The sequence below is a fragment of the Semicossyphus pulcher genome, unplaced genomic scaffold, assembly GCF_022749685.1.
Source record: "Semicossyphus pulcher isolate SPU_LCO1_2020_fin unplaced genomic scaffold, fSemPul1.0.p SCAF_10, whole genome shotgun sequence".
Lineage (NCBI taxonomy): Eukaryota > Metazoa > Chordata > Actinopteri > Labriformes > Labridae > Semicossyphus > Semicossyphus pulcher.
In genome coordinates, this window is record NW_027211604.1 from 14,836,015 (window position 1) to 14,967,821 (window position 131,807).

Below are 131,807 nucleotides of genomic sequence, written 5' to 3' on the forward strand. Positions count from 1 at the left end.
AGCTTTTTAAAATAAAGGGAAACAGTAGAAATAAAAAAATGATCATGGATAATAATTTTGCCAGAAGACGACTTAAATTGTGAAAATAAGGTGTATGTCCACTGCTAAATTGTGTAGCTTATACCTTTCTGTGATGCTTTTAACTATCTGCAACTCTTGTCTCTAAATTACCAATGTCGGCCTTGTAATACAATTACAAATGAAGCCTGATTATTTAAAACAGGGGTTCTCAAACTTTTTGGGGCCAGGGACCCCTTACAGGGGAGAACATTTTCCAAGGACCCCCTCATAATCGTAACACTGATTAAGCATAATGCTTACTACCATTTGCACTCTTAGATGCCATTGGAACTATTTGTATTGTAAAACGTATCAACCTAAACACTTCAGACCCGTTTCATAGTGATAAACAGACAAACATTTTGAATCATGTTCATACCACTTACAGACTTTTAAACAGAGGCTCATTTTATTTAAGCTGCTTGTGGACTCAACTTGACATTTTTCCTTTTCAACTAGTTGATCTTAAAAACTTTCAGAGAATTAACAGCAGCTGGACAGCTGCAGGAACGGTTCACCTGTGACCTGAGTGAGTTGAGTGATTCACACAGATTGACAAGATGTGTCACAATCATATCAGTTTCTATTGTCCAAGCTGACGTGGGTGGGAGACACAATATGCTTGTTTCATTTGTGCAAATGGTCCTCACCTGTACACATGCAGTTTGTAATGATACAGCACAATTTTATAATTTTTAATACATTTATTATTTTTAAATTATAATTATGTCATCATTATTTATTTAGCTTTGCGGACCCCCAGGCTATGGTTCGCAGACCCCCACTTTGAGAACCACTGATTTAAAATGTAGTAAGAATATGTTGAAATATAACTACTTATAATGATAAAGCAAACCAACAGTTGAAGCATTATTATGCATTACATTTGACTATCACTAATCTGAAAAACATTTGGTTAATTTTGAATGATTAATTGCTCAAACTCAGAAATCTGTAGCCTGTTTCATTGTATAATTTTGCATTTTAATATCGTTACTGTACAATTCCACTGAATGCTAGTAAACCATTATATTGAATCATTGCCGTGCCTTTGTCTGTAGTGTCTCAGTGTCACAGAGAGGCAGAGTTCCCCTTTTCATATATATTAACATTTATTTTCCTGTCAAAAATCTATGAACCAGTCAACTATAGAGTGGAGTAAGTTCTCTGACCCACAATGAGTCCATGACCTCTTCTGACGTGAAGCACACAGACAGCAGAGCTTCATGTAACTGAGGATCACTCACGGTGTAATCAATCTGATTTCATGTAGACAGGAGGAGGCCTGTACAGAGATCATTAATATATATGATGTATAAAAATGTAATGTTGTGAAGACACCCCTTAGACAGTGACGATAACTCATCTGTTGCATAATGTCCCAGAGGGTGCAGTTATCATTAAACAGGCCACAGTGAAAACAAAGTAGTTCTAATGGGCCCAGTTTGTGAAGCGATCACCAGAGGATTTTAGATCATTATCCTGACTTTAACAAACAAACCATTTCCTGTAGAACTTTCTGACTAATTAATCTCTGTTGCACCTATTAGGACCAAAAACAATTATAAAGTAGGGCAATTGGTGTAGGTGTGCAGGCTTTGTTATTTCATTCAAATTACACGTTTTTGTTTAATCAAAAGTTTTTAATAACTAATCCACACTTTCTTCTATTCAGACTTGACATATTTATATGAAGTTTTCTGGCAAAGATCTTCCTGTGAGGCTTGGTTTTATGTGCAGGCCTCATTTGGACATGATTTATTCCTCTGCCCATATTTACTGGTGGCAGCGCAAAATGTTCCCATTGAAGAAGTTGATAATCATTCAGCCTTCATTGTTATATCTAAACCCATTATAAGGGGCAAGAGTGTGTTGAAGGGTTTCAATGAAAGGAAGAGACATCGCATACCTGTCATAAGCAAGTATAGCAAGTGTATAGGACTCCAGAGATAGACATAAGAGTAGTCTCGTTTGTTAAAGGTGGAATTGAACAATGAGAAATGGCTTCATCGTGCTAGTATTAGGGCTTCTGTTTGAGGTACATCTGAAAGGTTGACCGTAGCCCGGAAGGTTTTTTGCAGGTTATGCAGATCATTAAGATTACAAATTCTACTGTACCTACACAGACAAACACCGGAAAGATGATGTTCATGTGGGACCCATGGTGATGCTAAGCATGTAAAGGGACACTGGGCATCCCCCAACCTCATGTTTAATTTTCGGTGTTTTGTATATCCGTTTGTTTAGTCAGAAGGTGATTAATATTTATTTACAAAAGCATCAGTAATATTTTAGTAGGTTTATCTGTGGTTAAAATAGTAAGGCTCACACAGGCACTTCTGGGCAGCTTAGGGGTCTTTAAGATGCACGTTGCATATGCGTCATTCAGTAGACTGAGATGTCCGGTAATATGCAGCCACAATGAGCTGATGTGCTTGTGTTTCTGTGTTTCCAGGTGAGCAAAACACACAAATGTATATCGAGTGTGTGAGAGAAACGGATAACTGTTATTGCAAATAAGTTGGTTTTGTCAAAGTTTTGCAAACTAATTGATTCTCTTTGAACCCCCCTTTTGTGTCCAAGTGTACAACATTCACCTAAATGAGGAGAATCTGGAGAATCTGAGGATATAAAAACCAAGAGGAGAAAAATGACCAGTCCTGAGAAAAGACATCCACTATTGCCTTGTATAGGGAAGAATATACCCTCTTCATTGATATCCAGAGATGCCATGAGACTGAGACTGAGATGAATCCTCTAATAAAGACTGTTTAGCAGAAAAAACAAGTCAAACAGTACTGTATATTAGTGATTTAAACAGCCCTTTATTATCATCATTCAACATTAGATTATAGTCTCCTTTTAAGTCCATGTGTAAGGGCATGTCAACTCATTTGAGAGTGATACAAGTTTTTGATTGAGCCTTTTTAAGGGAATCAAGTACCACTAGAAATAACTCATAGTTGTTGGTGTGGTGCAGACTTGCTTTCAGGACCACGGACAGAGACTTGATTTTATTGTCTTGGAAGGGAGGCCAGTTCCAGTGAGACAACAGAGTCAGAAGTAGATTTACCCTTCGTACAGTTCATCTGTTACCATGACTTTCAATATTTAAATTAAAGTCATGATTTTAAGTATTTTTTTGCTTTACAAAATAAACTCTTATTACCATATTGTTTTGTAAATTCCTTGTAATCACCCACCTTAACCTGTTCTTCTCCCAACATGTTCTTGTGAACATCCAACAAAGAAACAATGGCTGATAGATGGGACTTATTGACTGTTCATGCCTGCCTGAGGCTTGAAGGGCTGTTTGGGTCAGTGATCCGATCCTGTCATGCCTTACAACTGTACTAATGTAAACCAGAGATGGTGCTGGTCTACACCTTACTGAAGTATCATCAACCTGCATTCTCAGATGGTGACGATCAATTCACTCCTAATGATCTTAGCTTGATGGAGCAGTCCTGCCCAGCTGCTGCCCTACAAACTAAGTACACTGTTATCTCACCGTAAGGGTTAACCTGTTTCTCTGCTCACAGGAACAACTTCTGCACTGGAGGATCAAACGTCTGATAAGATGAGGAGATAAGGTTCAGTGCAATCAGAAAGTGTAAATGTGTCAACAGGAGTGAAAGTAAAGCTGGACTCTCTCAAACCTTTATGTTTAGAACATTACTGTTAAGATATTCATGTAAATACAAACTCGGGTCCATAATGTATGAAAACACAACACTCGTAATGCATCATCTTCTGTGGGGATTCATTCATTATCAAACACGACATAATGACCCTGGACTAAAGGACTATCTGCTGCATCTGACACCTTGGAGCCTTTCTAATGAACCTGTTTGAGATTTCATCACCTGAGAGTGCAGGTTAATGACTCATAACAAACAAAGCTTGTACAGTTGAAACCTTTGCCTAATTAATCTCACCTGTATCTATAGCAGTTATTGCAGTTTCACATTATTTTGGGGCCCCGTGCGTTGCTATCGTTTCCCAGAATGGGCATCTTCTGAAATAACAACTGAGGTTTCTTTATTTGATACCTTTGCACATCTTTTGTATCTTGTAGAGGCTTAATAAGATCTTGAAACTCAATCCATTGCACAACAACTGTCACAATGGTAGACCTTTTTTTAATACGCCTAGTCTGGAAGCTTCCTTATCTCCTGTGTAATTGTCTGGTTGTACAATGTTATATAATCATCAGTGATTTGTCCACCGATAATGTTTGGTCAGATAGCTATTTTTTTACACAAAAAAAATCTAAATCTAAATAGTATGATGCGACCTTTTTGACAATGAACAGTTTTCCCTGTGAGAGCTTTAATCGCCGAACAGGACACAGTGACCCCATAACAAAAGATTCTCTCTTTCCTCTGTGACTCCCGGGAACCCTGCTAATGAGCCCTATTTGTGATGTCATTACCGAAGGATACTGGGTAATGACTGCCTGCCTGCAACAAACAAACCTTTTACTGTTAAGGCTTAAGCCTAATTAATCTCATCTGCATCCATTAGGGGGGTTTGCACTCTGGCAATTAAAACTGTAATAGGAAGGGGTGTACACTGATATTAATGAGTCATTAGTGCTCTTGAGAAGCTCCATTAACGCTCTAATTGTCTAATAGTCGGCTTTTCTCCAAAGGGCTGTAGGAGACAGGCCTGCGATCTCGACCCCTACCCACCCCTGACATCCTTCAGAATCCTCTGTCTATAATTAGCAAGCTAAGTGTGACAAACATAAGGGTCCAATTAACTTTAGATGGCGTTAACAGCTACTTGACGTGTTGGCAGTGATGAAATGTCTTCTATTCAAAAGGCTTACGTGACATCTGAACGGTCCTTGTGAGCAGTGAACACAATTCAAGATGCTTCTAAACCACAGACTTTAGATAACAAAGTGGACGCAGCCATTGTGATGTCTGTCATGAGTTCTTATTGTTTCATTTTGTATTTAACATATTGTGTTCTTGTCTTGATTTAGTCTGGTTTAGTTATGTAATTCATTTGTGTTTCATTGTCTAGAGATGATCTCCTTGAGTTCTGCTGTCACAGTCCTGAGTTTGGTTTTTAGTGTTTCCTGTTTTATTTTGTAGTTCTTGCCCTATGTTTGTTTTGTCTTGTTTTACTTCCTTTACTTTCCCGCCTGTTGGATTATGTGCCCTGCCCTCATTGTTTTCACCTGCTCCCTTGATCGTCTCACCTGTGCCCGATTAGTTTCACCTCCCCATGCATCATATTATTCTCAGTGGTCTCAGTGTTCCCTGTGTGGATTTTTGCACCTTCTGATTTATTTGGATTTCTTATCGCCTGTTTTGTTTGAACCTTTCTGCCATTGGATTTTGTTTGCCTGCCCCCCTTGGATTCCTCATATCAGTAAGCCTTTTGTTTCGCCTTCTGCCTTTATGTTTAAATAAATACTTATTTCAGTCTGCATCTGGGTCCTCAACCGTTTGTTTAAAACCCAAACCTTGACAATGTCACTCATTGGTTTGGGCACTATCCTTCTGAAGGCTTGAGTCTGGCATCTTTTGCCGCTGCCATCTTGCTTTTTTGAACCATTATTGACCATATTTGGACCACGGAGAGGATAGCCATTGATACTTCTCTGTCCTGGTCAAAAGGTCGCCAAATTGTCAATCATCGATTGCCGTGCCCTGAAGCAAAACCTGATTTTTTTTGTCTATAATACTCTAAACGGGGCTATTTAATTTACAACCAGCGACTGAGACAATAATCTCTTTAGGAAAGTTTTTTTTACTATAGTATAAATCAACAATCAACAATAAGTCAACAAGTCAAATCAATCAAGTTGGGCTTCTTTTCCAACCAGTGGAGTCACCCCGTTGGCCATCAGAAAGAATGCACATTTAAAGGGGGGGTATTATGCACATTTCAAGCTTCATATTTCACTCTGTGATGTCTATGGCGTAGCTCAGCATAATTAACAGTTAAAAAAAATCTGCACAGGCCCACATACAGCCTGTGCCTGAACGACCAGCTCTCTGAAGCCTGCCAAGGCTGCACTTTGTAACGTCACAAAGAACAGTTAAAGAACATATAGATATCTGCTAGTTATTTTGTTACTGATCCACGACTGATAAAGTGTTTAAAGTGAGTAGTAAAAAATATGATTAAAAAAGTAGATGCATGCAGAGTGTTCACAGAATGCTACTTTGGGGTTACATGACTATAATTTTCTAATAAGTGTATCTATCTGTATTTGTACACCACTGTAATTTGTCATTTGAAAGGTGCCTGGTACTTTAAGTCACAAACTAGACTCTTCTCCTCTGTGGTCCCCTGGTGGTGGACTGAGTTACCAAACGCCATTCAGTCCACAGAGTCCCTTTCCACCAGCTAAGGCCCCAGCTCTTTCATGAACACCTCCACACTTCATCATATTGATGCTATTGATGATGATGATGATAGTGAGGATATCGATGTTGATTAGGATATTGATGATGATGATGATGATGATGATATTGATATTGACCTTGATGATGATGATGATGATGATGATGATGATGATGATGATGATGATGATGATATTGATATTGACCTTGATGATGATGATGATGATGATGATGATGATGATGATGATGATGATGATGATGATATACATATATATCCATCCATTATCTATACCGCTTATCCTGTTCAGGGTTGCGGGGGGCTGGAGCCTATCCCAGCTGTCATTGGGCGAAGGGCGGGGCACACCCTGGACTGGTCGCCAGTCAATCACAGGGCTGACACATAGAGACAGACAACCTTTCGCACTCACACCCACACCTATGGGCAATTTAGAGTCACCAATTAACCTTACAAGCATGTCTATGAACTGTGGGAGGAAGCCGGAAGGTCTGGCAGGAACCCATGCATGCACAAGGAGCACATGCAAACTCCACACAGAAAGGCCCACCTTGCCCAGACCGGGGTTTGAACTGGTGACCTTCTAGCTGTGAGGCAACAGCGCTAACCACTTGAAGCTGTTTGTTGGCACTTACTGACTTCGTTCCCTCCTGTCCTGATCATTGCTTGTGTTGTATTAACTCTCAGCTGTACGTCGCTTTGGACAAAAGCATCTGCTGAATGAAATTGTAGCATTGTACTAAAACACCCCAGGTACAATGCACTGCGGTGTATACAACTTTAAACATATGATGTGCCCATGCTCTTTAAGCAGTCTGCAAGTACAATCATTTTAATTTCAACTTTTCAGTCAGTCTTGAAAACCTTTGTTCTTAATTAGTTACAAGGGGTGAACATCACAATTTGGAGAGAACCATTGTGAAAAGCGTGAAGGGACCAAGGAGACGTGAAAATAGGATTAGTTAGTGATAAGGCCGAGCCCAGGGCCATAAAAACAATACATGAACACATGGGCTACGGAAGGGATCTTTACCCAATGCTCAAACAACCTCCTGTTAGAAATGAATGAACTATACTAAGAAGATTTTGTAACAAGTGTGCAGCCTTCCTCAAAATGTAACGTATTCTGGATTTCCTTCCATTTTTAATGAATGAGGGAAGAGATGAATTAGGCTCAACAGTGGAGGGTTTGTTTGTTTACAGACGAGGTCATTAAGCTCCTCTCCCCTGTGATGCATCACGACTGGGACTCATTACAGAGACTCTGAGGAGTTGAAGAGGCAGGCTGCTTCTGTCTAGGGTCACCACGTCCTTTTTGATAATACAATGATTGTTGAGGTTAAATGTCCAAGGGGAATCCCATCAAAGTGTCAAGACAATTAAGGCAACTTGATTTGCAACAGTTTTGTACATTTCAGGTTCAAGTGTTAAAACGTTTTACCCCGAATCATAAACTTTTAACGAGTTAAAGTTAGAATAAGATTTTAACAAAGTTCTCCTGCTGTTAACTCACAGTGTGTATGATTAATGGCTGCACTGAAACCGCCCGTTCTATAATTCTTTGATCCTGACGTTGATTTATGAATCGTTTCACTCCAAAGTAATGGATATAAAATGAGCACTTGTGTTCAATGTGAAATTGATGCGCAAAAACTTCAAATATAATTAACTTTCTCTGGGGACATGACAGGCGGCCCAGGTGGCACGCAGCTGTCGGAGCTCAAACACAATCTTTACCCATCATGCAACACAAGCTCTTAAAAGCAGCGGTTCTGCCTTCATGGTGTTTATATGGACTTGACAGCTTTGTCTCACACACTGCTTCCCTTGACCTTGAAGAATTACACTCAGACGCACACACACACACATGTATATACTGTGTATATATATATATATATAACAAAATAATGACAATATTTTTACACATCAAATCAGTCGACTTAACTGCATGACATCAATAAAAGGATACTGTTAATCCAATAGTGTCATAAAGCTGTCATGCTGCTCTATATGGAACTTAACACCTAATAAAACCTCATATCACATACAATTACACAAAACTCCACGTTTATCATGAGATTGTGTAAAACATGGCAACATGGCTGGCAAGAAAGTAGAGAACGAATCTGTGTGAGCATAATCGTTTAAGCTATGCGTGTTCGAGCCAAGCAAAAGTCGATCATAAATCAATACTCATTTATATAGTGCCAAATTTACACTATAAGTTATTATATTATGACACTTTACAAAAATTCTACTCTTTGTTAACAGAGATCCTATGTATCCACCGTGACCGAGCGCTCGGCAGCCGTGTCGGGGAAAAACGTCCTGTTCTCAGAACCAGAGCGGCCACCTGCCTGACAGGACGGGCCGAGAGAGTTGGAGGCTGCGTGCAGGAGCCTGTACTAGCTGTCGCTGGAGGAGAGGAGGGGTACACCCTGGACTGATCACCCGGCAATCACAGGTCTGTAACAGTGCTTTATCAGCCTTAATCAATCGTCATACCTCCCATTTGCTTAGAGTAATACATCCTTGATAATTTTAGATAAGTCACATAACTAGCATAACTAATCAATATCACTGTAAAAGTGCCAGTGTTAGCCAAAAGGCAAATTTTCAACTGCTGTCCCTCGGCCTAATGTCAAGTTAACCATTAAAACAACAAATGAAACGCGACATATAAAAAAACAGAACAGCAAAAGGCAGAACGTGGACAGCTACAGGCTAAAGAAGCTCGGGACAATAAGGCAGCATCATGCAAAGTGGGACATATAAGCAACAATAAATACAAGACGATAACGAGGACGATCAACAAAAGCAGTTAGAACATGGAGCATTACAAAAGATGTGGCACAAGCAGACAAGCAGCGTAAATTGTTAAAACTTGACAACATAAAATCACATTGCGAAGGACGTCACACAAGCAGACAATCAGCACAAATTATTCAGACTAACGAAACATAAAATCACATCACAAGACGGGTAAGAACAAGAACGAGAGCAGACAGGGCATGCATGCTCACTATGGCGTATGTTTAAAGGGAGGATGTTCTAAAACTGGGAAGCTCTCACTATGTGTGGTCGAAAGATGTTTTTCTCCTTGGGAAAGCTATGTCTGCTCTTACTCTTGATCGGGTTAATCTCTCACCAACATCTATCCATCCATCCATTATCTATACCATTCATCCTGTTCAGGGTCGCAGGGGGTTGGAGCCTATTCCAGCTGACATAGGGCGAGAGGCAGGGTTACACCCTGGACTGATCGGCGGTCAATCACAGGGCTGACACTTAGAGACAGACAACATTTCAAGCTCACACTCACAACTACGGACAATTTTAGAGACGCCAGGGAGGGAGGAAGCCGGAGAACCCACGCATGCACGGGGAGAACATGCAAACTCTACAAAGAAAGGCCCGCTTCGTCCGAACTGGGATTCTCCTTCTAGCTGTGAGGCGACAGTGCCACCACTTTATGTAATTTATTTTGAAATACTTCATGCATCTGCAACGCTTTAGTCAATCTTTAAATTGACTTTAAAATGGCTTCATTCTAACTCTGATCTAGAAGATTCCTGAGGCCTGACTTCTTCTGCGTTCTCATGTCTTGGATTATTTTTACATTTGACATTTCATCTTCACTGTAGCAAATGCAGGAAGGAACCAGATAAATTATATGAATATATATATATATATATATATATATATATATATATATATATATATATATATATATATAATTAAGATTATATAATCTTATAAAAACAAAACTTTTAGAGATGGTGCTATAAAAACTTTTTATTGTCAGCTGCAGCCAAGCTTGTCACTTTGATAAGTGAGCAGATTGTGAAGCCGCCATGTAGTGCGTGACATGTAGTCTGAATAAATGCAACAGCGAGCTCGCCTGGCACTCAGCTAGGCGTGGAAAGGAAAACACAGAGTGGTTGAATATGTCCAGCTGCAGTGTGGCCACATGGGGGCAGTAGTTCACAGTTTAAAACTTTAATGATGGGTGCAAAATGTTAGTGTGCACACAAATGCACAATCAATAATATAATAAGGTTGTACTCTGTCGGAGCAGGGAGCATCCATTTTGCATTAAATGACAAACAGAACCCAGGACTTCTGTTATTATTAGGTTTGTCTGAAAGTACCAAATAAAATATAAACATAAATGGGCAAGTATCTTAAAGTATGGTACTGTAATGGCCTGCGCTGTGGTTGCATGCCGATACTCCGGTTGTAACAGCAGGCTGGAGGCTGCACCGAGAGGACTCTTTGGAAGTGACAGACAGGTTGTCGAAGCAGATGCTGCTCTCTCTGAGGTAACGGGCCAATGTTACGAGCGGTCAGGGGGATCAGCAGCTTGTCTTAAGTGAAGGACAGCATGAAATATTCAAAGTGCTGACACTGCATTTTATTTTTCACAGACATTTGAATGAGACGCTGCCCGTCACAAATTCACACTGCTGGAACAGGCACTCGGGGAGCTCATTAGCAGAGCTGCTGTAGATGCTGGTGTGATTAATGGGAACAGCGATTTAATTAGCACTAAACATTAAGATGAAAAATAGTTAAAAGGCATTTAAAAGCTTTCTTACCGTCCTTAGGAGTGCTAGCAGTGTGTTGAAATATAAAAGTGTGTTGCTGTATTGGAAAAAAATGTAATTATTTTTTATTTCTAATTATTTTTTCACATGTTGACGGAGTGATTTCTGCTTATATTGCCTTCTTGTCCTTGAGAAGACAGCCCAGCTGGTACAAGCTTAATTAATATCTCTATGCAGCGAGACAGCTGCTGAAGGGTCTGCAGCAGCAGAGACAGCAACTTGTATAAACTGCTGTTTTTATGAACTGACACACGTTGGTCCAAACAAATATAGGAACAGCCATTTTGGCCTTTTAAGTTCTGCATAGGTTATATTCAGACCTTCCTTTTTATGGTATCGGTTGTTTGTGCAGTCTTATAATGACCTATTTATTCCTATTGTTAAGCAGTGACCTCTAGTGGCAGTCGTAATTTAGTAGTGCACAAAGGAAAAGGTCCACATAGGGAGTTAGGGGTGGATTGATGGGTCTAACGAGCAATCTCCTAACCATGATTTATAAACAGGAAGTGGACGTAGCTACTTGGATTCGACATCGCAGCCAGTGCTTTAAACCTGTATTCTTTTTGTGGCCACAAGGGGGCGACTCCCCTACTTTAAACATGTCTAATTGTATGGAAACAGATTTAGAAAATGAATGACCCTTGCCTCAGTTAACGTCTTCCAAATCGGGCGGCTGTGGCTTAGTGGAAGAGTCGGTCGTCTTTCAATCGTAAGGTCGGAGGTTCGATCCCCAGCTCCCTCAGGCTACATGTCGAAGTGTCCTTGGGCAAGACACTGAACCCCAAATTGCTCCCGGTGGCATAGCCAACAGGTATGAATGTGATATCTGATTGACAGTTGGGCACTTTACGTAGCAGCCTCTGCCATCAGTGTGTGAATGGGTGAATGTGATATGTAGTGTAAAAGCAGCTTTGAGTGGTCGCAAAGACTAGAAAAGCGCTATAAAAGTACAGTCCATTTACCATTTACCATTTACCAAATAAGTTCATAGTCTCATGTGTTCTTCAAAACAGCATGATGCTAGGGTGCTGGTTTAGCTCAGCGGTTAAGGCGTGCACCCAATCTATGGCAGCACAGTCCCCTATGCAGCAGCCCCAGGCTCTACCCTGACCCTTGGCCACCCGCTGCAGGCTCCTTCAGATGCGCCCGACAAATGCGTCCTCCTCTTCCACGAAGGATCCATCGGGTGCATCTTTCGCAGCCCGACGTATCCCAAGATTCATTGCGCGCCAATTCAAACGAGATGGCGGACTCTTACGTGGCCAAAGAATATACTTTTAAATGTCAAAGTTTTCGGTTTCAACTCAATTGAATAGCTAGCGTTAAACACGAGAGGGCCCTTGAAAGAAATTATCTTTAAAACAATAGGTTAAGTTTACGTGTCGTTAGTTATGTTAGCTAGTTAGCCCACTAGCTACCTGTTGCTAGGTGACAGGAGCGGTGTTTGGTGACGCGAACAGGAAATCCTCGACCAGACCGTCTCATTCCAGTTCGGCTTTAACGGTCGAATGACTCATCCTCCGTGGTCCATCTCCTCTGAAGGCTGCAGCCCCTGAATTGGGAGTGCAAGAGAATGTTTGGGTTGTTTGGCAAAAAAAGTCCAGTTTTAGTTCAAGTTGTGGAACTAGTTGAGTTGGTGGAGCATATAATAATAATATGTTGTTGATTGTTACTTTTTAATACTATTTGCCACTTTCTGTAACTGTTGTATAAAAGCAGTATCACACTCGAGGTTGTGATGTTGTACTGAATATCAGCATGGCTGTGATTCGGGCGCAGGCACGAGGCCACTGGCCGAGTGATGTTGCTTAATTTTACTTCAAATTGGACTGTTATTGACAAGTCACTACCAGGCTGACTTGTCAACCGGGAGAAAGACTCAACTACAGGAATCCTCTCTGACATCCAAATATGGTCACTCAAAAAACGCCAGGATGGCGATCGCAAACATGCCAAACTCGAGGCTTCAAAACAGGAGTCCACGTTACAGAGGTTTTGTCCACTTCTTTTTAATGTAATATACATACTGACTAAACTTAAGTCACTAACATCCTTTGTAACATCAGTACATTGTTTGTTTTATTTTCCCAAACCATGACCTTTCCCGAAACCAAACAGTTTGGTGCCTAAAGCTGACCAGACTCTCTGTCACAATGTTAACCTCGTGTTCCACATGCTTGTCTGGTCTGCCTGTTGTTCTGCTCTCCAACACTTATTGTTTTGAGGGTCATTTGCAATTGATCTTTTCTGTCGTTTAGCTATGAGGACTTGTTGGTTTTATGGTGTACATCGGCGTCACATTTGCAATCAGTCAGCCTAGCAGGGTTATGAATGATGATGAGGCTGTTTCTCATTCTCGTTAACCAAATGATCTAATCCCAAATGAGCACCTGTGCCCTCGCTGGAAATCTCCTGATTGAAAGGAGCGTGTAAAACCTGAGGAATTAATATTTGACCTACAGCGAAGGAGATGAAGGTCAGGACTCTCTCTTTCTGCATCTTTCTCATACGCTTATCCCCCAAACGGACTGCTTCTTCTCACGCAGGTCAGCGGCTGTAATCAGTGTATAGATCTGAGACTTCTGTACAGCTTGTTAAGACAGAAAGGTCAAAGGTCGATCAACCGGCAGTCCTCCTTAAAACCTGATGGTCAAAACCTACATGATCTTTGGAGTTCAGAGGCCAGACAGAAGCTAACGATATCAGACCTCAGTGTATTGGTTCCCAGGGTTTGTAATTACACTGCAGAGCAGCCAGAGAAGGGAATATTGACTTGGATAGAGCAGGAGTGAGCTGGGATTGTGGGACTTCTGCATAACATGATTTTTATCTCTCTCGTTGTATGTTCTTTCATGAGAGTCACTGTTTGCTTTCTAAGTTTTATAAGCTCACTGTTTGAAGAGATTTGAAGATGATGCCATGCCAAGTGTATAATATTCCCTGATGGTGCATTTATCATCAAACAGGACGCGTTGACCCCCAGACAAGAGGATTCACTCCCTCCTCTTTGACTCCTGGGAGTCGTTCTAATGAGCTCCATGACATTACCCCTGAATGCCGGATAATAACCTTGCCTGTAACAAACAAACCTTTTACAGTTCAAATTAAAGCTTAATTAATCTCATAAGAAGTTGTTCGGAGCCCCGAGCCTGCACTCCAACAATTAAAGCTGGAAGGAAACGTGTGGGGGGTGTGCACTCATAATGGGTCATTAAGGTTGCTGCTGAAAGCTGCTACTTAATTTATAGTAAATAAGTGGACAGCCTCTCTCTAACACACATTCAAAGCTGTGTGAGTGTCAGCAGTGGTTTACCAAACCCTCGCTGACCTCCCCTCAGCTCCTCCTCCGGGGGGAATCCCCGTCAGCGTCTTAAGTAACGCTGGAAAATGTGATCTTTTGCGAGGTCAAACCTTTAAGAGCTGAGGGAGCAGCTGGGGACACCAGAGGAGCTTATTTACCCAGAATGCATTGTTGTCTTTCATTATTCCATCCTTACTGTGGATGTACAAGCATACAGGGCTGGGTATCGTTTGTGATGTTTAAATACCTGCAGCAATACAATATCATGAGTTTAATTTTAGATACTAAAACGATGCCTTGTGCAGCTTTTTTTCCTTTTTATTATAATTAGGGATGCACGATATTTGATTTTTTGCCGATATCCGATATGCCGTTATTTTAAAACTTATTTAGCCGATTACCGATACCGATATTTTTTTCCCACACACCTAATTGCAGAGATCATCAACTCTCTTCTGTATTGGAATCAGCGTACAGTATAATGGTGATACTCTTATCACATTTGTTACAACGGTCGGGGTGACGGATCTTGAGATGGTTAATCACCGAAGCTGAGCAGTCATTGCAAATAGCAGTTTTGCGATCTATTCCGGACACTTTGAAAAACTTCCACACCACGGACATTTTGGCTTCTAACTCTCTCATGCTGCAGGTAGACACACGTGATGTCATCACGCTGCGCTGCGCAGGTCTTCTTCGCGCCGGGGACATTGCGCCGAGGTCGGGCATTTAATCAAGTATGCAGCAGCCCATTATTTTATCAGTTAATTATATCGGCGTGTTGGCCGATATCCGATATTTCATTTTTAAGCCAATATCGGCCGATACCAATAACGTGCCGATAATATCATGCATCCCTAATTATAAATACATCAGTTTCCTCAAATTAATCTGTTTATTCTAACAAAAAGCAGACTGACAAGTGTGGGTATTTTCCTATCTTTGTTCTCTCACTTTGAGAGCAGTCCCTCCAAACCCTGCCCTCGCACTAAATTATACTCTGCTTGTGCACAAACTGTACGCTTGCACTCAGATAAATTGTCGCTTTTTACTTCTTCCTGTACTCAACACGTTTAAAAACAAGAGTAAGACCAATTCAATCAGGAGAGACAAGTAAATGAAGTAGGGAAGAACATTTATTTTACGATGACGATGTTCTCATGAATCATGGTCAGAAGTCTTTGGCGCTTGCACTCTACGGGGAAATCGGGTAATGGAAGGGTGTCGGCCCTGAGCAGGAGTCCAGGTGGAGGTGTTGGCTCATCATCTAAGGTTGATGAGATGATGAAGCTGATGAGGAAGACCTTAATTTTTAAAAGGGGTTAAAATGATTCGCAATAGTAAGTAAGGTGATCAAGGGAAGGTGCATTAAAATCCTCTGTGCATCTTAAACCAGCTCCCTCACTCTGCGTGTGCTTTGTGCTGTAATACCCAGTACAGGGGATAAGTCAAAATCAAAGCACTCATATTAAGAGCTGCTGTCTCCCTCTGTGCCTTAAAGCTTCTGTTACCACTGAAACAGAACCGCCATACATTTGATTGCTGCGACAGGGCGTGAAAGATTTATGCTTCAAAGTGAAAGTACTTTGAGACGGAGGAGAAGGTTCTGCTGGCTGGTTACGTGTAGGACAGTGATCGCGGGGAAATCAAGAAGACAAGTGAAATATAAAATCCCATCCTCTTCCAGGCACGTCGCATACATCAGCATGCAGTTCCCCAGACATTATGGGAAAAGTGTTCCTATGGAGGAAAGATAGAGGCCATTTAAAAAGCGGCCTGAAGTCCAGATACTCAGATATGATTGAGTTCTCTGATATCTCTAATATTTCACCTTCCTTTTAGACATTGCCCCCAGTTTTTATTCCGCCTCCGTCCTCCCAGACATTCATATATAGAGCAGGACGATGAGTCATCCCTTTTGCATAAGGCAAGGACGTTTTGTGCCTGGACTAAAGAACCATAATGAATCTTTTCTCTACTTCCCTTTTCTTTATCTTTCTCTTTCCGTTCCTCCTTTTCGCTGGGCTCAGCTTAAACCCCGTCCCTGCGTCCTTACAAAGTCACTCAACTGGATAAAGTCATTTACCTGGAAGAAGAGGGGCGAGAGAGGGGAGCAGACCAAAGAGAGAGAGAGAGAGAGGAAAGGTGGGCCGAGCAGGGAGGGGAAGTCTTTGACGATTAGCGTGTTTGTAAGGAGAATGAAGCAAAAATGGAAAAAGAAATGAATCGATGCTGAGTGAGGTGCACGGAGAGTGCAAGGATGAAGCCTGAACACTTTGAAAAGACAGTCTTTTCTTTTTGACAAACAGCAGAACATTTGTTTCTACTTCTTTATTTATGTCTGCAAAAAATCCCCCAAAATAGAAAAAGGTGACGGTTGAAGAGAGAAATATCACGCAGGACACAGAGAGAGAAGATAGCAGCAATAAATTGGCATCAGAAAAATCTCTGTTAGTCTCCATTGAATTAAATGCAAGAGACTAAAGAGACACATTTAAAGTGTGATTATGTAAGTTGACAAAGTGTGTGAGATGTATTCTTGTTTTGTGTGTCAAAAAAGATGATAATATGTATCCCCTGTATGTTTTGGGTTTTAGCTCATTTCACCTTGTAGGAGCAGCTTTGTCGTTTGTTATTTCGGCTGCGGTCCTTCTCTGGGTAACTTCCCCTTGTGGTAGAGTGCGTAACTGGGTGTGGTTTCATATTCATTAGCTGCTCACTTCTCTGAAAGGATTCATGAGGATGAGTATCGAGCTTTCATATGTTCTGTCAAAGGAGGGAAGCCACTGGGCTTTCTTCAGGCGCACTCGTTTAAAATGCCTTTATTGAATGAGGGCATCTCAATGTAAAAGACATGAACGCCGACCGGCTTCAACCCCCATCTGGTCTTCCTCAGGGCGTGGCTAGGAAGACCCCATGAAGTCGCCGTTTATTTCTTTCCTGAAGAAAGCCCAGCGGCTTCCCTCTGTTAACTTTTTAGCCTTCAGGAGCACCTGGCATTCACCTGGAGTTTAACACCTTGCTCCCACGAGCACTCGGGATCACTCTTTATCTCTGATATTTCCTGTCAACTGTCACAACCTGCTTCTTCCTACAGCAGTGACTTCAGTCTTTAAACGCATCTGAACTTCAGAGTATATCTTTACTTTAATGCATCACAATAGAGACCTCACTAAGTCATTAAACAGCATTCATCACTCCCATAACAGTCACTACACACATATTTGAGCGCTGTAAGTGCCACTTCCTGTTTGGAGCATATGTGACGCTGATTTATACCTAACCCTTAGAATTACCCCAACACGTCATTTTCTCGCATCACAGCATCTTCCACATTATAGACTATTTATGAGTAGTAGGACACTGCTAATTTATTGGACACTAGCTGCGTCGCTCCAGACCCTCAACTAAAGGACTTTGGTGAACTACTGACTTTTCTTCTAGTGCCATCAACTGATCAGAGTTTATCCAATAATTAGTTTGACTGAATATCTTCAAATCTGGCGGCATTACTGGCCTCCGTAATGTGCTTTATGCTTAATGCTTATTGCATGCTAACACGCTCAGCTAAGACATAGGTTACGTGCTAAACATTAGCATGGCATCGGGATCAGGAACAGGTAACACACTGATATGTTGATGTTCACATCCTTGTTAGATACCTTCTGACTAATCCTACTTTATATCCCCCCCCCCCCTCAAAGACGAGCAGCTGTTTCCTGTTGTATTCTTATTTTGATGGATGTCTTTGTCTTGTCTTGTCTATCTCACACTCTGCTCTGGAGCACTGTTCCTAGATTAGTTTCCAAATAAGTGTGTGATGCTGACATACTTTCATCCCTGTGCGCTGCTTTGTGTATCTCATCTGCCTCCCGACACAACATGACAGTGTGAGGGGTCACTGGGAGGTCACCTGACATAACAAGAGACAATGTCTCACAATTTGATCTCACTGTTATGTAAAGGAAGCTCCTCCACTGCTGACATGGTAAAGTACATTCAGCAAGAGTGTATAAAGTACAACTATCTATCTATCTATCTAGATGATTATTAGATCATTTACATTTATATTAGCATTTAAAGAGGATTGAAAGTGGAGTTTGCATGTTCTCCCCGTGCATGCTGGACTTCCCTCTGGGTTACTCGTGCGTGAAAGGTTGTCTGTCTCTACGTGTCAGACCTGTGATTGACTGGCGATCAGTCCAGGGTGCACCCCTCCTCTCGCCCAGTGACAGCTGGTACAGGCTCCTGCACCCAGCCTCCAACTCTCTCGGCCCGTCCTGTCGTGGCAGGTGGCCGCTCACCAACAAGTCTGGTTCTGCCTGAGAGAAGGAAGTTTTTTCCCTGACACGCTGCCGAGTGCTCGGTCACGGTGGATAGATTGCGCCTCTGTTAACAAAGAGTAGAATTGTTGTAAAGTGTCATAATATAATAACTTATGCTGTGATTTGGCGCTGTATAAATGAGTATTGATTTATCGATTGACTTTTTGCTTTGCTCGTACACACGTAACCTAAATGAATAAGCTCACAGATTCGTTCTCTACTTTCTTGCCAGCTTTCCAAGCTTGACCTTGGTCCTAAAATCCCTGTGGTCATAATATAGACCTTTTAGGAAAAAGGGTAAATGAGCTCCGGGCTATAGAGATACTGACTTCACAGGTCGATTGTCATTCTGCACGGTTTATTAGTCATGGCGCTGATGAGATTACCGCTGCCATGTTCTCCCTGTTAAATCTCCCTGTGCAGTCCTCTGCACAGCCTCGCCCTCTTTAAAAAGAAGCTGATGAGATAGTCAGGACTCTTGGTGTTGAGCCCAGAGGTGGTCATTTCACTTCCTCACACCTGCTTCTAGCAAATGTACAAAACTATTTTCACAGAAAGAAGGCAACATTTCTGCAAGGTGCTGCATGAACATTTCCCGACGGTGATGATAAATTGTACTGACGTAAAGAACACTGCTAACTCACCGTTTCTCTTCGACCTTTTATTCATGTTTTGGTTGGTTTTCTACGCCTACAACAATCACATGCATGGTTAGACTCTGTCTCTTCCTCTTTTCCCCCTGTTTCTGATAAACTGACCTGCTGTCAGATGATACACACTGGTGCTATTTTCAGAGATCAAAGGGCTGCTCATAAAAACAAGGTTGGTAACTTATGCCGTGGTGAAAAATGATGCCTGGTTGAACAAACATGGCACTCCAACAGCGTACCCCAATCCGAGCCCTCTTCTCCACTTCTCTCTGTGCATAATGTTCTCTCCCGGTGGATTATAAACAGGCTCTCCCTGCCTGCTTCCCACTGCAGGGGTTCATGAATGTAGACTACTCATTTGCAGCAGGGGCTGCAGTTCTCAGTAATTTCATTGATTCACACTTTTTTCCATGTTTACAAATCAGAAGTTCTATAAACCTACGGCCTACATTTGTCACTTAAGATAAATAATACTAAAGTTAGTCTGACAAGCTGCTGTAGACTGCAGAAGGTAACATGATGCATGAAAAGCTTCCCCTCTTTAGGAGATACTTATATACAATATGTACAACACTGTTTACAAGTGTTCAGTGGTGCAACACTTAGTCGCTTTTAGGGTCGTTTAACTGTCTTTGGCTCCGTGTATTTCCTGCAGTGAGAGGGTTTCTTGCAGTTCATTGGCCAGCTGCAAGAACTGTTTGATGTCATAGATAGAGTACTTCACCAGCTCGCGGTCTTCCGCTGGGCCTCTCACCATGCAGGACTGGCTTCATGTTTCAAACAGCCACGTTGGCCAGCCTCGGGTCCGAGTCCTGCTCGTAGCGGTAATGGTAGACCTCCATCTGGTCTCGGCACGCCTCTCTGAGGTTATTGAGCCACCGTTTGATGCCTCCCCGGTTGAGGTACAGCACCATGAGAAACACCACCCCTATGAGAGCCAGCACTATCCCCAGGAACACGTAAGAAACCGCCTCTAGATTCTCGTTCATACAATCCACGTCCTCGGCCCGGAGCTTCTCCACGGGAATCCCCCTCTTGGCCTCCGGCTCGCTGCACATGAGCCACCCTGCATCCGGGCACTGGGAGGAGTTCTTCAACCAGAAGTAAAACGCCTCCAGTTCACAGTTGCATCGAAACGGGTTTAAAGACAAGTAGACGCGTATGCGCCTTTGCTGGTACAAACTTGTCACGTTTTCCCTCCCGATGCTCTCTATTGAGTTATTTATCAACACCAGCGCGTGCAGGTTATAGATATCTAACCTCACCAGGGGGAAAACATTCAGACCGTTTCCCGCCAACTCCAGCCTGTGGAGGTAGCGCAAACTTTGCGTGCTGAGCGCATTTGAAAGCTGCGCCGTGGCTTCAGGCAAGATAGAGGAATTTAGGTAAAGAGAACGCAGCTCGAGCAACCCGTGGAAAGCCCGGGCTGAGATAGACTCCAGCTGATTGTGGCTCAGATCCAGCAGATGCAACCGGGGGAGTCCCAGGAAGGCGTACGGTTCAATAGCCTGGATCCCGTTGTAGGACAGCGAGAGTGTCGTCATTTCCAACTCCGTGCCGTTGATCATGAACGCACCGCGCTGTAAAGTTGAGATGTTTCTCCCCTTGAGTATCAAGGTGGACGTCCACTCCGGTATGTCTCCCGGTACGTCGGTGTCCTCCCCGTCGCGGCAGGTCACCGTCCCCGAGTCTCTGGCACAGATGCAGGATGCCGGACAGGCTTCATCCGTCCTTACAGGCGAGAACAACAAACACACCAGCGCTGCGTAACACCAACACCACCGCTGCCACATAGAAAACACACACTTTGAATTGTCGGCACTGTAAAATATCCACATCTTCTCCCTCATTTTAGTTCCAAAAGCAGGTGTAAACCGGCGTGTCCCGCAAAAAAGACCGACTAAAATCCTCTCAGACATGTAGAGTAGAATCAGTCCGGCATCGGTTACTTTGAACCATCAGGACAGGAAAAAAGCTCTTTCCTCTGTCATCTCGGTGTTCTGTGACTCCAGCTAGAGAAAATAGGAGTTTTCTGTGAGAAATTCACGCACAGGACGGCGGACAAGAGCCGACTGTGGCTGCGTGGAAAGCTGCTGATCCGCGCTCCCTGGGTGGTATTTTTGACGCCTGTCACTGAGGGGGAGAGAGAGAGAGAGAGGGAGAGAGAGAGCAAGAGAGAGAGAGACGCTGCAATACAAGTACTCCCAAGTGCTCCTAATTCATAGTTAATAAATGTTGCCTGGACGAGAAATGAGCCCATTTATCAAAACTGCATGGTATGTGGGATAATTTAACTCCAAGAGAGTCGGTGGTTTCCTTTCTACATAATGTTTCCATTATAGCAGCCCTAATTTACGGCGTCTTATGCTCGCTGCAAATCAGTTGCAGTAATTATGTGCGGCCAGTGGAGCCTGTTTAATGAGGCCCCGGTCAGTTCCCTCCGATTGATCCCTTTGCCAAAGAAAGAAAAACTCGCTTTCGGAGTGTTGGTCACGCTCTCCACGTCCACAGTTTAAAGTTGGCAAACAAATCAATACGCTTGAACACATAAACGGCTTCCAGCACGGAGATTTGCATGAGCATGTGGTGCAGGACTGACATGGAGACTGACTATTCCTCCACCAAACCATATAGGCCTTCACATTCTCTGCTGAACACAGTGAAATACGCTTGACAGTATATCAGCTCAAAAAAAGTATCAGAGTAGTCAGCAAGAAAGAAAACGATCATAGAAAGAAAAAAGTCTTAACAGAACAGGAGTTAGAGGTTCAGCACTATGGACAGCTCCACAGAGCACTTCAGTACTGCTCTTTGAAGGATTTGTTCTTGTTCTGTGTTCAAAAGAAGGCAAAAAGCCTTCAAATATACAGATGAAAGCAGGGAAGAAGAAAGAAGGATTAACGTTTTTTTTTTGTTTTTTTTTATAACCGACAACAAATGCAACGTGAGAGGAGTACGAAAGAGAGTATAGGGAAAGAAGTCAGAGACGATGAATGGATCAGCACCACGGATAGCTCCGAATGGCAGTGCAGCTCGTTTTGAGTGCAGAGAGAAAGAAGAAAAGGAATAAAGAAGTGGGAAGGAAAGTCTGTTCAGGACAAAACAGAGAGATTCAGGAGCGTGGAAATCACAGATAAGTAGATTAACACTGGCAAAACATGATTAAGGAAAGATAGAAAGGCTGATTACTACTTAACAGTATCCATTCCTGACTGTCACATCTCACAGCAGTCACAGTAAGCACAATAGCAGTTCTGTTCTTTTTCACTAATTCTTCTGTCTGCATGTTTGTTTACTGATTGGGTGAGAGCACACATCTAGACTAAGAGCATCAGACCATGGTGTGTTTGTGTGTGTGTGTGTGTGTGTGTGTGTGTTCTGTCCTGATAAAGCAAAAGGTGTATCTGCAATCTGCATTGGATTTCAGAGCCAGCCTGTCCAGTTTTTCACATGCAGGGTCATGATGACTCGTCTCTGACCTGCACCCAATAGGAACAGCTGCAATTTACAAAAGTAAGTTTTACTTTTGAAAATAATCAGTATGAATATTTTGCTTGCTATTCGTGGGAGTGATGTGAAAGCGATAAGAGGTATTAAGGAATAATCTTGCTGCAGAGTTACCAGGTAACAGGCAGGAATACAGAGGATTGCAGTAGCTAACAGAGAGGACTCAAAAGCATGGATAACCATCAGCATGAATGACAACAGTGGATGTGATAAAACACAACCAAATTGATGGCACAACTCTCAGGGGAGCATATATAATGAAAAATGGGCCCTAGAACGGAACCCTGGGGCACACCACAGGACAAAAGAGGACAAGTGGAAACCTTTTAATCAGCACATACAAAGATCATTCAGTTGGATAAATGATGGCAAAACCATTGTAGAGTTACGACAGATTTGCCAACCTATTTTTTTACCCATTCGATTTAGAATATCGTGATTAAAACCCACAGTACTAATTATAATATACTCTAGACTCATGATGGCATTTAGATATACTTAGCCACACTACGTAGCTAAAAGTATAGACACCACAACATCACTAACGTGTAGTTTAATAAATGTTTTTTAAAACCATGGGCATTAGGCTGCTGCTGTAACAGTGTCCACTCTTCTGGTTTCAGGCTTTCCACAAGATCTTTGAACTGTGCTTCAGGGATTTGCACCCTTTAAAGCCACAGCAGCTGTAGTGAGATTGGGAATGGATGGTGGGCAGTAACCTCTATTGTTCTCTATCCATCCTGGATGTGTTAGATAAGTCCGAGTGTAACATCCAGTTAATCTTTGCATGATCCTTCTTCTGTTTTGTTTTGAAAGTCTAACATCTGCTGTCATTTCTATTCCTGTCGTTGTGTCTCATGGTCCCTCGAATATCAGCACCTGTACCCAGCACCATGTCGCTAGTCTACATAGTTCATATTCTCCTTTGTTCTCCCTTCTCCTCTGCTGGATCGTCTTTTTTCCTCTTTGTGGCTTTTCCTAGAGTTGTTTTCTATGTTTTTGACTTTGCCTTGTTACTTAGTTTCTGGATTTTTGCCTGTTCCCTGACTGGATTTGTAAGTTGTTCTTGGACTGACCTCCTGTGTGCAACTGCCTTTTGAATTCCCAGTGTGTCCTGTTACATCTCTGCGTATGACTTTTAGATTTGTCCTGTGCCTGTAGGTAAGGCCACTTGCCAACCTCTGTTTTTCCACAATGGGAAATCCATATCTTGGGCCTGTTTTTTAAGGAATTTTCAAAAAGAACCCTCCCGAAACTGGTGCCAAAAAGAGAAAAGCCCTCTTTTGTAGCACTGAAACCTCCCTAATTGGAACACAGGCAAGAAAGAGAGCAAATGAGTCATTCCCCTAAAATGACAAACTATTCTCTTAAAGGTCAATTGCAAAGGTAGAGCATATTTAGCCACTGGGGAAGGCTTGAGCTGAGTGCAATTTGCTGTCATACTCAACAGCACTCTATCTGGATGGACAGAAATGACTATGGAGAGGATGTAAATATAGACACTGGGAGGGGGAGAGAATGAGACGCAGAGAGGAAACAAGACAGGAAGAGTTAGAGAATGATGGAGAACAGCCTTACTGCTGGTGCTCCTGATAAGCACACAGGGCCATATTAACGCCGGGTTTGCCCATTAAGGCAAATGGGATAGTATTTCTTCCTCCAAACAAACAAGGACACCAGATCAGTCCACCTCCTCCTTTCCTCTCAGGACCCCTTTTGCCTGCTCTACAGGTGTCCGCTCTATCTGCTGGTGCAGACAGCTGATTTAGCGCTGGCTGCTGCTGGGATATTGTTATGGTGCCCTCCTCGCGGCCTTCAACTTGACACTGAACCTTGTAATTGATTTACCCAAGGCTGCCCATCCCTATCTGCTGACTACAGTGTGTATGTGTGTGTTATTAAACTTGTGTGTGAGCGACCAGTTGCCAATAGCCTTGGCAGTCATTTCTGACAGCTGTGGTGCACACGCTAAATTAGCAGTATTTGGTTTTTGCGTGTTGTGTGTGTGGAATTAAATGTCCACAGAATCCAACTTTTACATCTGATTTCATCTTTGGTGCATCACTCGTCATTCATTAACCTTGTTTTATCAGCCAACCTCATCCGTCCTACATCCTCCCTCCAGCTGGTGAATGACGGATACATGCTGGACTTCCTCAGAATTAAGTACGATCTAAGACGACCCAGGCGAAGGACACAACTGTATGCTACTGAAAGACTGTAGAAACAAGTCTTCAAGGCCTGTAGTTGGTCCAGTAGGTGAGAGCTCCCAACAGGACTCAACATAATGTTGTCATAACTGTTTGATGGCCATTTTGCCTTAGATAGGACAGCTGAAGAGAGACAGGAATCACAGGGTGAGGAGAGTGTGGAATGACAAGCAGCAAACGGCCGAGGGCGGGAGTCAAACCTGCGGCTGCTGCACGGAGGAATAGCCACTGTAAATGGGGCGCATGCTCTACCTACTGAGCTAAACCAGCACCCCAACCCTTCTTCTTCTATTGGACACAATACAGAGTTCGACATTAACCGGGACCCGATAGCCCATGGCTACAAAAAGTAACTCTGTGGCCACCAAATATTACCTGAAGGCCTTCTGTGGCCACCATGTTTTTACCTGTGCCGCAAGCCTTAGCTAAAGTTACACTTCAACAAACTTTCAGATTCATTAGCTTTAGCAAAGACCGATGCTCTGGCTCTTCTCCCACAGCGAATGAGGGGGTGTTGCAGACCCACTCATAGAGGCATGATACAGTCAAGTAAGGCTTTGTTAAGTGGCTTCAAATGGCCTTTTCTCTCTTCTTATTACATAAGTTGGCATTTCAGCAAACTAATTTAGGGTGGCCTGTGGAGCCAGTTTGTAGAAAAATGAGTGTCTAGTTTGGGGCGGTAGTTTGAGGTGCTATTTTATTACACTGCATTATACGGTGTGGTGGTTTTGTCCTTCCAATTCCCTTTTCCAACTTCTAGTATTCAGGCTGCATTCAGAAACCCATTTACACCCTACAGATCGCTCTCTTTAACTACTTTGTCAAACTGCGTTCTCCTTCTCAGTTTGTAGTTTTATTTTTCCTTAATAAATTCTGCCCTTCATCTTACCTTTGACGGATTAGCAGCGTTCATTTAAGTTTTGTATCAAAGGACTTTAAGCTGAGAACTAAATTTAATAAATGTGAACATTTCTCTCCCTCTCTGCAGGGACTCGGGAACTCCCAGGCAAAACTCAGTTAGTTCTGAAAGTGACTCCAGGAGCTTTGTATGTGCAGGATCATTACTGGCTGGAGGCTCACACACTTCTACTGCAGCTGTCTGTTAGATCGGTGTCGGGGGACGTGCTGTGGTACACCAGGGTGCTCATGGGTAACTGTAGTTTAATTTAAAATCTGCTTGAAGCTTTCTCTTTGTGCTGCGTGTGTGCATGTTTGATAGTGTCCGTCCGTAAAGAAGCAACCGGGTTGAGAAGTTGAAGGACTGCGAATAATGTGGTACGCACACACACGCACATGCACACACACACACACAGGGTCTAGCGCTATCTATCTGACCCATCATAAAAGTGTTCAGAGAGGAGTGTGGGTGTCCTGTGCTCGCAGGCAGAGCGAGATCAGGGTTCATTTATCTCCCCTCCAGACAAACCGCAGCGAAACATCTCTGAGTTGAAAAGATCAGCGAAGATAGTAACACATCACCCGCCTCACTCCGCCTATCTCTCTCTCCCAGCCCGCATCTGTCTGCTCCACCTGTCCTGTCTCTCAATCTGTCCATCCATCTATCCGCAGACCTGCTCCTTAAACAGTACTCCACCACCGGATGAATAAGAGATGAGGGGATGAGCGTGGGGAGGATGGATGGAGGTGAGGGAGGAGTTAAGAGGTGCAGCGGAGTCCAGTCGGAGCCCTGTGGGGATGAGGGTGTAAATGGATCTTGAGGAGCCGGTGTCACCTGTCCTGGGACCATTAATTAGTCATTCAGACTTGTAATGGAGTGAGCCGTAGCCAGACGGACACAACCGGCCAAACAAAGCCGAGTCACTCGGAGGGGTTAGCTGTGGCTGCTGATCACTATGTGTGGAGTGGAAACTAAAGAGAGAGAGTCCATGCAGTAAAATGACTTATTATTATGCAGATTAGAAGGTTTATTAAGATACATAAGTATTCAAACTAAAGTTTGCTCGTAAAATCCAAACAAGATAAAACAAAACAAAGCTGTAGAGACTAAGTCTGACTTATTTCCTTTATATTAAATTATATAATAATAGATGCAATATTAAATTCCATTAACCATCTTACCTGCACATAATGAAAAGTTAATTTTCCATCTCAAGGTTGCAGATGGATGACGTTTTCTTCACACTGATGAATGGGCTCAGTTTGTAGGGACTTGGCTTGGGGACTGGAGGGTGGCCGGTTCAAGTTCCGGTAATGGAATTGTGGCTGGTCGCTGAAGAGATTGCCAGTTCAGGTGTCCTGGGCGATGCCGAGGTGCCCTCGAGCAAGGCACAAGGTCAGTGTGCAGCCCCCTCACTCTGACATTTCCTGCTTCCTGTCCTGTATAGTCCTGCTTGTGCATGTGTGTATCTCGGGCATATGTGTGTGTAAATAGTATTAGTAAGTATAAATTAATAATTTTTCACATTAGAGTCTTGACTGGGAGGATATATCACATTCATCAGTGTTAATCCATAGTCCTCAAACTTTAAAGTTTTGGAGTCGATCTGGAGATCAATAGTTCATGGGAGTAGTGAAGATCTTGTTCTCACACTTTCCTCTCTTGATAGCGATGCAGGTAACATCCTCTGCACAAGTGCTTTCAAGTATTACATCGAGCTTTTTGAAAAGCCTACATGATGCATATTTTATGTAATGACAATGCAACAATCAAATGAAGCGGGAAAGTGGCCTGCAAAGAGGATATTTTGGCTTGAATTCTAAAGTGTGTAAGCGTCACACTCTTGTGTTATTATGGCTTTTCCTTTGTACGAAATGTTTTTGCAGTTTCTCTTCTTTCACCTCAAGTATTACTTTGTTTTCCTGTTTATTTGGCTACAAAATAAACCTTCAGGATCCAAAGATTCAAACAAATAAGTTGAGGGAATCTAAACAGATATTTATGACTTTCAGCACATTTTTAACCCGAAAAAGTCCTAAAAGCTTTACACAGTTAATATTACACAACAGTGGTTGGATCAGTTTCTGCCTCTTCCCCGTCCGTGATGAACATTAAGTTTCTAACGATCGCCTAACAAACAAATGATATGGATACTTGGCTCACAATGTCTCTATTTAGATTGAATTACAAAACGGTCGATATCTGATGTTCAGGTGACCGCTGTTTGTCCTTCTGGCCGTCATTGACTGGAGACGCTGCGGCCTCCATGGCAGTTAAGACACTCCCGCTGAAGGGTGAAGTGTATCAGTGACACCTTGGAAAGTGAACCTGCTGCCTGAGTCGGGGCAAGACACTGGCCGGCCGCCAGTCCTGTTAGAAGGGGTTAATCAGCTTCAGGGCATTCGGTTTCAGTACCGCTGTCGGGATAAAATGTTTCGGAAAAAGGAGAAAAGCTTCCATTTGTCTTAAAGATAATTAGTCTGTGTGTACTTGTTTTGTTCTTTGTTACAAAATGTGGACAGTCCATCATTTTAGCCTAACAAATCGGTGGTCCAATGTTTGTTTAGGAGCAAAGCTTTGAGTCTGCTGATTTTGCCCCTGCCAGCCTGCCATCACTTCTTCAGCCTCCTCCAATAAACCTCTGAGCTGTCAGGCTGTCCTGCAAGGCCAAAATAAGAGACCATATTTATGTTTGGCAGGTACGGGCAATCAGAGTCGCAGTTGCCTTCATCCATCAGCATCCAGACGGCTCATCACTTCTCCGCACAGTCAGGGTGAACTTTCCGGGGCAAACAGCCGCCGCTCTGCACTCAGGGCAGCGAGACACTGTGGAGATGGACGACCAGAGTCCTGACTCCGGAGCTCTCGTCTCTCATTTACTCAATAATTGATGTATTTTGGAGCCGCTGAGAGATGAGCGATGCGAGATGTCCGAGACTGTGTGTGATCAACGAGGGAAGTCAGCAAAAGTTCTTCGCCGCAAGTTGAAATTTAATTCACTCGAGTTCTCTACCTAAGCACATTTTTGATATTGGTATTTCTGTTTGCTCCTACTTCACACCGCTGCAGTTCAGAGGAAGTATTATTCTTTTTACTTCAGTACATTCATTTTAAAGTTTCTAGTAAACACACTTTAAACATTTCTTGTTACAGTTCTTCCAAACTTTAGCTCCAGTCTTCTGAGCTGCTTTTATTTAAATGACTTCAAAGCCCACAGACGTTAAGGCATGTCATATTTGATAAGAGTCAAGAATATGAATACAACTGTGTGTAGCTAAACTTGTTGTGAAGGGAGTGATGTTGTACTGAATATGTATGAGAGCCGCAGATCGAGTGTGATATTACTTTTATACAACAGTTACACAAGCGACAAATAGTAGTTTAGATTAGTTTTTGCTTCACTAACTGAACTTGTTCCACACCTTAACTGAAACTGGACTTTTGTTGCCAAGCAACCCAAACATTCTCCTGCACTCTGTGTCTACGGGTTACCACAGATCAGCTGTTTATATCATGTACATTTATTTGTTGGTTTTAATCAATCGTCAACCAGTGAAATGAGAGTCTGCTGTGTGATTCAGAGGTTCCAGTTTGATCAGAGTAAACCAATGACTGTATATATAGATGGACAACGCGTCTCCATCTGCTCCCATTGTACGCAATTGATGCCAAAATAGCCCCTGTGATAGGCGCTGCCATCTTGCGATGGTGACGTCATACGGAGCCAGAGTCTGCGCAGTAGAGATTGGCGAGTGAAGCGGCTGGAGCCACTTCCGCTAACCCAAACAAGCACTTAACTTATCGAAAAAACAGCGAGGATCCCGCACACCGGCGTGTTTAACAGCAGAATAACATCTCTGTGTTAGTCTGAGGTTAACGTTCACAGGTATGGAAACTTCATTGACTGTAGTGATTGTTTTAGTTACGTTTCCACTCACGGATCGTCCTCTACTCTGCTCACCCGGAACTGATCGGCTGCAGGAGCCGAATTTGTCAACAGAGCTGTCAATCATTATTTTGACAGCATCAAATAACTAATTAAAAATAAACTTGTCAGAAAAATGAACACTTGGACGTAAATCAGCATGATAAGAACTAGCTATAATGACAGAAACCATGTTTGAGAAAAATTATCGGGCGTGTATTTTGATTGTATAGTTCGACCCATGTCCCACCTGTTAACATGGAGGAGGCGGGCTTTAGGACCTATACTGCAGCCAGTCAGCAGGGGGCGCCCGAAATGTTTTGGCTTCACTTTAGGGAGCTGTCATGTCGTCCATCTTTTTATACAGTCTATGGTGTAAACATATACGATCTGCTGTAATGTTAATTAACAGTATTCAGAACACCTGGCTGAGGCGGAGTGATACACAGAGTGAAAAGTCCCAGTGATGTTGTTCTCTATATCAGCACTCATGGAATGTCTCTTATCCAATCAGATTACTTGGTCGGAACTAACTGTTACATACTGTATACTTTTTATATCATACCAAGAATGAGCTAATATTGCATTTAAGCACATTTTGATGTCCTTTACATTAAGTAGGATTTGGGGATTGTTATTTTGGTGCTTGTACTCACGTTAAAGATAAGAGTAGTTCTTTCAACACTGCTACCGGAAAATCAAGCGGTCAAGCTACAACGGACTCTTACAATCTTTTGAGAAAATCGTCAGGGCGAGGACAGATGCATTTGACTTGAAAAATCACCCCAAACACTTTTATGATATTTATTCAAGAGTTTTGGGGCTTTTTTTTCTCTATATAATAAGAAAATCAGTTTGGAGACCTCTCTTCAACAGGAGTACTAGCGAGCTTTATCCCTGCTGAAGTGTCCTTGAACACGACACCACATCCCCACCTGCTCTGCAGCTGATCCTGAGCTCTTCTTGTGAAGGCAGAAAGTGAAAAAGGAAATTTCCCTACAGAGAGCCATAAAGGCTCACATTACATTACAAGGAGGGATAACTGATGACGGAGAAACACGGAGGAATAATGTGTTCATCATCCATCCACGTTTCAGCGCGGTGCTGAAAATACTCGCGTCATTACGGCTGAGAACAAAGTGGGACATTTGCAGAGAAAAGGAGGCATGGATAGATGGACAAGGAGGAGGGGGGGATTATCTCACATTTATTATGGCCGAGCTTATTAAAAAGGGGAGGTCATTATTTTTATCTGGAGAGACGAGATAGAGACAGACCTATTCTTAGCTTTTAGCCTTATGGCTCGAAGTGATAGATGTACAGTTTTATATGAGCCCGGCTCTGCTTTATCAAACACAAACAGAAAAGTCCTTCTCATATTATCATCAGTTTGTCAGATTAATATTCTTTTCTGGCAGTTATGAGGTTGAAAAAAGAGTTTCAGACCTCTCATTCTGAGGTTATCATATTTAGTACCCCAGGCGACAGAGGGAAATGCTGACACCACAGAATATAAACTAAGTAAGTAAATAAATTTCCCCAAGGGCGACTTTCTCCTAGATATTTTTTATTTGCTTTTTGAGGTTCAGAGTAAGTCACCTGGGTTATTGTTCCCCGGAGTGGGATGAATAATGTCAGCAATATTCAGCTTCCATATCTGGGAACATCATAACAAGAGAGCAGACAGTGTTTAGGGGACGGGGGGACAGTAATCATCCAGCAATTCTGCTGATTGTGGAAGATAATGTGATACTTTGAAACTAAACTTCTGTGAAATTAAAACTTAAAATTAGGATGTAAAATGAACCAGAAAGGTCCAACTTGTCCGACTTGGTGATCAGCTCTGTGAGGCTTTTCAGACAACCACTCACAATTCATGACTCAAACCTGCTCTTAAGGACAATGCTAACAAGCTGATGCTAAGTGTTCTGTACCAAGATAGCCATCGTTTAGCATCTTAGCTTGGCAGTCGCAGGTTCGACTCCTGGTCTGCCAATCTTTTGGTGCATGTCATCCGCCACTCTCGACTCCCCATGTTTCCTGCCTCTCTTCAGCTGTCCTGTCAATAAAGGCAAAAATCCCCCAAAAATAATTTTAAAAAGCACACCTGATGATGATGGTAATGTCATCAGTTTTGCAGATATTTAGTAAATTAAAGAGCTGATGACTGATGACTTGATTATGATATTACAAAAATTCTTCAAGGACATCAAAATCAGTCAAATCTTATTTTTTTAACATTATCAAACTGGAAGACTAACGATAAAGTCATTCATTTGTTTTTGGAGTATTTTAGCTTCTTTAGTTTAGCATTTTGGCGTCCGCAAGCTTGGTTACTTGGAGCCAGCAGTGACCATATTTGGGCAATATACGCATTGCTATGCCTCTCCTGATTGACATGTCACTGTGGTAGCGACTCCAAAGGGGGTCATAATTAAAGTCCATCCATCCATTATCTATACCGCTTATCCTGTTCAGGGTTGTGGGGGGGGCTGGAGCCAATCCCAGCTGTCATTAGGTGAGAGGCGGGTAACACCCCGGACCGATCGCTAGTCAATCACAGGGCTGCTCGTTAGGTTAATTAGAGTCACCAATTAACCTAACGAGCATGTCTTTGGACTGTGGGAGGAAGCCGGAGTAGAAAGCCCCCTACATCTGAACTGGGATGTTAATCAGGACACTTATAGCTGTGAGGTGACAGTGCTAACCACTGCACTATCGTGCAGCCTAATTGAAAAAGTCTTGGTCAACTATATCAAGTGAAAAAAAGGGTAATTTTCTCATCGGCTTCTATAAAAACCTAAATTTTTTTGTAACAAGTTGATTCACCGTCTGCAGACCATCACAAAAAATGTAGGTCTAAGGCACTTTCTCATTGGTTTCACTTTCTGACCCCGATGCTACGTGCACTTATTTTATGTCTTTTAGCTTGATTGCCACGTTAGAGGAAAGTTGTGGGGTAAACTAAAGCCATTGAGATGTATCACCAGGGCACCATGAATGTCTGTACCAAGTATAATTCCAACCTATCAAGTAGAAGTTGAGATATATCAAAAATGTGGAATCATGATGGCGCTTGAAGCCAAGTCAGAGAATCATCAAATTCAGTAGGATTTATCCTCTGGGGATCATGAATATCTGCAGAATATTTCGTAGCAATCCATCCAACAATTCTTAAGATTATGTCAGTCGGATTCAGAGAAGTGCCCAGAGCGAACCCCCCTAGCATGGCTAACAAACAGAAGATTGGAGTGCCACTAAAAAAACTGCAGCCCTGTGCGGTTGGAGCTGCTTAGTCATAGGTGTGTGACTGTGTTCCTGCAAGGTGAAAAACCTGTTTTATGAGAGTGATTGCCGTTGGGTTGTGCCGGCCTAGCTCACCCTCATCTTCTCCAGCAGTGCACATTCCTCTCCTGCACATGTGCCAAATTTAGCAGGCTCCTCTCTCGGCAGCTGAAATTACACACACAAAGATCGTGACTCTCGTTCCCTGTCTCTCTCTTTCTAATAACGATTTGGATGCTCAAATTGTAGCTCGCAAGTGTGAGGCTAAAACCATTACTTTTTATATTTTTCTCGCACAAAAATCAAGAACCGAGTCTTTCTGATCCGCTTTGACATTGTACTTAATATTCAGCTTTGAGGGACTATTATTTCCTGCTGCATTTCCACATTAGTCGGTAATAACCTCGCCTGTGTGGGAGAGTGATGGGTATTTTATTTTTACATGAGCTCCAGCCACATTACCATCGTCTGCATCGTGTATCAGATGTCCTCGTTGTGGAAAGAAGGGCTGAAAGACAGAGCAGCGAGGAGACGGACTGAAGGAACAAATCCACTTAGTCGGAAGCAGACATCGGAGAGTTTGAGGGGGTCTGGGATCTCAGGGTGAGGGGCTCATGTATCTATCAGGATGGAGGGGAAGTGGCAAGAGGGGAGTTTATGTCTGACTAAGGTGAACCTGAGACTCTCCAAAGGGGTCTGCACAGGGGAATTTGAAATGAAGGTTGAAAGTGTTGAAAGAGAGGTCATTGTAAGAAGCAGAATGAGAGAAAACTACAACAGCAGTGCAAACTATGAACGCTGTTAAAAGCTGAAGCTTAAATTAGGATAGCTTGATTCAAGTTAGGAGCTTTTTTGCATTAATTTTCTTTTTATGGTTTTATGTCTCGATGAAAGCCAAAAGCAATGAGTCGATTGGTGGGTTATTCCATACGACAAGTATTAGAGCCATGTAAAAAATAAGTTTTCGAGAATAAAGTCGTCATTTTTTGGCGATGGTTAGCCTAAATGTTATTTTGAAGGGGATTATCAGCAGAGCAAACAGCTGCCTGCACTAAAATGTCATTTTCAAATACAATCACTTTTTTAGAGCCCTGATACTTCAGATAATGTGGTGCTGATGTGCCAAAAGACTAAGTATTTCGTATCTGTGAAACCTATACTTGACTATAAGTATAGTCATATAAAGATGTCTAATGAGCTTGCGCATTACTATGTAGGAGATCTCGCATGTTCTCGCGAGGTATGCTTCCATGCTACTGGGTGTGTTCAATAAACAAAGCTCCGACTAAAGTTGTGTTCAGCCTCCTGTGAAATCATTTAAAAGTATAACGTCACAAGATGCTCGCTGTGAAGTTATACTTCACACATTCCTCATATTAGCGCAGGCGTCTGGCTGCTCTTCTGATATTCCCCTCCATAATAACAGATACGCCAACAATAGCCTAAAATTACGACTTAATTCTCATAAAATTACCACTTTCTCGTAATATAACGACTTTATTCTTGTAATAGAACACATTTTTGTTGTAATATTACATTTTTCTCATAATATAAAAAACTAATTCTTGTAATATTATGACTTTTTCACGTAATATTCCAACTTTTTTTCTTGTTATATTATGACTTTTTTCTCATATTACAACTTTTTTCCGCATAATACAACTTTTTTCGTAACATTCCGACTTTTTTCTTATGATATAACGACCTTATTCTCGTAATATTACGACTTTTTTCCCGTTATGTAACAACTTTATTCTTGTAATATAACGGCTTTATTGTCGTTATATTACGACTTTCTACTCTTCTGACCATTTTTCTCATTATTACGACTTTATTCACGTAATCTTTAATTTTTTAAAGTGTGGTCCTAATACTAATAATACTAATACTCATAATTCCACCACTTTAGTCCAGACTAAAATTTCTAACCTACTATTAAATAGCCATATAATGTTGAACAGAGGACAGGGTCCTCAGAGGATGAATTCAGACAATAGTGGTCTATGTTAGCCTTGGTAATCGCCTGACTTCATCTGTCAAAATGATCAGATCAGATCTTCAATTTGTTTCTTTACAATGAGCATTACAGCTTCCCTGAGCTGCTAGTGTAACAAGTTTAAATCTTGTTAGACCACTAATAGATGTCAGTGCAAATCCAAATTGCTGGATTAGTTTGTGATTTGATGTTAATAATTTTATCTTTTTTCCTGTCATTATTTCAGGCTAAGTGAGTTGTTTTTAATTTCATTTTTTAGGGTACACAATAATTCCATACACCATTTGTCGTCATAAGTGAGGAACATTCACACTATTCACTATAATGGTGTGTGTCATTAGAGGTTTGTTTGCACATGGAGGCAGCAGCTGATTATTCTAAGGATTTTACAGTGGCAACAAATGGTTTTAATAAGTCGTAACATATGTGTCCCAGGTGTGTACTCCACAGTCAGTGTGTTTGTCTTTTCTTACCATTGTAGCCACACCTTCACAATGGAGGTCAGAGTTCATTGTTATGGTTACGGCTGTGTGTATAATTCATGTAGCTGTAATGTTGATGACCAGCGGCTTACAGGAGACACGTTGAGTCAGGCAAACTCAGCTGTTTGTAACTCTGTCGGTCTGTGTTACAGATATTGACGCAGGCCTTGTTACAGAATACACACGCGACAGCTTTTTGTTTGCGGTCTGGACCATTTTGATTGCATTATGTATAGCAGGACATCTGATAAGCCCGAGATCACGGCGCCTGGAAATGGCCTCAAATGGCATTGGACAGTCAAACGAGGAAACCATGTGATGTGATACTGCAGCAGACTTATTCATGCTGGCTGTGTTTCTCTCTCTCTCTCGTTCCTCTTTTCCCTCCCTGCATCACAATATTTATTTTGTCAGTGATTTCCCTTTTGAATGGGAGCTCACATTTTCTCCCTGAGCTCCTCGGTTGATATAGTGGCACACATGGCTTAGCTTCCAAAACAGAGCAAATGGAAAAAACTAACAAACAAAAGAACGAAGGAGTGTGCGGCTTGTGTCATTCAAGGTCCAGTGATGTCACAGTTTGGTGTGGAGACAAATGCTTCCTTATCTCTGGTTTTAATATGACACTATGCTATCGTTAGCTCTACATTAGTTTTAGGCAGCATTAGCCTCCATGTCTTTAAATGAGCTGTGCCACTTTATGTCTATGTAAGCAATGTTAGCCCAGACTCTACATTTGCAGATTTTAAGCTGCATCAGTGACTCTGCCACTGTAAGAAGACATTATCATGTCATGTTAACATCATGGTGATATACAGTAGCTCGTTAGAGGTCAAAGAGACGTGCTGAAGAGGGATTTGACTGGGGAGTAGAATTACTGCATCAAGTTAATATGAATTTAAAAATGTATTATCTGCTGAGGGGCTTCAGACTGAACATGAGCATGATCCACTCAGTCAGGTCTCTCATTTACACCAAGGGAAAGTTTTTGTGACAGATAATAAAACTTGGAGACACTTTTACGTCACTTTTTGGTTAAAGTAATAATCTCTAAGATTTCCATGTAAATAAATGTCTGTTAAGTCACTATCTATCATCGAATGAGGTAACACAATGGTGATTGAGCCTATGGCCCACTGATGAAAGCCTTTGCATTTGCAGTATATAGTATTATTATGGACTGGGTGTCTGTGGTGACATGGGTGGAAAAAATAACAAGCGGCGCAGTTAGTGATGCGTTTTCCATCACCCAGCAGTGGTTGGTCTGCCAGAGAGGGTAGGCGGAGCTAAGCGGCTGCTTTTCCGGTCTCTGCAAGTGTTGCGAGTAAACAGTAATCTACTATGGCTGAACAAACAAAGAAAAGATCGATGACTACAGATACAACTTCAAACATAAGTGAAAATCCAAAGAAAAAGAAACAAATTCGACGCTCAGATGAAGGCAAACAGTGTAAAAAGGAAAGCGACCGTCAGCGAGGAAAATCAAGATCCAACTGTGACACGTCACACATGCAACACTGTCAGGATATCTGGGAAGCAATTACCGTTTATCACCATAGGTGCCGCCAAAGAGAACGAAACTGAGATCTTCGAGATTAGAACTTTAAATACACCAAACTCAGCATGTCTCTAGTCTTTAGATCAGGGGTGGGCAACCCTGCTCCTGGAGGGCCACCTTCCTGCATGTTTTAGGTTTCTCCACACTCTAACACACCTGATTTGAATGATCTGCTCGTTATCAACCAACTGAAGCGTCTCAGGGGATTGATAACGAGCGAAACATTAGAATCAGGTGTGTTAGAGTGTGGAGAAACCTAAAACATGCAGGAAGGTGGCCCTCCAGGAGCAGGGTTGCCCACCCCTGCTTTAGATGATGTACGAAAATGAACAATAATGCAAAAAAAAAATTAAATCTCCTGTGAAGAGTTTTTTCGTTATTGATTTTGGTTATGAAACAGACTGAAATTAATTCTGATGACTCTATATGACCTACAAAAGCAGACCAGACCATCAGCGACAAGATTGATTATTTCTAGATAGTTATTTTTAATGCCTGCAGGCAAATTGAGCGATGATTTTTTTGTTAAATATCACCACGTAAGCATGAACAGGACAAAATCAGCAAACAGATAAGCGGTAAGTCTTTGTCCACAGGGGGCGCCAAAATCCACACAAACAGACAGACAACAGTTCCTCACAGGAGCTTTAAGTTTAAAGACCATGTTTTTTTTAATTTGCAGCCCTGCTTCTCTGTTTGCTTGTCAATTTTCTACATTGTTTTGTGTTTATAAGAGGGCAGTGTTGATACCTTTTGGCCGATCTCAGTTAAACTTTCAATGACTAGCTGATAAAAAAAAAGGAAAATACCAATCATTTTAGGGTTTTAGGCTCCCAAATGTGTCAGACATGATGGTTAATTGAATATTTTAGGGGGTTAAACTGTTGGTCTGACAAAAAAGATCAGATAGATATTGTGATGTGTGTGTTTTACTGTTTTGTGAGGTTTTTAAAGACAATTAACTGAGAAAAAAGATAAACAGATTATAAAGACAGTCATTCACAGCCCGTGATCCTCTTTCCTTTGAAGGTCTTGGTTTCCACAAAGACTTAATGACATGGCATGTCCCTCTGAAATATTCTCTGTGATATTTCCTTATTATTTTGGCTAAAAGCTCTGAGGAGTCCTCAGCTAATTTCACCTGAGGCAGTTTCATCACAGCAATAATCAGCAGGAACATGCCTCGCAGGGCATTTTGAGTCACCGTCACGCAACTCCTCCGCTGATTTCACCAGCTGCCTCTCTGAATTTTTTGTCTTGACCTTGACTTTCTGGAAGCACACGTCCTCGTCTGTGGGACTGGCTGCCCTCCAGATAGCGGTGATGTGTATCTGTCAGGTGCCTCAGGAGTTCCAGCTGTAGTCGAGATGTTATTGTCTTTGCTCAGCAGGGGCTTTCCCGCTCGTCTCTGGAAAACCAAAGAATCTAGAGCAGAGCTGCCTGCGCTCTGACTACTTATTTCTTAAGTTGTTTATGTGTTTCCTCATCACTTAGAAGGCTTCTGATTGATAACAAATTAAGAGGGAAACATCTTTATATATAATGGCTCATAAAAACTTTTAAGTTGAAGGTATAAAGGTCTCAGCAGACATGGGCTGGGCACCTTAGGTTCAAGAGTCAGAGCTTCATCTTGCTTTCCAGCCTTCCAAGCATGAAATTAAATTTGTCAGTGGATAACTGCTGCCACCTAAAGGTCAGAGGACGACCTGTATGTGTATGTGTGTGTAATAGCTCAGGCTATTTGCAGCTTTTATAGACAGACTGATTAACTTGCAACAGTGTAAATCATCTCTTAATCACAGCCATAAAGAACGCACACATTGAGTTCAGTCCCATATAGAGGGCTGCAGGCAACCTGGAAATACCTGACGGATAAGTTGACTCACACTGCGAGACTGCAACTGAAGCATGAAATTGAAATTATTGATGGATACATTCTGACACCAAGAGGTCAGAGAGCCACAGTCACCTGTGAGTAAACCTGCGGCTGCTTGGCAGCTCTGCAGACCTGCTTCTAAAGTACATACAGTGTAAAGCATCAACACCAGTGCACACAGGAAAAACAGTGAATTTGATTTTAATTAGTGCTAAAAATGTGTATTATGTTGTAAAGATGAGTCTACCCTTGTAGACAGCCCTCCATAGCCTGCAGCTCCTGTAACTCCTGACAGTGAGGGCCACAGTGAAGGCAGAGGAGCCGCCTGACCTTGGGGATGACGGAGAGCGCCGGCCCTCGGGCTCCACTGAGAGGACAAGAGGAGAAACACACAGAGCTGTTATTTCTACTGCTAATGTCAAAATACAAAAATAGAAGGACATGCAAATCAAAAACATGCCCTTCAATTGTTTTTTTTCTGTCTGTGCGACCTCAGCTCACCCGTTGAAGTGCAGCTGAGCTAATTTGAAGAGTTGTCGACCCAGTTCAATGCTGTCCTCTCCGTACTGGGAGCTAATAGCTGCGGCACTCTGCTCCAGATGGGAAGCTGCATTCTTCCAGTCACCTGCAGGATCAGCAGAAAGGAACAAAGCAATAAGAAGACTGAAGAGATAAAGGTCAGAATGATTTATTTTACACCCCGGGGTAGTCTGAAAACTCTGTTATTGTTTTTGTGGTTTCAGCTTCTGATTCTGACTACAACACTGTGACGTACTGTAGCTGATCAACACAACAAAATGCAGCCAGTTATGACTGTTTGTTAGCTAGCTGTTATTACAACTATTTTAATGACGTCTGCTACAACACTGTTTTAAAAAAGGGTCAGGATGGTTATTTCTGACCCTTAAATAAGCCTTCCACTGGCACAGTGTAGCTTGGGGCGCTAACGTTTACTTTTGGTCAGCTGAAGGCAAAAAGAGACGACAACATGTGTTACAGCAAACTCACTGAGAAACCACCATCAGTGTTGTGAAAAGTGACCCATTGTTGTTACACATTGCTGTCAATTAAATTCTCTATTTATGGAGCCATCTCGAGCACCAGTTTGAAGTATGTTAGTTCTCATAAAATTCCCAGAGTTCACTGGGTTTTAAGAACCGCAGCTTTCATGCTACAGCAGCTGTTTTCTCAACTCAACGTTTTTTTGTGATTCACTTTTTATAGCATTTGTCACGGGCTGTGGTTAGCGCCTCACAGCTAGAAGGTTCCTAGTTCAAATCCCAGTTTGGACGTAGGGGGCCTTTCTGTGTGGAGTTTGCATGTTCTCCCCTGTGCATGCGTGGGTTCCCTCCAGGTACTCCGGCTTCCTCCCACAGTCCAAAGACATGCTCGTTAGGTCCACTGGTGACTCTCAAATTGCCCGTAGATGTAAGACTGAATTAAAGGTTGTGTGTCTCTATGAGTCAGCCCTGTGATTGACTGCTGTTCAGTCCAGCGTGTACCCCGCCTCCGCCCAATGACAGCTTGGATTCAGCCCCCCCACGACCCTGAACAGGATAAGCGGTATAGATCATGGATGGATGTTTGTCACGTTAAGATGCTAGCGGAGCCGTGGAGACAAACAGCCCCATCAAACAAACTATTTACACATCGCCACTGCCTTATTAAGAAAAATAGGCACATAAAATAAAAGACCAAAAATAAATAAATAACATTAAAAAGTTAGTTAAAAATAAAATTAATATTTTCAAACAGAATATGCGATGTGTGTAGATTTGACATTCTTTCAATAACAACTGGTTATAACTGTACAAGACAAAGTGGGTCTGAAGTCCAAAGCCTCTACAGTGGATGCCCACCCCAGCTAAAGATCTCTCTATGAGAGCAATATCTCTGAAGTAGTGATCGAGGTTCAACAGAGAACCAGGAGTGTTTTATAGTCTTCTTGCCCGCAGCTGAACTCTGAGTGCTGAGTCAGCGTTGAATGAAAATAAGGAAGGTTCTTTAGGAGCTGGGACTTTTAGGATATTTTCTCGACACTGAGCCACCTCAGACCAAAGGCACGATACCAAAGTGCATTCCCAGAAAACATGAAAGCACTTAATAATAATAATAAACTCCCTGATTACATTTAGTACAGTTTGGACTGTCTGTGAGCTTCATTATGAAGCGCCTGCTCAATTTCATTTTTTTTAACTGTAATAAAACGAATGTTTCCCTTCGTACATATAATTAAATGTATTTATTTTTTACACACTTTTAGATGCGGTCAGTGAAAATGCAGTCACTGGTGAGGTTAATATGCGGTGATACTGTTTATTCCTCTAATTGTTATTCATATAATATCATATCATGTACAAAAGCTTGTGGGGCACCACAGGAAGAGAATCAATGAACCCCCCAAACTACTGACTGTTGATGTCTAACTGAATAATACATGACTATATTTATCAATATTTTAACATTACATTTATTCAACAAGATGTTTTTTTCAAGATGTTTTTTCCGACTGTGATAAAGAAATCTATGCAGATCGATTATCTTCTGTTAGGTAGAGATGCACTTTGACCTTTAATGTGCATTTCAGACCTTGAGGGAGGTTAACGATAAAACTCAATCATTATTATTCTCACCCATTGTAGCATAAGCTCTGGCTGTAGCGTCTGCCAGCTCCCCCTGCAGTGGGTGCGTCTCTGCAAGGATCAGCCCAGACTGGCTCTGTGTCCTCCTCAGCAGCCTCAGAGCTTCATCTGAGGGAGGGCAGAGCAGAAGATCAACACGGAGGTGTAACGAACCCCCTCCTTAGCAAATGAGAATAACACATTATTACTGTATGTGCACACTGTACCTGGCCTGTCTCTCTCCATGAGGTCCACAGCCGCCTCCAGGTCGGCCCTGATCTCCTGCAGCCTGTGGCTCACTTCAGACGAAGAGATACGATGACCGCAGGACGACTGCGTACATATAAATCCTTTTCTTTTGTCCTGAGTGCTTTTCTGAAAGTCATATGATGTGGAACAGTAGCACGATCAATCTCAACAGAACAACCAGTGGTGTAATAAGCAAACCACATAAACACCTACTTTAAGTGCTCCTTTGCACTTGCCGCACAGGAGTCCAGACTCTTGTGGACCTCCTCCATCACCTGACTGCTGCTGTCTGCCCCCTGTACCTGCCTCCTGCTGCTGCAGAGTGCAGGCCTCACACTGACACAGGAAATAGTACTGTTCCTGCAGGAGGCGCTGCCGTTCTTTGATCACCATCCTACTGCTGTGAGGACCTGAGGGAGGGGTTGACGATCGTAAAACATCATACATTGTAACTCCAAACATAAGAAGCAATGACAGCTCTCTACCTTATGGAGTATATCAGCACCCAAACAATCCTTTTGCACCCACGGGACTACATTTTCTCACCGTAGCAGTGCAGGATCTCTTGCCCAGCAGTGATCACTTTGGCCGCTCTGACAGTCGCAGTGACTCCACATGAGGTGCTTCTGTTCTCAGCTACATTCCCGCTGAAGTCCGCACACAGATCTGTCTCAAGGGGATCAGAACGGGTCCCAGTGCTGAACACCAGGCTGCTGTTGGGACGGCACGAGTGATTCAGGAGACTGAGAGTTGGGAATATTGCCGTAGCAAGGCGGATTTCCCTGCTCGACTGCACCGGAGAGATTTCTGCTCCTGTGAGATGAAAAGGTCACGAAATGACTCAAGAACACTCACAGACGATTATTAGAAAAGCCAAGTGAATCATACCAGACTAAAAGAAGGGACTATTTTCACTGGATCAATGAGTCAATCACCAGGAATTAAACCACAGCAATTTAAAATCACAGCTTTAGATTTCTTAAATGTGAGTTTGTTGTTTTTATTTGTCTTCCATGATAATAAACCGAATAACTTTAAATTTTGACTCTTTGTCGGACACAACCATAGACTGCAGACGACATGACAGCTCCCTATAAGTGAAGCCAATACATGTCGAGCGCCCCCTGCTGACTGGCTGCAGTATAGGTCATAAATCCCGCCTCCTCCATGTTAACAGATGGGACATGAGTCAAACTATAAAATCAAAATACATCAAATAAATTTTTCTCAAACATGGTTTCTGTCATTATAGTTAGTTCTTATCATGCTGATTTACGTCCAAGTGATCATTTTTCTGACACGTTTAGTTTTAATTAGTTATTTGATGCTGTAAAAAGGATGATTGACAGCTCTGTTGACAAATACGGCTCCTGCAGCCGATCTGTTCTGGATTAGCAGAGTAGAGGAGGAACGGTGAGAGGAGACGTAACTAAAACAATCACTACAGTCATTGAAGTTTACATGTGCAAAAAGCTTCTGGGGGTTTTTTGGCTTCAACTTTGTACTAGGAGAGAAGATGGAAATGCTTCGTCCATCTTTACAATTGAATTTGAATTTATTCAATATGGACCCCAGGAACTAGAGACGGCAATCTCTACTTTATTTCTGACCTCATATATAATTAAGTTATTGATAATGAAGATATTGTTAGTTGAGGACTTAAATGATAGTAAATTTAAATTTTATTTTTAACATAAATGCGTGCTTATATAAACATGACAGAGTGGTGTCATCCATCTATTTTCCCACTTACTCACTGAACCTCTGCATCAATGCAACATTCAAGACCAAAAGAGAAAGAACAAAATTTTAATCCACTTTTGTGATAAAACTCTATGTGTTGGAAGGTAATGCCACATGTGAAATCACCTGTATCTTGCAGCATGCAGACTGCCTGGGCGTTACACCTCAGCTGCAGGATGTGCCTCAGAACTGCACTTCCCATCAGCCACATATCTGAGCTCCAATCTGTGACGCCTCCCTCCTCATGTGGTGATGATTGGCTGTTTGCCCCTGAGGGTCTGCTGAGGTGCCAGGATGCAGGTGGAGGACCTGCCTGGCTGAGCTTTAGGCAGAGTGTTGCTGCTGTAACTGCACACAGGAAACGCAGAGCAGGGCTGTGGCGGTTTAGGTGGTGCAGAAGGTGAAACACGCTCAGGTAGGAGTCCCCGTAGTGTGACATAGAAGGATCGGGTTGTTTTGAATGATAGGACTCATCGTTCACATTGCTTTCCTCTGAATTTGTGTGCCTGTCTCTGATTGGTTCCCTGGCCATTTGGATGTTTTTCAACCCCGCCTTTAGCGTAACCCTCAGAGCGAGCTGTGACATCACACCCATCACCCTCAGATCTGCTCCCATTGGACACTCCCAGCGGTGATGCTCCTCCCAGGCTTCCCTCTGACAGGAAGTAGAACAGTATCTGCTGTAACTACATCCCTCACACGGCACAGGACACAACGTCTCAGCCAAACACCTGTGACAGCGCCTGTGCTCCGTTCCGAACGCTCCTCCCTGTTTTTCCCGCCTTCCTGCCGTCCCTTTCACCTCCTCCATCCCTGGTATAAGGACACAGCTGTATGGCCTGTCATGCAGGAGCACCTCCCCAGGTGCTATTCTCTCTGCAGCCACCAGGTGTCGACCTTTCTCTGCGGTGAAGAGAACATCAGCTTTGGGACAAATGCCCAGTGTGAGAGCTCCAGCAGATGCCTTTGTAGCTCTGTCTGGACATGTCTGATTCTTTGCAGCAGGAGTGTCATCATCCTCTTTTGCCTTTTGACCAGCAGAGAGGTGTTTAAGACACTGTGTGCGTCGCTCCTCTAGTTTGTGTAAAAGATGAGAAGGATAGCCGTTTTTTAGAGCTTCGTCGATGTCAGTAAGGGATTCCTGGGAAAAAAAGAAGTGTGAGGTGTTTATTGTGGCACATATTTGTGAATGTTTTACATAAGTGTATTTTATTTTTTCCCTTTAATTTACTCACTTGAATGTACTAAAATATTTTTGTACATTTTAAGGTTTTACCTTTCATAACTGTATTGTATTTTACCTTTAAATGTCTTAACTTTGAGTTTGGAGATTTTAACAGCCTTTTACCAATCTGTTTTCTTTACTTACTTTTGTAATCGAGTATGTGTAAATCCATCCATGCATTTTCCCGCGTTATCTGGGGTAAGGTCTCAGTGGCAGTAGGCTAAGCAAGTGAGCCCAGACGTCCCTCTCCCTAGCAACATTTTCCAACTCCGCCTGGGGGATCCCGAGGCGTTCCCAGGCCAGGTGGGTTATATAATCCCTACAGCGAGCTCTGGGTCTGCCCCGGGGTCTCCTACCAATTGGATGTGCCCGAAAACCTCCACAGGGAGGCGTCCGGGCTACATCCTAATCAGATGCCCGAACCACCTCGACTGGCTCCTTTCAGTGCAAAGGAGCAGCGGCTCTGCTGTGAGCTCCTTCCTTACCCTATCTCTAAGGCTGAGCCAGACACCCTTCAGAGGAAACTCATTTCGGCCAGCTTGTATCCGCAATCTCATTCTTTCGGTCACAACCCAAAGCTCATGACCACAGGTGGAACGTAGATCGACTGGTAAATTGAGAGCTATGCCTTACGGGTCAGCTCCTTCGTCACCACGACGAACGCTGTGCCCACAGTACTGCCGACACTGCACCAACCTGCCTGTCAATCTCACGATCCATTTTACCCTCACTCGTGAATAAGACCCCGAGATACTTGAACTCCTCCTACTTGGGGCAGTACCACTCTTCCCACTTGAGTATGAATAAAGGTTGATTGATTGATTGATTGATTGATTGTTTCATAATTAGATGCAGGAGTGTCATTTTGTTTTATGAAGAAGTAACAACATAAAAGTCTCTGTAGCCACGTTCCCACCGGTCAGAAAACCCACTAACACCCGCTAACACCCGGCTTTATTGCTTAGTGGGAGAGGTTACAATCTGCATTCAGGCTCGGGTCAAATGACTCTGCAGTAGACCCGGGCAATCTGATCGGCATTGATGGGAGCACAAAACCCATGTCCACATGCTAATCTCCGGCGCAATGCTATGCTCCGTCGGTAACTTCTGCGACTCCTTGTCATCTCAGCTACAAATTTCCCCCGTCTCCGTCCAAGCAGCGCTCGAACATCGTTCCAAATCTGTTGGCGCAGATTTTGATGCACAGACTGAAAGAGTAATAGATACAATAAAGACCTAACCACCGTAACAGCTTCACTGTTTACTAACCCTGTCTCTGGTGCTTTTGTGACGTCAGACGGTGACACAGCAAAAAAAGAGACCGAAAGGAGTATACTTCACTGGCAATGGGAAAAGAAACAATCAGCATTTATTAGCAGGTCTTACTGCATCTGAAAAACCTGCATCAACACGCTAAATTTAGTGTGAAAGGGGTTTATGTTTGCTTTGTTAGAGCTGAATAAATCAATAAATGGAACATGGTTGAGTCAATTAGCCAATCAGAGGGCTGATGGGCTTCAGTTAAATGAGTCATTATAGGAAATGAGTCCCTGGTTCCAGAAGTACATCTACAATAATCTCTCAATGATATTTCAGGGGTTTCTGGAGAAAGTTCCTGCAGTGAAAACAGGCTAAATAATAAGGATGAATGTGTCCTCCGGGTGAAGGCTGCTTCCTGACCACGTGGCTGCAGACAGATTGAGGTCGAAGCTAAATGTCTGTCCCCAATCACATATTACCAGGAAGGTACATTGAGGATACACGTGAAGAGGTCATGTTAAAAGATAAAACTGTTTTCCATAAATCCTGAGACATTATAAGTCTCTTGTTTGTCTGGAGTCTTGTACACACAGCATGAGGATGCGAGGGTACCGTTTACATATCATTAAAAAATCATGATAATATTTCCCTGCAGTAATGCTGCTCAAATTGATCACACAATGATGACACAATCTGCTGAACATCTGCAGGCAACAAATCAGCAGCAGAACCGGTATGAACAGGTTTTAACGACGGCTCAAGAAGAACACTACCTCATTATTTAATTGTTGAAGATGGAGCCAGCTCACCTGGTAGTGCCGCAGATGGTAGAGCGCAGCAGAGCGGTTGGCATAGCACAGAGACAGCTGCTCCGAACTTTGGGGAGCAAAGCATATGCCCTGTGATGACAGAGATAGAGAAGTTTGATTTTGATGCATATTAATCAGGACTGGGAGGCATGCCATGTTAAAGGCGTACTTCTTTATAATCCCAAATGCAGTTTTACAGTTCTGTTCTTAAATTATAAACAGTTTAAGGAGATATAATTTTCTGAAGCCTGATCAATATGGGATTTTTAAGAATGATGCTGATAATATTAGAAGGGAGAAATGCACAGATCACCAGAACAGAGAATATAGTTAATTATGAAGCTTGAATGAATATACATCTTTCGTATCTGGATTGTGCACTGATACGACTCTGCAAAGATGATAACACGGCTGTTTTTTTTAAACTAATACCTAAGAAGAAAGAAAACAGGAAATTATGATACATTTTCCACCAATTCTATTGCAAACTAAGTAACTCGGATGTGATGCTCTGCTACATGTGCTTCAGAGATGGCTAAAAGTAAAGTCAACTACATGATGAAACAGTTTTTTAATCACCCCAAGCATCATTTTCTGCATTGTATGTTGTGTTAAAAACGTTTTTATGTTGATGCAGATGAGAAAACATCTACACTGATATCTATATAGGCTATCTGTGATAGGCCCATATTGGTGTGATTATATCAGCAAATGGAACCTATTATTTTCACCAGATTTTTTGGGGATTATGCAACTTTATCAAATGAATGCTGTTACTTTGCATTGCATTAGAATTATTGCAACAATAAATACCCTATACATTCAAAATCAAAAGTCACAAAATTAAAAATAATGTGCTGTCCTGTAAGATTGTTGATGTCTTTTGTTATTTATGTTTTTTATGCTCTGGGTGCAAGACAAATTCCCCCAGGAGCAATAAAGGTTTTCATTCATTCATTCATTCATTCAAAAGCTATACATTTGACTGGATGGTGGATTTTTAACACAATCTCATGTTTGATTGTAGCGGTTGTTGAAGTTTCTATTTATGCTACAATTGCAACATTATTTCCACTTCACCTGTGAGTAGTTCAGAGCTGCAGCAGTGTAGTCTCTGTTCTTGAAGCTGGAGTTGCCTTTCTCCCTGCATTTGGCTGCTTCCTCTGTGTCCTTGTGCACAGGATGTCCTGCAGAGATTGACTGCACGAAGTCCAGATCATCTTGGCTATAAAACAGAAATTCAGACCATTACAGGTTACAAAGAAACTGACAAAAGCATTGATGAGATTGGATGTTTATAGTCCTAGAAAAGTGCAATGGAACTTTTAAACATGTCCAGTTGCATTTTGGATTAAACCTTTGATAACTATGGCCAGGATGACTGAGAACCTTCACAGGCAATGTAACTTACAGTAAGTTAACTTTAGCCAAGTGTCTCTGTAACAGTGAGACATCACATGAGTATTGTGGTCAAGTCAAACACAAATCTATGTCCCCTAACAGTTAGCTTTAAATCCCTTTAAGCAGTAAAGGCCCCTACTTGGATAATACACCGTGTCTCAGATTTAACAGACTGCGGATGGAAAAAACGAAACTCTAGAAGTATGCTAGCTACTCACGTTGTCAGAGTTAAGGTGCATTTAAAAACATCATCTATGTCAAGCAGGGATGTAAAATGTCCCTTTAGCTCAGGATCGAGCCCGGTCCATTTCTGTGCAACATGTTCTTGCCACTGGATGCACGGAAGATCCATCACGAATTAAAACGGAACCACATGGGCAACAGAGGACAGTTTCGGGTTTGTTTTGGGTTCCTTTCACTCCAACTCGCAGCCGTCAGACAACTTTTTACAAGTCAGCGTGATTTAAAGGAGAGTTTCCGCTTATAACCGTCAAAATAAAACCCATCCGTCAAAACCAATTCCTGTCCAAGGAAAGGGATTCGGATTTTAGGCTATTGAATCATCTATATGATCTATATAATTTTAAAAAAAGTTCTAAACACGGAGTTTCCTTGGTTTGTTGAAAGGGTGTTATTTTTCTGACAAAGATTGTGGTTTAATAACTTATTTTGAAGGCCTCATTATGTCATATCCGGTTTAGTTCGTCCTACATGGCGTAGCTTTTGCATTGAAGAATGTATCGCATGCTTCAGTTCTCGCGATAAGTTCCATAGCATATCCATATACAACTAGACCTGGGAGAAGCTAAAGTCTGCTGGCATTGAAGACCACATTACGGAAAAGACATGAGTGTAAATCTCACTCCGGGGGCACTTAAAGTATGTATTTATATTATTTTGACTTAATTAAAGCTGTTTTTTTGACTCGTTGTTTCGAGGCCCGTATTTGGAATTGTAGCACTCTTAGCTGCAGCTAGTAGCTCTGCGAGAGCTAAAGAGATTTGTTGTCACAGCTGAGTATTGTCTGCGGTTTTGTTACGTTTAATACTGCATGTGAATGTTTATATTATAAAATAAACTCAAATATTAAAGCTTAACTATGAAGTAGTTTTGTGGTTAGACTTAGTACTTACCACTTGGCTAACTCTACCCAAATATTAGAGATCCAGAGTTGATTCAAACAGGATGTTTGTCTCCTTAGACTTCCTAACTAGAGGCAGTAGAAAAATACTGTCACGCAACTCCAACCAGTGTTGGACTGTAACTTTTCATTAGCAGCATGGTAATGTGATGGGACGGGATAGGCACAGAAAGGATAAACTAACAAGTCCACCTGTGTTATTGTTTAGGCCGTGATCAGAGGCACAGAGGTGAAACATCTTGTGTTGCAGCTGCTGGTAAGTGAATTCAGGCCGTCCATTTAGGCCAAACCCTTCTATAATGTGTATTATTAACACCACCAAAGAAGAGTCCAAAATGTTTCACATTTCTCTATCACAGTTTCGCTAACTGTACTTAAGAAATCACTTATGGATTATGGCTTGTGCATTTCACCAGACTGATTCTGCTTTAAAAGACCCTTACATTTCCAAACATGTTTTAATGCATACACAGAAATAATTGCCTTAGAATACAGCAGATATTTTCCAACCCTTTTTCCAGATTACTGATTTCGATGTATTAGGCACATGTTTTTTTCCCCACCTAATTGCAGAGAAAATCAAGTCTCCCCTGTAGTGGGATTGACATCATGCCTACTCTTATTGTAGTGGCCCACTGGCAGATGCAGAAATAACATTATTTAGTGCTTTTTAAAATGTACACATTCACTGGAAACACAAGAAACTACTTAAACATAGGTTATGTACAAAATGGAATATTTATTTGTATTTGGATGTTTTCTTTCAAATAAAACTGTAGTATTCATTCAACTTAGACAGGCTTGGATGATGAGATTTAGCCCCTCCTCGCATGACCAATGCTGAGCACCCATTGCAAATATCAACCCTGCTGTCTGAAAAACTGCCATACCGCAGACATCTTGTACCCTTCTTCATGCTCGATGGAAGAGGTGTGTTAAATGGTAAATGGACTGTACTTATACAGCGCTTTTCTAGTCTTCTGACCACTCAAAGTTGCTTTTACACTACATGTCACATTCACCCATTCACACTCATGTTCACACACTGATGGCAAAGGCCTTAGTGCCAATCTCCAATCAGATCTATGCCATTCAGACCTGATGGCTATTCTACTGGGAGCAATTTGGGGTTCAGTGTCTTGCCCACAGGTGTAGCAGTCAGGGATCGAACTCCCAACCTCTCGATTGACAGACCACCATCTCGTGCATCCGCAATATTTTTGCTTGCAAAATCTTTCCTTTCCTCTGTGGTTTTCAGAGAATCCGTCAGGTCAATAATACCAGTCCTCCCAGGTATCGGCTCATGATGAGTGACGGTCGGCACTCTTTCACTTGTGAGTATCTTGCAGATAACAGAAAACTGCCAGACTTTGAGTTTGGTTCTCCAATGAAGGCACACCTCTCTTATCAAATAATATATTTGGGTATGTCTGTGTTTGTGTATGTAGCTTTCCTGCTGGCCACACAGTTAAACCACCTGTACGAAGAGGACCTCCTGGTACCAAACTGTGTGTGTAAGGTGAAGAAGACCAGCCCCAACACCTTGGCAGATGGCAGGTATGTGTTTCATACTTTGTTTCTGTCCTTCTTTCCTTCCTCACCCTTCTGTTTACTTCATGCTTATTGTTATTTTCTTCCAGGCTTGTGCTGACTGTGATTGACATGGAGGTAATACAGTCTGCAGAGGAAACAGGAGGGATGATTGGAGATCCCATTCCATACAATACAGATGGTATGGTTCTTTTAAAATGAACATGCATGAAGTCGTAAATGGTAATAAGGAGGCACTGCAGGTCCTTTATGGTGTTTGTTCAACTTCCAGATAACACGTCACAGATGCAAAGTCCGGACTCGAGTAGCTCTCTCGCAGCATCGCCTCCGCCTGATGCAGTTCCTGGATCCTCCGATAGGAACAACAACAGTGAGTGCCATATTAAAGATTTTGTCTATGATTTCATGCCTTTGCGTATGAACTGGAAAATCAAAATATCACACTTTTAATTTATTTTAGCTGAATACTTTTGTGTGCAATCCTGGAAATATGAATCAAACTGGTCTTTGGTCTTGTTTTGAAATCTCAGAAATATCATAAATCACAGCTTTTTATTATGATCGCAGGAGCCGTAATTGTCAACAGAGCTGTCAATCATCCTTTTTACAGCATCAAATAACTAATTAAAAATAAACTTGTCAGAAAAATGAACACTTGGACGTAAATCGGCATGATAAGAACTAACTACAGAAACCATGTTTGAGAAACATTTATTTGATGTATTTTGATTTTATGGTATGACTCATGTCCCATTTGATAACATGGAGGAGGCGGGCTTTATGACCTATACTGCAGCTGGTCAGCAGGGGGCGATAGAGAGGTTTTGGCTTCACTGTTAGGGGGCTGTCATGTCGTCCATCTTTTTTTACAGTCTATGGGTGATACTCATGGTGTAATAACATTAGCAGAAAAACATATGTGTATATTTTCACTGCATGCAAGGCAAAGATGTCTGAATAAATCATTTTTAAACACGATAAAAATGCACCTACAGGCCCTCAGGCTCTCCATGCAATGATAATACATGTAGATTAATACTACTAGTTTGCAAAGCAGATTACAGTAATTAAATACATCACTAATACAATCAAGTACTAATTTCTTCATTTAGCAAAATTAAATGAGCTGAGCATCAACCTGAATACAGTTTTGTTGACAAGAAGGTGCAGAAATGATTCTTTCTTCTGCATCCACCAAAATAGACCTCTATAAATGTGCAATATATAAATTAAATTATATAAATGATAATAAGAATTGTGGGAATAAAATGGAGATCGCTTTCAAGATCAGGATTTGTAATTTAACATCATTTCGGGCTTTGTGAAATATTAGCTCCTCTGTTAGTTAGATGATCAGATGTCTCATTGTAACCTTTAAACAACATAACATGTTCTATTCAACAAAATACTATCTGGTGTGTTGCATTGTGGGAACATTGGAATGATAGCTTCAGATACGCCTCAAACTGATGGAGCCGTGTAGCAGGAGTCTTGGCCTAGTTATTTCACAGGACATTTGAATGATTTGACAGTTCCTCATCCTGCCAACAGAGGGAGCCATGCACCCTCTGAAGGGTGGCTGATGAATGAGTTGCACTCCCCTCCGAGGTTTTTCTCCTCAATACTGTTGTTCTGCAGCCATAATTTGGGACAACCAGAGTCTTAAGTGTTCGGCTTTCAATCATATTAACCATACAACACTTGAAGCAGCACTATGTTTTGAGAAGTAAATCCTGCTGTTCGTTCCTTTGATGTTCGTGCGACTTCAGTGTTTGAAGGCTGTACTGTGACTGTGGGTGAAGAAGTCGATTAAAGGCGATAATAAGGCACAGGGTAGTTTCTAACCAGTGTAAGGTAGAAACGGGAAGGAGCACAGACTGTAGTGTCTTTGTTTTTATGCCATATTTTAATAGGACTCTGTTCACCTTTTTTATTGTGTTTACTGCTCAGCTATAAGAGCAGGAAACTATCTTGTTGCCCGCTGGCCACTGCGGCTGCTGGACACCATAACTTTCACCTTTCAGTGTTTTACCACCAACCAGATTTTATAAGAGAATAGGACCTCCAAATGATTGTTGGCTTTGTGCCAGAATAGCCGGTGCCATGTATCACGCTTAAAGTAGCCCCTGCTTTATTGCCTCTTCTTTTATTAGCTTAGCCTTTGTTTCACTCAGTCGTTTTATTCCACCAGCTGCTCCCAGCATCCACATCGATTTTGTTATGTGGCAGAAACATACCAACAGTCCTCCTCAGTGGAGGATGTGGGCATGTGGGTGGATAATGAGTGCTTGGTATATGTTGTGTGTTTGTGCATGTGTAGGTGTGTGTGTGTGTGTGTGTGTGTGTGTGTGTGTGTGTGTGTGTGTGTGTTGTGACTGAGGGAGATTGTGTGGGCCGATGGCTCCTCCAGTTCATGGCTTCATGAATATTGTGTTGTGGACTGAATCCCCTCGTAGCGATGCACAGACGGAGGGAGAGAAAGTCAACTCGTTTGACTCAGCAAAGATCGAGGCGGTGCATTAAGCAGCTCATGCGACTCTTTGACTCGTGTTTGTTCAGACACATGCACAGAACCTGCTGCTCTGCTTAATTGTCCAGGTGACGAAATGGTGCTGCACTCCTCGACAGAGCCAGAAACAAGCGTCATGCACCATGTTTTAAAGTATGTTGTCTCAGTAAGTGTTTGATATTTTTTACGGATGCACGCATTGGATTTTTTACCGATATTTTCCAACCCTTTTTGCCAATTTTGATACGGATATATTAGGCACATGTTTTTTTTTCTACCTAATTACAGAGAACATCAAGTCTCCCCTGTAGTGGAATTGACATCATGGCTACTCTTATTGTAGTCGCCAAAAACTGCCATACCACAGACATCTTGCACCCTGTACAAAAGGTCATGTGTCTGATCACTCACGTATCTGAGCGCACCTGAATGCAGCATCCCCCCGGCTTGTTTACTGCACCTAGTGCAGAGACATCAGCGATCGCCGACTTTCTCTTTTTGTCGTGTTTGCGTCCATGAAAATGTAAGTTAGGTTTGCAATTATGTTTATGTTACATTCTGTTAGCGGCGGCTCTGGCTGCGAGAGTATTTTCAGCGTGTTTGATGTTAAGTCCGGTAAAATGACGAGAATGCGAGCTAACTGTTAGCTAGTTAAGAGTTGTGAAAGTTGTTGAACTTCTATTCATTGGCTCGAGTTTCTGTGACTTTTTAGTCTTTATTTGTATATTGTTGATAACTTTGCGCAGGCAGTGCGCGCGTGCACGCTTGTGTCGAGATAATGTCGTAGCATTAAGTCAAGCTTTTTCAGGGAATCATCGAGTATTTAGGCAGAATTAAAGCGTTGTTTTTTCTGTAGAAAATATTGGCAGAATTATGACATATCTGCAGTGCTGATAATCTCATGCATCCCTAATATTTTTACATGCAGTTCCAGTAAGTCACAAATGACGATTCAAATCAGGACACTTCATCTAACTAAAAAGTTTGGTAGAGGGGGACCCATCGTGCCCATTGTGTTCAGAGACAGCCACTTTGGCACAAACACCGGTGAAGGGAGGTGCCCACTTGATAACCCTGTTGGTGTGCTGGCTCTCGCTGCTCATCTAACTACAAGTTTGAATTGTCGGGGCAGTAGAAGCCACGTGGTAGGGTAGGTAGTATTGGCGTTGTCAATACTTGGAGCTCACTTGGCGGAGCCTCGGTCTGTTGAAGTTGGCAATGCTGCTTGGGTTGCGGTTCTAGGTTGGGTTAATTCTGAGTATTGGGATGAGAGCACAAGGGGAGGGGTTTCTTCACTGAGCGCTTATCCTTATCATTAGAGTATCTTTATTATTAAAGGTCCAGGGTTCAAGACTTAATATTCCTCAAGCAGCAAACAATCCCTCGGTGCTTCCAATAGGCTGACGTGTGCTTGCTTCCTTCACTTCCTTGTATCTAAGCTCCTCCCGGCATCTATAGAAGAGCGAGACATGCAGTATAAAGAGGGAGGAATTGTTTTCACCAAATGGGACATCCTTTCTCACTCCAGCACCATTTTCACGAGGCGGCTCATATGATGCACAGAATCTCAGATGTCCCATAATGTGTATAAATATATATTAATAACAATTTTAAAGAGATCACCTGATGCCTGATGCTCCCAGTAGCAGTTATAGATCTATTGCTTGTTGAAGAAAGGTAGAAATGACTTCAATAGACAAATACATTTGTATTTTACTGTAAGGAAATAACAGACAAGAGGGAGCACTAAAATAAAATCCATTTGTCTGTAAAAGGCTGCTGTTGTGCTGGTCAGGCTCAAGCTGGATATTACAGGACTGTATAATCACAACTTTATTATGACTACAATTCAGCAGCTGTGTCGGAAAACGCTTTTCCCAAAGAAGCCGAGATGTACTTTGAGCTGAAAAGAAGAAGAAAAATAACACTTTGCTGATGAATAAGATTCATTTTTTTAAGTATTCTTTTTTCATATTGGATTTATTTTTATCCGCCTGTAGAGCGACGCCATCTGCGATCAATTAGGGAACAATCTCCCCCCGCCTAGCCGCTCGTTCAACTGTCGCAAGAGGGTTTTACTGACGATCACATGCTCTGTAGAGAAACACAGAGGGACGTTCTCTCGTGTCTCTCCTGTAAATGAATGTGGTGCGAACATCCCTGTTAAATGTAGGTCTATTAATGCTGTTTTCTTTTTTTTAGGTTAATGTCTCTCTTCAAACACTTTAACAATAGAAACACGTCCCCTGTCCCCCGGCCGGGCCTCAGTTACACAGCCATTCTTTGGGAAACACTGATGGATGTCAATTCTAGATATTGGCCGGACAATCTCCGAACCCAACGGCTATCATCTGAAACGACATAGCCTCTGGAAACAACAGTGTCGGGCATGTCTGGTTAAGCCAGCATTTAGCGATAAGGACTTCCATCCAAGACTTCCTTTTCAGTGAGCTGCATCGTTAACAGGCCAGTTAGCCACCTGAGAAGCGACCGTGTGTTCAGATCAAAAGTAAAGCGAACTTCGCCCCTCCAGATATGTCTGCAATAAAAACGCTGTAATTTCTTGGGTTATTATGTCCCCTGGTGGAGCGCCCGTTCATCTGTTTCTGGCGAGTCTTAGTTTCACTGTAAATATCCAGAGTGAAGCCTCTGTGTAACTTACCAAGTACTGCGATACGAACCCGTAAGAGAACCCGTTTTTCTTGTGATTTACTTTAACAGGTCTTAGTTTTGTTGAAATAACAACATCATGATGCAGATTTGTAAAAAGTACAAATGAAGCTTCGTCAGGTCTGTCCTCAACAGGAGAAGAAAACTATTTTTAAAATGATTGTTTGTTTTCCTGACTTCCTCGAATGCATCAGAAATTGGCAGCTTTTGTGACACAGCATCAAGGGAATTTGACTCACGTTGAATTTTAGATCTAGAACGGTTTGTTAGCCGTTAGCATGCAGATGTCTGTTTATAGAGATTAGTAAGAAGCTAAATAGCTGTCAGACGGCGCTGATGGGAGATCATGTTCCGCTTGCTTTTGCTCTCCACACAGACTGTGTTTCCCGCATACGCCGCAGCCTGCTGATACGTGATTGGTCAATATTACTCGGACTACAAGCATACCACAAACGGAAACCAGAACACTTCCCGTACAAAAAAAATCAGTCCCTGCCTACATTTTTATGTAGGATCTGTAATTATAGATTATTGGCAGGATAAACATGAGCTGCTGTTGGTGCTCTTATTGTTTTCCTACAGTTAACTTGCTCTATCTACATTTATACAATCATGCAATAATATGAATATTGCAATACTGCTGTTTCTACATCAGTCAGATCACGTGTCGTGAAAACATTTCCTTATAGGCTGCACATGTGGCTCCATCTCTTTGTCATCTCTGTGATAAATGTAAGGATCGGATCATTCTTGATTATAGCCGACCTTGATCACTTCAAGGTCATGGGGGCAAGAGGACAGAGGGGTGAAGACGCAGCATAATAAACTGAATGGAAAGCCCCCCCTGTAAGCTCAAAGCTCTCTCTTCAGTAGTGACCTCTGACGCCCTCGGAGTGGGAGGATGTGATCAGAGAACATTTTTATTCTTGTGTCGAAAAATGAATAAAAATGTGATCACAATATTCAAATTAAAATCCTGAAATGTCTTTAAAAAATCGAGTCCTTCAGCAGGATGTGCGGAGTCAAAGGTCATGACACAGTAGTCACCGACATCCCTGTGTTCTCATTTACATATTCATCAGCAGCTCTCCTTGAAATAGACTACCTTCAAACTGCTCGGTGGATGATATTTAAATTCCAAAAAGAGATGTGCTCTCGCTGAAGTGCAGTTAAAAAAAAAATTCATTATTCATCACTAACCATTCTCTGCAGGTTTTTCTTTGTCTCCACAACTCCTTCCCTCTCCTCCTCCCCCCTCTCTCTCTCTCTCTCTCATAAACTCAAACACATTTTTACACACTCGCTTTTTTATTCACTTTCTCTATTCATTCCTTTTTTCTTGTCTATATATTTCTCTCCTACACGCAGCACGTTTCACACACAGCAGCTGTTGAATCCGTTACCGGCATACATATTAGCTCAGATCATTAGATCAGAAAAAATGAGGATCCTTGATAAACCTCTGAATCCCCACCACACCCCAACTACACCTATCATCTCCCCTTCTCATCTCTCGCTCTCTCCTCCACCACTCCATCCGGATAGCGTGTGTATGAATATTGATGTTAATTACCCCCTGCCTAAAAAAAAAAAACGCAGTTCAATCTGTGATTTCCCAAATGTATTTGCTCATGAAACACGCACACATTCACACTCGCAAAGGAGGGGATCATAGAGGTGAGTGTTTGTTGGAGCTTAAATCAGAGGGAGGCGTCTCTGTGGAATCACACCTTGTTTCATCCCTGACAATTCATCCCTCAAATGCTTTTGCTCAATATGGCAGCTCATTCATGCCAACGTCAGACATCATCCGGTGCATAAAAATGTATTTTGACAACAGTGTGAGTCGCTGCTGGTCCGGGCTGATGCTACTTTACTGTGGGAGGTGAGATGACACCTTGTGATTCTGTGGGCCGGTCCGAACTGCTCAAGTTTGCTGCCATTGTCACTTTTATTCAATTGAAGCTAGGACAGCAAACTACAGCTCAGTTTGCTTAAGCCAGTGAAGGTATCCAGATCTGAAACCCATTAAAAACCTCTGCAATGTGATCATCAGGAAGATGGATGGATGGATGGCCTAACGTCGCCCAACAGCAATGTGGAAGACTGGTGGAGTGCATGCCAAGCTGTAATTAAAACCTGGTCATTCCACCAAATATTGATTTCTGAACTCGTCCTCACTTAAAAAATAATATTCTGTTGTTTGAAATCAAACATGAACTTGTTTTCTTTGCGATATTCGAGATCTGAAAACATCTTTTTTGCCTCTTTTGGTTCTCTTAAAGCTTAACTGAACTTTTGGTTTGTGTCGATTTTGGCGCCCCCTGTGGACAAAGCCATACCTCGTATCTCTTTGCTGATTTTGTCCTGTGCATGTTTAAGTGGTGGTAAGATCTCATCCTGCTGTCTTTAACAGTCATATACTCGCTTTAAATTTACACCCTGGAAGATGTAAACAAAGGCAGCGTGCAGTTAATCGCTTCGTCTGACACCTACCCCCCACCTACAGTTTCAGGCATCGAAAATAACTATATAGAAATAATCAATCTTGTCACTGAGGGTCTGGTTTATTTTTGTAGGTCATATAGAGTAATCATTAATTAATCATTATTCCTTTCAGTCTGTTTCATAACTAGTGAAAAATTCCTCACAGGAGCTTTAACCAGTCGTCATTTTCTGCAAATAAAAGACCTGAATGAGAATATTTTATTTGGAACCCGGGACAATTGTTGTTTACACTAAAACAAAAGTTCATTTTACACAAACCTTTAAAGTCGAGGTGAAATTAAAAATGTCATTTTAATCCGTTTAGATCAAATCCCCGGTTATATTGTGCATCTATTTAATAATATAGGCCAAAAAAATACAGAAAATCAATTTCTTCGTATTCTTATATCAAAATCCGATCATTTTTTCTTCCTGTAAAAAAAAAAAATATATCCTGTGTGCTTACGTAGGCTAGAACCAACCAATTTCAACCAATCAATCTGCAACATTTAGCCACAGAGCACCAAGAACGTTCGGTCAGTTAGCTAGCTACTGCGCTGTGGAGAACGTCTGTCTACGCCCACTTCTCAACGATCAAATCAAATCCCTCTAATGATATGTCCCGCCTGCACGTCCTGTTTCACTCGGAAATACATCACAATACGGAAGCTAGATACTCTCGAAATGCCGTTTCAGCTCGACTTTAAATAGAAGATCCAGAGAAAAACATATTTTTGCAGTGTTCTCTGATTATTTTGTTGAGCTGCTCTCACCTTGATCAATTACACATTATTATGCTGCAGGCGATCGTCTGATCATGTCTGACAAATTCATCCTGTGGCTGGCACCTTTCGAGGCCGCAGTACAATTACACTTTATAGGTTTGTGTTACATAATAAACAAGTAATTGATTATTAGCACTAATATGGACACTCAAATGTCCTTTTGGATTATGCGTATCACCCTCACAAATCAAACCTTTCACTCAGACTCAGTATAACAGATGATTACGGTTAAGGCTGGTCTCTACTGATTTATGTCCTGTGTCTTGGCCTCAGGACTTCTACTCTGATAACTAATCCTAATTATTCTTTCTCCTATGACTAAAAGGCATAAGCGCAGTAATTACCAAATTAATAATTGATTGGCAGCCAAGAAGAAAAACAAAGTTTCATTCTTTGGCACAAGCTGATGTTAACGGGGAATGGAGTCCGTTTACAGACAGACCTGTGGGGAGACTTTTACCTTCTCGGCTTTTTTCCTCATTTTGGCATCAGCTCACATGATCAGATAACAGCAGCACCATTCATATTTAAATACTTTCATATTTTGTCAGGGTGTTTAATTAAGTTTCTACTGCCTTATGGGAAACTGGGAGGGACTCCACCAGCTCAGCAACTACTACTGATAACTTCAGCATATAGTTTGAGGTAACGAGTACCTCGCAATGTGTTGAACGTTTAAATACTTGTGTATAAATGAACATAAACCGTCCAGATATTCATTTAAAGGGGCGTGCCATCGATTTTCTACACCAAAGTCCGATTATGTGTCTTGAGAAATTAACTGCATATGTGAAAAAAGCTGTGTAAAGCCTTCTGTGGCTTCAGAGGGAGCATGATATCTGAAAAGAGGGACATCGCTTGAGGCGGTGTCCGTTGGATATCAAGACGGACGTTTGAAAAATAAAAATATGTGGGTCTAACGTTTGAAAGAAAGTATTAGTCTGCTCCTCACCTCTGCTTAAGGCTTGCAGCTCAAGGCTACATTAGCCATGTTAGCTTAACAAGGCCAATGTGTGACCAAACTCTCACAGGTCAAGTTGCATTGACATTTTCGCTGGTTCTGCTGCAACAGTATTCCAATAATTTAAAAAAAATACATTTTGAGTCATTCTACATTGTGCATGCCCAAAAAGGTTGGTTGGTCGCCTCAGAGATTGCAACTTGAAACATGGTCGGGCATTGTCAACATGTAGCGGGACACATGACTTTGTCACCCTGGAAGTGCATCACTGTCAACAGTTTACCATTCATCAAACTGTCTTCCCACTCATCACTGCACTATCTTGGATCAATGGCAATACACCTTTGTTTCTAAAGGCTGTGGTTTAAAAGTACTTGACCAAACTGTTTTTTGTCATATCGCCAACCTCATTTCAAAATACACCAAATTCCGCACTGCACTCCCTCGGGTCTTCTGCAATATTTCCACCAAATATCAAGTTGACTGAACAGACGGTGTAGAGAAAAGTGAAGGGCAGGCAGGCAGGCCGACAAGCCCCTTATACACTGCCGGTTAAAGGCTGGATTATTACGTTATTATTGTTACGTCCCGTCTTCTATGTAAAACGCACCGAGGCGGAATGGTGGAGCAAAGTCGTTCCGCCTCTGAGCCGACATCGGAGGTAGTAACAGATGCATAATGGCTTCTGTGTAAATAGCAGAGCCAGCAGGGCGGAACAGTGCGCTGTGTGTGTTTATTTGAAGCACGCGCTGTTTGTTTACACTGTCGCGCACGTTTTGCACCGGGACGCTACGTAAAAACACACACTGGGGTGGCTTTATGCCGGTGTTGCATGGTCCAATATAAAATGGCAGACGGCATGACGGCGGAGCTTCGTTACAGCGCGGAATCGCAGTGTAAAAAGGGCAACAGATTCCTGTCTCTTATAGTTTGAGAAAGGACTTGAATGAATCGATTCTTGTTAATTCTCTTCTCTCTTTCTTTGCCTCCAGGCTCCAGCAGAGGTTTTGCAGGAAGGTCAACCATGAAAGTTTCCCCCATGAGTGCTTCACCCATGGAGACTTCACCCATGAAGGCTCCTACAATGGCGGCGTCACCCATGAAAGCTTCACCCATGAAGTTTTCCCCAATGAAAACTTCACCCATGAAGGCTCCTACAATGGACACGTCACCCATGAAAGCTTCACCCATGAAGTTTTCCCCAATGAAGGCCTCGCCCATGAAAGCTTCACCCATGAAGTTTTCCCCAATGAAGGCCTCGCCCATGAAGGCCTCGCCCATGAAGTTCTCACCCACGAAGGCAACCGGCTCCTCTCCAGGTTCCTCAACAAAAGTGATTTCCATTGCTGGCCTCAACCCCTACCAAAGCAAGTAAGTTAAATTGTGTGTCCGTGTCGACATGTGCCTGCTTTCGCATACTGTGTATGTACGTTGTCTGTTGGAGAGTCTAGACACAACCTAGATTGAATATCTATAAAGCAATGAACCTGACCCACATTTATTTCCATACTCCAAGAAACTCCGTACTGTACTTCATACGTTTTCTGATGATTAAGCTTTGATTTTTTTTCCCTTTCTGCTCATTCATCAGCTAAACTCTTTCCTCTCATGCTGCGACTCCGATTCCCTGTTTGCTGCCATTTCTGAGTAGCACTTTGGGGCATGTTTAGAAATCTGTCTCTCTTTCTGTGTGTGTGTGTGTGTGTGTGTGTGTGTGTGTGTGTGTGTGTGTGTGTGTGTGTGAGAACATAATTTTTTTCCTGTACCAATGCGTGTGGCTGTGTGTGTTTTCTGCGTGTGCATGTAAGCCAGCCCATCTGCATGGAAATGAAATGAAATGACCGATCCTGCCACAGAAATTGACATTTTAATAGCAGCTGGGTCTTTATGACTGCTGAGGTTTTGAGTCTGTTATTTGGCCTGGTGGGGATTTGGCCTTCCTAGTTTTCAGGGTTTTTTTTTTTCTCCCTTCCTTCCCTCTCACAATTTCTGCACCTCCCTTAGGGTTCCATTTTTCTGCTGTTTCTCCCCCCTTTTCGCTTCTTATCGTTTCATGTGGCTTAAGTCTCTGACCTTTTTTTAAGTTGTCCAGAAATAGACACGAGCACATACAAGATGTAGTTCCGATGTGAGTAAAGGTACCCTGTCTACACTCACTCTCTCTCTCTCTCTCTGTTTGGGCTTTGATAACGTAGCCCTGTTTGAAATTGCAAGCTGTAAAGATAACTGTGCCTCTAGGTGTTGTAATAAACTGATGACTGTTCTAACTTTGAAGTTGGGGAGTACCTACAGTGAGTAAAAGAGATGACTTCAGCAGCTGCTCTTCTCTGTACGTTCGTGTGAGAGGGAGAGTGCATAATGTGTGTTACATACAGTAGGTTATATAGGGATGATGTGTGTAAGTGTGCACGAGGTCTTTTATGGCTGTTTGCATGGCTTTCTCATCCCATTCTCCCTGTGTTAAGTAATAGCATCTAGAGCAGGCTATAATTGGCTTTTGGCTGCCATAAACCTCGGTGTAGCAGTCTTATCCATACTGAGCAGGGAATGGGGTTCACTCTGGGCCAGCAGCTGCTCTCATGATAGGGGATTTAATTGCAGGCAAAGTTATGGTATGAATATCCTCCGCTGCACAATTATCAACGCAGTCAAAAAGCTCGCTGCTGCATAAACTGCAGAGCTCGGTTGGCTGCTGTTAAAAACAGAACAAGAAGCACATTTTAAATGCATCCAGGAGTTGGCAGATGTACAACACCTAGTTCACTCTTTGAAAAGAAAGTTGCCGGATGTTTTTTTTTTTTGCTTTCATGGAACTTTAAAAAGACACTCATCCTATTTCCTTGGGAATTGTTCTGTTGCACAGTTGTGTCTCACATCCGTGACTGATGTGAGCTGAGTTGGGATGCTCATTAAGAAAAAAGGGAGCTTTTTAAAGCTCAGCAGCTTTCCTTGTGCTGACCTTTAGACTGCGAATCTATTAGTTAAGTTTCACACAGCTGTGCTGGTCAAACTTTTTGTTTGTGTTCTTTTTAGCAAATGATAAATAGACGTTTTCTGTTTGCATCCACCTGAAAGAAGTGTTTAGATTAATGGAAAAGCGCAGCATGATTAATTTTACATTTACAGAGCTTCTGTTCAGTGAGCATCTGGGGAGGTTTTGATTGAAGTATTTTCCAGTTTACAGATGTTCTGATACCATTTTTTCCTTCCCAGTACCGAGTCCAACACAAAGACTGCAGTATTGGCGGATACAGAGTACGCCTCCCATACTAGTGTGAAAAAATATATATACATATGAGTGTTAAAGAGCAGCTCCAGTCATTTTGTAAGACATACTAAATGCTCTGCTTGAACTAATAAATAGTGCCTGCTGTTGTTTCTTTAGAAAATATGTTTAATTACCTTGTAAAAATTCTCCCATGGCACCTCCTCCTTCTCCCTCATTTAAAGTTCCTGAATCTGCACAGTCCCCGCCCACTGTGCAAATTTACAACTGCCTGCTCCGACGCAAAAACAAAACGCGTCTCTGCCATCGTAGTAGTAACGTTAACGTTAGTAGTCAGTAGTGAGTTTGCAAAAATTACGATGACGGTTACAGCTGGCTCGCGCATCGCCGAAGTGGTCGCCATAGGTTGCATATAATGATATGCATACCGTCACCCCGTCCATTAACAGGATTGGCTCCTTAGGTTTGTGACGTCTCAAACCTGCCAATCTGAAAATGTGTTGTTCAGCCTGTCCTTGGTACACTGCAGTTTAAAAGCAGACATGGAGATGACTGCTGATGTTGTCCCTGATGTCTCTTGTAGCACATGAAAGACACCACATGCAGATGTTTACAAGGTTAAACACTTGATTTTCACTGGAGAGGGTCTTTAAAGCATTTTAATAGCTTTGACCAACATTACACTCTGTGGTCGCACCACACTTTTAATGTTGGCTATTGTAAATGGTCTGTAATTTTATAGCTCTTTTCTAGTCTTGCGAGCACTCAAAGCGCTTTTACACTACATGTCACCCACACGCTCACACATTCACACACTGATGGCAGAGACTGCTAGGTAAAGTGCCCAACTGTCAATCAGTCATCACATTCACACACCGCTGGCTATGCCACCGGGAGCAATTTGAGGTTCAGTGTCTTGCTCTAGGACACTTCAACATGTAGACTGAGGAGGGGGATGAAACCACTAACCTTCCGACTGAAAGACGATCGACTCTCCCACTGAGCCACAGCTGCACCCTCACTGTGACTAGACAATTTACCAGTTGATTTTTTGGGGGTATTTGGTTGTTGTTCCCCCCAAAAAACTCATCATATTGTATTATAAATCATATATTTTGTAAGTGTTGATTCATAATTAACAATATCTACTTTGTGCTTATCTCTAGGTGGACGATCAAAGCCAGAGTCAACAACAAGTCCAACATCCGCACCTGGAGTAACTCTAAAGGAGAGGGCAGGCTCTTCTCCTTTGAGATAGTGGACGACAGCGTGAGTAGCGCACTATATATGTTCGTGTATGTCAACATACAGTACGTCACACATGGCTGTCGTTTAATGGAAATGTTCTGCTCAACAGGGAGAAATCAGGATCACAGCTTTCAACAAGGAAGTGGACAAGTTTTACTCTCTAGTGGAGCAAGGCAAGGTGAGCAGACCCCCCCCTCACGTGAAATGATAAGCTCTCTTTAATCTCCACTGAGTAACTTTAGTGCACATTGAACAAAAGCGAAGAGAGCCGCAAGGACGTGTTTGTTCTCACCGTCTTTTAAAAGAAGCTCAGAAACGAGGTCGCCATTTAATTTCTCTGGATGAGGTTGACTAAAGGCCCCTTTTTGACAAACGTAAGACAATATCTAAAGGCTATGAAATATAAGACTCAGTCTCAGGTATCCTTCCTGTACGCTCACAGCGATTCAAACAAATGTATCATTGTTAAAGTGCTACCTAATAAACCCTTCTACAAAATCCGCTCATGCCTGCAGGACTTTTGGCCAATGAATGAGCCGGAGGCAAGTATTAGAGGATTTGTGGAAGGGATTTATTAAGTCATATTTTACTGAAATATATATGTTTGAGACACACTGAGCATTCAGGTGGATATACAAGTCTGCTGCTGAGAAGAATGCGCGAACCTTCTCTAATGGTTGTTTTCATTTTATTAGAAATGGCTGCGTTCACCGTGAAGAATGTGTTTATAAAGTTCCTCCTCTGACTTGGATACATTTAGTTTTTAATTTACGTATTCCCTGTGAGACATTAAAGGATAGGTCAGGTTTCTTCAGGTGTATCCTATTGCAAACTCACATGCTATATATGGAGAGACAATTATGGTTGGGTGTATTCACCATTCCTCTCCGTACTGGCAGTAAAGTATTCTTAGTGAAGGAAATGTGGAGAAAAAGTCTTTATTCTGTTCTAAAATGTTTTATAAAGTTTGTCCAAAGCCTCAGATGTCTGCTAATAAACTTTCATGCGACTACTAGGACAAAGATATCGACTTAATTAGTGCAAACTGAGGTTTGTGTGTCCTGGCAATGTATCTACAAGGATTTATGGCCTCAGCTGCGGCTCAGTAAAGAGGCACTGCCCAGGGAAACACAGAAAAGGAAATTCACTCTAAAAAAGGCCAGTAGTTTGGAATATATCCACTCGGACTGCTACAGCGAGGCTTTGGCGAACATTCACAAAACACACAGAATGAGGACACTCAAATTAAGGCTATATAATTATCAAAAAATCAAGTAAGGCCAAGAGCAGAATCCAGATTATAGAAGCTCTGATTTTATCATGAAGGTAAAATGTGCGATAAAATCAGCTTTTAAGAATCATGAGTTTCATAGCTTTTTAATGAAAGATATAATTTTGACGTATTGTGGATGATTTAGCAATCATTATATCTATCAACATATATTTAATATACAATATATATACGTTATTCCCCATTTGGAGCAGCTGCAGCTGGAATGTGTGGAAAGTATGGACGATTATGGCAAGCAAAAACTCTCTGTCTGCATCCATCCATCATCTATACCGTTTGTGAAAATTGTATTGAGTTTGATTGAAAAATTGTAAAAGCCATTCATAAGGTTTTCTAACACTCATCATTTACACTGTAGAGGTGATTTGGCCTTGTCTACCAACTAAAAACAAAAACCCAACCAGCCACAGTGGCACGGGGAGAGTGGTTCGTACGCAGGATCAAAAGCAAACTTTCAAGGGCAAAAATACACTTTATTTTATATGTGTTTAACACATTGTACTCACAATCAACAATGCTTTCTCTGGTGTGTTCTTGTGAGTAATAAACCATCCCGGTGTCCGCCCATCCTGTCCTGCCGATTCAAAATAAAAGCAAATACATTAATAACTCAAACTTCTTATATCTGTCTTTAACAACAATAAATACATAAATGACTAAATGTAAAATAATCAAAATATACAAACAATGTGAACAGCTCCAATAATGGTGATACTCATTCATAATTCAGTCAAACACTATGATACATGAACCTTTTTGGACAAGCCGTCGCCCTCTCAGGATCTTAGCGTAGCGTTTGTTAATAGGATCATCTTTCAACCAGACGCCCTGGTTCAAGACCTCGTGTAAACAAGCATCTGCTTTACTGCCCTTTTAGTAAGAAGTGTAATGCCCAGCAGCACCAGCTCCTGTTACATAACTGACACTGGCGCTGACCTCCGCCCTGCTGCAGGGCCGCAAATGAAATGAGTTTTATACAAGAACTAAAGCACGTACAGGAGGATCCTTTAAATAATCAGCAATATTAAGGAATAATTCATATTTAATTATCATTTATTCTCACTTATGAGGACACAGACTACCTCAAATGAAACTTGAGTGAGTTTCCATATGGGAATTTAAAGGGGGGATACTGTGCTAATTTCAAGCTTCATATTTCACTCTGTGATACCTGTGGATACCTGTAGTAGCGTAGCATAATTTACAATAAAAAAAACTCCTCATTTTTCTCACACTGGTGCTCTGTGCAGGCACTCATACAACCTCTGCCTGAAATGACTCAGTCAGCTCTGCCCCTTTAAGAAACCCCGCCCCTACAAGCCCACTTTCTTCTGATTGGCCAGCTCTCTCTGAAGCCATCTGAGGCTGCACTTTGTGATGTCACAAAAACTGTGTGAAACCTGGCGTTCACAGCAGCCTGCAGACTGAGCTGAGAAGCCTGGGGATTACTCCAACATACCTTTACCTACAATCTAAAAGAATAGCAACACGCCATTGCCTCTTTAAGACACATGCCCTCTTCATGTTCCTGTATGGCTTTGTGATCACAGACGGGTAGAACACATGTTAAAGCTCTGGCTCAGCTCGCTCCGGCCTACAGAGCTTAATAACTCAATTAACCCCGGTCATCATTTCGCTAGTCACACGGGCTCAGGTATCAGCCACTGGCAGTGACTCCCAACACAGCCCCAGATCCAATTTGTGCTCTCTGCCCTGCAAAGATAAATACAGGAATGAATCTGTCTTCCCTTCGTGATCTGAGTATTGACAGAACAGTGAGTGGGTGTGACTGACTCTGAGCGGCCGGAATGTTTATCACATTAGCTTCATGCTACTCTCTCTATGTGGGGTAAATCATCAGAGAGAGAGGAGGAGAGGAAAGGGAGACGGCCATGGAGATGAGCTCGGAGGATGAGCGAGAGTTTGGAGAGTAAATGAAGAATGTGCCTCGCATATTGAGTTTGAATGTTTAGCAGGATCTATTTTTGCTTCATTTATTTTCTAGTGAATTAGAGAAGCAACGTGGCTGCATTGACACCACATCTTAGTTAGACCTGAAGGTTTTTCCTTTCTTATAAGAGGTTTTTGTGGAACAGAAGCCGTATTGTAGAGATAATTTCCCCTGCAGGATCAATGAAACAGATGCCGGATTCTAGTTCAGAGTTGCTTCTGATTTGCAGAGTCTGTTTTGGTCTAATTTGAAAATCTCAACACACCCTGCTCGCTGTGTCTCCGTAGGTGTACTACATCACCAAGGCCTCGGTGAAGCCGGCCAACAAACAGTACAACACACTGAAGAACGACTACGAGATGACCCTCAATGCCAACTCAACCATTGTGCCCTGTGATGACAGTGAGGGCGTCCCTGCAGTCCACTGTGACTTTGTGCCCATAGCAGACCTGGAGAGCAGAGACAACAACGACATCGTTGGTAAGAGTTTAAGTTCATTTTTACCTTTTTACTGATGAGATATAAACTTAACCGTGAGTCAGCAGGTAAAGCTGAAGTGCCAAGGACAGAAAAAGAGGAAGCAGGAGACAAAGATGCTCAGTATTTTTAACTCGGAGTCAGACTACACATCACAAGCTCCATTTTTTCAGTCGAGCCACGAAGAAACAATAACAGTCAACTGATCCAGATAGACGTGTGTCAAACAAGTCGGCGATCTGTGTTGAGGATATGATAATGATGTGACTCACTCCCTCTCAAAACACTGTTAACAACCACTGAAACAAGATGTTTGACATTCAGAGTATGGCAGAAACTGTGTAGCATATTTTATTTTGCTACAGACTCATTCAGATATTGAATTTTCTGGCTAGTTAAGACAGATTCTCCCACATTCTTGAGCGGATGCCAAGTACAAGTATGCTTATTTTGAACATCAGAAGCACACAGCAGCCCAGGGAGCGCTGTGTTAGTCCAGTCAGGTGAAGAAAAGATTCTGTGTTCAGAGAAGAACTGACAGTAATGTTTTGCACTACAGCTTGCTTAGTTTGACGTGTGTGTAAAGACAAGATGCGCCAGAATTCATTGGGACAAATGCGAGAACATTTTCCAAATTTTTATTCGTGGATTCACAAAACTCTTTTAACCTGTCAAACCACTTTTTGTGACGCTCTTGATTCAGCCTGATGAATTCCAGCCGTTTGTGTAGAGGTAGGCGTACGTGTTTGTTTATAAGCGTGATCTACACTCCTGAATTCACCACGTTTATGCCTGTTATGCACTTAACAGATTAAAGTCATACTTTGGAGTACAGCTGCGCAATAACACAAAATTTAATTGTTATCGCAATGTAAGCATTTGCATTAAACACATCGCTAAAGTCTCAGTGGTTAAGAAACATAATTATATGTAAACAAGCTGTGCTTTCTCACAAAGCATGTGAAATGTTGATCTATTGGATGGAGCCCTATAATAGGAATAATGGCCATTCTTTCACACCATTTTGATGCAATGAGATGAAAAAGATAAGGTGTGCTTTCACTGTCCCAACAGTCATACATACTATAAGCAGTCTGCAGCAAACAGGGAAACAACTTCCTTCTGTCTGCATACATGCACAAACACTATGCACACCATATTATATCTGATATTCTGTCTTTACTGCTGTACTGACATTATTATGATAAATATATTACTGTTATTGATACCACATATTGTATATTACATTATACTATTCTTCTGTATTATTGCAATTTTACTGCAACTATTCACTGTATTCTATATCAAACTACATTATACACATACACATACTGTCATATGCCATACTGTATTTAATTGCTACTTTTATATTACACCTTATACCATATCTTATACCTTGTAACATTCGGCATTATCTCATACTGCTAACATGTTGCTGTGTTACCCACACTTTAACTTGTCAATCAATGAAGTATTATCTTATCTTATGTCACATATTGCCAACACAGATGAAGCCCAAGCTCGCTATCAGCTCCCCTCAGATTATTTGGTGTCAGTTAGTTTAGAGGCGAAAAAAAAAAAAATTTTTTGGGAGTTATTTTGGATTCAGGATGAAAATGTTGCAAACACAGGTATTGTGTAAAACATACCGAACAGCAGATGGACAAGGAAACCAAGGAGGGAAAGAGTTCTAGCTGATATGCACTCTTTGATGTTTGTTTATCACAACTGATATCGTCATGGCAACATTAAACAATGTAATCATTGTAGATTTTTCTTGTATCGTGCAGGCCTTCTGTGGAGATTTGGAAAGTTAGCGTGTCAGTGGTGGTTTTAGAGGATCCCAAACTGTTATATAAAACTACATGAATTATTAAAGTGCAGCTGTCAAAGACATGTCATCAGAGCAGGGCTGTTCTATCGCTCAAGTTTAGAGTGAATCAGTTAAGATGAAGTTAAATGCTTCCTTAACTAAAATGACTGTCAGGGGAAATATTAGTCAACAGAATATTTTATCCTACAGTAGATGATGATGTTACAGAATTGGCTGCAAGATATGAATATACTCGACAGTGACCAGCATAAAGTCCCTATTATTGTGCCAAAATATCATTAAAATCAAGTACATTGAGGTTATCAGCTTCATCATCTCTATTGGCCCAAGCTATTACGTGTTATAGATACAGACGGGGGAAAAAAACGGAGCTCATGGACACGTGCCTGTCAGTCATGTAGCAGGTGTCCTGAGAGAACACGTTATGACAGGGTCAGAGAGAAGGTTAATTCAGGCACGGCGTAAAGAGGAGGAGATAAAAAGAGGATAATGTTCATTCTACTGTTTTATGAAGGTTAGTTGCGGTGCCTGCCCTCTATGTCTGACAGTGACGTCTTATCTCTGGACAGGTAAATTGGGATGGTCCAGGTGTAGATTGGGGTTGAAATTAGTGATTCTCTTGGCAGCCTGCTCAGTGTTGTCAGAGAGATGATGCTCAGCTTTGACAGTCATGTTTCTGTAGTGGAGCCGATTTAAATGAAGTTTATGAAAACTGCTTTTGGTCATTAGGCAAGTTTAAGCATGAAGACATTGCTTGTAAGTTTATTCCCCCGTGGATTTTTGGGTTAACTCTTTCGACTCACTTAGTTTAATTGTTTTTGTTACTTAGGTTACAAATGTATGGCTGGGTAACATTTCTAAGTTGTATTACTAGTGTGTTTCTTTGACACTGTAAGACACCTTTAGGGTGTTAGTTTTTTGGTACAGATTGAAATTAGATTGGACTAGGGATGTGCATTGGTTCACCGACACAACGGTTAATAACCGGTTAACCGACAAGATTAAAATGTGCTCTTCTGGATTGGGTTAAAGTCTGGGACTAGGGATGCTAATTTATAAGAGATAACGGACCCTCGTTAACAGTCATTAATCGTTAACAACAACAAGCTCTCCATCATGTGCGCTCATTCTGATGCACGTTGTATCTAATACTTGCAGAAACACACACTCTCACACACACACACACACACACACACACACACACAACTACGAGGTAAATGTATTATTATCCTCAGACATAACTACCTGTGGCTCCGACAATCGTGCCCACAGATATTAATACACTGTCCAGTGTCCATTACGCACGCACTGGAGAATACAGCCATGTGATCCATCAGTAACAATAAGTAAATAAACACTTACAGCCGACCTTTCTTTGATGATAAGCACACAGAACTTTAATAAACATGAGATCCTGTCCGGTCCTGACGACGCTGTGTCTGGAGTTTTAAATAATTGAGTTACGCGGCTGTGCTTTGTGCGTAAAAGTTTTGTTTCTGCCTTAACAACAGGCCATGGAAACTTTAAATATAAAGGCCAGACCTACACCAGTTTATATTATGTAGGAGACAGTTTGTCTACTGGTTTTGATGAAGAAGTAGCAACATGTCGACATGCTGTGGGGTTAGTCTGGTGCGCAGTCTTTTGACTGTGAGACCTGCTGTGGAGAATATCCGCTCAGACGGTACCGTGATGTCCCACGAGCAGAGATATGCAACAAAACCTTTGTTCATTTTTTGTAACTGTTAAACTGCTCGTTTCTTTTCTCCCTCAGGCTCGGCTCAGCTAACGACAACAAAAAGTGTGTTTCCCAAATATATATGTATCGTATAAAAAAAGACATTTTATTTAACTGTTTAAGTAGTATTAACCGGTTAAAATTCTTAACGGTCAGTTAACTGGTTAAAGTGCACATCCCTAGATTGGACATGTTACTCTTATAAGTAAGTAATAAGTAAGTAAGGGTTATAAGCAGCAGCATCGCTACACTGACATTTTAAAGAGCAGTTTTACACTCAGTCTTGCTGGGATGAAAAGCCTTGTGCACTGACCTGTGGGTTTAAAAGTTGAAGTCAGTGTGGTCGCTTGTACTTTTGTTCAGACATCCAGCTGTGACTTCGTTTTGTGCAGTAATGTAGTGTTTTACTGCAGCACAAGCAGGGCTACCATTGACTGTAACTGTTGGACATGCTATATTAGAGCAGAGATGGATGGTTGGTTGAAAGTGTAAACAACACACCGAGTGGAAAATTCATGCAGAGTTACATTCAGAGCAGTAATGTTGCACGATGACATTAGTAAAACGTATCAGCAACACACCACACAGTTTACCTGGCAGAGTGTGTTTGTGTTGCTCGCACAGGGCCACTGCTACATGTCCTGTGTGTCATCTGTTGTCTCTCCATTCACTCCCTCTCCGCTGCCTCTCTCCCCGCTCCTTTGTTAAATAGGGGATTATAACATGGTAATGAGAACTGTCAGCCTGTTCCTGTGGTGATAATGGAGTTCAGAGGTGGATGACATCGTCTCAATCATAATGGAATTAAGGAGGGCTGAGAGAGCACAGACAGAGAGCGAGAGAGGAGCGGCGGAGGAGGGGAGGAGGGGGGGAGCTTAGAAAAAGGTTAGCAGAGGTAGCACACAGGGGATGGAGTTCACAGAGTGACTGTTGGACTAAATCTATATTACAGCACTGTGCGGGCATTTTATTAAACACATGGTCTCTACTTTATCTCGACTCTACCCATGAAATGACGACAGAAAACATGTGATCACTGGTGAGCCATTTAAAGGTACTCTGTGGAGTCTGTAACCACTGGTTGCATTGGGATCAGGGTCCCACTGGATGCGTCTCGAGGGAGTGGGTGTGTTAACAACTATACTTACCTCTCACAACTGTGTGATTCCTCCGTGATGAAAAACAGCTTCTGAAAAAATTAAGAGACCTCTGCAGAAATGTGTTTTTCTCTGGTTCTACTATTTAAAGGTTTGTGTTTGTGTATAATGAACTTTTATTTTATTGAATACAACGTTTCTCACATTTTCCAAATGACTTTCTCATTCAGGTCTTTTGTTTGCTGAAAATGACGACTGGTGAAGAAAACAAAAAGATGCACAAAAGATGTTTTTCAGTCCTCGAGTAATGCAAAGAAAACAAGTTCATTTTTAAACTAAAGAATACAAATGTTAGGAAGAGTTCACAAATCAATATTTGGTGGAATAACCTGATTCTTAATTATAGCTTTCATGCATCTTAACATGCTCTCCACCAGTCTGTCACATTGCTGTTGTGACCATCTATCTCCCTCTTGATCAGCTGGCCATGACATGTAGAGAGAGAGACCCTGATTAAAGGAACAATTGGAGTGGTTAAATTATTTTTTCAGGAGCTGTAGAAACCCCTGTGCACACGTCCATGAACACACTAATGTTGCTGTAAACTAGACTGAACCTTGACGCATTGGGTCGGTGGCCGAAACTTGACTCATTGGATCGGTGGCTCAAAATGACCAAACAGGACGATTGTTTAGTGCGTACACACCTCCAGACGTATGTGGATAAATGCGTCCCAGACCACCTCCGTATGCGGCCGGAGTGATCGGATCTGAATGCGTCTTCAATTCATCCTGGGTGTGTTCACACTTGTACTTAAGGCTGTCCACTTGTGATCCGATTACGAAAACCACATGTTAATACCAGGTGTGTCAAGGGCCTATAAGGCGGTGATGGGAACAGGGTTACGAAAAGGTTCAGCTGCCTGTCTTACGCTAACTTAGCAATGTGTCAACTAGAAAACATAACTGTGAAAAATGCATTAAAATACTGAAAAACATTAACTGTATCACACACCAAAACACATCGTGTGAATCCCTGCAAAGTTTTTTTGTTTAAAAGGAAATTGGGATGCACGATATTGGATTTTTTGCCCATATCCGATATGCCGATATTTTACAACTCATTTAGCCGATTACCGATACCAATATTTTTTTCCCGCACACCTAATTGCAGAGATCATCAACTCTCTTCTGTATTGGAATTAGCGTACAGTATAATGGTGATACTCTTATCACATTTGTTACAACGGTCGGGGTGACGGGTCTTGAGATGGTTAATCAAGTTTGTAGTGTTGAAAGACTTTGCCTTGGCTCCTCCTCGCATCACCGAAGCTGAGCAGTCATTGCAAACAGCAGTTTTGCTATCTATTCCGGACACTTTGAAAAACTTCCACACCACGGACATTTTGGCTTCTAACTCTCTCATGCTGCAGGTAGACACACGTGACGTCATCACGCTGCGCCGCGCAGGTCTTCTTCGCGCCGGGGACATTGCGCAGAGGTCGGGCATTTAGTCAAGTATGCAGCAGCCCATTATTTTATCGGTTAATTATATCGGCGGATAGCGGCGTGTTGGCGATCATTTTTAAGCCAAAATCGGCCGATACCGATAACGTGCCGATAATATCGTGCATCCCTTAAAGGAAACTTTAGAGTGCATTTAAAGTAGCTTCATACAGATTTGATGCTGTTTTCTTGTTTCATTTACACAGGTTGTCAGTTTTATGAGCTTAAGATTTAATTAATTGAATAAAAGCTGTGCACATATTTTATCTAATCTTGTCATTGCAGTTTGACGAATTCTTTCTGTTGTTTTAAAATATTTTCTATTTAATCTTGTTTCCTTTTTCAGTTCAATCCTGTTAACGATGAGCTCTTTAAATCAAGTCAAATTAATTTACAGAGTTTATATTAGTCGAGGTAGGCCAGGCTCTTCACCTCGCAGCTCTTCATTTTCACAGTGACTGATTTTCAGGGCAGTAATCCTGAATGAAGTTTTCAGTTTTCCTTGAGCATGACAGGAAACATGAATGAGGAAGGACTGCGTTTGTTGTGATGTGGAGGGAGGGTCTTGTTGTTAGCCAGCCTGTTGCAACGTTTACGTCAGTCTGCTGTGACTGATCCCTATACTGTGTTGAATCTTCATACTGTTTGTGATATGACCGCTTCATACTTTGAAGAGGAAGACGTTTACACTAACATAGAGACATTTTTAAGGCTACTTACACATAATGCACCTCCTCTTTCTTACCTCACTGTAAGTATATTTGTCTACCTGTGTTGTGTTCATGAGCTGTCTATGGGGGAGATCTAAACGACTCTCTCTGCCCGCAGATGTGATCGGAGTGTGTAAGAGTGCGGAGGATGTCTCCCGTATCACCACCAAGAACAGCAGAGAAGTCTCCAAGAGGGCCCTCAACTTAATAGACACAACTGGCAAAGATGTGACAGCCACGTTGTGGGGAGAGGAGGTAATAACTATAATCTCTCTCTGTCTTTCTGCTCTCTCTGTATCCAGGGATGGATTTGGGTTTTAACATAAGAACATGCACAGCGGGCTGTAATTAACCGTGTGTTCATGAAGCCGTGCGTGTGTTGCTGTACAAAGCTGTTGGGTTGGGATTCCTGGGCTGTAAAATTTGGATCAGTCGAATCACTCCCGCGACCTTCAGGAGCGTTTTGGACCAGAGTCCCTGATTTGAGACCGCAGGCTAAGTAACTCTCGAATGTGCATGAAATGGCACTATTCTTCTCTAAGCTCATTCAATCTGCAAGAGCTAATCCCTCCTCTTTGCCAAAATCCAAAAATGACTTTCAAATTAACTTGTAGGTTGTCCAATTATAAAGGAAAACCATACCACATATAACTTTCTGGTCTCCCCGAGCAGCAGAACCAGACTGAACATGTAGGAGAGATTGAGACAGCTGCTTTTATATCTCCCGTTCTTCATCTCTCTCTCCTCTGTTACTGTCTTTAACGCAGTTTTTCTCCCTCCAGGCGGAGAAGTTTGACGGCTCGGGGCAGCCAGTGGTCGCAATCAAAGGAGCTCGCTTGTCTGATTTTGGGGGCAGATCTCTCTCTGCTTTGTTCAGTTCCAAAGTCATGGTCAACCCAGACATACCCGAGGCCTTTAGACTGAGGGCATGGTGAGTCACACTGTTGTGCATGCTCACACGCACACGCAGGTATGTAACAGAGTTAAGTGTACGCACAGACCATGGACTGTATAAAAAGAGGGACAACATGACATCTCCCTAAAAGTGAAGCCAAAACATTTCGAGCGCCCCCTGCTGACTGGCTGCAGTATAGGTCATAAAGCCCGCCTCCTTCATGTTAATAGATGGGACATGAGTCAAACTATAAAATCAAAATACACGCCAAATAAATGTTTCTCAAACATGGTTTCTGTCATTATAGTTAGTTCTTATCATGCTGATTTACATCCAAGTGTTAATTTTTCTGACACGTTTATTTCAATTAGTTATTTGATGCTGTCAAAAGGATGATTGACAGCTCAGTTGACAAATACGCCTCCTGCAGCCGATCTGTTCTGGATTAGTAGGACATAGGAGAGGAGGAACGGCGAGAGGAGACGTAACTAAAACAATCACTACAGTCATCGAAGTTTACATATCTGTGAACGTCTGCTTCAGACCAACACAAGAAGCTGTTAAACACGCCGACGTGCTCGATCTTTGCTGTTCTTTTGGTAAATTATGAGTAATAATCTTGAAGATTTTCATGTAAATAAATGTCTGTTAAGTATCTATCTATCGCCGAATGAGGTAACACAAAGGTGATTGAGCCTATGGCCCACTGATGAAAGCCGCTGCATTTGCAGTATTACACTGGTTGTCTGTGGCGACTTTCACGGAAAAAATCACAAGCGGCGTCCAGTTAGTGACGCGTTTTCCATCAGCCAGCAGTGGTTGGTCTGCCAGAGAGGGTAGACGGAGCTAAGCGGCTGCTTTTATGGTCTCTGCAAGTGTTGCGAGAAAACAGTAATCTACTATGGCTGAACAAACAAAGAAAAGATGGATGACTACAGATACAACTTTAAACATGAGTGAAAATCCAAAGAAAAAGACAATCAAATTTGACGCTCAGATGAAGGCAAACAGTCTAAAAAGGAAAGCGACCGTCAGCGAGGAAAATCAAGAGTTACAACTGCAAAAAAGGGAGCCAACTCTAGACATCTGGTTATCAGGGAAGTTTACCCCCGCAGTTGCCGTTTATCGCCATAATGTGGCGCAATAGAGAACGAAACTGAGATATTTGAGATTATTACTTTAAGTGCGTGTTTTGGTTAATGGACGTGGCAATGGCGGCTCCACCCACCAATCTTTACCGGCTCTAAATGACGTCACCAGCGCAAGATGGCAGCGGCCGTCACAGGGTCTATTTTGTGCAATGAGAGCAGAAGGAGACGCGCCGTACATCTATATATACAATCGCTGGCACAGACATCTGATCACTTCATTAGAAGCTCCGCACATATAGATCACATCCTCTCCCTGCTGTGTTGTTTATCTTCATAAAAAAGAACCTACAACAAAACACACGGCACAGTCGCACATGCACACACACTCAAATGACAAACCTTAGTGCTTATGATCACGTGTCAGGAGACTGGTTACATGTGCATCCTCGGTCCCAGCGGAACAGGGTGTAGACAGGACCGCATGGGGGGAGTAACAGAAAAGCAGAACAAGGATAAACCGGATTTCTTCCCTTTTCGAGCAGAGAAACACTGTGAGCTGCATCAAACTGGATTCTTATTAGCACTTCCTGAGGAGGGATTTTAAATTATGACTCATTCACTCATTAAGGCAGTTCCCAAGTCTGTTCACCGCTGAAATATAAATGCTTTTTTTCCTTGATTTGTGTGTGTGTGTTTACATATTAATGCTTCAGTGTGCATGTGATTGCCTTTGTGTTACACTGACAACTATTCTTAGGCAGGAAGTTGCATCAAACAGTGCGCTCACAGCTTCAAAGTGCGAACACAGTAAATAAAGGAGTGTGTTTTGGATACCTGTGGGCATTATTCTGTTCACTCTTTCAATCATAAATGTCTGCTTGGCTTACTTCTCCATGAGTTTGGGCCATTTTTGCGTGTGTGCGCGCTGCGTGAGTCGTGGCTGTAACTTGTGTGTATATCAGAGAGGGAGAGAGAGGAGGGGAGGGGCAGGCTCCATTGCTCCAGCTTTAATCTTGGTCTTATTAGTCTCTGGTCAATTCAGCATCTCATCCTGACATTCAAAGGGCTAAATAACTAAAAAACTGTGCCCCTCCTTCCTTTCATCCCACTTCCATTCTTCTCTAATCCCTTTAAGGCTTTTCCCCTCCTCATCTCTGCTGCTGTTTGGTCCTCTCTCCGGTTTACATGCTGACAGCGTGAGCAAACGACATTACATGTTGTTCAGGCAGCAGACACTCTGTTCTCCACTCCTTAACATTTAGGTCTGCGCTCCACAAAGACAAAGAGCGCCTCTCTGACTCTCGCTCCTGTGGCGACGCGCTGCTTTGTGGGATTGTTTTGACCGGGCTTGCTTGCATAATTGAAGGAAACCGATGAATTTGGATGATGCCTTGATTAGATTGCTCCGCTCGGCGTGAATACAGAGCAGGAGTCACACTGATGCATCAAGACTTTTAAAGAGAATATTAAAAAGGTAGATGAATTAATAGATGGAGACGGAAGACAAGAAGAGACGCGGACGAGTGTTGTTTTTCTTTTCTCCTCAGTGAAGAGAGCGAGTGTGTGGACAGAAATTTAAATGTGGTTATAAAAAGCTGGTTGACGTGTGACTGCATTTGTCCATGATAGACAGCCAGATGTCAGATGGAGTAGATAGCAGCATACAGATGCAGTGGATTTAAATCAGTTAAGGGATTAGGAGAGTAATTCAGTCATGACTGAAGATGGTTTCTTTAGATAACAGCAGACAGAGCAGTGTGTAGTACAGTGCAGCATCTTCTCTGCAATTATAAAGTCTCTTAAAGGGGATATATGCGATCAATTTTCTATTATTCTGATGGGTTTTTGAATCATGTTAGTAAAGTCTGAAATGCAAATTGTAAAATAATTTTTCGGAGCCTCTCCTTCCTCCTGAAATGAACAAGCTTTTTTTCCATTAAAAGGTCAGACGTTAGCAACGATTGGGTGACGTAGCCCCTCCTCCATGTGTGCCATCCTACGTGGGGGAGCGGCCGCACCGCACTGTCACTGCAAAGCTGTAGAAAACATGGCTGCTCTAAGATCGGTTATTCAGCCTTATATGTACCAGACAGAATCGCCAGGAGGTATCAGAATGGTAAGCTAAAATCCTGACAACGACTTGACTACAAGCTAGTGCGAGAAGGCAGCCTGAGGTGAATGACGGTGAATGACGATTGGTCGATTTCAGCGAAAGCAAGGTTCTACGTAGAAACCTGCAGCTGTTCTGAACCGCCCATTTCAGAGGCGACCTTTTTAAACATGTAACTCTGGAAAAACATGAAATTATGCAGCTTTCACTTTCTCACTGTGAACAATAAACACCCAAAAAAGTGAAACCCATGCAGAATATGAGAATATCCATTTAAAAGATATGGTCCCCTTTAATACACACTTTTGTGCATGTAAACACACACATGCCTGTTCTTCCACGTTAGAGATACATACACTCCTGCAAATGTTCACAGCTGACTTGTATTAATGTTGTATCTCATGTACTTGAATCATTAGTCAGGGACCATTAGTCACGTTCTCAGGCACGCTCTGTTTGTGTTTTTCATTTAGCTCAACAAACCCTCCCTTCTGTTTCTTTCTCTCCGTCTCTCTACTCTTTGAATAATGCATGTTATTTTTCACATGTACGTGTGTTTGCGCATTTATTTATTTATACATATGTGCCTTGCGTTTTTATACCCACACTATAGGTTTGACCAGAAAGGCTACGCGCTCGACAGCCAATCCCTGACAGAGACGAGGTCAGCGAGCAGTGGACCAAAGACAAACTGGAAATCACTGAGCAATGTTAAAGATGAACAGATGGGACACAGAGAGAAGGTACAGTACATACTGTTTGTACATACATAAACATGCAGCAGGGCAATCACTTACAAAAGAAGCACTGACACTTACAAGACACAATGAAATAACAATTAAAAGGAATTTTCCTTATGAAATCAAACTTGCCCCGCTGGCTGGACACCATCAGATGTAAGCGAGAAAATATGTTTGTTTTTATTATTGACACTCTGCCTAACAGAGTTGGTGATGTCTGATACTGTGTTCATAGATAAATGGCCTCACAGTGAAATTTGGCTGCAACTAATGATCTCTTGTCATTATTGAGAGGTTTACACGAAAAGACGTCGCGCAAGATGTTAAACCCCAAAATCTTCAGATGTAACAAACCAACCATTTGAAGTTGTTGCTTGACAGTATTTCCACATTTATTTTATGTGATTACACGGCTGTGTTAAATTCTTGATTCTGATTGGTTAATTACGGTATTCCCAGGTCTGCTATTTCTCCATAGCAGACCGTTGCTATGACGAACTGACCGTCGCTAGGGATGCGGCTCTAATCACGCAATCCGAAGGATAAATTGTAATCGTGTAACGTCGTCATGTAACTTTGACGTCAGTTTGTTTACAGAGCGAAAAAGAAAGAGACGAAAACAGCTGAGAGAAAATAATAAAGATTAAAAGACACAAAGATCAGAGAGATCTTCAAAACTGAAGACGGCACATGAAGTAAACTTTAAACGGAACACGTCTGCGCTGTTTAAAGATGGTGAATGGAAAGAAAATGTCACCAGACTCTGACAGTGACGAGACTGAAAACCCCAATCAGGTGCTCCACTGCTTCCTGGGGTAATATGTCATATTTTTAATACACTATGAAGGGTCTTTAAAGGGAATAATGATGTAAATTGCAGGTTTGATAAACATAAACTTCAGTAAAGCGTCTTATTCAACGGGACATGTTGCATTTATTTCTGTTTCCTTTACTTTTCTTGCAGATTGACGCCGTGTAGTCCACAATAAAGGGCCTGAATGTCAGAACCATTATGAGAGCCACAAGCAACTGTGACACTGTTAATCTTACTTAAAATGTTTTGATGCAGCTCTATTACTTTCTTAAATTAAATTCTGTATTGTTGACTTGCTGGGATTTGAACACAGAGCAGGGGCTGTACAGTAGAGCAGGTGGAAATGGAGCCCCGGGGCGTTTTACTGCAAAAAGTAAACCTTGTTATTTGTTTGGTTTGATCCCTGAGCTGCTTCTTGACAAACACTTTGGCTGGAAGCAGATTGAAATGTCAGTCAGAAAATCCTTCTCTCTCATGGACAGCTGGCTCCTGTTTGAAGAAGAATAGTAGAGAGCAGAGCCGAGTGTGGTAGCAGGAAATCCTTCAACGCTGTAAGACAAGCACGGTAAAAACCAGGTTTTGGTGTCTGTCCCTGAGAATCACAGACTTAGAGCTTTACTGTTTTAGACCAAAATTTTGCAGCCACACTGGAACCAAACATATTGACTGACTTTAATGTCAAGGGTGTGACTCCCTCTTTTCTTGATTTCTTTCAATTACCTGCTTTTCCTAATGTTGTCACCCTGGCTTATAGGGCTTAAATTCCTTTTTTTATTTGGATTTCTATAACGTGAAATTATTGATATATGCAATTCATTGCGATCAATTAATTACAAAGCACCCAAGGGGGTCGCTGCTGGTCCGCCGGTGATGAGGAGCGGGTGTGTGTATGTGGAGGCTTGTTACCAGTCAGTGTGTCATGCCCGGTTGTTTCAGCTTGCTTTATAAGTTTGATGAACATCGCTTCAGTATAATGGACCTTGAAATCTGCCTTGATGAACTTGTTTGAATGCCGACAAAGAAAAATCGAAAGATGAATAGTGCACGGACATTGATTTATTTTCATCACAGAACACGCGTCCGAAACCAGTTCACCCGTCCACACCTCCGTGGCTTATTTAGATATTACGGTTTGTTTGAAACTACAATGATTAAAGATATAATTTAAATAAATGTCTGTTAAGTCGCTATTGATCTCCGAATGAGGTAACACAATGATGATTGAGCCTATGGCCCGCTGATCAAAGCCTTTGCATTTGCATGAAGTATTATTACAGACTGGGTGTCTGTGGCGACTTCCGTGGAAAGAAAATCCCAAGCTGCGCCCGGTGAGTGACGTGTTTTCCATCAGCCAGCAGTGGTTGGTCTGCCAGAGAGGGTAGGTGGAGCTAAGCGGCTGCTTTTAAGGTCTCTACAAGTGTTGCGAGTAAACAGTAATCTACTATGGCTGAACAAACAAAGAAAAGATCGATGACTACAGATACAACTTCAAACATAAGTGAAAATCCAAAGAAAAAGAAACAAATTCGACGCTCAGATGAAGCAAACAGTCTAAAAAGGAAAGCGACCGTCGGCGAGGAAAATCAAGAGTTACAACCGGAGCCAACCGTGGACGTCACACATGCAGCACTGTCTGGATATCTGGGAAGTGTGCTCCCGCAATTACCCTTTATCGCCATAGGTGCCGCCATAGAGAACAAAGCTGAACTCTTGGAGACGATATCTTTAATGTTTGGTTATTATTTCAATAAGCTAATTCACATTTTGGAGGTGTTTTTAAAAAGGGAAAAAGTATTTGAATAGTGATTTTTGCCGTCGATTACCATGGCAACGATTGAAGCTTTGAAGCATTCAGGTGGGCCCTAATGGCCTCTGTACCTCTTCATACTTTATAACTCAGAATTCAACTGTCAACAGGCATTTAGGAAGGTACCAATTGACATCAGGATAGCTGAAGAAAAAAGCCCTTCTGACAAAATGAGTCATCATAACACAAAGTCACTGTAAATGTTAATTATTGTCTTTAGTCGTATAGAGACACGGAGACCAGAGAAGGTTTTCTGTGAACAGACGTGGATTTATAACATTTTAAACTCCCTGACTGTGGATTTGTGTTCATCTCGACGCTTAAATTCAAATGAGACAGTCTCCTATTCATTGTAAATAGAGCAGCTCTAGTGTGTACCTCGCTTTGACTTCACGGATTAGAGTCGAGCTTCTCTTATTAGAGCTGTTTCTGGATGATAGTGAGGCTCTCATATTAGCAGCTCTGCTTTAAACTGACGTAGAGCTCTTTTTTTATTTATAGACGTGATATCACTGAGGTGCTTTGCATGTAAGTGGCATGGGCCTCTCATAAACTTTCTATTTAATTAATTAGGTACATCTGCAGCTAGTCTCCCTCTTGTTTAATTAGAAGCCGCTCACAGGAAGCTTCGTGGTCCGTTTTGATTCTAATAAAAAGTTGTAATTACGTGTTGGAGGTGGAGGAAGCCTACAGGGCAGAGCGTTTGGGGAAAGAGCTGTGACGTTTTGAAGAGGCAGACACCTTTTGACACAGAGAAGCCCGTTGAAGGATGGATGGGGACGGAGGTGGCAGGGAGAAGGAGGAGTTAAAGGAGTGAAGAGTGTGGTGACCAGACGGAGGGGAAAGTGACAAAGCAAATTGAGAAGAGGATAAAGATAGCTGGCAAATGTGGGGGAAGGAGTTGAAAGGTGAGGATGTGTAAATAATTCAGGCTCTGATTTTTTTTTATTCCCTTTGTCTCCTCTTTCCTCTCACTGCCCGTGAACCCCCAACCGCTTCTGTAATTGAACGGCACGAGGAGGTCGTCTATCACGCACTCTGCAGCTTTGCTTCTAATAATGGAATCCAACTCATTAGCTTACGGTTTGTAGAGACCTAATTTGACATTCTACCTGTTTGCCTTCTTGTATGTGCGTGACTGTGACTCTGTTTGTGTGTGTGAAGGTGTACAAGCCATTTCTAATTAATGCAGCAGTGTGTGTGTGTGTGTCTGTGTGTGTTTTGGGACAAGCATTAGGTTGGCATGTGCCGCCACGTCAATTATGTGAAGTAGATTTTCACTTGGTTGCCCTTCCACATACAAATTTTAATTGCGTTTAGGTGCCAGAGGTGACACGGGGATTTGGTGTGATAAAATAAAACCTATTTTCAGAATATCAGGAGGTGTGTGTGTGTGTGTGAATCTGTAGGTAAGTCTGGGCACGTATTTGTGTCTGTTAGCGTGTTTGTGTATCTGTTTTTGTGTGCAGCATTAGTCATGCTGCTCCTCCAGGTCCTCCTCAGTGTGCTTAAGGTTAAGACTTTGCCCCGAGGCTTCTATGTACACACTGGAAACAGACGGGAAGAGAGGAGAAAAGGCCACAGAAGGAGAAGGGGAGAGATGATGGCAAACGCACGGGGATTTATTAAGAGTGGTCTGGTTGTGATTGAATCGCTATGGTCCAAATCCAGCTGACCTCTGTCTTCACATTCTCCATAGCGTCTGCCAACATCATGAGCCCTCGACAATCCCCTCCAAAGAAAGCGTCTTCCTGCCACATGCACCCTCCTTACCACCTTCCCCACCCGTCGCCTTCCCACCTCTCCAGCCCCGCAGCTCTCCAATCTACCCAAGTTTGCGAAATGTGATGAGGCAGGCAAGCGGGCGGAAACATGGGAGTGGAGCGCTGAGGGGGTAGAGGGCCGTAGCTAACGGGAGAAAGTCTCCTAATTAAAAAAAGCTCCTTAGTAAGTGTTTCGAAAGGGGGGGGGGGGGTTCTTGCTGTGTGGCATGGCCGCTGTGTGGATGGATGGGTGGACAGATTATTAGGCCGTGAGTCAGTGTTAGCTAGCGGGAAGGAAGTGTCACAGAGCTCTAAGTCTGACTGACAGTATCTGCGGAGGTCACGGGGACAAAGGACGGCATCATCCATCTCACAAGGGATGCAGAGAACACAACGGCCTTTCCACATCCGCTGCCCTCACTGAACTCCGAACACGAACTGTGGGCTGTAAAACCGAGGAACAGCATCGCTCAGTGGTTGTGTGCTTGTGAATTTTGGCCCGCTTCCTGGAGAGACTCTTTGATAGACTCATTTAGGCCAACATTAGTAATGAGTCTGGCCCAGCTCTCGCTTGTAGTTGTTGTTTTAGAATACATTTTAAAGCATTTCATTTTAAATTCTGGCTGTAATTCCAACATCTTGTTTAAGGCCTGTTCTCCTGGTAGCAGAAATACCCTCTGGTGACGCTCGGGAAAGAAGAGGGATTTTTTTTCTGGGGTTTCTTCTTCTGCATGTTTACCGTGTTTCTTCTTCTGTGCCTGCACATGTGTGTCTGTTTATCAGCATGGGTGTTTGCGTGCATCAGGCGTGTACACGTGCGCTCCTCTTCCCAATGAGACCCAGTTCATCTGCTGTGTGCTTTCTTTATGTTTATATTTATGGAAATGGAACGCCGTGCTTCTTCGCAGGATGAGCGGATAGCCCTTTTTCCCCATGAATTAGCATTTCTTTCCTTTTTAGCTGTTGATTTTAGCGAGATTCTGACGCTTAAGGTGCTAATATCTGTTTAAATTATGGCAACATCGCTGCATTTTAATTTGATTCTGTTCGACTCATTTAAATTCAGAACTGGAAAGAGGCTCATTGTATCTGTATTGCAAATGTGTAAGTTTGGGTCTTTGCATATAACCTTGCATGCTAGTCAAGTGTGTGTCTGTGTGCGGCGGCGGCTGCTGTGTGTGTGTGTGTGTGTACATGAGCACAATTTATGTATTAGAGAGGGGGAGAGAGATTCGTCTCATCTCACATCTATTATGCATAGAATTCTCAAACTCCCTCTGCTCTCTTTTTAAACTGTTCCAAGATTGTTTGGAAGTCAAATAGAGATGTGTAAACAGCATGCATCTACCAGCTGGACTGACTTGTTGGCAACAGTCATTCTGATGATGCCAGGCTTGATGTGGTCTATTTTTATGTTATTTTATGTTTCTCTTTTCACCCTGAGCAGCTTATTCGTTTTCTTTTAACTGTTCAAACATGTCCTGCCTGCTCTGGAAGGAGCACTTTTGCCCCCTCTCGTCTTATAATTTTTTTTACTGCAGTTTGATGGGCTTTAGTTTCATGGCATTTGCTGCGAAGTGAGGATTAAGAAATACCAATATTGACAATACAAGAAAAATGCCAAATCACACTAAAGCATTTGGATGAGAAAAGAGCATCTGCCTGAGATTATTCACCCGAAAGATTCGATGTTTGTTTCTTATGTTTGGGTTTTTACTGCATCCCAGAACTGTTAAGTGGGATTGATATCAAAGCAGTATCAAAAACCATTCCTGGACTGATGGTAGCATCATCTGGATCACAGTATCCAACACCTGAAGCTACATCATGGTCGTGAATATATGAACGACGCCTGTGCAGTTGTTACATACATGTAAGACCTTGTTTCTAAGCCTGGGCTCTCACTAAATTCTACATACGGCCAGAACATGATGACCACTGACAGGTGAAGTGAAAACCATTGATTATTTTGTTACAATGGCACCTGGCAGTCGGTGGGATATGTGAGGCAGTGAGTGAACCCTTTGTCCTCGAAGTTGATGTGTTGCATGTAGGAAAAATAGGCCAGCAACTGGGTCAGATGCAAGTGCGTCGCTTACCTGGGAAAGACATGACACCAGGATGCACTATGGGAAGAAGGCGAGCCGGTGGAGGCAGTGTGATGTTCTGCTAGGAAACCTTGGTTCCTGCCACTCATATGGATGTTACTTTGACACGTACCACCTATCTAAACATTGATGCAGACCCAAGTACAACCCATCATGGAAACGGTATTCCCTAATGGCAGTGGCCTCTTTCAGTAGGATGATGCGCCTGTCACACTGCAAACATGGTTCAGGAATAGTTTGAGGAACACGACGAGTTCAAGGTGTTGACTTGGCCTCCAATCGAGCATCTGTAGGATGTGCTGGACAAACAAGTCCGATCGATGGAGGCCCCACCTCGCAACTTACAGGACTTAAAGGATCTGCTGCTAACATCTTGGTACCAGATACCTCAGCACACCTTCAGAGGTCTAGTGGAGTCCATGCCTCGATGGGTCAGGGCTGTCTTGGCAGCAAAAGGGGGACCTACACAATGTTAGGCAGGTGGTCATAATGTTATGGTTGATTGGTTTACATCAACTGATTTCTGTGTATGCCCTTGTATTGCATAGTTACTGGATATAACTAGGTTGTAATGTTCGACAGTTGTATTAGTCTGTTTGTATTGTTTGTGTTTTTGTTTCAACAGTGTTTGTGCTGCTCTGTTTTCTAGGTCATTGAAAAAGAGATTTTACTGCCAACACACTCTGAGATTCATCAGACCAGACAAAGTGTTTTTTTAATCGTCAACACAAAAGTTTTTAGCCCACTGGAAACCTGTTTTTGTTGACGGTGGGCCTGAGAGCTGCCCTTTTGAGCGAACAAAAATAGCTTGACACATCGTTTGTTGTGAAATTTGTCATCGTACCCGGCCACTGACATGTGATTTTGACTCTTTAATTTGGACTAGAGATTACTCATTGTGTTCTTACGGCCTGGGCCACCTGGTGTCTTGTTCATCTACCAAGTAGCAGCCTCCTACATAACAAGCGCTTTGAAGTTTTTTTGTTCTTGTCAGCTCATTGTACAACTTTTAAGATTGCTACAGCCACTTCATCTGTAAAACAAGTTTATATCCTGTTAATGTGACGATACACAGACAAAGGCGAGGATTCACTCCTCCTCCTGCTTTCTTTGTTAAGCAGGTCAAAATGAGACACAGATGGGACTTCATCCAGGATCTACTGATCTTTATTACTTTTTAACAGGACAGTAAGTTGAGGTTTTAGAGTTCCACAATGAAAAGTGTCGGGTTGATTTACTTTAAACCTTAAAGGGCCAGTTCGCCGATTTTCAACCTCAGTTCCTGTCATACTTTTATAGGGAGCTAATGCCATTATGGTAGAAAAAAATGCAATTTCTCTCTGTGCCTTTGGAGGACTCTATCCGCTTCTCCAGTGGACCCTGGAAAATCTCCACCAGACTACGTAAAACACGTCATCTGGCGGAGGCCAGCAAAATTATACTGCCCCATTCTAGGACGCCCGCCTCCGGAGTCATGTCTCGTTCAACATCGTCAGGTTTGAAATGTAGAAGAGTTTTTAGACGATCCACCGGTATATTCCCGTCATATTTCGGATTCTGTCCCGCTCTGAGCCGTTGCCTGCAGTGAAACAGTAGTATTTAACTCCAGCGTCTCTCGCTGGGCCGTTCCTTTCAGAGGGAGGGGCGCAATGCACGCTGGGTGTTGTAGGAATGTAGGAATGGGAGAAACCACAAGCTGTTCGTGCAACTTTCTCCACAGCTATGGCGCCAATTTCAAATATTATTGCTTCTATTGATTACAGAGAACACCAGCTTTGACAGTGGCTTTTTCCAGGGGCGAACTGCTCCTTTAAAAAGTCTGTGTCTAAGATAAGACGGCAAAGATTTACAGCGTCTAAGTCGGCTGGTATAGCAACATTAAGGGGGCCGTTTTATGTGCAGTAATGTGGGCTCAAACTCATCATGCAAATCATTTTCCTCACATCTGAAAACGTCTCCGTAACACAGTTTTACTCAAGACTCAAAAAACAGAATCAGACGGGGCCTACTCTGAAATTTTAATGAAACAAGGCCGTCACAAGAGCCGCTACAGCTATCTTCATGTATTTAACATCTGCTAGTACTACCAGCATGCACCAACATATTTGGTCTACACAGAGGAGAAGGCTGCCAGTTAAACAGGGGAGCGAGATGAGCCATCACACCGGTGGCCTGACTCTTCCTCTATCATCATTTCCTTCCTCCTGCGGCTGTTGTCTTGTACTCTATCAATACACCACGTTTTCAGTGACTTGAATCATGCTTCTGAGGGCCAAATGGTAATGAGCTGGTGAATCATACTGCTCCATTGTCTTCCCTTCCAGCTCCGGTGGGGGTGGTTTCACTGTTTCAGCTCCAGTTTCCAAAGTGGTACATTTAATCCACTGCTCTGGAATTACATTCGGTCAGGATTTGATTATTCTTGATACAGGCAGTTTTCACTTAGTGCATATAAACAAATATTTTTATAACTAGATGATGATGTTGAGGGTTTATTTGATTTGAGGACTTTCCCAGCATTTAACTTGATTTGCAGGTTAAACTCCTCCTCAGCACAATATTGTATAAAAGGACAGCACCTTCAGATAAACTGCAGCCTCTTAGACGCTCAAGTTGCAGCGATTAGATGTGATTTGGTAGTTTGTATTGATTTTTTTTTCCCGCTCTATTCCTATAATTAGATTTCCTCCTCTCACATTTTTCTCTCTCTTCTCAGGCGGACTACTTCAGCTGCGTGGCGACGGTGCTGTACATCCGTAAGGAGAATTGTCTGTACCGGGCCTGTCCGTCTCAAGACTGCAACAAGAAGGTCACAGACCAACAGAACGGATTTTACCGCTGCGAGAAGTGTCACAGAGAGTTCCCCAACTTCAAATACAGACTCCTGCTTTCTGTAAGCGAACACTTCATTAATGCCTGTTTGTCACATCGGCACTGTCGCCGACTTTGAGGAATATTGCCACCTCTGTGATCGCATATACACATGAATAATCTCTTGCCCCTTCTTCCCGCCTGTCTGTCCGACTCTCAGGCCAACTTAGCAGACTTCGGGGATAACCAGTGGGTGACATGCTTCCAGGAGACAGCTGAGGTCCTGTTAGGTCACAGCGCAGAAACGCTGGGACAGCTGAGAGACACAGTGAGAGACACACAAACACAATTTACAACCACACAGCGCTCTCCTTAAACCGGCCTGTTCACATCTGACAAGAAAATTGCCTTTAAAGCTCTGCCAGGAGGGCTAGCTGTAACAGACTACTTCCTGTCCAATGGCCCTGACTTTGTGTTTACCTGCCATTGTGTGTGTGTGTGTGTGTGTGTGTGTGTGTGTGTGTGTTCCTAAGGACGAGGCAGCGTTTGATGAAGTCTTTCAGAGAGCCACCTTCACAACTCACATCTTTAAAAACCGAGTCAAGCTGGAGACGTACAACGTAAGTAACTATAAACAGGGAAGCACAATGAAATTCAATACAATGCCGTGCAATTTAGTTTCCCAGGTATAAAGGAGCAGAACATAATGACATGCGAGGGCGCTCATCATTGTCCTGGAAGCTGTGAACATATTTTTCAGTGCGCTCCGCCTCGTTGGAATACTCGACCCGTGATTGGCTCGCGCACGTCCGTGATAAACAGCCGTCTTATCTCCGCTCTGAACAAAAACACCAGCAGGCATTTTATTTCTCCTGAACTCTAATAATGCTTCTGGAAAATGGGCTTTAAAATAAGCAGGGTTGCAAACAAGTGGCGTTGTTGTAGAAACAGTCAATGGTCTCATTTAGGGTCAATTTCACAATCCAACCCACGAAGCAGGAAGCAGCTACAGCACATCAACGTCACAGTGGCTGTTTGTCAGAGCAGCGACGTTCACATAATGTAGACCTGCTTTCAGTCATGTTTGGGAGGGGTTGCATTGAATATTTGTCAACCCCACAGTATTTTGTTCTTGTCAGATTCAAGTAACACCTCCTTTGTCAAGCTGGTGACAAATGAAGTATGATGGTTACAACATGATGAGATGGCAGAGCCTGCGGTGTTTACAGATTTAGTATTTTGATTGGCACAAACGTTGCTCTGATTAGCTGCAACCTTTAAGACGAGTTGGTTGCAGGCAGCGGCGGAGGGACGCTTTCCAGATAGTGAGTTGCATAAAGGTGCACAAGAAGCTCGCTTGCTGCAAGCTTCAGAGTGACAACTATAAAGGAAAAAACAAACGTTCAGTTTTATGTCAAGCGGCCCTGTTGTTAAAGCGTGACACGTTGTTGATTTGTTAATGGGGCTGCTTGCCATCAATGAATATGTAACAACAACCAATCGTGTAAAGCCACAAAACAAGACTTGCAAAGTGCAAAACAATCACAACACAATGTCAGTCACACACCACGAATCCAAAATCATTTCAATTAGTATCACAGTGACAAGGGAGTTGTTATGTAGCCAGTGTGCATCGGATAACAGAAAACAAATACAGCTGTGGATTCATTGCTCTTAATTAGGCGCTAATTAGCATTTCACTATTGTCTGTCTAAGCCTAATTAGCTTAATTATTCACAGGCTAATTTGCTACTTGGGGCACATAGCGAGAGTCTGAGTGGAATGATTGAGATGTAGGATGAGCTGTGATCGGTCCGCTTCCTGACCTCACAGAAACCTACGAGGAACGCCGAGCAGAATCCGTTCTTCAGAGGCGGGAAAGTTTTGTGAGTCTGTGTCAAAAGTTTTACATTAAGAATCGAATGCATCGTTTCTGTAGCCGCAGTCTTATTATCATACAGTGGAATCTGTAAGTGAAATGAGCTTTACTGTCTAATTAAAGTAAACGTAAGCATACCACTGCTAATTACCAGCACCAGCACGAGCAGATGCTGGAATTTTCATCACAGTCCTCGATATAAAAATGTGTGCAGAACAACAACACACGTATGATTTTGCTTATATAACATCTAATACCAGTTTGTCCTCTTTATTCGCATTACAGGAAGAGTCATGGGGTCAGATTCAATACAAGTGGTTCATCACTTTGGGAGCATGAATATCCACAGCTGAATTCATGACAATCTGGACATAAAGTGCGAGACAGACTGACTGACAGCCATCAAAGCCCAGCAGAAATATGGCAACAATTTTAATATGGAATAGAAAACATGTCAGCAATGTTATATACGTCTGTTTTATATTATTTACCGTGTGATTAAGAATATTTCTCACGTTCCAAACATAAAGCTTACTGATCACTTTGTTGCCCGAGTGCAAGATGGAAATGTTCTTTAGCTTTACGAAAACCTCCAACAATTCACATCAACACAACAACCCATTAATGAATTGGGTAACAATGCACATTAAAGGGGTAGTTGTTGTTTTTTTTAATCAGTTTCAAGTGTTATACTGTGTTACGAGAATGACTGGGAGCTTAGCTCCTGGCGTGTCTAGTGCAAGTGCATTCTCTAACACAAAGTGCATATGTGACATAATAGGCTAGCTGGCAGTGGGTGGTGTGGGGCTCACCTCCGGTCAGCAACAGCCCAGGCGGCGTCAGTAGACGTGTCTTGTTCAAGTTTTTTAGTGTTGGTGGTTGGTCCAAAAGAAAAACAAGCTGGAGATAAATCAAGGCTCACAAACAAAAGGCGCTCCGGTGCCGGGTCTCAATCCTCCTCGTGGTTCGGCAGCAAACTACTCACTGGACACTGTTAGCCAGCAAAACTGAAGACCCCTGCGGAACTTGAATAATTAATAAGCCCCGCCCACTACCAGCCAGCCAAAAGAAAGAGGAAACTAACAGTGTGTCTACTAAAGAGCATACAGCTCAACCTAACAACTGTATTTTTTTTTTTTTGTCACTGCTTCACCTTGACATCAGACAGCCCTTTTCCTCGGCACTATAGAGCCTTTTTACACTGATGTTCCGCCACAGCGCCGTGACGAAGCTTCGCCGTCATGCAGCCATTTCGCCTCTTGTTACTACCTCGATGCCGGCTCAGAGGCGGAACGACTTCGCCCCACCAATCCACCGAGATGTAACAGAGGCGTAATAACCCCACCTTGAACTGGCAGTGTAAAAGGGGCTACAGTCTTCTCCGCTAAACGGCCCTGTATACCTAAGCACGTAGGCATTGTAGGTTTTGGATCAGCTCTTCTGGTCAGCGTTTCCTTTTGAACATCCTTTTGATGAGTACGTTTCTGCAACTTTTTAGTTAATTTATTGATTGAATGTCACTTTTTTGTCGCATTGAAAGGAGATGCTAAGGTTAGTTTAGCCCTAAAGGAACAATGTAAAATGAATCATTTAATTACTCCACAACAGGGAAAACGAGCTCTGAGCAGATACAAACTCTACACAAGGCTGTGTTTATTTTCAGCGGGCGTTCGTCAAAGTTTTACTTTCAAAGCTTAGAATTCCAAAAAGTCGAACAGCGAGAGCGAGTCTGTGTTTTTCAATGCGTCTTTCTGCCTCAGTTCTTTCCCGGAGACGAGTGAGTGTGACACGAGACAAACAGATCAGACATCCAGCGCAGGGTTTCTGTAAAAATAGAACGATTTAATGAAACGTCAGAGCTTAACAAGATTAATGAAGTTACAAAATGTGTGCTTTGTCATTTTTTATAACAAGGACACGCTCGAGAGAGAACAACTGTGCTCAGGATCATAATTCAAAGTTGTTTGTTTGAACTTCTGCACATAAACTTAAAGTTTTTATTATTTTAGTGCCGTGCGAGGAAGATGAACTACCAGTTATTAGACTGAACAAGCAGGATTCTTGATTCTTCAACAGTCTTTGTTGCTTCTCATGATTTTCCAGATATCCAGACAGTGTTGCATGTGTGACGTCCACGGTTGGCTCCGGTTGTAACTCTTGATTTTCCTCGCTGACGATTTTCACTTATTGTTGAAGTTGTATCTGTAGTCATCCATCTTTTCTTTGTTTGTTCAGCCATAGTAGATTACTGTTTACTCGCAACACTTGCAGAGAGCGGAAAAGCAGCCGCTTAGCTCCGCCTACCCTCTCTGGCAGACCAACCACTGCTGGGTGATGGAAAACTCGTCACTAACTGGGCGCTGCTTGTGATTTATTTTCCACGAAAGTCGCCACAGACACCCAGACTGTAATAATACCGCAAATGCAGCGGCTTTCATCAGTGGGCCAAAGGCTCAATCACCTTTGTGTTACCTCATTCGGTGATAGACAGTGACTTAACAGACATTTATTAAGTCAAATTAAAACAATATCCTCATTTGAGAGTGTGTGATTCACGCACAGAAGACAGCTGCTGATGTTTCATTGAGTCTGAGCTCCTCAGAGGAGGGAGCATTTGCAGTGTGCTGTAGATTTCAGTGTAATAAAGGCTGCATTGCTCTGCAGCAGGTGGAGGTAATGGAATTTAGATGATGGTGAAGATCAGATTTGGTCTGCAGGATCAAATTCACTCAGAGCATTTTTCTACATTAACATCAAATTTGCATTTGTTTAACAGACGTTCCAACTTAATTGAAACACTTTGGGAAAGAGTTTCTGATTTCCAACCGATGACTTGTTTCAATATTTTTAGTCGGTGATTTTTTACTGTATTAGATTATGTTGAAGTATAAACAGATGTGCACAGGTGTGTGTGGGCCTGTTGTCTGTAGGAGGGCTCTGAGCGTGTGTGCAGATAACTGTGCTTGTTTGTCTAACGTGTACTAATTGATTTTGTCTCTATGAATACATTAGTGTCAGAGGGGGACCCGTTTTTTTTCCTGCCTTATGTTAACAGACAGGCCACTGAGAGCCACACACACACACACTTGACACACTCGCGATCCGCACATTTAGCAGGCCGGGCCAACATCACACTGAGGTCTGTTTTTTTCTATGTCAGAGTGAAGGCAGGTAAACAGGGTTAAGATTGTTTGTGGCTGAAGGTGAAGACATTATAAAACTCATTATAAAAGTTCTAAGGTTAACGTAACCTACCGAACATGTATTTTATATTTAGGCTAGATTTCGAAGTTATTTTATTACTTTCTTATTGAAGTTATATCCGACAATTAGCATTTTTAACAGGTTGGCTCCACAAATTTACTTGAGAATTCCTGTGAGGAGTTTTTCACTGGTTATGAAACAGACTGAAATTAATTCTGATGACTCTATATGAGCTACAAAAGCAAAGCAGACCATCAGCAACATGACTGATATTTCTATACAGTTATTTTGAATGCCTGAAACTGCTTGTGGAGGGGTAGGTGTCAGACGAAGCAATGAACTACAAACTGTCTTTGTTTACATTTGCCAGGGCAAAAATTTTAAGTGAGTGATACATATGACTGTTAAAGAAAGCAAGGTGAGATTGGTTGTTAAAAACCTCCACTTAAGCATGTACAGGCCAAAATTAGTAGAGAGAGAAGAAGTACGCCAAAATCAACACAAACAGAAAGTCCCTCACAGGAGCTTTAATAAGAACCAAACGCTTGTCAAAAGTGCTCTCCAGGATTACTCTATTGTGACAGGAATGTTAACTCAGCCTGACTAAAGGCACTTTCAGAGCTATTATGAAAACGTATAAATGTGAAACATTAAAAATAGGGGTCGGACAAAATATTGATACGGCAATATAACGTCGTCCTGACTCGGCAATACAATCATCAATATCGTAGCCAAATATCGCTATTTTACTTTACATATATATTTAATGTATACATATATATGAGGGTGATGTGAACCGAAGTTTTTTTGGCTGAAGAAGACGTTAATCAGATATCATGATGTATCGTTATGTGATTGTCTTGCAATATATATTATTATCACAGAATCGCTGTATCGTGATATTATTGTTATCGTGGGCCACGTATCGCACCGTGAGTTACGCTGCGTTTCCCACGCCCAATCAAAAAGTTCTGTAACTATGAAATACAGTATTTATATTTCAAAAGTCCTTATGCTACATTAAAGCAAATGTGTTCATCAGTTTATGGAGTGAAGATGTGGAGTTTTTCTTCTTCCTGCTCCTGTTTGTTCATGGACAGTGTTAAGTGTTTGAGAAAGTGTATCATATATGTTGTGTTGTCAAACACTGAAGTGATCAAATAAACTGAATATGAATTAATGTAGTATAAAAAGACCACATCCACAGTGAGGTTGCTCTGAGCTCTAACTGCCATGAGCTACATGCTACTTTCAGAATGCTAACATGCTGATGTTAAATGTTCATCAGCTAGTTCAGTGTGTTACAGTGATGACGTTTTGCCATTGACAATAAATAGACATAGAATACATAGTACAGCAGGCTGATGGGAGGTATGAGATTGTCCGGAGAGGAACATGAATGTACCCAATTCGTGTTTTTATTGCAAAAGCACAAATGTGAACCTCATGGTGGCGCTAGAGGGAATGTCAGAGGATCACAAAGTCTTTTAGGACTGACATTAACGGCCCCCAGAGGATGAATCCTACAAACATTTCATCACAATCCGTCCAGTAGTTGTTGAGATAATTTAGTCTGGATCAAAGTGGTGGACCAACAAAAGACTTTGCTCACCATCGAGCGACAACACAAGTACGTACAAATGTACCTTGAGCCTCTAAACAGCGCCTTACTCATCTGTGTATTATAATTCTTCACAGCCCTATTATCCAGCTGCCTCAGCAGGGATCCTCACCTTTATGTCATGTCTATATTTACTGTTTGGTTCAGTAGAGTTTGTCATTAATTCTCTGTGAAGTTGTAGCACCAGAAACAGCTGTGTTGGTTGTTTATTTAATGTGTACAAAGGCGTTTACCTACATGATTTGTCCGTGTGTCGGCATCCAGAAATTATCTTGTTTAATTCTTGATTATTATTGCACTGAGTTATCGAACAGGAGTGACTGTTCAGCCAGTGAGTAATCGTTTTCTCCAGATGTGATTGGAATATTAGTCTCTTCTATAAGTTGTCACCTTTTGTGGAGTGGAACCTTTCTCTCAGCGCTGTTGTTTAATCTGCGTTCTTCCTTCAGGTAGATGCAAATTGAAAATACTAATAGAGGTGTTACACATGAGATAATGGGCAAATGTTAAACTCTTGGTGCTGGCTGTGCTGGCTGAATTGCTAATTGATTAATGAATTGTCTGTGGATTAACGCTTCTTATAGGACCTGTGATTAGAATGGAAATGAGTTTCTGGCTTCATGTCTTCATTAGAAACTGCTGCTTTATTGTTTATATTTTATGTCTCATACGGTGGTGCAGTGGTTAGCGCTGTTGCCTCACAGCTAGAAGTCACCGGTCCAAATCCCGGTTTGGGCAAGGTGGGCCTTTCTGTGCGGGGTCTCCGGCTTCCTCCCACAGTCCAAAGACATGCTTGTTAGGTTAATTGGTGACTCTAAATTGCCCGTGGGTGTGAGTGCGAAAGATTATCTCAACGTGTCAGCCCTGTGATTGACTGGCAACCAGTCCAGGCTGTACCCCGCCCTTCGCCCAATGACAGCTGGGATAGGCTCCAGCCCCCCGCGACCCTGAACAGGATAAGCGGTGTAGGTAATGGATGGATGTCTCGCTGAAATATAGCAAATGTTTGAGACACAGAGTGAACATCCTGCTTTTGTTGACCTTTACAGGTAGAGACAATTTGACTTCCACAAATTGCGTTCACCAGTGATGGTTTTCTCTCTTTATTTGAAATGTTTGGATGTCAGATTGGGTATAATCAGCCCCGGGCCTGTAACATCGTGTCTTTGAGTCTTTGGGCAGGTTCTCTGAGTTTGTTCTGTTTAGTTATCCTGAAATGAATCATCTGTATCTACAGAGGCGATTACAGGCAAGGTCTGCTGCGAGATATTTTTAATAAAGTTTAAACACTTAGGCAATTAGGCAACATTTCCTTTAAAGGGTAAAATACAATAACAATGTTTTAATTCTTAATTATTACAATATGCCAAATATTTCAGCAATCATCAAACCCAGAAAAACATCATTTATACAAGGTATGGGTGTGTTGCATTAGTTCGCCTGGTTTCCAAGAGGAGCCAGGAAACACCAGATGATGCATCAGAGCGTGAAGCCGCTTAACTGTTTACGTCAGCTAACTTTGGAATACAATCAAATCACCCCAAAGAACGTGTTTAAGACCATGACTCAAGTAATCAACGTTATTTCACAGTGTCACAATTACGTACTGTGTTTAACTACATTTAATGTTACAGTCTCAAACACATGTAAAAATCAACAACTTAAACCCCTGTGAAATCTGCAGGCATGTCCGACCTAACAAGAAGATTCACTCACTGGGGGTCGTTGTATGAGTCGTTCTTTTTCTAGCTGTGTTTTAAAAAATGCCAACTCTGAGAGTTGTTGAGGGATTTGTCGCTGTGAAGTAGTTCAAAGAAATGCTGATGGAGTCAAAGATTATTAAAAACTGAAATGTTCTTGATTTTCAGGTTTTTGTTCCGGCTTCTGGCTGCTGTTTAGAGATGGATGTACATTGTTGTGCTATAATTTGTTTGGTTTAGAATACCCAATCACATCATATCTCAGGGAGCCACCTTTCTGATCCTTGCTGTAACTGAGTAGAAGAAAAGGAGTCGCCTGTAGCTGGAGTTGCTTTCTCTTAGCATAAGAAAATACACAGTTGTGCTGGAAAGTCGTGTCAGCTAGCAGAGAGCAGCCACTATTTAAACCCGTATACTAATACAGTTTTAGTAAATAAATGATCTGATAACATTTGTTATTTTTATCAATAAAGCTGAACATGGATGTCTTCATCAGATGTTGCCGAACGTAACTCTCGATGTTTCTTGCCTCCTCAGGATGAGGCTCGAGTGAAGGTAACCGTCCTGGAAGTCCGTCCAGTCGACCACAAGGAGTACAGCAAGAGACTCCTCGGCAACATCCACAAACTGGCCGGGTGAACTCGGTCCCAGTCATCCAAACGTCTGCCTGGTGATCAGACCTGTCTTCCGCTGATCTGACTGGTGTTTGACTTTTTGTCTTCCAGTGAGATAACAGCGTATCTGACTGAGGCAGCAGAAGGGCGGCCAGTGATTCATCAGGTTTAAATGGCAGCCAAACAAAAGACTGATATTTAGGTGTCCATGTGTGCCAACTGGCCGGTTCTCGAGCAATAAGACTGACTTTTTATTTAACGACATTTTAACAACTTTTATGTTGAGTTTAACTGTTTTAGAGTGTAAATACATTTTAACGTATTTCCTGCACACGCTAAGATCACAGTGAACTCTTTTGTTTTAACGAGTGATTCATCTCTGCTTTCAGATCTGTTGCTGGTGTCCAGTGAGATGTGTTAGATGTGGATGAGTCAGATTTAATTTTTGTTGTTTAAAAAAAGGTGTGGGTGATGCACGTGTTTGCACTTGTTTGAGCTACTCATAATGTTTAGAGCTTGTTAAACTTTGTTTGAGGTTTTTTTATGTTAATAATTGTGTGCTTTGTTTTCTGAGCTTCCAAAAATGTCTTACAAGAAAAGAGTGATTAAAAGGAAGTTCAAATTAAATATGTGTCACTGTTTGTTTGTAATAGGGCGTCTGCAGGTAGTGATAAGTCTTTAAGTCTTAAAAGGCGGTGAATTAATTTTCCTCCTAAAAAGCCTTCAAAGATATTAAAGCACCGCCAAACAAAATGTTGTCACGACGTGTTTCACACATAAGCAGTGAAGGGAAAGTTGCCTTAAAAATCGTTTTCAATCACTCGTTAAACTACGTTTTGTCCAAAGCAACGTACATCTGAGAGTTCTCTTTGAACTACGCTTGTGGTCAGAGTACTATTGACCAATCACGTATCAGCAGGCAGCTGCGTATGCAGGAAAAACAGTCAGTGAGAGAGAAAAAGCAGGCGGGATGTAATCCGTCTTAATGACATCCCGGCTCCCATCAGCGTCATCTGACGACGATTTAGCTTCTTTTTAATCGCTATAAACAAACATTTGCATGAAAGTTCAGTTAACAATCTGTTCTAGATCTAAAAGTTTAACTTGAGATGAATTCCCTTGACCCTGTGTCATGAAAGCCGTTCAGCGTTCAGATTTCCCGACCTCCTCGAATGCATCAGAACGATCCGACCTCCGTTCAACAAACGAGCATTTTAAACGTTTCTTCTCCTCCTGAGGACAGACCTGACAAAGCCTGAGTTTTTACTTCTTACAAATCTGCATCATGATGTTGACATTTCGGCAAAGGTAAGTCCCGTTAATTAAAGTCAATCACGAGAAACGGTTTCTCTTTCTGTAACAATGCAGCACGCGGAAAAGGAAGTCTTGACGGGAAGTCGCTTATCGCCTACTGCCCGGCACGTTCATCGGTGCCGATGGGATAAGAGATTGATGCAGCACAAGCAAGAATCAGGACAGGAAGGAACAAAGTCAGTAAGTGCGATCGGACACAGGTGCCGACAGGAAGTGCACAGGGCGTAAAGAAGTACTTTTTTTCTTAAATCATGAATATCCTAATCAACATTACAGTCATCATCATCAGTAGCATTTGTGATGGGAGTATCAGGCGCCGTTCATTGGCAGAGCGTAGTTGGCGGGATGGAGTGCAGACCTGAATGAGGGCGCTCAGGTAGGCAGGAGCTGTTTTTAGTGGTTGTTCCACCTTTCAATTCTCCTTATCCTGGTTGTATTTATGTTGTTAATGATACCAGTAGAAAATGTCAGTAGATACTACTAAGAGTACTTATAAACTGTGTTATAATGATAGCACATATTGTCTCTATTTTATGATCATTTTGTTCAGAATGACAGTGAAAGCAGTATTGACTTGTTTCCATATTAAAGAGGTATTACAAGTCTAAAGTTCAACTTGGTGAACTTGATTTTTACTGCCCTTAAATGCACCGCTCATAGTTGTTATACACTGAAGTGGGAAATCACTCAAGAAGTTTGACGTATCTCTGCCTGCACATATATCACCCTGCTTTATGTTCACTGTGAGTATACATTCAGACACTGAGAGGCAAGGACAGTGCTTCATGTCGTGCCTCTCCACAAAGGTGTGGCTCAAGGGCATGACACTGATTTATGTTGGCAGCAGGCCGCCTGCTCCTCTCACTCAGAGCGCCATCAGTACCGTCTCCTGCCTGCCGCCCATCGTGCTGCATGTGGAGATTAAAGACACACACACTGGTCTTGTCATGCCTATGTCACCTCTCTCTTAACTTTTCATTGTCTGTGTCTCACTTGTTTTCTTTTTGTTGTGACTGTCCGAAGCCTCTAATAATGTCTGTCTAATGAGAACACAATCATATAGTGGCCTAACTGTAACTTATACAGACAGCATCACAAACCAGAAAGGAAATCAATTAAAGGAGCAATTCGCCCCTAGAAAAAGCCACAGTCAAAGCTGGTGTTCTCTGTAATCGATAGAAGCAATAATATTAGAAATTGGCGCCATTGCTGTGGAGAAAGTCGTACAAACAGCTCATGGTTTCGCCCATTCTACATTCCTACAACACCCAGCGTGCATTGCGCCCGTCCCTCTGAAAGGAACGGCCCGGCGAGAGACTTTTGCTGCAGGCAATGGCTCAGAGCGGTACAGAATCTGAAATACGACCAGAATATATATAGTGGATCGTCCAAAAAATCTTCAGGTCTGTAGTCTACATTTCAAACTTGACAATTATGAACGAGACATGACATCAGAGGCGGGCGTCCTAGATTGAGGAAGTGTAGTTTAGCAAGATCCCTGTCCTCCGCCAGATGACGCATTTTATATAGTCTGGCGCAAGTTTTCCAGGGTCCATTGAAGAAGCGGATAGCGTCCTCCAAAGGCACAGAGCCAAATTGCTTTTTTGTGTGACTGATGAACAAATGGAAATGGTCTCAAATAATTCGAACTATTCACATGGTGCCTCATTTTGAGATCCACTTTACTCTGAATCTTCAACAGGTCAGAAAACCAGGAAGTTTTTTTAATTTGCTGGCATAAGCAAGTGCAGAAAGTGAAACTGTTCTGTTCAACAAATCAAAAAAGAGTCCGTGAGATCAGAAAGTCATTTCCAACTTAAAGCCTTGCTAGTGATTGAGACTTAAGATGGAGACGCGTCGGCCTGCTGCAGCCCTGAACAACCCCAAGGCATTATGGGACAGAGGAGGACATAGTGAAGAGATTAAGAGAAATACATTTTTTTGTATTATCCTCTGAGAACTTTATCTGAATGTGATGTGCTAAGCAGTGGTGAACTGAATTCCTGGTATCTTCTTTTAGGGAACGTGGGACCTCCAGTCTGGTGAATAAGCAGTTTGTCTCTATCTGCTCAGTGTGTGTGCGGCTACAAGGACAGCGGATGGAAATGAGCTGCTGTTATCGCACAGGTCGTAGCCCTGATCACAGTCTATCTGACCGCAGTCTTATCTTAAAACACACTGTACTTCAGTTAAGCTTTCCTGTCTGTGTGTGTGTGTTAGTGAGAGAGAGAGAGAGAAAATTGCAAGTGAACCAGTGCAGTCCTCCTTTGTACGGCCTTTTCCGACTGGAGATTTTGTTCATAATTCTAAGAATTTTTTTTATAATGTTTGCACTCCAATCATAGTTCTTAGAAAAACATCTAGACTGAGTTATTTTAGCTCTGACTTATTCTTCCAGCATAAGAGGAACCTTGAGCGACGGAGCAGTGCAGTGATCGGTAAGTGTACGTTGAATGGGCGACCAGTAGATGCAGGCTTCTGACACACGTACTGTAGGTGTAACACTTGAATAACACAGTCATTGAGGTATTTCACACATTTGGCATTCCGATACAGTTTCCGTACCATTTAAAGGATGCCTGCACGTCAAGGCCCTGCACACCCACACTGGTGTTTACAATCACTTGGGCTGATAAGGCCTCTAGTCAGGGGGAAGTTCAGAGGAAATATACTGTGAATAACACAATGTTGCCAACCACTAAATTCATATAACAGGAGATGTTCTGATACCTTTTCTTCTCTTCCTGATACAATTGTGATTCTTTTGTAAACCAGCCAATATCAAGTACCAAAAGAATAGCTGTGCGAGAGTCTAAAAGAAAATGACTGTATAAAAAGATATACGTTTCCCCGTCACCTCTCATTGTACAAAAGTGAAGCCAAAACACCCCCGAGCCAGAGTCTGCACAGTACAGGTCAGCTGGTGGAGCGTCTGTATTGACCGCTACCCGAAACACACATTTAACTTACCGATGTCGGCGCATTCAATAGCAAAAAAGCTTCTTGTGTTGGTCTGAAGCAGACGTTCACAGATATGTAAACTTCAATGACTGTATTGATAAGGGATGCACGATATTGGATTTTTTGCCGATATCCGATATGCCAATATTTTACAACTCATTTAGCCGATTACCGATACCAATATTATTTTCCCGCACACCTAATTGCAGAGATCAAATCTCTTCTGTATTGGAATCAGCGTACAGTATGATGGTGATACTCTTATCACATTTGTTACAACGGTCGGGGTGACGGGTCTTGAGATGGTTAATCAAGTTTGTAGTGTTGAAAGACTTTGCCTTGGCTCCTCCTCGCATCACCGCAGCTGAGCAGTCATTGCAAACAGCAGTTTTGCTTTCTATTTCAGACACTTTGAAAAACTTCCACACCACGGACATTTTGGCTTCTAACTCTCTCATGCTGCAGGTAGACGCACATGAGGTCATCACGCTGCGCCGTGCAGGTCTTCTTCGCGCCGGGGACATTGCGCCAAGGTCGGGCATTTAATCAAGTATGCAGCAGCCCATTATTTTATCGGTTAATTATATCTGCAGAAATTGGCGTGTTTTAAGCCAATATCGGCCGATACCTATAACGTGCCGATAATATCGTGCATCCCTAGTAGTGATTGTCTTAGTTACGTCTCCTCTCACTGTTCCTCCTCCACTCTGCTAATCCAAAACAGATCGGCTGCAGGAGCCGTATATGTCAACAGAGCTGTCAATCATCCTTGTTACAGCATCAAATAACTAATTAAAACTAAACTTTTCAAAATTAACACTTGGTCGTAAATCAGCATGATAAGAACTAACTATAATGACAGAAACCATGTTTGAGAAAAATGTATTTGATGTGTATTTTGATTTTATAGTTTGACTCATGTCCCATCTGTTAACATGGAGGAGGCGGGCTTTATGACCTATACTGCAGCCAGTCAGCAGGGGGCGCTCGAAATAATTGGCTTCACTTTCAGGGAGCTGTCATGTCGACAACATGATGTCAATATATCATGATGTCATGATATCAAATCCTTATGCAGATTCTCTCGCACCTCTTTTGTAAAACAAGTCAGAGAGACTAATTTTTATTGTGAAACTGCTTTATTCAGTGATTTAACCACTTTTAATAACAAATGTTTAAAAACTTTTTGAATGATGAGCATTTTAGGATTCCTATCTAGAACAAGTAGAGTACCTAGAAATAAGTTGAGCTAAAGTTAGAGATAATTGGCCCCGCTCCGGAGTTTAAACATGAACTTTATTCAGTGTTTTTACCACTTTAAGTAAAAACCTGTTGAAAACTTTGTTCATGATGAACTCTGACAGAATCGTATTCTTAGAACAAGCAGAGCACCTAGCAACAAGGTCAGCTAACATTGGCATATAAATGCAAAAGCTAATATGAAGCCAAATGGTCGTCACACACCTATAGCCTATAGGTTCCAGGATTGTATTTGTGGCCAATGCGTTCCTTCTCTTTGGCTCTCCACTCAAACGGTTTTCCTGCACGCATCGAAAGCCTGCTCGAACGCTGTTGGTCTGTACACTGCGGAATACAGCCCGAAACCAGAATGCTAATGAAACAGACATCTTGTACCCCACCTACAGATTCTGTATTCATATTCAGATATGAATTTAAGGAGATTAGCTGACAACTAACCATAAACAAACCTGAACACACGGATGAATCATATTCATGTATGAGTAAGACAGACGCACATACAGATCAGTATTCCCTCGTCTGCACAGATGATGCAGTTGTCCAACTAATTTGAGATCAGATAAACAGGTGGTGTTTCCTTTGTATGACTGTACGTGTTTGTATTCGTAAAGATGCTTTTTCCTGTCACTCTAATAAAACAGGGAGAACGACTGTGAAATTCTTACTTTCAGCCTTCAGTGTTATCACAGCACCGATACTGAGGAGGGTACTTCCACAGACCGCTTCCTGATGTAGTTACACTTGGGAGTAGTACAGCTTTCATTCGTGTTTTTGAGTGTGGGAATCAGATTTTAGACCTTTAATATTTCTTGGTAGTATTTTTTGATATCTTAACCCTCCGACTTCGTCTTAATTCCCATCCTAATTGGTTGTTAAGGACAAAAATGTCCACCTCCCATAAAACTACATAAAAAATACAGATTAATATATTTTTTCTACTTTTTTCTGCATAAATCTCTCAAACAACTTCAGTCCTTCTCAAAACTAAACATTCAATAATTTTGAGAAGTTTTTAACCCTTTAAATGCCTGTTTGATTACTCGATATCACTGTTATTATTTATGAAAAAAAGCAAAAAAATTAGCTATTTTCCATATAACAAATGTTGGGTGGCTGGGGCATTTTTTTTTTAACCGTCTTGGATATGTAAAGGATTAACCAAAATATTGACTTTGATGCATTATTAGTTTTTGTGTAGCATCAGATTTAAAATTTACTACCCTATTTAGACATTATGGACAAAAATGTCCACTTACAAGAACTGCTATAAAAATAGTACAGATTAATATTTTTTTTCTGCTTTTTGGGTTAAATCTTTTGATCAACTTCAGTCCTGATCAAAACTATCAAATATTGAATAATTATCAGGATTTTAACCCTTTAAATGCCAGTTTGAAAAATGAAAATCATATTTCTTGTGAAATAACACACAAAAAATGGGCTATTTTCCATATAACAAATGTTGGGTGGCTGGGGCATTTTTGTTTAATCAGTCTTGGATATGTCAAGGATTAACCAAAATATTGACTTTGATGCATTATTAGTTTTTGTGTAGCATCAGATTTAAAATTTACTACCCTATCTAAAAGTTAAGGACATAAAAATGTCCCATTAACTCCCATTCAAACCACATTTTTTTTATCTCAAAGCCATTACTGATTATAATCATGCATTCTGTAATGTTAGGGTTTCATTTTTGAGAAAAATAGTAAAATCTGTCATTTTTACTGTTCACCTCTAAAATCAGCCATTTACTCATTATAGGCCTATGCATACAATTCTTGTTATTTCTTGGTGATAAAACCTATGTAAAATACTGCAGTAATACTATTTCCGCTTTTTTTCCACGTTTCCACTGAAATAATTTTTAAATCAGCATCAGATCTTTCAATTCTTATTTATTTTACATATTTGAACATTCAAATTGAACATTCAAAACAGAACAATATGTTACAAAAAATAAAATGGATGTACAAATGATGAAAATAAACTGTGTGTGTGCATGTGTGCAGAAAAAAGATGGATGTGCAAATTATGTAAACAAACTATATACATTTTAACTTTTAGAACAATTTATAGAACAAAAAGTGTGTGTGTGTGTGTGTGTGTGTGTGTGTGTGTGTGTGTGTGCACCGTCAGCAGCTCCAGCAGCTCCAAAAAGAGGGGGCTGTGCTCAATTTGCACAGGAAAAAAAATCTACACCTGTTGCATCAGGTGTGACAACTTTGTGTGCAAAGAGCACACAGTCTCATGCTGCAAGTTCTGCTGGGAGGACTAATCTTGCCTCCACACACACACGCGCACACGCACGCATGCACGCACGCACGCACGCACGCACACACACACACACACACACACACACACACACACACACTTTTTGTTCTATAAATTGTTTTATATATATATTATTTTTTGTAACATATTGTTCTGTTTTGAATGTTCAATTTGAATGTTCAAATATGTAAAATAAATAAGAATTGAAAGATCTGGGGCGCTGTTTAGCTCAGTTGGTATAGCAGGCGCCCCATGTACAGAGGCTGCAGTCCTCGTCACACTGATCGCAGGTTCGACTCCCAGTCTGCCGATCATTTGGTGCATGTCATCCCCCACTCTCTACTCCCAACATTTCCTGTCTATCTTCAACTGTCCTATAAATAAAGCCAAAGGCCAAAAAATAATCTTTAAAAAAGAATTGAAAGATCTGATGCTGATTTAAAAATTATTTCAGTGGAAACGTGGAAAAAAAGCAGAAATAGTATTACTGCAGTATTTTACATATGTTTTATCACCAAGAAATAACAAGAATTGTGTGCATAGGCCTATAATGAGTAAATGGCTGATTTTAGAGGTGAACAGTAAAAATGACAGATTTTACTATTTTTCTCAAAAATGAAACCCTAACATTACAGAATGCATGATTATAATCAGTAATGGCTTTGAGATAAAAAAATGTGGTTTGAATGGGAGTTAATGGGACATTTTTGTCCTTAACTTTTAAACAGGGTAGTAAATTTTAAATCTGATGCTACACAAAAACTAATAATGCATCAACGTCAATATTTTGGTTAATCCTTGACATATCCAAGACCGATTAAACAAAAATGCCCCAGCCACCCAACATTTGTTATATGGAAAATAGCCCATTTTTTGTGTGTTATTTCACAAGAAATATGATTTTCATTTTTCAAACTGGCATTTAAAGGGTTAAAATCCTGATAATTATTCAATATTTGATAGTTTTGATCAGGACTGAAGTTGATCAAAAGATTTAACCCAAAAAGCAGAAAAAAAATATTAATCTGTACTATTTTTATAGCAGTTCTTGTAAGTGGACATTTTTGTCCATAATGTCTAAATAGGGTAGTAAATTTTAAATCTGATGCTACACAAAAACTAATAATGCATCAAAGTCAATATTTTGGTTAATCCTTTACATATCCAAGACTGATAAAAAAAAAAATGCCCCAGCCACCCAACATTTGTAATATGGAAAATAGCTCATTTTTTGTGTTATTTCACAAGAAATATGATTTTCATGTTTTCAAACTGGCAATTAAAGGGTTAAAATCCTGATAATTATTCAATATTTGATAGTTTTGATCAGGACTGAAGTTGATCAAAAGATTTAACCCAAAAAGCGGAAAAAAAATATTAATCTGTACTATTTTTATAGCAGTTCTTGTAAGTGGACATTTTTGTCCATAACGTCTAAATAGGGTAGTAAATTTATATCACAGTGTTCTATTGGTCTATAGAAAAATGTATATTTGAATTCCAAAATTCCATACTTCCAAAATGTTGTAACAAAAAATTGTGCCATGTGCATTAACACAGGCAAAATGGTGGCCAGACGACAAAAAAAACTTGCAAAAAATGGACAATAATGTCCTAAGAGCCTCAGAGGGTTAAAGCTTTCTGATTCACCACACACACACACACACACACACACACACACACACACACACACACACATTTTAAGGTATAAATAGGGACTATGGGTTAAGAGGCTATACCGAAGTCCACTTAACACACATGTAGATTTAGGGTATAAATGGGGACTAAGGGTTTGGAGACTTTAACTAGGTCCACTTTACACATATGTAGATTTAAGGTATAAATGGGGACTATGGGTTTGAAGACTTTAACTAGGTCCACTTAACACACATGTAGATTTAAGGCATAAGTGGGGACCATGAGTTTGGAGCCTTTAACTAGACATACAAAAATGTTATGTGTCACTTGTAAGATTATAATACCATTATGATAGTTAAACCCAAGAAAATCTGAATTTTTGCATAAAACAGTTTATGAATAGCTCACGATCTATGTCCCAATTTGATTCCCGTATGGTCTAAGCATGTTTATGCAATATGAAATCAGGTTTAATAAACCACTTCCTGGAGAGTATTCAGATGCTATAATTGCTTATAATGTGCTCATTATGTTTGTGTAAATCTAATGTAATGCTCTTGGATTCCCATGGCAATTAATTCTTTTACATTGCAGATAAAGAGCGAGCCTGTTCAGACGACTCTCTGGGTAATAAAGGTTAAATAAAATATACACAGGAAATTAATAGTAAATGTCCACTTCTTCGCTGCTAAAGACCTGGCCTTTGAGTTGCTATAAGTGCCCATGTAAAGATTCCCCTTGTGTTTTCATTAATGTTTTTGCCTTGGCTGCCTTACAGATAAATCCAAAGCAATCAGTTAATTAACAGTTCTTACAACCACATGTGGGCGATTTTTGGATACACACACACACACACACACACACACACACACATATATATATTTATTTTATTTTAATTTTTTTTTCATTTAAAAATTGGTATCTGTAACAGGGATGTACTGCCGGCCAATGGCTGCAAGGAAATGCAATTTGTATTAATACAGCAATCAGATGTGGTAAAAATGATTAGCCTCTTGGACTTACTGAAGGTAACAAACCAAAGTTAAGCTTCTTATTCTGATGACTGTAAGCCGAGGTTCAAAATATCCTTGTAGACATAAGAAAAGTAATATTCCATCAAGATATTTTATATAAACTGCAATAACTTGACCACATTGGGGCAGCAGAAACAAGTAGTGAACACAACTATGACTCCACAAGGACTTGGTTGCTGGTGCTGGACGGTAAAGCAGTCCCAGGTTTGTGTACGCACTTCAGTATGTGGTTAAGTTTAGACAACCAAATTACTTTGGCTGAGGTTGGGGAAATATCTGCTAGCTTTATGTTTATTTCACAACGATAAAAAATTGAATAATTGCTAGTGGAAGTGTAAAGTGTATTTTAGATTGCTTATGTTGGAGGAAAACTAATAGAGTACATTGTCTGTAAACATTATACTGATATGTTCAATATCAACATGTTTTGAATTGCATAAACTTGGTAGTGACTAAAACGGATATATATATAGATACACTGCTCAAAAAAATTAAGGGAACACTTAATCGTCACATTATAGCACCAAGTCAGTTAAACTTCAGGGATATCAATCTGTCCATTTAGGAAGCACAAGTGATTGTGAATCAATTTCATCTGCTGTGGTGCAAATTAAAGAGACAACAGGTGCAATGGAGAGGCAAAAGCAAGACAACCCCCAAAAAGGGATTAGTTTTGTGTTCTGCTAGTGTCCTTGTCACTACTGGTAGCATGAGGCGGTACCTGCAGCCCAATCAGGTTGCACAGGTAGTCCAGCTCCTCCAGGACGGCACATCCATATGTGCAGTCGCAAGATGGTTTGCTGTTTCTCCCAGCACAGTCTCAAGAGCATTGAGGAGGTACCAGGAGACCGGTTGTTACATGAGCAGAGCTGGACAGGGCCGTAGAAGGGCATCAACCCAGCAGCAGGACCGATATTTGCTACTTTGTGCGAGGAGGAACAGGAGGAGCACTGCCAGAGCCCTACGAAATGACCTCCAGCAGGCTACTGGCTTGCATGTTTCTGACCAAACTGTCAGAAACAGACTCCATGAGGGTGGCATGAGGGCCCGACATCCTCTAATGGGACCTGTGCTCACAGCCCAGCACCGTGCAGCTCCATTAGCATTTGCCAGAGAACACCAGAATTGGCAGGTCCGCCATTGGCGCCCCGTTCTCTTCACAGATGAGAGCAGGTTCACACTGAGCACATGTGACTGACGTGAACGAGTCTGGAGATGCCGTGGTGAACGTTGTGCTGCCTGTTACATCATCCAGCATGACCTGTTTGGCGGTGGGTCAGTGATGGTCTGGGGAGGCATTTCCTTGGAGGGCCGCACAGACCTCCATGTCATAGCCAATGGTACCCTGCTGTTAGGTACCGGGATGACATCCTCCAAGCAATTGTTAGACCTTATGGTGGTGCAGTGGGCCCTGGGTTCCTCCTGTTGCAGCACAATGCCCGGCCTCATGTGGCCAGAGTGTGTAGGCAGTTCCTGGATGACGAAGGCATTGGTGCCATTGACTGGCCCTCTCCTTCCCCTGACCTAAATCCAACTGAGCATCTATGGGACATTATGTATTGGTGCATCAGACGCCAACAAGTACGGCCACAGACTGTCCAGGAGCTCACTGATGCCCTGATCCAGGTCTGGGAGGAGATCCCCCAGGACACCATCCGCAGACTCCTCAGAAGCATGTCCAGACGTTGTCGGGAGTGCATACGCATACACACTACTGAGTCACATCATGAATTGCCATGATGACATTCAAGTTGGATCAGCCTGTGATTTTAATTTTTTACTCTGATTTTGGGTGTAATTTTGAATCCAACCCTCAATGGGCTGATGATTTTGGTTTCCATTGACCGTTGTTACATCATTTTGTTCTCAACAAATTATACAATGTACATCAGTAAAGATTTTCAACTTGAGTTATACGTTCATCAAGATCTGATGTTTGATTTAAGTGTTCCCTTAATTTTTTTAAGCAGTGTATATATATATATAAGTTTTAGTCACTACCAAGTAAATAGCAAACTATCTGATTCCTTTGCTGCTAAATGTGTTAACAAGATAGCTGCTTTCTGTGTCTGTGTTATGAGTTACAACTTGCTAAGCTCCCAAAGGCTGAGGGGAGCTGCAGATTCAGTGATAGTTTTCCATAGGCTCATTAATACAGTGACATCTTTTACATTGTTGTGGGATTATAGCTTCTTTTTAAAGACATTGCCTGAAATACTGGTGCATTAGCAAAGCTTGAAATAAAAAGAGAGAATAAAAAATAAATGTTTTATTAAAGTCCAAAACAATAATCAACACATTTTAATCTTTTAAGGTCTCGACTACAAAGTCTACAAATGTAAAACTTTACACATCAAACGCCTGGCTCTGTGAGCGGGCTCATCATCTCTTTAGATTGTTTTCATCTCTTAAAAAAACAACATAAGAAGTGCTGCAGGGGGTCAGATTCAAGCTTATGAAGCAAACTGAATTCAGCCAGCAAACAGCATCCCATCAACTGCCGTATCTACGTCTATGTTTGGCTTTGATGCACATAAAAATATCAGAACAGTTTGATGGACAGTTTGACTGCTTGTTTCTGCTCAAGGATTTCACTGTGCTATCAAGGACACTTCACTCTCACAAGGGTATTTTGAGGCTCTGTTTTCTGTGCGTGTATGTGTTTCAGTGTGTGTCTCTGTGTGTGTGCTGGTGCATGAATGAACAGGATCTCAGTTTTCCCTGTTAAAAGGGGCTCCAGAGGCAGCGGCGCAGGTATTCTGCTGCATTCTGCGGGCTTTCATGTTGCATGTTTGTAGCAGGGAGCCGTAGGTGCACATTTGTTGCTCTAACTCTTAACTTTCTTTTCCTGTAGGAGGCCATTCTTTCTTTTCTTGCCTCCTTCCACTCTTTACATAAATTACCCCATCCTCCCTTATTCTCATCCTCTGACTTCGCCTGTCCACCTACGGTATCTGTCTTTTTTCATGCTGTTTCCAGGAGCATCATCATCATTTCTCTCTGAGCTCCTCATCGATTTCCTTCTCCACTCTGCGCTGCCTCTCATCTTTTCCCTTCTTTGTTTCCTCCTACCCACAACCAGTTAAAAAAACCGTTCCTTATGGCCCCCTCTTTCTCCAACATAAACACATTTAGCCTGAGGGCTATTATGTACGTTTTTGACGGATCTACATGGAGAGCCAGAGGCCATGTTGACACCCAGGCCAGGATGCACTGTTCACACTTTGTCCCTGTTCCTTTAACACGGCAACTCTTCAGAGCCCAAAAGATTTTAAATTTCCAATGTGAGCCAGTTTATTAATCCCATTAAGTGTAGTATAACAGTACGATTCAGTTCATATTGGTATGTTTATATGACATGCAAATTACTGATTTTATGAAGTAATATCACATGAGTGGGAGTGCTGTTGTACTGAACATCAGCACAGCTGTGATTTGGTCATAGCAAAAATAATCACCGCTGTGCTGATATTCAGGGCAACAGCACAACCTCGAGTCTGACATTGCTCTTATACAACATCTGTACAAGCAGCATGTGGTAGTAAACAGTAACAAGCAACAAAAGATTACATTAACATTTTCTGGAACCACATGTTACATTTCATACTTTTTTTCAAAAGTTATTTGAGGAAATAAAGTCACAAAGGCTGCTACAACATAGACAAGGACTGTTGCTGTAATGTCACAGTATACAGGACACCAGAGACGGTGATACATGTAGTTCTCAGTCCCAGTAAGTTCATGGAATTCCTCCTATCCAATCAAATTCCTTGGTCGAAAGTAACTGTTGCATAATGTGAGATATCATCAGTCTGTCCTGATCACTGAGCTGTAACAATTGTTTTGTAGTTTTCTGTACACACATCTCATCAAGACCATGGCTGTATACAGACTGTGATGCACACTATACAAGTTGGTATGACCCCTCCACCTAGCCTCCGGGTGTCTCTGTCAGTGCCCTGCTTTTGAGTTGTGTTGCAGGGGAGGTGTGTCCTGGTTGGAGGTTAATCAGCTGAATGAGCTGCACCTGTGCCCGGCGCGCTCTGCTTTATAAAGATCTCCCAGACCTCTTACACTCGCTCTGATGGGGAGTCTCCAACTTCATGACAACAGGTAATAATCTTCTGAAGTCCTGTTCCACACACGATCTACATTACTGATAGCACGGCATGTTCTTGCATTTTGTGTCTTTTCGAACCCGGCAGGCTGTGCTGTCTATCTAAGTTGTCCCAGTTTCAGAGCCGAGCTGTGACAATGAATTACACATATCGGTTCTTTTCAAATTAGCAATAATAGCACTTTCAAAAGTTACAAATGAAAGTGAAACAGCATCTGCGGTCAAACTCTACATCATTCTGCACTGTGGAGGTTATCCAAGTAACAGTCAGTCCCTCCAGGAAGTTGTCATGTTACAGTCAACTTTTTTTCGACCTTGCAACTTTTGGCAACTGCAGCAACGTTTCTGCGCCTGAAGTCATTTATGTCACCAAACTCACTTCTTTGATATTCAAAATATTGATCCCCTGAGGTCTACAATGTTGCATAAACATCGCAGGGCATCTTTTGCTTTATCTATAGTTAAAGTTATAATCTCGAAGTTCTCAGTTTCGTTCTATTTGGCAAGACCTAATGGCAATAAAAGGCAACTGTTGGCGCGCACGTCCCTGATATCCAGGCGCCCACGGTTGGCTCCCTTTGTCACGGTTGTAACTCTTGATATTTCTCCCTGACGGTCGCTTTCCGTTTTAGACTGTTTGCCTTCATCTTAGCGTCAAATTTGTTTCTTTTTCTTTGGATTTTCACTTATTTCTAAAGTTGTATCTGTAGTCATCGATCTTTTCTTTGTTTGTTCAGCCATAGTAGATTACTGTTTACTCGCAACACTTGTAGAGAGCGGAAAAGAAGCCGCTTAGCTCCGCCTACCCTCTCTGGCAGACCAACCACTGCTAGGTGATGGAAAACGTGTCAATAACTATAATAATCCACAGACACCCAGCCCATAATAATACTACAGTATATACTGCAAATGCAAAGGCTTTCATCAGTGGGCCATAGGCTCAATCACCATTATGTTACCTCACTCGGTGATAGATAGAGACTTAACAGACATTTATTCAAATGAAAATCTTTAAGATTATATCTTCTAAGTTGTATATAATAACTTTTTAAACTCTGAATGCTAGAGACGTACTTTCTTTATGCGGCAAAGCGGACAGATGAGTCGTTCTAACAAGGCTCAGGTGTGATTGTCTGTCTTTCATGAGCTGCCTAATCCGGCCTCAAAATCTTAGAACTTACAAACTTTTGTTTAACATCCTTAAACGGTTTCACTTGTTTTTAAAGTTACGGAGCAGCAACGCAATTTGTTTTATTTGAAGCACATGTACTCTCTACCTGCACAATCCCTCACAGTGACATAGTTTGTACAAAAATTCAGTCGTTTCTTTCATACAAACTGATGCACTCTATTGGTGCACAGAGGATTTTACAGGATGTTTTCAGACAGGATCGGCTGACAATTGGTTGCACTCATAATGTCGGGGAGAGAGCGATGATGATGTCAAGAGAGCAGGAGAATCAAGAGAAACAGGAAGAGGGAAATGCAAGTGAATAGCAGGCATTACTCAAAACACTGCGTTATACTTTGGTCTATTGTGGCTGCTGTCGACGGACAAATTGGTGTCTGTAGGCTCTGTTCTAAAGAGTCAGTGGTGCAGAGTGCTGCTCTCGCCGTGGCAGCCGACTTTTGGATATTTCATCGCTGAAGGCATGCGGAGCAGTTGAAGTGCTGTTGGATTCAGGGTGTGATTATGAAAACTATGTTATGAGGACGAGGTGGGGGCTCGCGTCAGTCATCATCAATCAAAATAGCCGTTTCTTTCCTGTCTTTCCTCAGCTCAGTCTGTGATATGGATTCACTGCTGAAGCTGATGATGTGTGGGAGGTGCAGAATGAATGTGTGGCCCCTTAGCTTAAATGAACTTAGATGCACTGTTGTGGGAAAACTTGTATCTAATTGATGGACTTATTATATTTGATTGAAACAGAACAAATGGCACAAGTCTTCTTTCTGAAGGGGGCATCAGCTAACCAGTATGATCATGATCCACAGTCCAGGGTGAAGGTTTTACTGTGACAGATGGATGTCAGAGAGAGTTTGACAGTTCAGGGTGAAGGATAACAGCTTTTCACATCACAGCCAGACTGGCTAGTAATTTTCTTCGTCTTCGGGGAATGTTATCGGGTCATGTTGAACAGGATATGATCTTTGAAAAAGTGTTTTAACTTTTAAGACTCCATTCTGGAGTTTGCCTCCCTTCTCTTACTTTCTATGCAAACAGCAGCCTTTGAGATACATGATAATGAGGCAACTATGTGGCAACAAATGTGTGACTTTTTCAAATTGAAAAATCCCCCTCCAGATATTGTTTTCAACAAAAAAAGAAAGTTGAATAAACTACGTCTGTTGTCATTTAAAGCACATCTGTCTCTTTTCTCTCATTAAAAAAAAAAAAAAATTATGAATATTCAAGTGCGGTTTGTTTTTGTTTTGCTCTTTTACTAAAGTGTTCATATCAAACTTGTGTTAGTTGTGCTTTGGACCACAATTTGCCTCCTGACAATTCTTAAAAAATTACACTTTTAGATACAAGAACTAATTGTGTTAAACTCTTATAGCTTATAAATCAGCAAAGTAAAGCTCAAACAGCCGGGTGAAGTGACAATAAACAAAACACAAACTCAGAGTAGGAAGGGGACATGGCCTGTGTCCACTAACGGCGTTTTTTTCTATACAAAGCCAATGTAGCTCAACGTTTCCAGCGCACAGTGTTCTAAGGGCTATACGCCCTCGCCGTCAGCTGTTTTTTGTTGTTGTGTTCACTGCGCTCTTAGTTGGAAATAGTTCAACTTTTTCCCTTGTCAATGTCACTTCTCCCTCACCGACCAATCATAATGAAGAAGGGTCGGGACTTACGATATCAACTTTGTTCACACCAATACGGAGGAGAAGCTAATCCTTAAGTTTTTTTGAGGCTACAATTTCCAGGTGTGGAGCTGCTGCTAATGCCAGGACACACATCATTTCCATTGTTTTTATGTTTTCTTCCTAAATTTCCTTGAATAAAGCAAATATTAAGCAAACAGAGCGATTTTAAAACCGACTTAATGATCACCACCAAGGGAAGCGGAGGGGCGCCAGACAACTTTCGTAACCTAACAACAGAAAGCGCAGGTGAGAACTGCTCTGAAATTGAGGTTGTGGGCGCTGCAGTGCAAAAAACGCTATTAGTGGACACAGGCCCTAAATCAAGTGAAAACGTATTTTTTCTGACACACACTTAATTCAACACATGACTAAATTAAAAATGCTGTACTAAAGGTGTATTTTTTAATTTATACTTATATCTGTGTGTTCAGGCATATATTTATCCATAAACTAACATGACAGAACTAAACTGCACGCTGTACCAAAAATAACCTTGGATGTGTGGTGGGCGGATGGCACGAGCACAATTACCTGTAATAAATGGTCTCTAAATTGTTCTGACTGTTACTGTTACGGCTGTTCACCTCCTCTCCTTGCTCAAGGTGCATTCAGCTTCCCTGTAACTAAACATCAGTAGGTGGGAAAACCTGTGAACAGCTGATTAAATGCAAAAAGTACACACCCTTTCTTTTATAGATGTTCTCCTCTCATTTAGTGAACATTTACATCATGTTGAAAAGTCTGCAGAGACACTGGTCTGACCTGTTGCATCGCTTTTTAAGAAACTTACACTACACAACATTTATACATTATGCAACATTTATACAAGTGGCAAATAACAGTATTAGGGCCCGATCAGACAGCACGCGCTTTGCAGGCTGTAAAACGCGAGGTGCACCGCACTGCCTTTTTTGTGGAAGTAAACCCCGATCAGATGCGTTTTAGCAGCTGGGGGTGGCTTTTTTTCCTACTGTTGCTAAGGCAACTACCGAATCATTAGCTGTCATTAACCTAACCATTACATTCTAAGATGACAGAAGGCTCGCCTCTACTTTCATCTGATTGGACAATGAGAAAAAACGTCGGGCGCTTTTCTGCTTTGAGTTGAAGTTTTTTCAACGTGAGGCGCACAGAGCAGAAAAAAGAGCAGCGCTCCGCAAAGCAAAAGCAGCGCACAAAAAGCGTCCCTCTCATTGAAAACAATGACAAAAAAGCCGCCCCCAGCTGCTAAAACGCGTCCTGTCTGATCGGGCCCTTAATCAACAACAGATTATTTTGTAACTTAACTGAAACTGGACTTTTGTTGCCAAGCAACCCAAACATTCTCTTGCACTCTGTGTCTACAGGTTACCACAGATCAGCTGTTTTTATCATGTACATTTATCTGTACGTTTTAAATGATCATCAACCAGTGAAATAAGAGTCTGCTGTGTGATTCAGAGGCACCAGCTTGATTCATGTAGACGCACACGGTCTGCTGTGATGTCATTTACCGGGTTCAGAACACTTGGCTGAGGCGGAGTGATACACAGAGTGAAAAGTCTAATTTTAGTTGTACACTTTAACACACAAATGCAACAGAGAAAACTGATCCGATTTGCCGCATAGATCTAAAAGTGTGCTACATGGTTTTCACTCCAGTGGACAGATAAGTTACTTCCTTAAGATATTGCAAAAAAAATGTGATGGGCACAATCTGTGACTTGTTTGAAAGTAACAAATACAAAATAGAAACGGAGAAACTAGTTTCACTTTACTGGTTGATCAGCTTCCTCTTATGTTTGCCCACCTCCTCACACCTGTCGATGAATCCCTCATCGGCCCTCGCTCGGGACCTGCCGCCTGCCGCACAAACTGCTCCTCATTTCACCAGTGCTGTCTTGGTATATGTGTATTTGACAACACGCCTGCTGGCTTTTGTCAGATTGTTCAGTCTGTCTTGTTTTTGACCACCCACACACCCACCCACCTACCCAATTTGTGCATGTATGTTTCCAGTCTCCAACCTGGTTACTGCATTTGGGTCCTGCGAGCAAAAGAAAGTCCATAAATTCACTTCATTTTTTAAAAACTCTTCTTCCCTCAAAGTGGTGAGAACATGGCCATCAGTCCACCTGATGCCGTCCTGCACTGTCTTCAGTATGAACCTGATTACTGTCTTAAGCCTCCATCGTCATAACCTCCAATCTGATGGCAGAGAGATGACTGTGATAACTCTCCGTTGTTTGCTTTGCTTATCTGCAGGATTAGATACACCCAGTGGGATGGAGCTTTTCTATTAGCAGGTGGAGAGAAGAAGAGAGGTGTGGGCTCATGCATCAATAACATTCATGTTTTCTATATCCATAATTTCCTGCATGTTGAGGTTTTACACATTCAGGTGCCTCCTTATCAGATGTGGAAGGACACTCAGTACATTTACTATAGTAGCCTGTGTAGTATTTCTCATTTTATGCTCTTGTGCTTCGACCTTTGCTCAATCTCGTGGGTAATTATTGTACTTTTGTCTGACAGCTAGAAACTGGTTCTGCATACCCTACCTTCCTTCCTTCATCTATAGTGGAAAGCATGGATGGATGGATGTAACTTCAAATTTGGTACCTACCAAAAGTGGTCCAAGGAAGGAAAACCAGTTAGCCGGCGACAGGGTCGTCTATTCGTGTGGGGAGCGGAGGCCGGCCCGTGTGGTCTGATCCAGCAGAAGAGCTGCTGTAACTTAAATAGCTGAAAAAGTTAAAGCTGGTTCTGATGGGAAGGTGTCAGAGCAGGGTGCCCATGTGGTCCCTTGTCCACCACCACAAGCGCACACAATGGGCACGTGAGCATCAGAACTGGACCGTGGAGCAATGGAAGAAGGTGGCCTGGCTGGGTGTGTGTGCGTCGCTTACCCGAGGAAGACATGGCACCAGGATGCACTCTGGGAAGAAGGCACTGTGATGTTTTGGGCAAACCTTGGGTCCTGCCATTCATGTGGATGTTACTTTAACACGTACCACCTACCTAAACATTGTTTGAAGTTCCCCCCTTCATGATCCCTGGAGGCCCCACCTCGCAACTTACAGGACTTAAAGGATCTGCTGCTAACGTCTTGGTGCCAGATTCCTCAGCACACCTTCAGAGGTCTAGTGGAGTCCATGCCTCGACGGGTCTTGCGGCAAAAGGAGTTCCTACACAAATTTAGGCAGGTGGTCATAATGTTACGGCTGATGGGTGTTTATACATCCATCATAATGACACTTAGAGCAGCCTGAAGTCATTCATTCTTATTCAAAATATCAAATCCTCTTTTATTGCCTTCTTGTTTTCTGAGTTTTAGGAATCTAAAAGGATTCTGTAAGTAATCTTCTAAAGTACATTTGGAAAATTAGTTCTCAACTCTTCATCAGCAAATCGAGTTTGCACTCGTAAAATATGATTGAAAGTCAGCTTGTAAAATTGTCTGAAAGGAATCAGGAATTCAAACAGCAGGACGCCGTCTTCAGATCTACTGCACATGAGTGTGCAGACGTCCCTGTGCTCTCTGTTTGTCATCTCACAAAGTGTTCCGCTTCGGGGGGGGGCGAACGTAAAAGGAAACGACAATGATTGTACACACAGCATATGGATAACTCTCATTATGCTAGCATGTGTTTTGTAATGATTTCTTCCTGGATTGCATTATCCTGCGATGGAATCCGAGTCAGCAGATGTGGCGATGTCTCTGTCTGCTGCTCTGCTCGCTCCTCTCTGTGTTTCCAGCTGAGCGCTAAGTGGAGACACGGCTAATTACCTAGTTTACACCACAAACGTAATTACACCCCTATGGGAAGTTACATGTCGAGTGTGCAGTACGTACTGAATGTGAGGAAACGAGGTGGGAGGGTGTGTGTGTGTGTGTGTGTGTGTGTGTGTGTGTGTGTGTGTTCATCACAGGTACATCGGTGAAGTGTTACTGGAAGGATCTTCTTGATGTTTACAGGGCAGAATTCTAATCCAACACAAAGTGAAAGTTGAAGAACATTTTAGGGGCCAAAATATTTGTCAGTTTAAAAAATGAAAAACTAAACTTAGTTAGCGCTGTCGCCTCCTGGTTCGGAGTTTGCATGTTCTCTCTCCTGTCACAGTTCTGCCTCACTTCTCACCTGCCCTCTCCCAGTAATTTTTCCACCTCTCTTTCTCTCGCTCACTCACTCACTCACTCACTCACTCACTCTGCCTGCTAGCCACGCCCACCTCGCCGGCTCACCTGTGCAAGCAGCTGCTTCTGCTCAGTAATCAAGCCAGTATATTAGCCTCTCCTGCTCACACACTCATGACCATATTGTTTTTTTCGAACGCTTATGCAAGACTTTCCAGCACTCACACTCAGATTGATGTGTTCCTGGTTCCTGTGTGCCTGTTCCCCTGGCTGCTTGGCTTCCCTGCTGCGACGCTACGGTGTGAGTTCCCTTACGGCATTACGTAATCAGGATACAAAAAAAGGCAACTGTATTTTGTTACAGTTACAGAAAAAAAGAGGTAATTACATTACAGATACATTGTACCTTGATACATTGATGCTCTATAACATCTGGCATCTCATCTCTATAACGTCCTGACCGTCTCTGATGATACCTCGCACCTGGATACACACGTTGTACACTTTACTACACACAAGTCTCACAACACCGCTCCTCAAAGTTGCCATCAACCGTCTCTGGTTGCCCTGGTCTGTGGTGAAAACAATGCTTTCACTGGGTGGAAATGGGAGCAACATCAAAGTTCTGCCTTCCAGCTGTCAATGTCCAGGGACTCGACATCTAATTTAAAGAATCAAAAGTATGGCAATGTCTTTTCTCATGTTTTTAATTGCAGATTTAGTTTAGAAATAATGCTTGGATTATGTTACTGATTACATTTGTTAAAAAGTAATGAGTTACTATATCAGAATACATTTTCAAAGTAAGCCTCCCAACCCTGCTTATTGTATATTATATAGTTAAATATATTTGATGTCTTATTGTTTCACTTGCAGATTCACACCTTTTTTTTTGTTGTTGTTTCAGATATTTTGTTGTTGTTGTTGTTGTTGCAGATTTATTTTTTTATCACTTTGACTTTTTTTTTTCTTTTTACTTTCATATTTAATTTTTTCAGTTGAGACTTTTGGCCCTGGTCTGGCGGTGGGGGCGCGGCATCAACTAAGAGAGGCGTGCGATTGTGAGTGACCTCACTACAAAGCAGAATAAGGACCTTCTTCAGTCGTGTTGCCTTCAGGAAACATAGGTAAATTAGCTTTCCATAAGGGCTGTCACTGTTGTTTGCACCTGGTGAAATATTAATAGATCTAAGTGTAATGATGTAATCGACCTAAAATTGAAGCTCAGCAGAAAACGCTTGCCCACGCACAAATTAGTAACCTGCTTTCCAGAGTCCCAGAATGCATCACATTTAAGGCAGTGTGCCTTGTATTCCATCAGACGGCGATAACAAGCCGCCTGCTACAAACCAATGGAGGAAACTAACGAGCCGAGCCGTTAACCGTTCCTGCTTCAGCGTCCAGACTGTAGTCAGAAAGCACAGGGGAGACTTATTGTTGTCCTGTTCCAGGACCGAAGCTGTAGCTAGCTTGAGGGCTAACTCGCGAGACACGGGAGCGCGGCTCAAGTCATGAGGAGTCGTAGGCCTTATTATGCAAGCACAGCCTAAACTGTACGTTAGTTCTGTTGTTTATAAAGCTACCGATCACTCTTTTCTCTGCTCTTCTGCTGCTCCGGTCCCCAACACATAACGCGTGCACACACACTTACGTTCTCTCTCACTCCCTCTACCGCTCCACAGTCACTCACTTAGCTCTTCCCAAAACAGAGCTTTTGGTATAAGACTGCTGCAGAGCTGATCATCTCAACACCGACGCACCTCAGAAGCGCTCGTACCCCCCCTCAGTGTTTGATATAATTTGAAGGTATTCCATATCATGTTGAATTAGTTCGAGCTTGATATGTCCTACTTTCTATACAACTATCTATATATCTTTCTACTTGAGATGCGCTACTTTCTGTACAACATATTTATGTGATTTACAGTGAAAAAAGCTCTTTTACACAATCTGTTTTTGGCTGTATTTAGGGCCAATTGCAGTGTACAGTGACAGCTGTAAACTACACAAAGTGATGTTTCAGTTTCAAATTAAAATTTTTCAAATATAAATTATTTTCAGATGGACATATTTTTGGCCCGAATGGAGCTCCATAGCGTCTGGCTTGGAATAAAACAACGCAGCTTGAAGCTCATAAATCTCTCCCCCCAGTGGGACGTGGCTAATCGCTGCAGCACCACATGTCTGACGCTCCGTTATTTAGCCAGATTATCAGTGCAGGAGGTGGCGAGCAACAATGCCGCAGACCACATTCCTAAACACACAACCTCAGGAGGAGGTGATTGCTGCAAATCTTTTCAACCTTTGATTAAATTAGATTTTAAAGCAGAAAGGAGAAGGCTGATATTAAATGGGGGATTGGAGAGTAGAGGCTGTCAAAGAGGAGTTAATGCGTAAAAATGATCTTTTTCTTCCGTGTGCTATTACATGAAGCTGCTCACAGGCACGCTCTGTTGTGTGTGTGGCACGTGCGCTCACATATTTCATCACACACACAAACGCTAAAACCATCCGCTGATCAATCACGCTCTCAAAATGCTGCAATTATTTCAGCTCGGTTACTTTTTTTATCGTAGCCTGGAGTGTTCTTTTTGCCTGCTGAGGTGATCATTTCGCACAAACACAGCCAGATGGGGAAAAAACACAGAAATAGAAAGTGGAATAATAGCAAAAGCCTTGATCAAAACCTATCATCAGTCCACATAAGGTGTAAAATGGGTCCTTTGTGTTTGAGGGGATGAACTGCAGCAGTAGTTTTGAAGTCAGATTACAGAGCTGAGTAATATGTTATTACCACTGTCGGCTTAATCTGCTTTGTTTCTGCAACCTCACTTTAGTTACAGCCGTCATGTGACATATGTTAATAACATATTCTTTAAAAATAACCCACACCAACATATTCCACATCCTGCACAACAAAGAGAGAAAAGAGACAGAAGTCTTCTGTCACAAAGCAAATGTCTCCTTTCTGCAGAACCTGCATCTTTTCTTTGTGCCCTCCATCCTGCCGACTGTCCCTGTGTTGTTGTCAGTGTGAAAAGCAGCTTTGTATGAGGACACACTTGAGTTTCCTTTTTACAAAGTCATTTTACCAAGTGTCACATCTGGCTGGGTGAGGGTGTACAGGCTCTTTGAAAGGTAAAGGCTCAGGTACAAGGTCGACACATTTTCCACACTCGAGGATGCACATGCAAAAAGTCCTCGCATGACGACAGCAGGATCCACAACTCTGCAGACTTCATTGAGCAGTCGTGCATGTTGAGAGTTGGTGGCCTTAATGCAATATAAAAGGTATCAAGACTAAACCACTTAAGGAAGCAAAAGGCTGCAAGCACAGTCTCAAAATGTAAGTTTCATCCTCCAGCACTTGGACTGCTGCAGATACCAGGATCCTGTTTGTGGACTTCAGCTCTGTCTTAGGTACATGCCGGCTCTGCTGTAGGAGAACTCTCCAAGCTCAATGTGCCAGACACCACCTGCACTTGGATCTGTCTTGCTGGCAGCACGTTCCCTCCACTGGTTCCCCTTGGAGCCGCAATATTCCCTGTCTTCTTCATATCCACGAACAGCTGCACCTCCACTCAGTCTGTTAAGTTCCTGAGCGTCACCATGAGGCTCATCCCTGATGGCAATGAATCCGCCAACAAGTGGGATTGACCATCTGGTGATCTGGTGCAGACTGAACAGTCTGGATCTCCAAGCTCTAAAAATGAAGATGGTTGTGGACTTGTGGACCGACTTACCTAAAAGACTCCCTGTAGTTTGACAGTGTGGAGCTTCTGCTCCGGGGGACCATCATTATCCAGGAACTCGAGTGACAAAAAACCGCAGCAGAGGATGTGGTAACTGAAAGAGTTCAACCAGCCACAGGCAAAGATGGAGCAGTGCTTGATAAACAGTAAATACAAACAATAATAGTCAGATAGTAACAGCAACAACAATAGTATCAATGATAATAAGAAATAAAGAAGTAATAATAAAACTGCATGAATATTGCACAGTATGAAAATACGGAAAATAATTGCCCCAAAGAATATACATATATATACAGTACATACATTCATATATATAGGTAGTGGGTGAGGGGATATCACAGAGAGAAATGAGATCACAGAGTTGCTGTGATGCTGGTGTTGTAAAGTCTGACTGCAGATGGGATGAAGGACCTGCTGTAGCGCTCCTTCTTGCAGGGCGGGTGTCTCAGTCTGCTGCTGAAGGAGCTGCTTAAGGCCCCCACAGTCTCACGCAGGGGGTGAGAGGGGTCGTCCATGATGGATGCCAGCTTTGCTAACATCCTCCTCTCACCCACCTCCTCTACGGAGGACAGTCCAGGACACGACTGACCCCCCCTCCGACTAGTCTGGATGTCTTGATGGTTCACTTACATGCAAATCATCGAGTCCATCACCTCCTCCATCACAGTCTGGTACACTGCTGCCTCTGCCAAGGACATGGGCAGACTGCAGCGTCATGCGCTCTGCAGAAAAGGTGATTGGCTGTATTCTGCCTCCTCTCCAGGACCTGTACGCCTCCAGGTCCCTCAGGAGAGATTGAGGCTGACCCCTCCCATCCCGGACAAAAACTATTAAGACTCTCCGCCTTGTCAGGAGGCTGTGGCAGCACCCCAGGACCAAAACCTAACACCATGAGAGAGGCTTCATTCAGTCTGCAGCTGGCCTCATGTAAATCTGTGGTCACTCCCTGATCTCTGTACGCTGATTCCCAATACTTTTCTCTCACAACACGTCTTTGTTTGATCTGTTTCACTTCTGTATGTCTTAGTGGTAATTCTTCAAACTGACTGATCACATAAAAAGTCTCCAGAGCATAGAGAGGGTTTGTTTTGTGTGACTCTTTGCTTGACGGACGTCTCTCCAGCGGGCACGCTCAGCCACTGTGGAGGCTGCTTCTTTATCAAACACTGCTGTGCAAACTTTGATTTTCTGGCTGATTAGAAGGCAGCGAGCGGTAAAGCCACGCCGTAAACTTCAAAATGCCCATTTGGAAGGCTACGAGTGAGAGGCTCAGTGCTTTTTCAGATGGATTTTCTAATGCCACTACACAGCCTACATGCACACATAAAAAAAGAGCGGTCATTTGTGCTCAAACCTATCCCTGAACATGACTGATGACAGATTATAATGAATATTTGTGATGATAAGTTAAAGGTATAAGCCTATATCCATGTTGGTGTCTTGCAGGTTGTATCATGAACTCTGTAACCCCTTTCACACGTGCACTGCACTCCTCAAAAATGTCCCGATACATGTTGTAGTGATATTAACCCACACACAGTCATTACAAGAGACTCCTCCTCCGAGATATGAGAGTGCGTCCGTCACAGACAATCTCCCGCCATGAGGGACGTGTGTGAAAAGCAATTCCAATAAAGTTAAGACCTGCATGCCTGAATGCATGATTAGTGCTGGTATGTTGATTACTTGTCATAGTACAATAAAACAATTGTCCAGTAGAACAGTGGATCTCAACGGGTTGCCTCAGGACGCACCACCACCTCCGTAATGAAAAGTCACGACCCAAATTTTTCAACCACTCAAATGTATTTAATGAAATAAGGTGCAGTTTGGACCTGAGGCAGAATGAAACATCACAGTGCGTCAACATCACAAAACACAACGGTGTAATAGTCGAGCAAAACGACCAGCAGGTGGCAGTGCACAAGAGGAAAATATTCCCTCAACTATTTCTTCAGTTCGCAGCTTTTTTTCAACAGAAATAAACTTAAAAAGTGTGTTTCAAGAGTGTAAATGTAACTGTAGCTGGGAAACCCTTCAAAATAAAAGCGCAGCATCGACTTTTTTTTTTTTTCCAAGCACACATCCGCGACCCACTGAAAACAGCTCCGCGACCCGTTTCTGGGTCCAGACCCACCACTTGAGAACCATGGCAGTAGACAAAGACTGGTGTCTTTTTCTCAGTATGTAGTATGGAAACCACTATCCTTCACAAGTTTTGGAAGTGAAGTTGACCAGTGAAGTGCTGTCGCCTCACAGCTTGAAGGTTCCTGGTTCGATTCCCGGTTTGGACGTAGGGGCCTTTCTGTGTGGCGTTTGCATGTTCTCCCCGTGCATGCATGGATTCCCTTCGTGTACTCCGGCTTCCTCCCACAGTCCAAAGACATGCTTGTTAGGTTAACTGGTGACACTGTAATTGCCCGTAGGTGTGAGTGTGAAAGCTCTGTCTCTATGTGTCAGCCCTGTGACTGACTGACTGACTGACTGAATGACTGGCGATCAGTCCAGGCTGTACCCCACCTCTCGCCCAGTGACAGCTCGGATAGGCTACCTGATACTTTCCTTGGTCTTTAAAGGTCTTTTACACGATACCAACAATTATTAAGAAGAATACAATTTAAAAAATAAACAGCAGCCTAGTGTAGCCCTTACATCCATACTAGCACTGCTCTGGCTTTGAATATTTGGGCCTCTTGACACAATTTGGAGCGATATTAAAATCTGTGTCAGTCAGTTCTGCTCTATAATCCTGCACAATGGTTGTGCAGTTTGCCTGGAGATAGCATGAAAGAGGAGAGAGGAGTGCTTTGAACTCAATCAGTTTGAACACAATTTAGATTTTTTTTACTATATGAAGAACTCTCAGTGTAGTCCTATTTATAGAACGCATTCAAAGATAAGCAGGAAAATATGGCTGAACAGACCGGCGTGTGCAGAAACAAGCTGCAGGACTGATGTCCTTAGAAATCATGTATTTATCTTCCTTGGCTTCTTGGCGACACACTTCATTCTGTGAGCATCATTTAAAGCAGCACCATGATAGTTTGGCATGTAGTCATCTTCTAGTCATATGTTCCACACATCCTCCTCATTATGATTATTTATTCACTTGTTATTCAATGTATAGGGACAAAGCATGCTGAGGAACACCAGTATAAAAATACAAGATGCTGGAGTTAGCAAGAATGCTAATTTACAGCCGCAATCCCTGGGCAGGTATCATAAACAGACATAAATGACATTTGATACATATGATACAAACACAAATATATAAAAACAAAAGTAAAAAAAAATCTGTTTTGCCCAAAGCCACATGAGCTACAGGGCCAGCTCAAGGCATAGGTGATATAGGTGGATAGAGCGCCATGTTCTGGGGGCACTAGCTTGAGCCTCAAATGTTGTGAATGTAGCCTCGGGTACGATGCAAGATATAAACCCACTGCCAGACTGACACCTTCACTCCCAGCCTTTCTCTCCGCTTACATTTACCATCACTCTGCTGTTCTCTCTCTCTCTCTTACTTGCTCTACCACTTACTCACTGCGCACTTCCTGACACAAGGTAAAGAGAGGAGAGGAGAGATGCGTTCAGGTCCAGGTGGAAAAACTCAAACTCGATCTTTTATTGGAGGGAAACGTAAGAACGTGGCCTCTGTCGTACCCTCGCGGATATTGTCGATTTATTTACATATTTCGTACATTGTGTTGTTTATTCAGGTTACTCTACACGTCTAACCCCACAGCTTTTTATGTGATGCAGACGGACAGACAGCATATAGTAGAGAAACGGAGGGAAAGAGAGGCTTCAGCATGTGACGGAGAGAGAGAGAGAGAGAGAGACAGCAGCATATGATAGAGAAAATGAGAGGTGCAGCACTACAATGCACAAACTCTATCTGAAAATGTTAATTGTGTCTATGGACAAAGAAAAACCCTGTCAATTTTACAATAACCTCATGGTAAGAAATGAATTTCTCTTTTTTCCAACTCTAGAAAATACATCTTAAATTATACATTTAAAATGAATTGACGTACACAATTTTAAGTTTTCAATGACTCTGAATAATAATTAAAAAAACAATAATAATAATAATAATAATAAACAATAATAATGATAATAATAAAGAGTGCGTAAAATTGAATCAAAATAGACATTTTTATAAAAAAAAATACATAAATCCTGGGGGAGAATCCCCCAACCTCCCCTGGGCAAAGATGAAGATAAAGATATACTTTAATGTCTTTTCTGGGAAATTTGAACTCTGACCTCTGTCATTACACAGAGAATACAAATCATACATTTCCCATGAGTCTAAGGCCCAGCTTGTATGTCCACAAGCCTCTCTCTCTCTCTCTCTCTCTCTCTCTCTCTCTCACTCTCTGTCAACAGTGTCTGTCTCACTGTGAGACCGCTGCCTGCTTTCTGCTCTTTTGTAACTCCCTCCTCCTCCAAGCCCTCCTCCTTTATCAGCATTAATCTTCCAGTTTTGAAGTTTGACCGTTAATGTGAAATGTTGTGTATGTTTTTCTCTCTGCAGCACATTTGTTGCGCTGCGTCTCAGACCACGCAGGCAAACTGAAATGCAAATTAGTGGTGCGATAAATGTTTAAAACCCTGAAGCAGTTGTCCTGATTGAAACGTGTATTTTGCAGATGTTCCAGTGCTTGAAATCTAACAAGCTTGATTTCTGCAGCAAGTATTCATATTCATCACTGTGTTCAAAATGTGTCCATAAGAAACTGTATGAAAATTTACACTCAAAGAGAGAGTGTGAATGTGCTCAAACACAGCCAGCCTTCTTAATCCTCTATAAGTGCCATCTTTTTTTCCCCCTTTTTTAAATTACGCCGTCTTTCTAATAACATAAGCGAGATCCTCTGCGGTCTTTTTGTCTTCAGTTTAATTAGAATCCCTCTCTCCTCAGTCCTCTGCCTTCCCATTGATCATGAACCTTCTGCTAATGAGTTAAGCTTAATCAGGCCTTCCATTTCACTTAGAAACCGGCGAAATGTTGAGATCATTCACCGGGAGTTTTTTCATTTTTAAAATAAGGATTTCTCCGTCTGTCTTTCCTTTTTTAAAAACACAGACGCTCTCTTTGCTGCCGCTTTAGAGTCACAGTAGATTACTTTAACACAAAGAACTCTGTTCTCGCTGCGTGTTTCTGGAGCGCAGACATAATTGGAGGGAAGGTTTTAATACTGTGGAAGCAGACGGAAAGAGGTGTTTCGCAGAGGAATAATAACATGTTTCATTATGGGTGGTTTTGTAGTGCAGGTGTCCTGAGAAATGGTGACTTATTGTGTTTTGTCAAGACTGAAAAAGGCTCACAGAGGATATCGTTCCTTCCTCCAATCGAGAGCTGCAGACGAGGAACTACATGATGTTACGCTGCATTCGGGAGCAGGCTCAAACTGTGTAAAATAATTAATAAAGTGATGGACTAATTTATGGCTCTGTTATGTTTCAAAAGGCAGTGACTCAGACGGCAACATGTTGTGAGTAGGCCGCTCCGATCAGTGACACACCTCCGTCTGCTGAGCGTGTCTGTAAGCTGCACAGAGGTACAGCACCGCACTGAATGATGGATGTAGACATTAGTAAACTATTAGTGTTAACTCTTAGTGACAAACACCGGATAGTAACAGCATGTACGGAGCCTGTTTTTTAAGCTAAAAAGCACTCAGCAGCTAAAGTTGACTCATCCGTGGAGTTTGGAGTTGTAAAGCGTTCGGACAGTTTTGGATAGTCGAGTGCTAATACTTCTCTCGACATCGAGTGATTATGGAGAGTCCACTGAGATCCAGGTGATACTCAGAGCCGCAGAGTCATTCAGCGTCTGGATTACAATTGATCCTCGGGTTGAGGACACTGTTAGAATAAGTGTCGAGGCTGCGATTAAAAGTGGAGTCAGGTGTTGGGTTTCAATTGTAGAAAGGGAAGTGGGAAATGTTGAGTCGTTGTTTTGTTATACCCAGCATGCACTGAGCCTATCGCCATGCATGATCCTCGTTTTGATATATATTTGGTTGTTTAGTTATGTGTGTCATTTGTATTTGATTTATTCCATGTTCATAAGTTTTATGTCCTGCTTTATTACTGTCACAGTCCTGAGTTTGGTTTTAGTGTTTCCTGTTTTATTTTGTAAGTCCTGACCAAATGTGCGTCATGTCTTGTTTTACTTCCTGCCTTTGTGTGTGTTCCCACCTATTAGATTGTGTGCCCTGCCCTCATTGTTTTCAGCTGTGCGGATTAGTCTCACCTGTCCCTGATTACCCTGTATGTATTTAGTCTGGCTGTGTTCGAAATGCCGTACTATATACTACATGCTACATGCTATATACTGCGTACTGCGTTCGGTAGTAGCTGAGCTTTTCAAATTCACTTTGCAGTATGCTACACCAGGCGGAAGTCAACAACTGCCGCTGTGACGTTCCAGCGCTTTGCATTGTGGGATACAATAGGTGAGGTACACTGGCCCGATGCATACTGGAGATTTTTCTCCGAATCAGTACGACATCCGGGTAGTTTTGGCACACTGCACATTTTGCTTTTGTTTGCATACTGCATACATGTTGGCCAAATCAGTACGTACTGCTAGTATAGTATGGCATTTAGAACACAGCATCTGTGTTCCTACCCCTCTGGGCTAGTTCTTTGTTCGTCCTGAAACCTTGCTCCTTGTGTTTCCCTAGATCCGGATCAGTAAGCTTTCATTTTTGGCTTATTAAATAATATCATTGTTTGCATCTGGGTCCTCTCCCTTTTTGTTTTACAAATTGAACCTTGACACCTACAAGAAAACATGAGTTCATACAAGCTGAGTGTAACATTCAGAGAATTTTAAACATTTCAAAATAAAATCTTCAGACCATCCTTGTCTAAAGAAGATAATGATAATAATAAATCACTGGCAAGAACCACACTTGAACATTTTGAATTAATACTAATTAAATAATCCATCTTCCCTCTTTTCCCGGCTCTTCGGGCAAAGTTTGCCAACTCCAACACATCAGGATTAAGAAGCCGTTCCAACTTTTGCTCATTTATGCACCAGAACATTTCCTGCTTTTGTCGAGCCATTTGGTTGAACATTACCTGTCTTAAATCATCGTAATTTTTACAGTGGAAGAAGAAAATGGGACTCACATTTTCAACTGGAGATTGGTTAACCTCTTGGATATTTCAAAGTGGACCAACTGTAACGAGCAGAGGAAGAATAGCAGCTTTCAACTTCAATAAGATCTTTAATAAACCCAAGGCCGCTGCATCGTAGACTGTAGCCTCTGCACATGGGAAGCACGATTTACCGCTGAGCTAAACTGGCGCCCCACGCTGATCTTTTTATGAATAACTTCAAAAACAAGAGGCCAGAAAGAAAGAGAATTTTCTCTACACCATCTTTATTAGAAGATTAAAGGTAGTGTGTGCTCTGACGTCCTGCCCTCTGTCCCTAGAGTTGACCCTGTAAAGTATTGTCTGACTGTTCAGGGTCGACAGCTCATCCGGCTCAAACCGTTTTAAAAGCTGACCCATTTGCACAATCCTGCCTTTCTTCTTTCAGCCGACATCCACTCTGCATCATCGTCTCATTCCCCTCCAACCTTCCACACCTCCGCAGTACATCACTCACACATCCGCGCTTTCGCCACTTATCTCACGTCCTATTGTTCATTTTGTGTCAACTCGAACTTTTATAAATGCCTTGTATTTGTGTGAACGCTTGCGTGGACTGACTCGCTCTTTGTTTGTGACACTT

The 131,807-nt window shown here is 42.0% G+C and overlaps 3 protein-coding genes across 4 annotated transcripts; 1 reads left to right on the plus strand and 2 right to left on the minus strand.

The window, feature by feature from the left end:
- Positions 1 to 20,100: 20,100 nt before the first annotated feature.
- Positions 20,101 to 21,174, minus strand: tpbgl (trophoblast glycoprotein like). The gene has a single exon (XM_069665569.1). The coding sequence runs from the start codon at positions 21,172 to 21,174 to the stop codon at positions 20,101 to 20,103; it is 1,074 nt and encodes a 357-aa protein (XP_069521670.1).
- Positions 21,175 to 39,277: 18,103 nt separating this feature from the next.
- Positions 39,278 to 48,782, minus strand: smyd4 (SET and MYND domain containing 4). Its single transcript, XM_069665581.1, has 10 exons — positions 48,588 to 48,782; positions 48,049 to 48,193; positions 46,969 to 47,058; positions 43,801 to 44,815; positions 42,478 to 42,744; positions 42,145 to 42,341; positions 41,910 to 42,057; positions 41,695 to 41,811; positions 39,563 to 39,686; positions 39,278 to 39,428 (listed from the first exon to the last, which is right to left on the minus strand). Exons 1-10 carry the CDS (start codon positions 48,719 to 48,721, stop codon positions 39,305 to 39,307), a joined length of 2,361 nt encoding a protein of 786 aa, XP_069521682.1. The 5' UTR covers positions 48,722 to 48,782; the 3' UTR covers positions 39,278 to 39,304.
- A 385-nt stretch (positions 48,783 to 49,167) lies between these two features.
- Positions 49,168 to 99,321, plus strand: LOC138594447 (replication protein A 70 kDa DNA-binding subunit-like). 2 transcript variants are annotated; one of them, XM_069665537.1, is made up of 17 exons: positions 49,168 to 49,248; positions 49,719 to 49,766; positions 50,769 to 50,844; positions 50,959 to 51,067; positions 51,151 to 51,242; positions 51,333 to 51,431; positions 61,466 to 61,844; positions 64,866 to 64,968; positions 65,057 to 65,125; positions 68,477 to 68,669; positions 75,669 to 75,805; positions 76,333 to 76,481; positions 80,260 to 80,389; positions 89,595 to 89,771; positions 89,910 to 90,017; positions 90,223 to 90,309; positions 98,631 to 99,321. In XM_069665537.1, exons 1-17 carry the CDS (start codon positions 49,216 to 49,218, stop codon positions 98,730 to 98,732), a joined length of 2,091 nt encoding a protein of 696 aa, XP_069521638.1. In that variant the 5' UTR covers positions 49,168 to 49,215; the 3' UTR covers positions 98,733 to 99,321. The 2 variants fall into 2 exon arrangements, with proteins under 2 accessions (XP_069521638.1, XP_069521647.1); XM_069665546.1 differs by lacking the exons at positions 49,168 to 49,248; positions 49,719 to 49,766 and adding an exon at positions 50,327 to 50,452.
- The last annotated feature ends 32,486 nt before the right edge of the window (positions 99,322 to 131,807 follow it).

Excerpts from the sequence above, each read along its gene's own strand:
- tpbgl (XM_069665569.1), bottom strand. The coding sequence starts at position 21,174 with ATGAGGGAGAAGATGTGGATATTTTACAGTGCCGACAATTCAAAGTGT.
- LOC138594447 (XM_069665537.1), top strand. The coding sequence starts at position 49,216 with ATGAGTGTAAATCTCACTCCGGGGGCACTTAAA. Across the intron at positions 49,249-49,718 it reads TCACTCCGGGGGCACTTAAA|GCCGTGATCAGAGGCACAGA; the intron begins GTATGTATTTAT and ends GTTATTGTTTAG. Across the intron at positions 50,845-50,958 it reads CGGTCGGCACTCTTTCACTT|CTTTCCTGCTGGCCACACAG; the intron begins GTGAGTATCTTG and ends TTGTGTATGTAG.
- smyd4 (XM_069665581.1), bottom strand. The coding sequence starts at position 48,721 with ATGGATCTTCCGTGCATCCAGTGGCAAGAACATGTTGCACAGAAATGG. Across the intron at positions 42,745-43,800 it reads CTGCATGCTGCAAGATACAG|GAGCAGAAATCTCTCCGGTG; the intron begins GTGATTTCACAT and ends TTCATCTCACAG. Across the intron at positions 41,812-41,909 it reads CATGGAGAGAGACAGGCCAG|ATGAAGCTCTGAGGCTGCTG; the intron begins GTACAGTGTGCA and ends GCCCTCCCTCAG.